The sequence below is a fragment of the Bubalus kerabau genome, chromosome 1, assembly GCF_029407905.1.
Source record: "Bubalus kerabau isolate K-KA32 ecotype Philippines breed swamp buffalo chromosome 1, PCC_UOA_SB_1v2, whole genome shotgun sequence".
In the NCBI taxonomy this organism is placed as follows: Eukaryota; Metazoa; Chordata; class Mammalia; order Artiodactyla; family Bovidae; genus Bubalus; species Bubalus kerabau.
Window position 1 is genome coordinate 48,578,451 of NC_073624.1, and position 143,043 is coordinate 48,721,493.

The following is a 143,043-nucleotide window of genomic DNA, read 5'->3' on the forward strand; positions in this document are numbered from 1 at the left end:
ACCACTGGCTTCCTCTTTTCAGGGGTTATCCCAGGGCTGGGGCAGCGGGGGGGGGGGGGGGGGGCGCGGGGGGGGGAGGGAGGGTGGTGAGTGCAAAGTTCGCATCTTGGGTTTCATTTCCTTTCTGCCCCTGGGGCTGCCAGCTCCCGGAGTGCAGCTAGTGGGCAGCTAGGGTGGCCCAGGGCCTCCCATACCTGCTCTGCTGTCCTGGTCGGCAGGCATTTTCCCACTCGTGTATGTCCTGGAGCAGGAGAACCTTGAGACCCCATGTTGCTACCTCTGTTATTAGGATTTCTAGCCTCATATATGTATTTTTTTTCTTTCAGAGGGAGGATTGTGGAGTCTGGGGGTTGAGGGAGCAGAAGAGCAGAGTGGGAGGGAGTCCCAGGATCACTTAATCAATCTCTAGGGTTGACAGCTGGGGATACTGAGGCCCCGGGAGGGAAGGGCTTGCCTCAGACCACACCGTAAACCAGTGAGCCAGCCACTGGGTCTGCTGACTTCCTGCCAGGGCTAGGCCTGCGCAGCCTCTAGCCTGACAAATAAGGCCTCCTGCCCTGGCCTTCCTGTGCTCCTGCGGTGGGCTGGGAGCTGCCTCTTCCTGGGCAGGGAGGCAGTACACCCGCCCAGACAGGCCCCCTCCCTCTCTCGGCTGCTATTTCCCTGTTGGTGATAACACAGTGGCCCAGCCAGCTGTAATTCAGCATGAAGCCAGCTGGACTACAGGGAAAGAGGTGCAGGCCGGCCTCGGGGCAGGGGCTGGGAGAGGCCACGAGTCCTGAGTCAGAGGCAAAGGGAGACGAAGGGGCCTGGTCCTGGTGTCCCAGGGTGGGTGGAAGGGAACCCCACCAGGTCACTCCCTTGGATCTGCTCTAAAACACAGCAGGTGGCAATGGGCCCAGGACAGCCCCTGGCCTAGGCTCTGGGTGTCTGTGGTCTCCTTGCTTCCAGCTCCTTCCCGCTCTGCTCTGCCCCTGGCCCCCACAGCTGCTTTCCTCGACCCCAAGGCCAGACTGGCCCAAGGATGGATTAAACTGCCCTCGAACCCCTACCAGGGAGGAGACATGGAGAGGGTGGAGGTGGGCGTGACACATGGTCACCCCTCTGCAGAGCTGGTGTGGGTCATGGGTGATCCTGTTCTGGGACAGGGGCCAAAGCAGAGCAGGCATGTCCTAGGAAGATGGCCAGAGGGACTCTGTATATCTGAGCAGGTTGGACTGAATTGTGTCTCCCTCAATCCATCTGTTGAAGTCCTAGCCCCTAAGACTTCAAAATGTGACTGTATTTGCAGACAGGGTCTTCAAAAAGGTAATTAAAATAAAATGAGGTCACTAGTCAAGTGTGAGACAGATTCGTGCCTGACTTTTTGCGACCTCATGGACTGTAGACCTCATGGCCCTAATCCAGTATGACTGGTGTAAGAGGAGATGAGGTCATAGATACACACAGAGGGAAGATGGCTGTCTGCAAACCAAGGAGAGAGGCCTCCAGACAAACAACCTGTTAGCACTGTAACCCCCACGGCCTGGAACTATGAGATAAAACACTTCTGCTGTTTAAGCCCCCAGTCTGTGGAACTTTGTTATGGCAGTCCTAGCACACGAACTAAGGATTTTTGTGTTTTGTGATATAAGAGGTAGGCAATGGTAGTTTGGAGGTGTAAATTCTAGATTTGTGCAAACTTTTGGATGGTTTGTGGGGACAAGGGACTCACACATCACCTTGGAGAGGCTTTCTCTGACCATCCTTTTTTTTTTTTTTAAACTTTTTGGCTGTTCTGCGTGGCATGCAGGATCTTAGCTCCCAACCCAAGATCAAACCCGAGCCCCTTGCAGTGGAAGCAGGGAGTCTTAACCACTGGACTGCCAGGGAAGTCCCGGACCATGCTTCTTAAAGTGAAATCCCCTCTTTCTCTTCTGTCCTGAGTAATTGATCCAAAGTCATTAGTATCAGGCAAGGCAGGAAGCAGCCGTGGGATGGGGCTGTGCTGCGGTGGCCCCAGGTAGGGTGGGGTCTGAGCAGGGGTTCTGGTGGCCATCCAGGGATGTCGGGACCCAAGGAAGGTGAGGACACCTTCAGGGCTGGGCCGGTGCGGGCAGAGCGTGATTGGCTACCAACGGGCCTGAGCAAATAGGTCTGTACATGAAGGGCAGTGGGAACCAGGCTCTGCAGTTAAAGGGGGGGCACAGGGAATGGAAAACTGGAGGGGATCTGTGGTGTTGGGTTGTGACTGTATAAACTTGTGCTATCATGCATATACTGGTAGAACTAGAAACACGTGGATCCGCATGCTGTGTCCACTGAGCGTCCACACAGGAATGAGTGCACCCTGTAACTTCGAACACTCACAGCTTTGGGGAGCTCAGAGGGCCATGGCTCCCTGTTGCCCACCCAGGGCTCTCTTTTGTGGGTCCTTCCTCTTGTCAACTCAGAGGCGCTGGCCCCACTGGCCCTGGGACATGGAGTACTGCTGCCACCTTGTGGTCACTGTAGGACACTGTCCTGAGCCAGAGTCACCCCTGGAGAGGGCGGGGATGAGATGGGGGGAGGGCTTTACGAAGTGCCTGCCGTGAGTCAGCAGGACCATCCAAGACCAGTGGGCAGATCCCGCTTCTCTTCCACTGCTGGGATCAAGGCACCATGGCCCCACTGAGGGGCAGCAGCTCAGACGCAAGAGAGGGGCCCGAGGGCCCTGTTGTGGGAACCCAGGTTGTCTGGGAGGCAGCCAGCACCTTTGAGAGCTGGAAAGGCAATACTGGAGGCTGAACTGGGGTCTCTGAAATTACAAGGCAGTGCGCCTGGCTGAGTGTCTGATGCAGAGGCCATTCTGGATGGAGGTGGTACCATCCATGACAACATGCTGGAACATTTCCTTGACAGGTGTTATGCTACTGGTCCTCTTAATTAATCTTCGTAACAGCTCTATGAGGGAGCAACTGCCATTAGCCCATTTACAAGTGAGAGAACCGGAGCACAGGGAAGTCAAGTAATTTGCCTAAAGCCACACAGCTCAGAAGGGCTGCACCATGACTGGCTATAGTATGACAATTGGAGAGGTTAGATGTTGACACTGGGAGGGGGGAAGTGGGGTCACCGTCCAGGCTCAGGGTTGGGTCTGGTGGGTCAGGGAAGCCAGGAGGGAGCAAAGGGGGTGGAGGCTCTGCCAGTGGGCTTTGAAGGCAGCTCTGGTCAGTACTTCCTCTCTCCCTACCCACCTAACTGGCTCCACTCAACCTCCCCAGGCCCCTGGCTGGGTACCATTTCCGAGGCAGTTGGGCTCAGTAGGAGCCGCTGGTGCCTGGATAATCCTGCCCCCATCCGCAGGTCAAGGCCCCCCCTGCAGATGGTCCTTTTAAGTGGGGCCCCAAGGCTTCCTGCTGCTGCGATTGACCTGGGGCCTGTGGCCTCAAACACCGCTTGGTGCCAGGAGACCCAGCCTGGCCAGCGCTGGTAGCTTCTGCCAGGGTTCCCTCACCCATCGCAGCCCCAGACACCTTCTCTCTGGAGTTGCCCTTAAGGTGGGGCTGCCCTGTGCTGCCCCCTCCAGGGGAAGCCTGGACACCTTCGAGGCCAGGCTCTCTAGGGCAGGCCTCGGGCCCTGTCTGACCTCCAGGCTCTGTTCTTGGCATCAGCCTCCGTTTTCTTCACATCAGAGTAGGTGGTTTGTGTGGAACTTACACCTGTGTCTACTGCCCCCTGCCCTCCCATGGCCTGGCACATTCACCTCTGAGTTCTAAGTACACAGAACCACATCTGGTGTGCCACTGGGGGTACCCACACACAGGAAATAGGTGACTTTAGCCATGCACAGGCCATGAGCCCCTGGAGCTCCCACTGAGGGTTTCCTGGCTCGCCGTCACTCACCTGGAGCAGCAGGGGCAGAAATGAGCAGAAGCAGCAGCGCCCAGAGCACTGGGTCCCACCCTTCACTCCTGGCTCCCCCCAGCTCGTTTCCCACTCGAGAGCAGTGGTCAAAACCACTGACTCCACAGGACCGTTGTGAGAGGTGGAAAGGCCCAGGCCAGGGGAGGGCCCCAGCCTCTGGGGGACCCAGGTCAGAGGCCTGGAGGCTCAGTGAGCAGGTGGGACACCTGCCAGAGCTCAGCGGCATAGCTTCCCGCCCCCACCCAACCCCCCTCCGCCGTGTGTGTGAGCGTGCCTGGCAGCAGTCCCATCAGGCCAAGGGTGGGGGGTAACCCACCTCTTATCACCACAGTCCTCTTATCTGACCACCAGAGGCTCCCAACCTCATGATACAGGTGGGTATTATGAAAAAGATGGTCATAAAATGCAGGTGCTTTGGGGCCTTCCTTCCACATAGAATTCAGCTACCACCCCAGAGGCTGGTGGTCTGGCGCACTGCTGCCGACCACTGGCCAGAATAGCCCAGCAAGGGGCCTCTGGAAGCCATCTGCTGTCCTGAGTGCTGTCGGGGGTGGCAGCCCGGCGAGTCGGGCTGCGGTCCCCAGCACCCAGCCACCTTTGCGTGACCTGAGGCAGAAGATGGAGAGGTGCTGGGGACTGTGTGCCAGCGTGGTACACCAACTCTGGCTTCTCCCCCATTCTGAGTCTGAGCATCCTTGGGCAGGGCTGGCACAGGGGTCACTGCCAAGTAGCCAGGCAAGGCTGGACTGCATCCAGGAGATGCTTAATATTAATCTTTTGAGAACCAGAGCCTTCCCACTACCTGGGCGGACACAGCTAATTTATGCAGGATGCAGGAGGTAACCTTCAGACCAGCTGAGCTTGGTGTGACTGAAGGGTGGGCGCCTCCATCTCCTAAAAAGTTGCCAGACCAGGCTGACACTGGTTGCCCAGGGACAGGGACACAGCTGCTCCCCAGGGGGTGGTGGGGAGAGAAAGGTGGTGCAGGCTGGGGAGACGGGTCAGAGGTCACATTCAGCCGTCTTTCTCCAGGCTGGCTTCTCTTCACGCTCTGAACTGTGGCCTGGACAATGAGCCCCCTCCTCCCTGCCTGGAGGATGGACAAGCCTTTGGTCCCATGTACCTGCTTTGTAGCTACTCCCCTTGCCCCAGCTCCTCAAGGAGGACTGGCTGGGCCTGGTCTCCTGTGCGCCTGGCTCCAGGCCATACCTCAGAACACACAGCCTACCTGTTGCTCACAGGAGATGGGGGCTGCTGAGGCCCCTGGACCCACTCTGGTCACTCAGCCCCCAGGCCCAGGCATTCCAACTTCTGTTCTCCTCCACAGGCTGACCTTTCAGGCAGGTCAATTGTTCTAGCTCCACACCAGCCCCCTTCCCTTCAACCACCGAGGGGTTGCTGGGTTGGGGGCTCCCACGTGCCTCAAGCAGTGACTCTTGGAGAGCCTGGTGTGAAGATTCCAGACCGGAAAAGGCTGTGCTCTAAGACCAGGGCACCCGAGCTGCCACAGAGATGAGAACTGACACCAGCACCTGACCTGTGGCCCAGCTCCTGAGCCGTGTGCCAAGGCCTCCACACTGAGCCTCTGCGTTGCCATCTGAAAAATGGGGATGATGTACTGACACACGAGGAAGTGCCCAGCACCTGATAAACGAGTGCATCTGGGGCGGCTCACAGGACCCACTGAGTCAGAGACTCAGCCTCTGGAAAACGAGATGCAACTTTGCTCCACCCAGGGTTGTGGATTCGATGCCATGAGCTCATGGAGAGCCTGGCACCTAGGCCTTGGACAGGATGGCTGCGTCCTCCCTGCAGGCCCAGTCGCCTGCCACACCCACACCTGCTCCGTCTGTGATCACAGAGCTCCTGCTGCTGGGCAGGGGCTGGCCTGAGGATGCGGACAGGTCACCCACAGAGCAACGGGGCCGCCTGGCAGGCAACTGGTGGCAGCGCCTGTGCTGGTGCGGTGTGGCTGGGGGCCCAGTCCTGCTGCTGCACCCACCCCATCTGCAGACGTCTGTCTCGTGGGTGGCCCTCAGCCCAGCCCAGCCCTGGTGAGGCCAAGTAGCTTCCTCCTGGAGACTGAACACTTTTAGGGTGCTCTTCTACCTTTATTGGGGATACGAAAGGCACCTCTCCCAGTCAAGAGGATCAACCGACAGGTGAGGGGCCCGGTGGAGCCCTGCGAGGGAGGAAGGGAGGAAGGAGGGCAAGGCAGTGGAGGTCATGGGGGTCCCAGGAGCCGCAAGCATTGGTGGGAGCCCCCTGGCGGCCTCGGGCTGGCGCGGTCTCCCCCGTCACATGCAGCTTATCTGGCCTCAGGCTGGCGCGGTCTCCCCCGTCACATGCAGCTTGTCTGGACAGCGCGCTCTCAGTAGAGTCACAGGCCCTGCCCTCAACAGCTGGCCAACCCTTCGGGCTCCATGGCAGGCCCTCGGGAACGGGCCTGAGGCTGCGAAAGAGACTTCTGCTGTCTCCAGCCTCTGGCCAGGCTTTGACTGGCAGTGTGGGCTCTGAAGAGGGCTCCTCTGGGGGCGGGTCCCAGGAGGGGATCACCCAGGACAATGGGAGTCACGTTGGGCCACCAAGCGACCAGCCTCTCCAGCCTGGGGCCTTCCTGTCCTCAGCAAAGTTGTAGTGGTTGGTGGGGGTGGGAGGGGAGGCATGAGTGTCCAGGGCCCCAAAGTAGAACTGACTCACTCCCCCAGTTCATCCAGCTGCCTCTCACACTCCCAGGCAGCACAGCCCCAACCTCAAGGGGAACAGAAGGACTTATGTGACAAGCCACCCCCAAGCAGCCTTAACACCAAAGGAGGGACAGTCCCCTGCCACGGGGTGTGGGAACAACCAGGGCTCGGGCAGCAGGGCGCCAGGCCCCACACTCATAAGGCAAACAGCATGTCGTCGTCTTTCTCCTGGGTCTTCTTTCTCAGGGCAGTGCCAGGTGGGGGGCCTGGGGGCCCCTCGGTTGAGGGACTGGAGAGGTTGGGCAAACGATCGGCCACTTTGGCACGTTCTTCCAGGAATTTGTCGAATTCTAGAACAACGAGAGGGAGGCTGGGGCTGGGCTCCGAGGCTGGAGCAGGGGAGGGGGGGCAGGGCCAGGGTCTACTACCTTCACTGGTGACGCCCTTGGGCTCCTCCACGTTATTCCCCTGACAAGGCAGAAGGAGGGAGGTTAGCTGCGCGCATGGCAAGGCGGGGCTCAGCTGCTGACCCAGAGACCTCAGCCCCACCACTCTGAGCCACAAGGCCTTGGGTGTCACTTGGCTTCTCTGAGCCTCAGTTCTCTGCTTGGTGACACTCATGGGGTTGTTGGCAACCTAAGGCGGAGGACTTCTGGAAGAGTGCCAGGTGCAGGGTGTGGTGCCCTTAAGGGCACTAGTTCCTCCCCTTCCAGTGTTCAAAGAGATGGGCAGACTCGCTCACGGTGGAGAGGCTGACACTCAAGCCTGTGTCAGCTATACACACTCAACTAGGGGCCAGGGAGGGGGTAAGCCTTCACCCAGTAGGCAAACTGGATGGACCGTGGGCAGAAATATGGTCTTGGCCACTTGCAGAAGGCGGCCTTGGAGCTAGAAGTACCCAGGCACTTGGTCCTTGGTGCTCAGGATGAGGGGTGGGCTGGCAAAGGCTGGGGAAGAATCCTGGAAGGGGGCCTGGACTGACTGCCCCTCCTGCACACTGGGGGCTCTGGAGGATGCTGGGCCCCCTTCTCCTGGCACAGCACCCCTGACAGTTGCCCATCAGTCTCCACTTTGCACAATGGGGCTCCCTCTGGCCCCACTCCTCAGGCTACCCCAGGTGCCGAGCTCAGGGCTCTCATGTCCCTGCTGCCCTTGGGCGGCCCATCTTGCCACAGTGGGCCCTCATGTGGGCAGCAGGCTTGGGCAAGGGGAGGCCCCAGAGGCTGTGAGGAGTGTGAGGCTTCCCCCTCTAAGGCGAAGTACTGGGGAAGCAGCAGGGGAGGGGACACTGACCCTGCTGACGCTCTCTCACCAGCTAGTCACCCTGTCCCCACACTGGTCACTTCCTCATGCGAAAATGGAGCCCCAGGTGAGGTGGGTGAGGAGCGGGCCCCACTTACCACGTCCGTGGACAGCCACTTCTCGATATCCTCCATGAGGCAGGCCTGGGTGACGGGGATCTGGAGGGGAGGGCAGGGGTGAGGCGGGAGGGCAGTGCCCCTCACCACCCTGAGTCTACTGGCTATGGCCCCAGGGGAGTTGCCTAAACTGAGCCCCTCACTCATGGGATGGGGCCAGTTGACCTGCCCAGCCCCCTCATGGCAGTCCCTCCAAGACAGCTCTGGCCCAGCTGCCTGGGACGCTGAGGTCTCCCTGAGTTCTGCCTGCTGTGCCAGGCTGTGGGCGAGGAGGATGGGGGCCAGCAGGCTGAGCAGGGGATGGAGAGGGGCTCCTGACAACTGGCACATTATTCAAAGCCCAGGAAGTGGGCAGCCAGCCAGAAAGGCTGGGGCAGGGGCACGGCTGTGGGCTGTCCCCACAAGCCTCCGCAGACCTGGAGTTCCTGGTGGAAGTGGGCAGAGGAGGGCCAGTGAGGAGGCAGGGGCCGAGCCGACCAGAGGAGGCCAGGCTGGTGGCCCAGAGGGGATGTGTCACTGTGCTTCTGCCACACAGCCCTGCACAGGGTGGGGGCTGAGGGCAGGTGTGGGGTCTTCCCATTCGAAAAACATGTGAAGAATCCAGCCGGAGGTTAGGGGCAGACTCCGGGGTCAGAGAGACCGGAAGCTGGCTGGGCCCCTGCACCTGGAGCAGGTGACTTAGCTCCTCTCACCCTCACTGCTCATCGTTAGAGAGGATGACAGCACCTACCATCTAGGTCCAGGTCGTTGTGAGGATTAAAGAGACGAGGGAGATAAAGAGCGCAGCTCTGCACCCAGCACAGGGCAGACGCTTGGGAAATGCAAGCTACCACTCAGTTACTCTGAGAAACAGAGGGAGAGCGAGTCCTCCTCCAACCAAAGCCAGCTCAGGCCCCAAGCCCCATACTCAGCACCGAGACCCCAAGGGGGCGGGGGTACCAGAGAAGCGGCAGAGCTGACTTCCCAGCAGCACCAGCAGCAGCAGCAAGTTCTCTGGGCTGCACCCTCCAGCTCCCTCTGCCCGCACTTGGCCCAGACCCAGACACGCCCCGGGCACCTCCCAGCTGCCAGAACTTGCTCCGAGGCAGCACCGAGGGGCCGTGCAAGCGAGAGCAGAGGGACTGGGACCGTGCTGGGCGCTGGGTGGGGCCTGCAGGCCCTTAGCCGACCCTGCGCTCCTCTGGTTGTGATGCCGGCGCCACCTGGGCCCCCTGCGAGTGCGCCTGGCCCATCCTCACCATGCCTTGTCTCACCATCCAGTCACTGAGGCTCTTCTCACTGCCGCCTCCCATCTGGGTGAGAGAGAGTCACGCTGAAGGTGGTGGGGATGTCAGGCCACTGGTGTACTGGGAGCCTCATCCAGCACAGGCCTGCTACTGCCTCAAGAGGGGTGTGTGTGTGTGTGTGGTGTGCGCGTGTGCGTGGTATGTGTGTGTGTGTGGTGTGTGTGTATGGTGTGCGTGTGGTGTGTGTGTGCGTGGTATGTGTGTGTGTGGTGTGTGTGTGGTGTGCACGTGGTGTGTGTGTGTGTGTGGTGTGCACGTGGGGTGTGTGTGCACGTGGTGTGCGTGTGTGGTGTGTGTGCATGTGGTGTGTGTGTGGTGTGTGTGCGTGTGGTGTGTGTGTGTGTGTGGTGTCTGTGTGGTGTGTGTGTGTGGTGTCTGTGTGGTGTGTGTATGTGTGTGGTGTGTGTGTATGGTGTGTGTGTATGGTGTGTGTGTGGTGTGCGTGTGGTGTGTGTGCACGTGGTGTGTGTGTTTGTGTGGTGTGTGTGGTGTGTGTAGTATGTGTGTGGTGTGTGTGGTGTGTGTGTAGTACGTGTGTGGTGTGTGTGCGTGTGGTGTGTGTGCATGTGGTGTGTGTGTGTGGTGTGTGTGTGGTGTGTATGGGGTGTGTATGGTGTGTGTGTGTGTGTGGTGTGTGTGTATGGTGTGTGTGTGGTGTGCGTGTGGTGTGTGTGTGTGTGGTGTTTGGTGTGTGTGTGTGTGCGTGCGTGGTGTGTGCGTGGTGTGTGTGTGTATGAAGTATGTGCGTGTGTGTGGTGTGTGTGTGGTGTGTGTGTGTGTGTCCATGTTTGTGCAGGTGTGGTGGCTGGGGAAAGGGAATAGGAAAGGTGTCTTCCTGTGGGGACCGCAGAGTCCTGGATGGGTGGGGCAAAGCCTCGCCACCTACTTTCACCCCACAGATCCCGGTGGGTGTGCTGAGCAATCCTAGGATGGAGTAGGCAGCCCCCCACTGGCTCTCAGGGGGTTCTGATGGGCACCCAGTGTCAGGAGCACTGCTGTACCTGTTTCCCATCATGTTTGTTGATGGGCAAACAGGAGATGCCCAGGGCCCCAGAGCAGACAGATGGTGGAGGAAGCCTAGGGTCCTGGCTCCTGGCCCATCAGCCCGTGATCGTCTTCCCCAGCCAGACAGACCCAGCCTGGGGCCTGGCACAGGCCGTCCAGCATCCTCACCTCCCAGGATTCATCAACCCCTGGGGGCAAACTCCAGCCCAGCCACCTACAGGGTCAACGCTTGATTCCTTCAGTACTTTGCTGCCTGGAATCATGTTTTGACAGCGGAGAGGGAGAAAGCCTTAGCCCTCAGCCAGATCTGAGTATTTCATGAGCAGATGTTTATGACCTGCTTTATGACTTCCTTTGGAGGAAGTCGTACCATGATTGGTAGAACTCACTTAAATCTCAAGTCACCAAAGATGACCAGGCAGAACTTGTCAGCATCTGCTTTTCTGCAGGCAGAGGTGTGTGTGTTTCCGCCCCAAGGCTGATGGCAGGTGGGGCAGCAGCCAGGAGCCCTCGTCCCAGTGCTCGTCAGGTCCCTGAGCTGCTCTGTGCCCCTAGCAGGTGACATCTGTCCCCCACCACCCCAATTCTGTAACAGGAAGGCACAGGGCTGAAAGGCCAGTCTCTGCCCACGGGGACCAGGTGGTGGCGGAGGGACATGCTCCCTACTGTCCGGACTCATCTGGATTCTTGGAGCCAGACTGATGGCCCATGGAAAAGGAAGGTTGAGCATGGGAGCAACTCTGCTCCTTGGAGCTCTGCAGGTCACCTGGGCCTCTCGTTACCAGCACTGGTTTCCGCTCTGGACAGACCAACAGCTGTGAGATCGTGGGCAAATGACCTTGATTCTAAGCCCTGGTGTCTCCTCTGTAAGTGAGGACGACCACACTGCAGTGCTCTGATGGTAAAACGTTTCACTATATGCCAGGCACTGTGCGAAGGACGTGAGCTCTGTGGTTTCACTCACCCCCCTCTGGGACCTGGCTTTCTCATCTGCAAAGGGGACCCCTTCGGGGTTTGTGTAATGACTTAGTAAGTGGGGGACACAGAATGCTCACTCAGCAGGGGACATAGGGTCCAAGTGGGAGGCTCTGAGACTCAGGGCGTAAACGCACTCCGCGTGGTGGCAGATCTATAACACACCCAAGGAGGCATCTGAGCCCTTCGTTGGTCCTGCCCTGTTCTGACTTGGGAATGACTCCTGGGACACTGGGGATGCAGCTGGGAATCCCTCCCGCATCTCCTGCGCCCCCCTCCCCACTCCAGAGGACAGGGAAGCTTCCACAGCCTCCTGACTGCTCTCCCAGCTTCCAGGCTGGGTCCTCCTAAAATGAAGCCAGATAAACATCCCCCTGCCAACCCCTGCTCCAGACTGCCCAGGGCTCCCACCTCAGGCAGGAGAAGCCAGTCCTCCCAGTTGCCCCTCAGGCTTCACCTCCCAGCACCCAGTCCCACCTGCACCCTTGAAGCCCTGGGCTGTGACCAACCCCCTCCTTGGCCCTGCTGTTCACTGCCCCTGCCTCTCCAGCGTCTGGGTCCTGCACGTTCTAACCACCGCTGGGTGCCCAAAAGGCACCCAGAAACAAATTTAAAGGCAAGGGAACTGTCTTCGGAGCTCCTGCCGAAGGGGCAAGTGGCTGGCAGAGCATGCTCAGCGTGGCAAGTGGCTTTCATTCCACGTATGCCAGCAGTTAAATGGAATACAAGTGGCACCTTTGGGTGCCTCCCTATGGTTTTAGGGTCTGTCCTCCAGCCCCTCTCTGTCCACATTCCTGCAGATAACAGGGCTCTGGAGGGGCAGTGAGGCTGAATACTAGCTCAGCTCCAAGTCAGTGCCGAGCCCCTCCCATCCACACTCTCACACCTCCTGTCATAAACCAAGGGCACCGCCAGGCAAGCACTGCCTAGCCTTCCTCTGGACAGGCCCCTCTGCTTACCGCTCCAGTGCTCTGCTGCCGGGCATCCAGGGCTCCAGCCAGGCCATCTGTTGCTTGAGGGGCTTCATATTTTACCCTGAAATACAGAGGCCACCATGGCCATTACCTGCCACCCTCACTGAACCAGACATGCCAGCCCACGTGAGGAGGGAAGGGGTTGGGTGGGCAAGGGCTGGACCCACATCCTGTGTGGACTCAGAATGTGCCTGGGCAGGGGCCCTAGGAGGGGCACCAATCTGCAGGCCTGCCTTGAGATGGAGGAAGGGTCTCCTTTCCTGCCTTTGGGAACCTGGGTCAGACATGTGACCTGCATGACAGGCAGAGCAAGGCTGGAGAAGCGAGGTGTTGGGGGCCAGAGACCAAGACCACCGACCTCCTATTCCCGGATTTGGCCACACGACAGGGATGAGCACAGCGTCCCAGACCCCGTGGTCATGGAGAGCTCGTATCTAGACCCTCTCCAGAGCAGCTCCCACAGCGTAATTTCAGAATCTGTGGTTCTGTGAAGGCTGTGTGTGAACGGGGGAACCCCACTCTGCAGCTGAAAACAAACCTGCAGACGGTGGGTGAGGATCTGCATGTGCTCGGGGGTGCCAGCCCTGGCGACTGGGAGGAAACGCAGGGGACACTATACCCTCCGGGCAGAGGAGGATGGGGAGGGAGGGATCTGCTGTGTCTCCAGTGAAGGCTCAGGGGGAGTGGGAGGAAAACCCGTGCTAACAAGCGGGCTGGTGTCTCTCTGGCTGCTACAGAGGGGGATATCCAGGGAGGCCTTGGGGACGTGGTCCAGTAGCTTGGGAAGAGCTGTCATTCTTGCTCTGAACTGCTGGCAGAGAGGAGGTGAGACTGGGTCAGTCTTTTTTTTCTGGTGGTCATCCTGTGATATGTGGGATCTAGTTCCCTGACAAGGGATTGAAACTGTGCCCCCTGCATTGGAAGCATGGAGTCAATCACTGGACCATCAGGATGTCCCTGGGTCAGTTGCTGAGGCGAAGATGAGAATCTTGGGATTCTTGCCTCAAAGGAAGGCCCTGCGCCTTTAGGGAGGAGGGGTCTTTTTCCAGCTGGGGTGGGTGGGGAGCACCTCGCACTCTGCTGGAGCTGGGCTGGACCAGCGCAAGCACAGCACATGCAGCTCTGATAGCGCCAACCTACCTCCCTGGGGCCTGGGCAGGCTGGCACTTAAGGGGCCTCTAGAATAAACCCCGAAATTCTCAGGCAGCCTCTCTGAAGAACGGAGGTAGCCAGGAAGGCACGGGAATTGGCGAGTTAACTCTGTCACATGGCTCACCACACAAGGGGGCTGCAGCCAACGGAAAACTGGGTGTCTCGTGCTACCCCTGCCTCTGACCCTTTGCACGAGCTGATCCACAGCCCAGCACTGCGCAGCAGCGGTCCACAGGCAGGCTACCTCCCACCCCCAAGAGACTGCAGGCTCTGGAGGCAAGCTCGGGGTGTGCTTTTCTCTGGCCTTCAGGGCTCCACAGAGTAGGGACAGCATGGTGGCAAACCTCAGCCGGGCTTGGGCTCTTAGGTGTCCACCTTCTGGCAGCAAGTCCCACCAGGCTCATTAGCCTCCAGTCACACAGCAGCCTCACTGCGCCCTACCTCCAAGGTGACCGTGATCCGCTGGTCCCAGAGCACCTGGGCTTGGGAGCACAGACTCCGCTCCAGACTCACAGTTCGGCTCACAGTGCAGGGCTGGTCGGCCAGTGGGTGGGGCTGTGAGCAGCCCTATGAGCCAGGCTGGCTACCGCCTGTCAGGTTTCACTGGGACTGGCCAGTGTGGATGGGGGACCCCTGAGCCCTCTGGAGGCCCATCAACAGTTCCCAAGGAGACCAGAATGGAGTCTGCCGAGAAGTTCCCTTAGTCCAGTGCTTCCCTTGGTTGTACATCCTGGTTGCCCCGGGGTTATAAGCAAAAGGCTGACAACAACCCCAAGTAAACCCTGTCCCCTGACCAGCTTGTATGGAGCCGGTCCTGGGAAGCCAGCCTGGTGGACACTTGGCCACGTGGCCTCCGCTGCTGAAAGTATCTCCCTGAAAATGGACAGTCCCAGGAAGCATAGAGCCCCAGCTCGAGGGCAGGGCAGGCAGACTCGAGTTGAATAATGCGACTTCTGTGGAAATTAAGGCTGGTTGCAGAATAGCAGAAATCACTGGACCAGTCTCTGAGGGCTTGGTACATGGTGTACAGTGCAGTGGGGAGCTGGGCTGGGTTGGAGACACTGTGTTTTAGAACCAGACAGTCTGGGATTCCCAACTCTGTCAAACATTAGCTGTCTGAGCTGGGGCAAATGACCAGCCTCTCAGAGTCTCTGTTTCCTCATCTGCTTGGCTTGTGTAAGATTCTGGAACCAAGCTGGTCATCACCCAACGGGCGTCCCTCCCTCATCCATCCCAGGCCATGCAGGACTGACTTAGGGGGAAAATCTCTGCCATCCTGAGGGGGTGCAGGCAGGGGCTGGTGTGCCCACCCACACACCGAGCTCAGGGACCTGGAGAGGCCCTCCCCCGACAGCGGTTGACCCAAACTGCAGGAGCCAGGGTGGGTTTCAGCACTCACTCTTTGCGTTGGTCAGCCAGTGAGCTGCCCCGCGTCAGCGCAAACATGTCAAACTCATCTTCCAGTCGGCCAGAGGCCTCCAGAGACTGCAGGCCAGCCCTCACGCTGCTGGAGCCCAGGTCTGTGGGGACAAAAAGACCACATGAAGGGTCTTCCTGGCTGTCCTTGGACACTGAGTTGTGGCTGGGCTGCTTCCTGGCAGGCCCAGGTAGGTTCTGGAGAAGCAGGGCAACTTGGAGTGGGGGCAGGGTGGGGCATACGGATGGGACAGGCCACCTGCTGGCTGAGGGACACCAGGCACCTCACCTCCTCTCTCTCAATTACTTCTGAGCAGGCAGCCGATAACACTTAACAGATCAAGTGACGATGGTGCTGATGGCTGACGTGTACCGGGAGCCCATTCTGGGCCTGGCCTGGTCTAAGCCCGCTCTGGGCATAAGCTTATTCAGGAGAAAAGGGGCCCAGGGTGTCCACGTGATGTGTCCAAGTTCACCAGATGATCCAGGGGCAATCACACAACAGCAGGGTTTCTGAGATCTAAGCGGGCTCAGGAGCTATGGGGCTGGGAGGGAGAGTCTCCCGTGTTTTATCCCAGCTATGCAGCAAGATTTGAGACCCACACCAAGATTCAGCAGGGGACCCCGGGGAGGTGGGGGCTGGGCCAACATTCTGCTGTGGGCACTCCAGCCCCAACTGTGTAATGAGAGGGCACTCCAAGAGCTGCAGGGGTACCCATGGTAGGTAGCGTACCCTGGCCAGAGCCCCCAGGGATGCACTTACTCATTTCTGCCAGCTGGGATGAGAGACTGCCGGTGGCTACAGGGTCAGGGCCCATGTCGATCAGGTCAGGGGCCGCCTCGGCCTCACTTGGGGCCTGTGGGGAGGGGAGAGGCCACCATCACCCTCTGACCGGAGGTGCAGCCTCATTCCCGTCTGCCCTGAAGCACTGGCGCCTGCATTCTTTGCCTGAGGGTGTGTCATTAGGCTCCCTCCTCCCCTTGTCACCCCCAGCAGCTATGACTGGGAGTCAGGGAGTCCTTCTTCTTCCCCTTGGCCTCTAGCTCAGCTGGACCCGCTGGGAGGTTCATAAGACCCTGGGGCATCAGCTGGTGGCAGAACCTTGTTTACCCTAAAGGGACAATGACAGAAAAACTTAGAAGAAGCCTTTTCTAAGAGCCTGGCTAAGAAGACACATTCTGGCCAGGATACCTAGGGAGGGAGATGGGCACAGCCCTTCCTGTCATTAATATGGAGAAGCTGCCTCTTACCTTGGTGGTCTGGCCTGTTCGGAGGCGTTCAAACCTACGGGACAGAAAAGATCTGGGTCAAGGAGACAGACCAGGCCAGAGCTTTGTCCACTGCAGGTCTCGAAACCCAGGGGATGGGTCACAAGCAGGATGGTGACTGGTCAGGTTTGCCCCGGACAATCCAGTGTATGCCCTAGGGGAGTATTAGCAGGGTGCCTCTTTCACTAGCAACTGTCCCAATTAGATGACCAATTATTTAGTTACAATTAGCATTAAACAAACAACAGGCATAGACTAGAGAGGAAAAGGAAAAGGGGGTGCACGCACATAGTAAAGGTGTGGATTTTTGGGGGGACCTTGTTTGGTAACATACATTTGTGCATGTGGTAAGTGTCTAAAGTGGTGTAAGGAGGACACATATCTCTTACACTACTTCATGGAGACACTTACACCACCCTAGACAGGCCAAGTTGCTGCTGGGTGGGCTGAAGACCTCAGTCTGGGATCTGCTCTTGTCCTGGTTCTGTCCCTCCCTGTGTGACCCCAGGTGAATTACATCACCTCTGAACAATTAACAAGGGGGTGACAGTGCAACCTGCCTCCCAGGTGTGAGGATCAAGCAAAGACACTGAGGAGTGATTATAAACCGGAAACAATCAGACACGAGGTCCGATGAGTGAGTGTCAGAGGGGTCCTGGTCACCTCGAGATTGGGCCCGTGGGCCACCCCCCAGCCCACACCCCTAGTAGCAGGGGCTCTTAGCGCCACTGGTCCAGTGAGCAGGAAAGGCTGGGCAGATGTTATCTGCTGCAGCCCCATCCCCATCACTTGATTCAGAATCACTGAGCAAGTGTCTGCTGATGGATAAACATATGAAATGAACTGGGAGCTGGAGGCAGCAGGCTAATTAGCACCCTGTGCAGACAGCCTGACTGACAAGGCCCTTACAGGAGTAACTGCACGGGCTGTCGGTTATCTACAAGGGATCACAGCTTCATTGTACAGACAGAGAAAACAGTAGGGGTGTGCTGTCTCTGCAGGCCCAGCACCTACATGCTCCTCTGGGGAACTGCTTCCCATTTCCTGTGACCCTGGTGGGCCTGCCAGGATCAAGGGGGCCTCTCCTTCCTACTCCTGTGGGCACAAGGAAGCTAAGCCAATCGGAGTGTCTCCCGGGGTGCTGACTCTTGGACAGAATGATACCTCCCAAGGGGGCAAGTGTTTGGAGCCCACGTATTCAGGGTGACACCCTGGGATCATGGTCCAGGCATTATTGTCCCGAGACCCCTGAGCCATCCTGGCATCTGCCCTTCTGCCCCCTTAGGAAGGCTCACTGTTTTATTCTTCTCCGGGCTCTGAAAGCTACCCATTCAATAAAAGCTGTTCTCCTAATGACTTCTTTTTCTACTTAAGTTAGCCAGAAGCGCTTACCGAGTTTGCAATCAAGGAGCCCCAGAGCCAGGCAGTTGGGCAAGGGGTAGGGGTGGGGGAGTAGGGACAGAACGGGCCTGTTTGGCTGTGGGCCGGTGCGCTCAGCCACCACCGGTGCTAGCCCGGAGGCGGGATGCAGACACACTGGTGGCAGGAGAGGAGGGGTGGAGGGAGGGCGGGCACTGTGGCCTGCGCTGGATGAAGACAGTTGAGAGTGCACACTGGGTGGCTGGCCTGGTGTTTGGGAGGGAGATGAAAGGTCAGCGGGTGCGAACAGAGGAGATGGCAGGGGCCGCGGGCTGGAGCGGGGCAGGCGGTGGGGCTACCGTTCGTGGCGCAGGAAGACGTTGTTGAGATTGTCATTGACGATGAGCAGCTCCTCGGTAAGCTGCTCGTTGGCGATGCGGGGGATGAGCTCCAGGACCCGCTGCTGCATGGCGCGGCACGTCCGGTTGAGCTCCTGCCGGGGAAGGAAGGGAGACAACTATGGCCACTGGACTGGGAGGGAGGCCGTCCCTTCCAGATGCCTGGTCCTTGGCGCGCCATGGAGAAGCAGAGGTCTCCACACTGGACTGGAGGTTGCAGGGAACAGCTTTTGGGGTTCTACGGACGAGCACCGGCGTCTCATTTCTAAGTGTGGAGCACACTGGACACAACCAAATGGGAACTGTGCTGTGCGTTTACTTGGCTCTGTGCGGACCTCTGGATGGAGCTCCTGCCACTATCTCCGATTTGGGGAAAGGTTGAGCTGGCAAGGTGGCTGGTGAAACACCTGCCACTTGTCAGGGGGCAGTTAGGTTTTTTGTGACCAAAGCATTAAAAATGAACTGGATGATCCAACTATTATCCACAAACCCTGACTCCAAATTTCTGCCTCTTTAGTCTAATTTCTTTTTTTAATGCCTTTTATTTTGGAAGAATTTTAAATATACAGAAAAGTCCCAAGGTAAGAGAGCACAGGGGTTCCTGTAAACCCTTCACCCAGCCTCTTCTTGCCTTAGCTTGGCACTGTCACAAGACCTTAACACGGGGACACTGCTATTGACAAAACTACGAGCTTCACTCAGGTTTCACTAGCTTTTCCTCTCTGTTCCAGAGTCCCACACTGCATTTAGTCACCAGGTCACTGACTGACTTTTAATCAGTTAGTGTTATGTATTTAAGCTTGTTTGGGGAAAAAAAAAAAATTAAGCTGCAGCATCACAGGCTTTTCATTTGTAGGACTGAGCACTTCCTTCCTCAGGGGCCTGTCACCCGGTGGACAGGGGTCCAGGTTAGAGTCTTAAGGTTCCAACAGACAGCTGTTGGGCACTGTGGACTCAGCCACAAGCCAGACTTTTCTCCAGGCATCATGAAGACCACTGACTTTGGTTCTTTGCAGACCCTGTTGCCCCTCGCCTACTTAGACCCTCTCCTGGGATTTCGTCTGCCCCCTGAGCACTGGGCAGGGCAGTCCAGACTCCTTCCAGCATCCCATGGGCCTCCCCTCTCCTCCCGCCATGACTAAACTCACTGTGGCTTTGTTCCCACCTCCTCGCCTACCCCTCTCAAGAGAGGAAAAGCAGCAACTGGAGCCAGGGCCCTGGGTTCATACCTCAGCTCTGCTGATGACCAGCTCTGTGACCCTGGGCATGTCCCATGACATCTCTCTGCCTGAGCAGTTTGCTGACCTGGGACATGGAGACAGTAAGGGTGCCTACCTTATGGGGGGGAAGGGGAGGATTGAGTGAGTGACGCTGTACCACATGTCCACATCAGAACCTGGCACGTGGGACATGCTCAGCATCTGTCAGTTGTCCCAGGGTCACCCCTGCCTGCCAGCCAGCCTCCTGAGGCCACAGAATCACTCACCCCCGCATGGCCCTGGCATGAGACACCTGAAATTAACTGCACTACAGTAATCCTGTCACTTCCCAACTCACTCGGGCTTCTGTCATTTACTCTTCATGTTTGTGGGTTCACTCAACTCTGAGACTCCGACTTCACCCCTCCCCCTGGCTCCTGCAGTAAGGTAAGGGCCACACAGCTCAGTTGGGCCCGGGGACAGAGAGATGAGAACAACCCAGCTCCGCCCACCAGAAATGCGAGGGTCCAGCAGGAAAGTCACCAAATGAGTTGATCACATCAAGCCCTCTGTCCCCTCACAGGTTCAGGTGGCTCCTGGGCCTCGGGGGTCCCCAGGGATGACCTCCATGGGGAGGGTGCCTTTCCCCACATACAGCCCCTTCATGCCCAGCTTGGGGTGGAACCCTGGGGATATCACCTGACATACGGGAGCCCTGGCCCGTAGATCCCAGCTCATGCCTGCCTGCTAGGCTTCCTCTTCTGATGGCTGGAAACCTCACCTTCCAGCCTTCATCAAGACACTGATTGGGAGCTATATGGAACCAGGCACAGGAAGGAGTGTTTACATGCAAAGCCTTATTTAATTCTCATGTCAAATGTATACCATAAAAGGAATCTTACATATGAGGAAACTGAGACAAGAGGGGCTTTACTGTTTATACCATCAAGTGGTAGAAGCTGAGTTCCAATCTGATGGAGCCCAAAGTCCCTGGTTTTAACCTCTCCCACTGTGACCTAGGAGCCCAGGGTTGCCAGGGAAACTGCCCTGGTGGTGGGGAGCGGGGAGGCCGAGCCAGGGGCAGTGGCCACTCACCTGTAGCAGCTCCAGGTCTGCTGGCTCCGTCTGGGTGGGCACCAGCTCTGTCAGCATCTCTGACATCACCCTCACGTTCCCGCTCACCATTTCCAGCTCACTGCGCAGCTTCCCGATCTGGAATACATGGTAGGTCTTGCTGAGTGAGGCCAGGGTCCAGAGCCGCTGCTCCTCCCACAGCGTGGCACCACTAGCCCAACCTGCTGGCACCCTCTCCAGGCTCCTGGACCATAGCCTTGTGCCAGGAGGCCTGTGGGGGGCTTATTCCCATCCTCACCGACCAGCTTACAGAGGTGCTACCAACCGTTACCATCTCCAAGCTGGGGTGCCCGGAGCAGGGAGAGGCGAGGAGGAAAGAAGCTGAGCGCTCCAGCATCTCATGGATGCTGGCGCCTAACGAGGCCCTGAAGGGCAGTTCCCCCGAGGGGAGAGGAGGGAGGCCGTCCTCCTAGGAAGATGGGGTTCTGTCTTGCTCCAGCCTGCTCTGGTGTCCCAGATTCTACCAAGGGTAAGTCCCAGTGCCACCCCCCACCTGAGTATGCATGTGAGCAGATTCTCAACGACCACGGTCCCAGCCCTGGCTTGGGAAACAGCTGCACATCAAGTCGCAGAGTCTTAGCACCCAGGTGAGGTGATGGAAGTGCCCTGGTGTAGCATCTCACACTGTGGGCTCTGCGGGGTGTCTTGTGTCCTCATGGACAACGTGGACACTGTGAATGCCCAGAAAGGGACCCTTGTGGACGTTGCCAAACATGACCTGGCTGATGAACCCTTTGATCACGGGCTGTCTCATGAGTCTAAGATTTAGTGGCCTACATTTTGGGAAATGCTGGATGTATTCTAAATTGGGTGACCCAGTTGATTTCAAAATACAAGTGTTATCATATAAATTCACGGTGCCTGTGAAGGCAGTTGCCATTCTGATCACCTCTAAGTGACAAGCACTTATCGTATGTTGCTAGTTAACCCTGACCACAGTCTCATGAGACAAGTATCACTACTCCCCACCCCTTATAGATGAAGAAGCGGGCCTGCAGACACAGTCTACTGCAGTCTGCCAGCACCTTCCAGACCTGTGAAATGTTTGGTACATTTGTCCTGTTTAATGAAGGCTCTTGGTAGAAGCGAGTGGAAAAACGACTGATCACAAACCCCGCGTGTCTGGGTCAGATGGGACCTAATTACAAGGAGTCTGGGAGTTACATCAACGTGTCCCAAAAGACAGACGGGCCCTCTGAAATTAAACTACTCAGACTACTCAGTCTTGTTTAGCAAGAACCTTTTTCCACTGGACATAATCAGTCTTAATCTACACAGAGGCCAGACTTCAGGCAAACTGGTTAAAATTATAACCAGGTTAGATCAGTTTTGTCACCCTGCTTATTTAACTTATATGCAGAGTACATCATGAGAAACGCTGGGCTGGATGAAGCACAAGCTGGAATCAAGACTGCCAGGAGAAATACCAATAACCTCTGATATGCAGATGACACCACCCTTGTGGCAGAAAGCAAAGAAGAATTAAACAGCCTCTTGATGAAAAGTGAAAGAGGAGAGTGAAAAAGTTGGCTTGGCATCTGGTCCCATCACTTCATGGCAAATAAATGGGGAAATAGTGCAAACAGTGGCTGACTTTATTTTGGGGGCTCCAAAATCACTGCAGATGGTGACTGCATCCATGAAATTAAAAGATGCTTACTCCTTGGAAGGAAAGTTATGACCAACCTAGACAGCATATTAAAAAGCAGAGATGTTACTTTGCCAACAAAGGTCCATCTAGTCAAGGCTATGGTGTTTCCAGAAGTCATATGTGGATGTGAGAGTTGGACTATAAAGAAAGCTGAGCACTGAAGAATTGACGCTTTTAAACTGTGGTGTTGGAGAAGACTCTTGAGAGTCCCTTGGACAGCAAGGAGATCCAATCAGTCCATCCTAAAGGAAATCAGTCCTGAATATTCTCTGGAAGGACTGATGCTGAAGCTGAAACTCCAATACTTTGGCCACCTGATGCAAGAGCTGACTCATTTGAAAAGACCCTGATGCTGGGAAAGATTGAAAGCAGGAGGAGAAGGGGACAACAGAGGATGAGATGGTTGGATGGCATCACTGACTCAATGGACATGAGTTTAAGTAAGCTCTAGGAGCTGGTGATGGATAGGGAGGCCTGGTATGCTGCAGTCCATGGGGTTGCAAAGAGTTGGACATGACTGAGCGACTGAACTCAACTGAGATCAGTTTTGGATCACAGGGTGATTTTACAACATTTATGCACCTTTTATTATTGGGCCTATTATTTATTAGGAAAACGTTTCTAGTAATATTTGTAACTCTGGGGATTGACTTCATAACTTGCTGCTGCTGCTGCTGCTAAGTCGCTTCAGTCGTGTCCGACTCTGTGCGACTCCATGGACTGCAGCCTACCAGGCTTCTCCGTCCATGGGATTCTCCAGGCAAGAACACTGGAGTGGGTTGCCATTTCCTTCTCCATCATAACTTGCTAGAAGTACAGAACTAAATAGGTTTGAATGTGAAGCTGTTGGTAAGCTTATTTGTTTCTGAGGCTAAATAATACATAGACATTTGTAGAACACCTCAGAAGTGACACCCACGGTGCACAGGCCATGAACGACTGCCATCCACAAGTAAACTGACCAAACACCCAGAGATGCTGGGCATGGCTGTGGATGTCCCTCGTAGGACAGAAGCAATGGCGCTGGCCTCAGGGGCAGGAGGGACAAGTGGCATGGTCTGAAGAAGGAAGTCCTGCAAAGTTACTCATGGGGCGCCAGAAAACCCTGCCCAGGACTGGCCTCCAGGATCTTACACTACATACAACCCCAATCCTCTTGTTAGGGCTTTATGGGAAGTATCATGGTGTGAGACAAGGGTTTAACATTTTTTCGGTGCCGATGTTTGAGAATCATTATTTTAGCGAGAACCTCTATTCAAATGAAATCTTGTGTGAGCACCTGAGCAAATCCTAGCAGGGAGTGGAGCTGCTGTGGATGAGGGGCCATCTGCTGAGTTGTTCCTCTTCCTGGCATTGCCCAGAAGGCCCCACAGAGGAGACAGTGTGGAGAAGGGCCTGGGTGCAGGACAGAGCCTGCCTGGAGTCACAGACTTGAGCTTGAATCCTGGCCCTGTCTTCATTGGGCTGTGTGGCTCTGGGCAAGTTAACTGACCTCTCTGAGCCTCATCTCCCAAATAATGAGCCCCTCTGGGGCTGCCTGAGGACTGGCTGGAGTACCTCCACACTGCCAGGACCCCCTCCGTAATGTGCGGGGAGGTGCTGAGCCTACGGCTGTGACCCAGGTTTGATTACCTGCTCAGGGGTAGGCGTAATGGGTGTGTCGCTGGGGAGTAGGGCCGAGGTGGGCAGGGGTGTGGTGTGTTGGTTGGAGTCCCCTCGGTGGCTGGTGTCAGTGCCCACGGAATTTTGTCCTGACTGTGTCTCTGAGTTGAACACGGTCTAGAAGGCAACAGGCTGAATCAGCAAGGCTGGAAGGTCAGGGGCCCCCAGGAAACAGCCGCAGAAACCCCTCTGGAGTGACCCCTGCCACTCCTGCCACTGCCCCTCACCCTCTGGGGCGTGTGGATGGGCGACAGCATGTCCAGGTCAGTCATGGGGAACTCCAGGCCCTTCCTCCGCAGGTCCTCGTAGACGGTCACCACACCTGTCAAGTCGGGCGAGCTGCGGAACGCGTCAGCCCAGGACTGAGAGGGGACAAGGGGACAGGGCTGATAACTGCTCCTCAGTGGCTCCTCTGCAAGCCTGCCTGCCACCCCAGGGAGCAGAAATTCCCTCCTGGATTTGCTGGTCCTTTGGCAGCATCACCCGGGCAGCCAGGCCTCTGCCAACTAGGCTCCCTCATTCAGAAGGCCTGTCCGCAGATGAGCAAGATGGTCCCGAGAGAAACCGAAGTAGACAGACAAAAAGCAGCACTGACGGGGGCACCTTCTTCCCCGCCTGCCCTGGGCTGCCCGCACGCACCTGGATGAGGGTGAGCACCTTGTCGTGCACGATGGTGGGTGGGTTGTTTTTGGGCAGGATGGTCCTCACCAGCACACCCTCCACAAAGTCCTGGCTGGCCACCAGCACGTGGAAGCGGTGCCCACAGTTCTTGACGCAGGTTTCCAAGACCTGGATGCCGTGTGGTGCCCGTGAGCACCTGGCAGAGAGGGGGGGCACCCAGGACCCCACCCTCACCCCCGACCCACGTCCCATCATGGAGACCCTGCAGAGGGCATGGCTTTCTCCAGTGAGACCCAGACATGGAGGAGCAGGGACGAGGCTGGATTCAGGGGCTGGGTGGCTTGGGGTGAGCCTGGGGTGGGCAGAGGGCTGAGTATTGGCTGGAGATCCCTGGCTGAGTGGCCTTGGTGCCCACAGAATCCTGTCCTGAGGCCTTCTCTGAGCTGAGCACAATCTAGAGGGAGGTGGCTCTTCAGGTGGAAAGCAGAGAACTTTCACTGAAATGGTGACCCTGTGGCCTAGGAAAAAGGTGTTCAACTTTCTTCCCCCACTCCTGTCCCCACTTCCTGGCAGGAGCTGCCTTTGACTTTCAGTTTAGTGGATTAATCCAAATATAAGTACTGCCTGGGGGAGGCAGAGACAGAGTCCTCCCAACCCCACTCCCCAGCCAAACCCACGCTGACTGCCAGCTCATGTCTGTCCTGCCCTGCTGTGGGCAAGGACTGGCCTTGGCCTCTGACATTTGCATTACGTTCATTTTTCAGGGCCAATTAGTCCAAGTGTCAATTGGAACTCAACTTGGGTACTGCCTGCCAGAGGCCTGTGTGCACTGAGCCTCTGTGTCACCGGGCAGGTCCTCTGCCCAGGTGTCCCACGACAGGCCCTGGCGGGCTGTGGGCCTCCATGTGTCTGTTCCCCACACCAGTAGGCTGGAGAGAACTTTTCCAAATAGCCTCTCTTGTCACTCCGTGTTGGCCAGCTGTGTCGACAGGCCAGTGCTTTGCTCACAGCCCGGTAGCTTGGTCAGTAAAGAATCTGCCTGCAGTGCAGGAAACCTGGGTTCAATTCCTGGGTTGGGAAGATCCCCTGGAGAAGGAAATGGCAACCCACTCCAGTATTCTTGCCCGGAGAATCCCACGGACAGAGGAGCCTGACAGGCTACAGTGCATGGGGTCACAAAAGCTGGGCACGACTTAGTGACTGAACTGCTACCACCTGGAAGAGGGGCCCCAGGGTGGCTGGGAGTCCCACCAGGCCCCTGGTGGACTGTGGTCCCCATGGATGGAGGGATGGGGCACTCACCGTGAGAGCTAACATCACCTCGTGGAAGTTCTTGTTCCCCACGATTCTCTTCTTCACGGCTCGGAAGGCATCTTTGGGACTGGGCAGAAGGACAAAAGGAAGGATGGGTGGAGGATCAGAACCTCCTTATCCAACAGGGAGGCTGCGTGCCTGAGATCAGGAGGTGCTGGGAGATGGGAACGGCTCTCATCCACCCAGGGGGAGGCTGGTGGGTGGGTGTGGGAGCCAGGGAAGCCTCCTCCTTCTCCAAGGCCCGCAGCTGAGCGTGAAGGGTGGGATGGTGTCAGCTGGAAGGAGCGGGGAAAGTGGTTCAGGTAGTAGAGGCAGGAGTCTGAAGCAGGCCCAGGTGGGGAGGAAATGAAAGGAGGCCACGCGTGTGGTGGCAGGTGAGGGAGGGGCTGGCGAGGCCTGTGGTCATGGTGGGGAGGGGAGTGCGGCAGCTACCCTCCCTGCTCCACCTGTAACCCCACGGCCGTCTGCACGCCTCACCCCGCGTCCTTGTCCCTCAGCCCTGTGCAGGGGAGATCCACACTGCTTGGACTGCTCCGGCCTAAAAGCCTCTGTGGCCCCCAACTTGCACACCTATTGAGTAAAAGCCCAGCTGAAATCCTGCTGATTCATGACCCTTTCCTAGTCCTCATCTCCTGGCTGCATTCGCCCTGGGGGGCTGCCCGGCTAGAGAGGACACCCCCTAGAGGCCGGGGGTGGCATTCTCCTCTGACACTTTGCCTTCCCAGAGCCCAGTGCACTGCAGGAGCTCAAGCAATCCTTCTAGGCTGGGGAGAGTGGGGAGGGGGCTGTCCTGCTGTTGGCTGGACGTGTCGGGCTGTCAGTGCCAAATCCATCAAAGGCAATATAGGAGAGTCGGGAACCCTGACGGGGGCTCCGTGCAGGAGTGAAGGAGGCAGCCAAGGCTTCCTGGGAACAGACCTGCGTGGAGGGCGGTGGGGACATAGGTGACACAAGGGGTGAAAGACCACACGGCCCTAGCTGGAGAGGGACCCTGCCCCTGGGGTGTGAGGGCAGTTTTCAACCCAACGCCCTGGGGCAGCTCCTCAGCCGCCCTCAGGGCTCCAACCTGGGAGAAGCTGGTTTCTGTTCCTGGCTTGGCCGCTCACCTGTGGCCACGTCAGCGCTCTGAAGGGACGAGTCTCCACTTCTTACCGAGTGACCAGAGAAAAGGCGCAGCACCGGGAACCAGCAGTTCTGGCCTGTGTCCTGTGGCTATGGGTCTACGAGTCTAGTTCTAGTCTACGGGCCTGCGGGTCTAGTTCTCTGCCAGGGCACATAGTGGACGACAAGAAGGCCGCAACCCAAGGTGGCAGCAGACAAGAGACAAAGGCTTAGATGACAAGCTCAGTGAGGTCAAGGGTCATGTCTGCCCCGCTCCCTGCTGGATCCCCCGGGCCTTGCGCAGAGCCTGGAACTCAGGAGGTACTCACATCAACAGCACCTGAATGAGTATGACCCTAGTTCCGCCGATGTCTACAGCGAGATGGGGACTTGCTTCTCTAAGGACATGGCAGTGACCTCCAGCCTCGACATTCACGACCGGGCTCCGTGAGGTTTTCTGCCTCAGTCCTCTCAGGCACCCCACCACCTGCCCACCCCCTCACCCCCCTGCCACACTCAGGAGTCCAGATGCAGGAGGGCATGTCCCCACCCAGCACCTTGGCGAGCCCAGGGCACATGGCTGGGGAACTGGAAGGCTCTGGCAGCCACCGAGCGCTCCTGACTGGCCCTGACCATGTGCCGCAGACGCCCACAGCCTCCTTAGCTCTGAGGTTGGTGCTGCCTGTCTGCTCCCTCCACACGGTGAGGGAACCCTTGCAGGGCAACTGGACCACCGCAGGGAGATATGGGGGGAGCGCCGAGAGCCTGCTCCAACTGCTGAGCCTCATTTTCCAGACAGAGGCCTCCTCTGGTAGCTCCTCCTGCTGGCGGTGGTCATCACACCCCTTCCATCTCATCCCTGGTTTTTCATGAGAAGGACAGTGACCCTGTACCCTTCTCTGCTCCCCTCAGGGCCTTGGACAGAAAAGAGCTTTGTCTCTGAGGACAAAGACCTGGGGAGGTACAGTGATTTGCCCAAGGTCAGATGCTGGTGAGCAATGCTAGTCAGAGCCCAGGAGCTGGGACCACGGTGCCTCCGCCACACCACGTGCTTCAGTGGGATGCCCTGACCCCGAGCAGGAGGCTGTGCCCTGTGCTCCAGAAACACTAACTCTGCCCAGTCTCGCTCGGTTCTGCTGCATGTTCACTGGCCTCCCTGTGATCCCAACCCTCCGTGCTTTTGGATCTTAAGGAAATGAAAGTCTGTCCCTGCTCACGGGGGAAGCTAGGCATCCCTGATGCACAGTCCCTCCCACGGCATGCAGGGGGTGCTCGGGGCCACCTCCGGATTCTAGGAGCCTCCGGCTGGCTTTGCCCTGTGAAGATGCAGCACAGGTGATGTCCCTGGAAGAGCCAGTAGACTGTGCTGTGGCTGCTGGGTGGGAAGCATCCAGGGGCCAGCTGGCCGGCTGCACACCTGGTATCTCTGGGCCTCTCACCCACCTGATAAGATGGTCAGACTAGATCAAGGTTCTGAAATGTTTAAGATGAACTGCAGTGGCTGCCTCGCCCGCGTCCCTCTCCCTCCGCGGTCCTCACCCTTCCTCGGTCTCGTTGATGATGTCACAGATCTCCATGTTGAGCGCCCAGTCCTCGCTCTGCAGGGAGCCATCCGTGGCTTTCTCTGAGGACAAGAAATCACAGGTCACAGAGGTGTGTGGGGGTCCCGGACGGACAAACTCAGAGAGCGGGAGTGGGGAGGACAGTGCCTCTGGGCACTGAGGTGGGCCAGCACCACGTATATGGTATCACCTTCATTGTCCCATTTCGTCTCTTAATTCCTATAGTAGCCATGTGAGGCCAGGAGGAAAGCCCTGGCTGAGTCTACCATGTGAGTAGCGGATGGATTCAGAGGCCTGGCCTCAGTGTGCTTGTTTCTGACATGACAATATTGAGAACAGGGTTTGGTTTTATACTTGCAAATAAGTGTTCTTTCTTGACTTTTTAATTATCTTTGGACTTGGAAACACTTCTGAGGTTCAAAGTGTAAAAAGTTCCAAAAACACATCGAATGGAGAGTCAATCTATCTGCCTTCCCTGCCCCCAGCTCCCTTTTCCTCAGTTTCCTCTCAATTCTCCCAGTGATGTTCTTTACCTCCAGAGCCAAGGACACGGGGTTTTAAATCCTGACTCTGTTACCACAAGGCCTGGCCACGGCCTTCCCCTTTGTGTCAGCTCATCTATACAGAGGTGGACACCGAGGTGCCCTGCAGAACCACCCAGGGGAATCTGGTAATGCAAACCAGCATCGACAAGATACTTGGTGCCAAACGGATGCTTCTAAGTGGTGGCAGGTCTTTTTCTTATTAAAATTGAGGCAAAGGTCACACAAAGTAAAGTTCACCATTTCAGTGGCATTTAGCATATTCACAAAGGTGTCCAACCACTCTGTCTGTCTGGATCTTAGGGTGAGGTCTCCAGGTAGCCAGCTACGAGACTCTCCAGGTCTGGAGAGGCCGTGTTTAGAGGTCCTTTGCTGTAAAATCTGCTCAGTGTGCTCCAGTGTGAGAGGTGGTGGGTGGACAACGAACGCAGGAAGAGAAAATCCTAGGACGTTCAAAAACATTCTTTAAGAGCGAAGCGCCAACCTGTGTTCACACTGCCTGTTTTCTCTGACCTCAGCACCTTCTAGGTTCCATCCACACACAGACCTAGCTTTAAAGGAAGCTTCAGTGGACTGCATATACCCTGCTTGTCTCAGGCAAGAGTCTGCCCTGCGCGTTATCCCTGCGTTTCTGTCAAACACGCACATGAGTGTTTACCACTGGCTGGATCAGCGGTTAGGACACTAGTCAGGAACTCAGTCATGGCTGAGTTCTCAGCTTGAGAGCCCAGCTCCAGGCTAGGAGTGCTCCTGTCTGTAGCCTCGGTGCACCCCCAGACACCGCGCAGTGGGGTATCTCCCAGGAGCCCCCATGGACCAGGCACCCAGAGCTTATTACACACGATGGTGCAGGGGAGGTTCCCGCACCACCCTGCTCATGGGGTGACATGCCAGGCCTGCTCTAGGCACTGGGGGTGCAATCTGGACAGATGGACATGGTCCCTGCCTTGCGGCGCTCAAAGAGGCCGAGCTCTCAGAACAGATGAGTAGGCTCTGTGAGACTGGTCAGGGTTCTCCTCCAGCTGGCAGGCAGTCCTATCCTGTAGGGCAGAGCCTGGGCTGGGCTGGCACAGTCAGATCCCTAAAACAGTGGCTTCCATGCTCTACGTTTGGAAACTAGCCCGACTTCAGCTCCACCCTGGGTCCCCTTGGGTCCTGCAGGCTAGATGGAGGCCTGGGTAGCTCAGGACATGGGCCAGGCAGCTGGGCATCCAGGCATGGACCTGGTGGCAGGCAGGTTGCTTGGCTCCTGGGTTAGGGCTTCGAGAGGGGTTGACAAAGGGCTCCCTTTAAAAGGGTGGAAAAGGGACTTACTCATCCCACAAGTATGTCCTGGGTGTGGCTTCTCTGGGCCACACTCCCTACCCCTGGGACTTACACGCCTACTGAACCACATATGAAGAACCGAAAGAGCTAAGTGACCCCCGGGCAGGGGAGGGCTAGGTCTTACTTTCGAGGGTCTGGGGGGCAGTGGCTGATCAACCATGAAGAATAGCACCTCCTTCCGAAGCCACGTCTCAGTGACCCCCAGTCCCATGGCGGGAAGGACTCATCAACCCAAGTCCTGACTGCCTCTAATGATCCACCGAGTTCTGCCAGTTCCAGCCCTGGACGCTCTCTCCATCCCAGCCCCTCCCTTCCCCGCCCTGCTCTCTGCCAGCCAGGCCACCTCCCCGCCTTGCTCCCCTCACTCGTCCTCCATGCTAACCCAGAGTGAACTTTCTGGAACCTGAAAGTGATTGTGTCCGTCCATTCCCAAATCCTTCAAAGGTCCCTTAGCCCCTGGCTGGACCTACAAGGCTCTTCCACAGTGGTGATGTTTTCACTTCCCAAGTTATATTGCTAGGTAACACTCAGCTGTTTACATAAAGAAGGTGACTGGGGCCCTGGCAGCTATAAGGTGCCACTACTGCCCTTGTCTAACTAATGGGGAAGCTGAGGCATGGAGAGGTCACACGGTGGTGAGGGAGGGTGGCTATGGCTGCCTCTGCCCTTATCTCCCATCGGGCGTCAGGCACTCTGCTTTTCCAGAAGGATGCGCCCAGAGCACTCAGGCCATCTGCCCCCTCCTTCCGGACCCTGGTTCCACCAGTAGCCCTCGGTGGTTCCTCCATTGGTTCCTCCCTATGACCTCCCCCAGGGACTGCTGAAAACCACGGCACCTCCCTCCTCCTGGGGGAGAGAGCGGCAAGGTCTCAGAAGGGATTATGATCATTTAGAAAGGCAAGCGGCTGTTGAGGGGGCAGATGTGGCATTTATGAGAGAGAGAAAGCCATCTTGAGGAACCAGGGTGGGTGCAGCGGGACCCCTGGAACGCGAGTCTGACACCAACCTGAGCACAGGGCCAAGCTCTTTAGTCCTGAGTGCCAGCTGTGGGCGGAGCCATTTGGAGGATGGAGCTTTTTGTAGGGGGTTTAGGGTAACGGGGGCTCTGCAGTCAGTCTGAGCAGGTAGGTGAGGAAGAGGCAGAAGGGAGACAAGAGACATCTGAGCAATTCCAGCAGAAGGGAGGTGCGCCCAGACCCCTCCCTTCAGGGCTGGGACAGTTCTAGGACTTCCTCAATAAAGATGTCCAGAGACTTCCCTGGTGGGGTGGTCCTGTGGTTAAGACTCTGTGCTGCCAATGCAGGGGGTGTGGGTTCTATTCTGGTCAGGGAACTAAGATCCCATAAGCTGAGCAGCTTGACCAGAAGATTAAAAAAAAAGAAAAAGATAGAAGAAAAAAAAGAAAAAGATAGAAGAAAAAAAAGAAAAGAATAAAAGGTGCAAAACGGTCCAAGGGGTAGGCATGCTCTATTAAGGGCAGAAATTTAAACCCACAGGAATCTGGGGATGTGTGTTTTGTTTTTGGTTTTAACCGCAGAAGCAACTCAGCTGGCTATTTTAAGAAGGCAGAATAAAAACACTGACAATGGTTACTAGTTCCAAAAGAATGACAGCTGACTTCTCGAGCTCTCTGCTGGTGGCTGTGACCTTTGGAGGCCCTGGGGCAATCCTACCCTTGTCCCCCAGCTCTGGAGGAAGCCGGGCCCTGTGAGTCACCTGCTGTCGTCCGGGCGGGCAGGTGGAGGTTGGGGATTTTGGGGCGTCTGTCTGTCTGCTCAGCAGTCTGTCCTCTCCATGTGGGGCTGGTGCCGGCACAGCAGAGTGGTGGCACGGCCTTGGAGTGGGACAAGCCTGGCCTCACCTCTGAACTCGGAGACTATGGGCAAGGGTCTGAGCCTCAGAGTCTTGGTTTCCTCATCTGTGAAGCTGGAAGAAGATGGCCGCCCCTACAGGTGATGGGACTTTTCAGCCTGACAAAGTGCATGCGTCAGCTGAAGAGCAGTGGCAGGTTGCTGCTGAGTCCCATGACCATGACCCGGGATGAGAGCAGCAGACAGTGGCCACCGCAGTCTCCAGCTGCAGGCCCCTGGAGCCAGCCTGCTCGAGCCGGGCCACCCTGAGTTTCTGGAGAGCCCACCCTCTCAGCCATGGGGGAAGCCCTGCTTCATAGGAGGCCATTTCTGTGGAGCTCAGGGGACCTGTGGGTCACCATTGTGGGTGTCCGTCCCCCTGATTGCCTTCTGCCAGGTCAGCCCGAGGGCAGCAGCCTAGAGCTGCCTCCCCACCACCCTGCACATTCCGTCACCAGGTCCCCAGGGGCCCGGCTGCTCAACGTGTCTCTGAAGTGCCCACCTCTGTCATCACGGTCGCAGCTCTGGTTCCGGGCCTGTCTCCCACCCAGTCCTGTACCATTACCATCACACTCTCCTCTCCCAGCATAAATCCAACCAGTGCTCTTCTCTGTATAAATATTGTCTATGACACCCCACTGCCCGAGGATCAAAAACCAGATCTCTTCAGGGGCTGAGAGGGACATCTGAGGCCGAGCCTGGCCACGATCCGCTGTGGTCTCCTCCCTCCCTCAGCTGCCCTTGTTCTTTCATGCATCAGGGCTTCTGCTTGGGGCGCCTGGCTCCCCTCCAGGCAGGCACCAGGTCACAGGTGACGGTCAGACCTCAGCCCTCACCACCAACACTTGTCGGCTTCTCAGCACAACCAAGCCCCGGGCCCTGCACTTCTCGTCAGCTCCACTGCGCTCACCACAGCCCCTAAGGCAGAGGGCGGAGACACTGAGGAGCAGAGAAGCCAGTGGCTTGCCATGGTCATACAGTGTGCGTGTTGCAGAGCAGAGGTTTGAACCCCAAGAGTTTCTTAGCTACTAGGTTGAGTGCCTCTCAAACATACTGAACATGTGCCATCCAGGCCCCGGGAGACACTGGTGAGCAGAGCTGGCCAGGTCCTGCCTTCAGGAAGTCTGCAGCCTGGTGGGCAGCCACAGTGGCATCACAGAAGGGAAAAACTCCTGGATAGAAAAGAGCAGGTGCTGAGACAAGCACAGGGGTGTGCGATTCAGATGTGCCAATGGGAGGACCTGTAAGGCCCTACCCCAGTGTTAGCCCTGCAGCGTATCTCCAGCCAGGTGAACCGTGCCAGGCTCATCCTGCCCCTCCGCACTGACACTGTGGACAACAGCAACCAGATGACCAGCCTTCCCTGCCCATCAGCCTGGGACCCTCCTCTCCTGTCACCACCCTACAGCCCACACCACGTGCGGGGACAGCTCACACCCACACCCGGAAGTGGAGGGTGGGGATGCAGAGCCGGTCTAGAGGGGTCTGGACCTGTGAGCTCCCCCTCTGCTCTGCTCCCGCCTGCCTCAGCTGGATGCCGAGCTCTGGAGACATCTCTGTGTCTCTGGGCCCACCCTCTGGTGGGACAGAGAGTAGAGGTTCAGCCAACGTTTGTGGAAGGACCAGCCGAGGCTCCAGGGAACCTCGCTGCTGAGCACCCGTCCCCACTCTGTCCCAGGGAAGATTCCTCGTGCTTCACTGACCTAAGCTCCCTTGTCCACTCTTGAGCCCCTCTGCTGCTAGGATGTGGCTTACAAATAACAACCTGTCAGAACTCGGTAGATTTTTCTTTCTAGATTCAATGAAATATGGTTTGCAAACAGTAATGAAGTGTCTTAAAGGGCGAGGCCGACAGCTCAAGTCCCACCTTGACCGTGACCACGTCTGGGGCAGGGCTCACTGACCTGGGATAGAAGGTGAAGTAGCTGACCATGATCAAGCAAGCAGTGACATGAGGCGTCGGCTCGACCCAGAGCTTCCACGGGCTCTCTTTCCAGATCCTCCTCCTATGACCAGCTCCCCTGTGAGGGTGCCCACAGGCCACCTGATCTTCAGGAACTGTCACCTTTCCAGTGTTCAAGGCCACCTACTCATATCGCTCAAAGGAGCCATGGTGAACCCTTGAGATTTCCCTTCTAGTCTTCACTGTTTTCAGGATTTAAAAAACACATCAGCATAATTTTTTTAAAGATGTGTAAGGGTACTGTGACTATGGCTCATTTGTTTCTAACTACAATCCCTGTTCCACACCCTTAAAAGACACAGAAATATTTATGAGTGAAATGATATGCTGTTTGGAATTCACTGTACTCACCCCTCCCTCTGATCCCTGCCCCTCTCCCCACCCACGTCTGCCTCCATCGCTGGCCCAGCGCCCCTTTGCCCCCTCTGCCCACCTCTCCGCTGCCTCCCAGGTGCCCTCTTCCTGCCCTTCTCTTCTCCCTCCCACGACACACTCTGAGCGGCTCCTGTTCGTCCAGCCCTGCACCAGGTGCCAGAGGGGCAAAGATGAACAGAATCCCTGCCCTTGGGGAGGCCCAACAGCAGTCAGTGAAAACAGCTGGAGAGATGTGTTTAGAGTAAAAGGACAAGTGATGTGACTGAGGTCAGTCCAGGGCACCGGGGAGCCGCAGGGAGGGGTCAGCACCTGCGGGAAGATCCAGGAAGGTTCCAGTGAGGAGGTACCTTTTGGGCTGAGCACAGGGCATGAACTGCTGGGCTGGAGGAGATGAGAAGGGACGTTCCTGGGAGAGGAAGAGCATGAGCTGAATGAAAGACTCCAAGATGAAACCTCAGGGGTGAAGAGGAGAAGAGGAGTGACAAGGGGCTTGAGGGTCAGTCTGAAGGGCCTGAAGGAGGGAGACAAGGCTGTTCTGAAACCAGGAAAGATCCAGGAGCCGGAGGTGGGCTGAGGGTCCTGGAGGGAGCAAGGCAGCCAGAGGAGAAAGGCAGTGATGCCAACGGCCTGGAAGACCAGTCCGCGGACCAGGACAGAAGGAATCAGGCATGGACACCCCTAGCCTGCCCCCTAGCAACTCCTCCCTCGTCCCCACCCAAAACAACAACCCCACTACCCACTGGCAGTGCCCAGTCCAGGAGTGGGCAAGCCACCCAGTCCTGATCCCTGGGGAGCATGGGGTGTCTGCGGGGCTGCACTGGGGAGGGGAGAGCTTTGTCTCGCTCATTCCTTCCTTCGCTTCTGGGAGCCAGCACGGGAGCATGGCTCCTGGAGCTCAGGCTGAGGGGGGACACACTCGGGAGACAAAGTTGGCACATCCAGGACCAAGAGTCTGGGTGTTGAAAGACATCTCTGAGCTCTCAGACCAACCCTGAAACCTCCCACCTTCCGACTTCTTCCCAGGTAAGCCCAGCATGTGGGGCCGGCTTGGCTGTGTTGGCTGGGTATCTGTCTGTCACTTGCAGCCAGGGTACCCCAAAGCTTGGTGGCGGGATGTGGTGTGGAGCCTGGTCTTCTCCCTGCTTCCTCCTCCCACTGCCCGGGCCTTCTGCCTGGGCCCTGCTTCCTATGGGGCCTGCCTGGACCCCCAAAGGGCCTTGCCCTCCGTGCTGGGCCAACAGGACTCGGCGCAGACAAAACTACAAGCTCTGCTTAGTGTCATGGTAACTTTGCAGAATTTACTGCTTTGTTCCTCCATCTCTTCCATCAGGCTGTAAGCTCCAGGGTGGAGATTGTGAGTCATGGAATTCTCTACACCAGACCGGATGACCAGGCCTGTGAAAAACCTGCAGGACGTGTTTGATGAATGACTGAATGAAGGATGAGGCCATATTCACCAGGACAATAAGCCCTTAGAGCACTTTAATTTAAATGAACTACTCCCACCCTTTGGCCCCCGTAGACCCTTTAGTAGCGGCTGTGTAGAAATCCTAATCTTCCTTCCACTTGGCAGTCCTATGAACTTTTAATTTTTTTTTTTTTTAACTTTTTTGCCCATGTCATGTGGCATGTAGGATCTTAGTTCTCTGCCCCGGCATTGGAAGTGTGGAGTCTTAACCACTGGACTGCCAGGAAGTCCCAGTCCTATGAATATTTTTAAAAACTACCTTGCGTGTGTGCCCAGTCACTTCAGTCGTGTCAGACTCTTTGTGACCCCATGGACTGTAGCCCGCCAGACTCCTCTGTCCATGGGATTCTCCAGGAAAGGATACTGGAGTGGGTTGCCATGCCTCCTCCAGGGGATCCTCCTGACCCAGAGATTGAACCTGTGTCTCTTACGTCTCCTGCCTTGACAGGTAGGTTCTTTACCACTAGTGCCACCTGGGAAGCCCTAAAAAGTACCACGTTCCTCTTTAATCTGACCTCCGCGCTACATCCTCAGTTCCTGTGACCACCCCACTCTGGACGTGACCTCTAGAGCCTTCGCTGTTCCCATCAACCCCTTGGGACACTGGCCAGCTGTGCTGTCCTCCTGGAAATGCAGTGTGGGAACTCACGTACCTGTCCACATGGGAGGCGGTATCCGTGTTAACTCACCCTGGGACTACATGAGACGTTTACTCAATCCACTGTATGGACCTGACCCCCACAGAGTCTGTTGCTGTGAAAGACACTCTCCATTGCTGTACTCTATTTAGGTGTTCTAATCTCCCTTGCAGTCAGAAGAGGCCCTGTGACCCAGTGCTGGCCTCTGACGTTAGTGGAACTTTCTGGTGGCTTCCAGGGAAGGTCTTCCTGCCCTGATAACAGAGGCAGTGCTGGCAGGTGCCAACCGTGCTCTGTCACGTGCAGTCCAGCAGGAGGAGGAAACCAATGCGCTAAAGGCTGGGGGTGCGTGGGTGCAGAAATGCAGAAAGAAGAATATGAACAAACTCAAACTACACGCATTCTGGACCCACACATTTCCACTGTAAAGGAAACCTGCCAGGTCCCTGTCAGTTCTAAGGGGAAGCAATCAGGTGGGAAAGTTAGGAGAGTGGGATCTGGACACAGACAAACCCCAGTTCAAGTCCTGACGGGAGCACTCGCTGACTGTGAGACCAGAGTGAATTCCTTAACCTCTCTGTGCCGAGTTTCCCTCCTGCAGAATAGAGGAAAGGATAACTAAAGCACCGACCCTCAGGATTATGTGAGGAGGAAATCAGAGAAGACACTTCATGTGCTCCACGTCCCACCCAGCACAACAGCCAGCCCCCAAACAAATGTTACCAACTAGAAATATCAATCCCCAAATCATTGCCTGAAAATTTCAAGCATCCCCCAAAAATAGCTTTCTAAATCACATACACGCAGAGGCCATTCTTTTTCTCAGCCAGCAAACCATCCTGAAGCCCACTTTCCAGTGAATAGCTCCTTCCAGGCTCAGCATGGAAAGTTCCATCATTCTCCTAAGTTGCTGAGCCATCCTTCCCCAAAACCCTGGCTGCCTCTCCCCTGCCATTTTGTAACCACACGCCACAAGAGGAACTCGAAAATACCTCACCGAAGGCATAACTTTGGCAACCCACAATTTTAAAGTTGATACAGCTAACTATAGTACCTAACTGAAGAAAATTCCAGTTTGCTGAAAGAAGGCTTTTGAAAAACTATCCAGGTAAGAAGGAGCAAAACTGTGAAAACAGGTTTGAAGGGACTGGCCAAGGCATATATGACATTCTTTTTTTCTTCCCCCAACTCATGAATGCAAAAGATGTATGTATGACGTATGTAGGCGTGTACATTATTATTTATGTACCTATCTATCCATAGAGAGATTTAAGGGATTGCTTGTGCTATTGTGGAGGCTTCAGTATCAGTTCAGTCGCTTAGTCGTGTCTGACTCTTTGTGACCCCATGAACCGCAGCATGCCAGGCCTCCCTGTCCATCACCAACTCCCAGAGTCCACCCAAACCCATGTCCATTGAGTCGGTGATGCCATCCAACCATCTCATCCTCTGTCATCCCCTTCTCCTCCTGCCCTCAATCTTTCCCAGCATCAGTGTCTTTTCAAATGAGTCAGCTCTTCGCATCAGGTGACCAAAGTACTGGAGTTTCAGCTTCAACATCAGTCCTATTAATGAACCCCCAGGACTGATCGGATCTCCTTGCAGTCCAAGGGACCCTCAGGAGTCTTCTCCAACACCACAGTTCAAAAGTATCAATTTTTCAGCGCTCAGCTTTCTTTATAGTCCAACTCTCACATCCATAAATGACTACTGGAAACACCATAGCCTTGACTAGACGGACCTTTGTTGACAAAGTAATGTCTCTGCTTCACCCATTCCAATCCATCTTAGTTCGCTGATTCCTAGAATGTCGATGTTCATTCTTGTCATCTCCTGTTTGACCACTTCCAATTTGGACTCATGGACCTAACGTTCCAGGTTCCTATGCAATTTTTCTCTTTACAGCATGGAACCTTTCAAAGTCTGCAGGACAGACTAGCAGGAGACAGATGCAGTTCAAGTACAGAGGTCATCTGCTGGCAGCATCCCATCATCTGGGGAGGCCAGTCTTTCTTCTATGCAACTGGTCAGATGAGGCCCATCCATGTTATAGAGGGTAATCTGCTCTTCTCAAAGATGGACTTAAATGTTAATTTCATCTAAAAAAATACTTTCACAGAAACATCTAGATTAATGTTTGGCTAAATATCTGTGTGGGCTTTCCTGGTGGCTCGGCCAGTGCAGGAGATGCAGGTTTGATCCATGGGTCGGGAAGATGCCCTGGAAGAGGGCATGGCAACCCACTCCAGTATTCTTGCCTGCAGAATCACCTGAACAGAGGAGCCTAGTGGGCTATACAGTCCATGGGGTTGCAAAAGAGTTGACACAACTTAGTGACTAAACAACAACAACAAATATCTGGGTACCATGACCTGGCCAAAATTGACACACGAAGGGAACCAACCCAGGGTTTATCCTGCATCAGTGTATTCAAGCTCCAGGTGAACAGAGGACATCTCTGCCTGTCCTTCGTTCTCCTGGTCTCAATCTCTGTAACCCGGCTGGCATCTCCCTCCCGATTCCCTCCTTCCCTTTCCTGCTTTCCCCACAGGTGTAAAGCCCAATTCCTCCCATGGGTCCTGCATAGCTGCTTGGCTCTTCATGGCACTCTGGGGTCTCTACCAGTTCTCAAGTCTTCCATGTCCATGGAAGCACAATCCCCTTGGAGGTTCTGTCACTTGCTTGGGGACATGGCTGGGGAGGGGAGGAGCTGGTACTTGAATCCAAATCTTCTGATGCAGGGTCTATGTTCTGAGCCTATTCAGACTGCTTACATCTGAGTGGCTGAAATGTGCCATCTGGGATCACGAGCAAACCTGGGATCAGGTAGGCTCATAGTTGCCTATTTAATGTCGAGCAGCTTGTCAAAGTCATGACTTCAGGATGTAATTACACAGGATAAGGCCAACTTTAAAAAGGTAAGTGAACAAAAGGAAGACACTATGAAAATACAACTAAAGGTGGGACACAAGGGCAGAAGTCTGGAGAGAGCCAGCTTCGGCAGAGACTTCCGTGATAAGGAGGTAAAGAGTTAACTTGTCCTGAATCCTCCGGCTTTCCACGGAGTGATGGCCCCAGGCTAATTAGAAGACTGAGGGTTTTTGTTTTTTTCTGAAACCAGAAGGGCGGAAATCTGGGACTTTACTCTTATTTCTTTGAGCTCAGGGAGGGAACAAAACCTATTCACCAGTTCCATCTGTACAGTCAGGCAAAGGCTTTAATTCCCAAGTGAAAACCGGCTCCACCCCACAGCCTGAAACCTGACCTGTCTGTGACTGTGGCTGCCACCCAGCCTGCGACTGCTCATTCCCAGTAACACCAAGACCAGACAGAGGCTGTGCTGGGACCAGGGCCCTAGGTGGGTACCCTGGCTCCCCGGCGACCTTAGACTCTGCCCCAGCAATGATAATAACACCTGGGGAAAATCACAACAGCTGACAATTATGGACAATTACTGTCTGGTGGGCACTGGGCCAAGCGCTTCACAACGTGACCATATGAGAACCTCCCTACATGGCTGAACCTCCCAATCCTGACTGATCCCTGCTATTATTATCCTCATTTTTAAGACAGGAAATTGGAGAACAGAGCGGTTAAGTAACTCGCCTCAGGTAACAAAGCAGACGATGGATAAACCAGGATTTGGACCACCTGGTCTGACTCAGGAACACACCCCGTGTGGCCATCTGACTCAAAGCCCTTTCTAGATATTAGTCCCTGTCATCCTTAAGACACAAATTTTGGGTTCTAACCTGGTGCCAGCACTTACAGATCAAGGAATCGGAGCTTCAAGCTGCAAGGGTTCCGCATAGCAAAGAGTGGGAAATGGCAGAGATTCTGACTCAGGGGGTTCAGAATTGGAGCGTTCTCAAGCATCTCTAACAGGGATACCCTGGGACCCCATTTTGAAGCACAATGCCCCCCATCATTCTGCCTCTGTCCAAGAGGTCAGCAAACTACAAACTCATGTGCCAAAAGGAGTCTGCTTTTGCATGACCCACAAGCTAAGAATAGTCTCTACAGTTTCAAATGGTTGAAAAAAAAATTCCGAAGATCATTTCATAACATGAAAATTACATGAAATTCCCATTTCAGTGTCCACAAAAGAAGTTTGAACACAGCCATGTCCCTTCACTGACATTGTCTGTCTGCTTTCGTCCTCTGAGGGCAGAGGCCAACAGATTGCAGCAGAAGCCATACGGCCCACAAAATTGAAAATATTTACTCTTTGGCCCTTTACAGAAAAGTTTGCAAATCCTGGTCTAGTCTACCCTGCCAGCCACGCAACATCCTGCTTACAGCCTCCCTCCCCTCCATACTTCCAGTGGTGGGGAGCTCACTACCAAACTGCGCCCAGTCCTGCTGTGAACCGTGCTGGCACTGAGCTCCTTGGAGTGATGGAATTGGTTCCATTACTCCTCCCCAGTACCCAGCCATTTCTTTCTTCTCTCTAATATCAACCTTCCCCCGTCCTCACCGTCCCCTCAGTTGTTCAGTTCTCTGTGAATGAGGGACAGTGATGGCCCCTAACAGAAAGCGGTGAGAAGGAATGAAACACAGTCAGGAGTGAACGTGAGCCGGACCCAGGTCTCCTGCCACCTAGCCTGGCATTCCTTGACAACACGCCTGAATGTCGATTTGGTTTCCACTCATTGCTCCCCACAGGGCAGCCCTGAGGGCCTGTGGGGCTCTCTTCCTGCTAATGCCTGTGGTCTCCCACCTATGATGCCTTCTGGTAGCCCCCTAGCTTGGCCTTTGTGGGGCTAAGAGCAGCTCTCCCTGACCTTTCACCTCTCCTGTCCACCCCAGGGCTCAGTCTTAGGCTCTGAGCTTTCCTCCTGCCCCACGACTGGGGGTAGTCCCCAGGCACTGCCTGTGTCTAGTCTCTGCTGTTTGCAGCTGGCTCTCCTGCGTCAGCTGCACCTCCAGTCAAAGTGCTGGGGTGAGCTGACAGCTGGAGGTGGAAAATTGGGTTTTTAAAACAAGGCCAGCCAGGGCTGTCCTCAGAAAATACCTCAGATGGGTTTTTAAATCCTTGGAAGAAAAGGGCTGTGTCAACACCAGCTAGTACTCACTATCTGGGGTCCTTTCAGCCAGAGGCTGCTGCCCACTGGAAGCTTTCCTGATAGATAAAGCATCACCCACCATTTCAGTAAACAAAAGCACTTGTGGCCATCAAGCCTTTGGTTACAGTGGCACCCTCCCTTCACCAAAGTGACCTGAGCAGAGTTCAGGATGGAGAAAAAGAGTATACTGGGCCTAGATAGTGAAGATGCACACCAAAGGAATGACTTCAAAACGCACAGACTCTTGCCTCTTCCCACACAGAGAAAAGCACTAAAATCATTCGTGATGTCTGCTTTTTGTGATTAGCAGTCATCTTTTGCTGTCTGACTGTGTGTCCTCCCACCCCCCTCCACCCGCCTTCCCCCAGCAAAAACTCCTCTATCTCCTGGCTCCTCCCTGACCTCTTTGGAACGGTCCCTCAGAGCTATCTGAGAGACTGCCTCCCGGGCTGTAGTTCTCAGTGCGGGCTCCAGACAAAACACAATCCTCAACTTTTAGGTTGTGCATATTCTTTAGTTGACAGTGGATTCTCTAGTGAGCTGGAGGAGGAAATGGCACCCCACTCCAGTATTCTTGCCTGGGAAATCTCATGGACAGAGGAATCTGGTGGGCTACAGTCCACGAGGTCACAAAGAGTTGGACATGACTGACTTGACTGAACACTAGTGACCTGGAAACATTCAGGGCCCAGCAAGCACCACAAGCGGAAAAGCTGGTCTGTGGGTCAAACAATAACTGTGGCTGCTGGAGGGCTGGGTTGCTCCAAATTCCAAACAGGTGTTGACCAGCCAGGGGCAGGGTGGTGAGGGTGCAAGAGAGGACCTCAGTTCTGCAGGCAGAGAGACCTGGGTCTGGGTCCTGACTCTAGGAAGCTGGGAAACCTTGGGAAGTGACACCTTCCTTCAGACTTACTTTTGATGATTGGAAAAAATAGCAAAACCCTGTAGGCTTGAAACCGACTCCCCCTAAAACTGAGTTCCTCTGTCAAGTTCATATTAATTTCTTTATTCAAAACTTTATGCCCTTTCTTGTCCCACACCTGTTGCCCCCAAGACTGAAGAGTATCAAAGAAAAGGGAGCTTTGAAAACCAATGGTATCCTGCAGGGCCCTTCTGGGTATGAAAGCTTTTCAGTGTCCCCCGTTTCTTGTTTTTGTGGAAAAGGCTTCTGTCTCCTAAATCTTCCCTGAATTCCAAAGGGCAGATTCAGTTACTCATTAGGGGAGGGAGGGAACCCAGAAACAAAGGAAAAGCAGTCAAGAAACAATAGCGCAGCAATAAAAAAAGAGTCCTAGTTCCTTCTCAAGGGATTTACTTGACAATCTGATACACATCTCTGAGTTCTACTAGAGGAGCTGGGGCCCCACCCAGGTGGATGATGGTGACTTCAGGTCTGCGCAAGCAGGGAGACCCCAGACTGGATGGAACCAGAAGGCTGATGCCTGAGATTCCTGGAGCCCCCACCTTGTTACCTCCCACAACCAATCAGGAGAAATTTACAAACCCTGGCATTCCACCCTCCTCCTAATTTTGCCTTTAGAAACTCCTCCCTGAAAACCAGTGGGATTTTGGGTCTTGTGAGCATGCACAGCCCAATCTCCTTCCTTGGCCCTTGCAATAAACTTTTCTCTGCTCCAAACTCCCACTGTGGTTTGTTTGGCCTCACTGCACATCCAGCACACAAACCTGGGTTTGACAACAGGACTTCGATGCAAGTATGGCACCTGGTGTTTGCTCACAAATTGTAACTTTCCTTTTTTCCTTTCTTCCCTCCAGTCATGTGTCAGCATGATGCTAAGCACCTAGGGTCTGGATCAGTCAGAGTCAGCATCTGCTCTCACAAAGCCTAGTCCAGCAGGGGAAACACACGCACAACTACTAACAGAATGCCACGTGCTTTATTAGTGTGATGTTGGTGAAAATAATAAAAATGATGACCATGTTTCCTGCAAACTGATAATGTGCCCGGCCCTCTCCAGAGAGCATCTCACTTCACTCTCACAACCACTCTGAGAAATGGATGCTGCCATAACCACCATTCCACCCAGGAAGCAGAGCCCAAAGGCAGACAGGGAGTGAGCCTGAGGACCTAGGGTAATGGGAGGGCACAACAATGGCTGGATCTGAAGGGGTCAGCGAAGGCCTCATGGAGTAGGTGATGATGCCTGGAGCTTTGGAGGCACTGGCAGCAGGCGTTCCAGGCAGAGGGAGCAGCAAGCAGAAAGGGGTGTGGATGGGTGACTGCAAACTTTCTGAGTCGAGAGACACTGCACTCTGATTTACACCATCAGGACCTACTGTGCTCAGCGCTGCCAACTGGACAGGGCTCTATGCTCAACTGGGGGATGAAGTTGGCAGGCTTGAGAAGAGATTATTTCAATTCTGCAGTTTATAGAAATGCAAGCAGCTCATACTAGGTCATTAGTAATTACAGCTGATCAGGGCTGTTGCTCCCCCACACCCCGGGAGTGGAGGTGGGGGGAAGAAAAGAAAAGGAATACTGAGGGTATTAACTCAAATAGCAGACATTATTCATTTAATCGTACTTTTAGAGTCTCTTCAGCTTTGGTTCAGATTTCAGGGACTCAGAGGGGTCCCTGAAATCTCAGCTTTCTGACCACATCACTGGGGTCTTGGATGAGTCCTATTTTCCACCTTCCCTCTCTTGGCCTCAGTCTCCAGTGTAGAATGAAGGGGATGGGCTAGAATGGAGGTTTTCAATGTGGTGGCCACCTCAGATCTACAGTCACAAACTCTGGGGGGGTGGGGCCCAGCCTTTGATGCTTTAACAAGTCTTCCAGGGGATTCTGATGATAGCCCTGGATTAGAAGAGCCCCAGGATAAGGACCTGCAGTAAAACATGGTCTGTGCTCTAAGGGACTAAGAGTTTAGTAGCATGCTCTTCGGATTGAATATTTCTTGCCCAAGACGGGTAACCCTTCAGGGCAAGAAGAGAAGCTTTTTTCTTTGACTACCTCAAGCCTGGAGTCCCAACGAGCTTTTCTAGAAAGCCTCAGGCATATTTGGCTGACTGTGAACCAGAATTTTTTTCTTTTTTGGGGGGTGGGTGGGTAGGAAGTCTCAAACTTAACATGTGATAAAAGCAGAGATTTTTGCAGTTGGAGAAATACAGACAAGAGATGAGCTGCCGTCTCTTCAGCTCCCAAACAATGACTCATCAGTGTGTGCGTGTTTATTTGTGTAGCAGGTGGGTGAGGGTCCTGAGACAGCAGCTGCCCCTTTCAGGTCCAAGAGCTTCCTGGTGTGTAAAGTCTCTACTGACAGCATCCTCTCAAAACATTTGATTACAAAACCTCAAAAGAGCCACAAGCAGCCGCAGGGGGCGATTTCAACACAGAGCTGGGTTAACAGACTTAAGTGAGGTTTGACTTCTAAGACAGCAAGAATGAAAAGAATGTCTTGTCTAATAAAAGATCCAGTTTTCCCAGTCTGGACTTAAGGCTAAAAATCATCAAAAAGATGAGAGAGGCTGTCACAGTACTTCCCTCGGTTTATTCAGGCGAGGAAGCACACCCAGAATGTTCTGGTGAAGTGTCCGGGCCATGGCCTGTGGGTCCTCTCTGAGATGGTGGGCAGGAATGAGTGTCTGTGAGACCAACTGTCCATCCATTCTCAGGATTTTGGAACCCTCACTTGGTGGTGTCTCAGTAACAATAATAAATATTACCACCTTCTTTTAGAGAGCATCTGCCACGTGGAAGGCACTAAATCCTTCACACTTATGAACGAGTTTAACCTAAACAACAACCCCAAGGAGGCAGGGATCATTATTATACCCTAATCACTGGGGGAGGGATCCTCTCTACAGACAGCCAACGCCGCACCATTAGTAAGTCTCCGGTCAACAGGTGCCAAGAGAACCAGGGGACCTGGGCGCTGAGTGAGCCTGTGTCTTGCCCAGAGGGCCTGGCCCTCCCAGCTGCTGAGAAATGAGGGAGGCCGAATCAGGTGGTTTCGAAGATCCCTTCCAGCTCCGAGTCTGCGACTCCACGCGGTCCATTCGGTGCCGGCTGGTGAGGCGGCTACGGCCGGCAGTTCCTGAGGCTTTGGCCTGGCCTTCTCGTGGGGTGGGCTCGCCAGCGTCTAGCCCCGGCTTGGCGGAGGAAGGGCTCCCAGCCGCCTGCCCGCAATATGCCCGCCCGGCCGCCAAGCCCCAGCCTCCTGGTCCTTGAGAATGGACTTCCAGCCCTTCTCAGGTATCAGTGTTCGCAGCTCCAGACGAGCCAGGAAGGAAATGGCAAGAGCCCAGGTGGTGTAACCCGTGCGGGGGAGGCGACGACAGAAACCATCGAGGGACCCAAGGACTGCAAAAACCACGCAGTCCCTTTAACCCCCCAAACTTTCTGCCTGGATTCGCGACCCCAGCAGCTGCACATTGGCTGAGCCGCGGCCGCGCGGGCCCGCCTCCTCTCTTTATTTATTGGCTACCGTGGGCATCCATCACAATCCGAGGCTTCCTGGTGGACAGCGGCTTTTGTCAATCAAAGCAGGCGGGAGGCAGGGCGGGGCCGGGTCTGGGAGAGACACGCCAGCCTCACTCCCCTCCCTGCCTCCCTCTGGTGTGTGACTCGGGACCTGGAGGTACCCTGGGGGGCCGGGGTCGAAAGCGGGGTGGTGCGTTGGGGCCGCGCGGGGCCCCGGGGACTCACCGATGCGCTGTCCCACCGGAGAGCTGAACGGGTTCCCCAGGAGAAAGTCCATCGCCACTGCTGCCGCTGCCACCAAGCCGGGGAATCAGCTGACAGCAACCGCCAACGCCGCGGACCCGTCACGTGACGCGCTGGACCGTCCTCGAGGAGGCGCGGCTGGGGCGGGGCAGAGGCAGTCTGGAGCCGAGCCGCAGGCCCCGCCTCGGACGTGGAGTGTCGGCTCCCTGAGGCGGAGGGCGATGACCTCACTGCGGTTAACTCGGCGTCGGCGGACGTCACGCAGTACGTAGGGCGACTGCGGACCAGGGGGCGTGGGCTTCGCTAAGCCACGCCCTCCATGCTTGCTTAAGGATTTAGGGGCGTGGTCTTTGAGCTCTTTTCATCTGGAAAAACCAATCTCAGACCCGGGAAATGACTTGGGTAAGGTTACCCAGCAAGCCGAGACCAAAGCTCTAGCTCTTAGTCTAAGCTCCCGGGACCTCAGTATGACTACACACCCGGTGCTGGGGTTGACAGCCTCTCTGGCCTGTTGCCTCCCTACCCAGAGAGGGCGCTTCCTGTTTGAGGCTGAGGTCTCCTGGCTGCAAAATGCGTCATGTTTGCAGCCCAGATTCTCTTACCTCAAATAGAAGGCAAGAGCCAAGGATTTTCGAGACCTTGACACTGAGAGACAACTCAATGAATTGCAGCTAGTGATGGGCTAGAGCTCAGGGTGGCAGAAAGCATACACATGTTGTGAGGGGGGCCTAGGACACATCTCTGCCATTCATTTACGGTGTGATTCAAACAGCAGGCTTCCATTTTCTCTGAATTCTGGAATTAGATCAAGGACTTCTAAACTTTATTTTTTTAGGTCACAGGATCCTTTGAGAAATTGTACAAAGCATTGGAGCGTTTCTGAAGAAAAAAGGCAAGATAGAATTGTACCTCAGAGGGGTTCTGGGGTCCCTGAGGTACACCAGTGGACCCCAAGCTAAGAATCTCAAAGGCTTTCTCCAGCTTTGTAATTCAAATATCTTCTTCCATGTTCCCGTGTGCCATGTTTCAGCTGTGTCACTTACTCATTAGATATCTTATCTATTGGTTATATTTTTTTTGCTTCTAATGACATGCACTCCAAAAGATACAATAACCACTGCTTTGGTAGTCTGAGCTACTGCGAGGTGCTTTAGTATTTATCGAACATATTTGTGAATTTTTAATTTGAAAGGCTAGTCATTTTCACAAATTTAGGATGATAGAAAACCTGAATTACAACTTTATCACTTCTGTATGTTAACTGTTTGAACAGTCAATAGGGTCTGACATCTTTATTGTATGATATAAAAGCTTTATTGAAATCATGTACTCCTGTGCTTTGAAGTGTTTTAATAATGCTCATGAGACATGTTAATATATAACCAGTCCCCCAGTAGTCTAGATGCTCCTTGAGGCTGGGATGCTATGTCTGTTTCTCTCACTGTTGTCCAGCATGATGACTAATGCTTGAAAATTTAAATTAGCAATGGCATTTAGCCTATAAAGGGGGGATGTGCACTTATGATGATTTTCATGTCAGGTAGGTACCTTCCATGTTTTTTTTCATTTAAGCATATTGCTTGTTAGTATGGCAAGTATTTAGCATGATTTTCCTTTGGATTCTTCCATTAATCTTTAATATCACTATGTTGGATGACTGGAAGTTCTTGCCTTCTTGCATCACTCTGGTTTGAAGTGATTATAGGCAGATCTTGGCTTTACTACAGAGAATAGAACAGCCGTTAAGTTTTATCCTTCATGGTAAGAAAGCAGAAACAACTCACATACCCCCAAACAGGGAGTGAAATTATATTAACTCCATGCAGACAGAAAGTTGTACAGCTATTAAATTAGAAATGGAAGTGTGTAGATTTTGTCAATACAGTGAATAGTAAAGTAAATGGCAAACGTTAAGTGCAGTACAAAACTATGTCTTTAAACTATTTCCTAACAGGTAACAAACTCATTTAGTAAATAGTCTGTTTTAATTTTTCCTTTTAAGCATTTTAGCAATATCAATATCAAATGCCTTACTATGGATAAAAATGTTGAAGTCCCTCAAGACTGACAATGCATAAATGTAATATAATTGATTATAACCTTTAAGTACATTTAAACAAAAAAAATGAAGATACTCTGCTTCCAAAATTTAAAGACCACAGTATGACAAGAAAAGTGAGATCCCTATAGTAAAGTCCAGCTAGGACAAAAGAACATTTGGACAATGTATAGTTCTGATAGTTTTCCTGCAATCACATTTGCTCAGGACTGCAGATAATGGAGAGGATTCCGATGAATTACATACACAATTTAAATTTGAAGGTGGCTTGGGGTAGAAGAGCAGAGAAGGCAATGGCACCCCACTCCAGTACTCTTGCTTGGAAAAATCCCATGGATGGAGGAGCCTGGTAGGCTGCAATCCATGGGGTCGCTAAGAGTCAGACACGACTGAGCGACTTCACTTTCACTTTTCACTTTCATGCATTGGAGAAGGAAATGGCAACCCACTCCAGTGTTCTTGCCTGGAGAATCCCAGGGACGGGGGAGCCTGGTGGGCTGCCGTCTATGGGGTTGCACAGAGTCGGACACGACTGAAGTGACTTAGCATAGCGTAGCATGGGGTAGAAGAGAGCCTCGGCTTTGGGGTTTGCTGTTCCAGTGTGCTTATTCTGGCTTTGCCATTTACTTAGCTGTTTAAACTCAGGGAAAGTGCTTTCCTGTACCTGTCTCCTCATTTGTAAAAGGGGATAATATTTATAAATCTTTGGGGGAGGATTAAGTGCAATAAAATATGCAAAGCACTCTTCATTCAGCAATATGGTGATCTCTTTCTTGCTGCCTCTCTGTAAGAAGTGAGCCTTAAAGCCAATCATAATATTTTACTATTTATGACTGTTAACATCTTGTGTTTGTGTTGAAAACTTTACCTTGAAAGGTCTAATCTCATATATTAGATGTTCACAGTATTACTAAACATACATGTCAGGCTGGCTGGCTGCAAGGCTTGGAGACAGGGAAGTGACATTAACACTTTTATAGACAGGACTGCAGATACCTATAAAATTAAGTGATTTATCCAATCCAGTGTAACTCAGCAAATCAGGACAGTACTGAAACACATGATTTAGCACACAATTTGAATGCAACTCTTATACAAGACTGATAGATATTTGACTTAGGCCAACAATGTAATGTGCATACAATTTCATTTGCCAGTGAATATAGCTACACTTACAGAGCCACTGGCTTTGCAATTAGCAAAAGAGAAGATGAAAGTCCTCAATGTAAAAGTTAATAGAAACAGAGCAAGATGTTTGTTAGGAAGATAGCTTTGATCAGAAACTTGACCTCTATTCCAGATGGGCTTTTTTTTTTTTTTTTTAATATGAAAGACAGGTTTAAAATTTCATAGGAACTTTGGTTTGCCACAGGAAAAAGATAGCTGACACTGGACTACAAATATTAAAAATGTGATTTTTAATAATATAAGTACAAAATTTTATTTCTTTATACAACTGTAATGGGATTTGGATCAAACTGCTAGAATTTATTTAAAAAACAAAATAAAACAATGATATAAAAACTGCAAGAAGGTCTGAATCCAAAGTTTTTCCTCTAATAGTACCAAATACCACAAGGAACAGATTATTATACAAATGTGTACAAATTTTAAATACAAATACAATAGGGTTGGACTTTAAAGGAAAACAAACAAACAAAAAGCAGGCTCTCGTCAAGACGTCGTTAATGTGTACAAATGATGATGGTGGGACTGACTTCTTTCTGTACTCATCCATGTCTCCGAGGCCCCTTCCCTGATACCCTGTGTCCAACAGGAGACTGACCTGGGTAGAGAGGAGGTGTGCAACAACCGCTGACACACGAAATCAAACCAGGACTTCTGCTCTTCGTAATTTTGGTTCCCAGACATTCCTGTTCCCTTCTGTTTCCCCAGTTCAATCTCAAAACTGCTCTGAGGTGAGAAAGGCATTCGGTAGCCAGAATACCTTTAAGGAACACAGTCCTGTGACCACATGGATGGGAAGGAAGGATGAAAGGAGTTACACAGGATGCAGGCCTGGGGGCACTATCCTCAGAGATCGACTCTGATGCCTCTGCTCCATCCAGGCCAAGGGAAGCAAGCAGTCACCTCAGAGCTTGGTTTTGATGTGGACTCTTGCACCAAATTTAAAAACAACCCTGAAGGGCTCAACTGTTTTCTTTGGAACTGGGAAGCAAAATCTGGTTCTTTGGAAATGAGGGCAGCTGGGAATGGTAACATTCCTTTTTATTTTACTTTCTTGACATTATTTAATTGTAAAGAACTAGAATCCCAACATAATGATTCCGTCTTGAGGCACGATACCTTAAAGAGTGGGTGATCTGGAGTTTGCAGAGGAGGCCAGAGGAAGGAGCGGGGGAAGAAATGACAAATCTAGTCTCTTCCACATGCTGTTGCTGGTGGAGGCTCTTGTTTTTTAAATTATATATACAGAAATTTACAGGATAAATTAAAATCTAAGGGAGTTTAAAGAGTTAAATACACATAATTAAAACACATTCATACTCGCACATAAATAAACCTACATGAGAACACAGTACTTTTTTTTTTTTTGCAATTCGCTTATGTGTGGAATGCGAAACGCCATGTATCTGGCCAGCAGGGGAGCCAAAGAGAAGATCCCAGGAATTAGGCTGGGCAAAGCTCACCTTCTACATGCGCCCGACAACCAAGCGGGAGAACTGTGAGCTGAGCTGATGCTGCCCATGGAAGATACCAGCTCTTAGTGCTGCAGACCAAATGCTCTGGGTCAGTTCACAGTACAGACTGTGCAACTGGTGACACTGATGGCTTTACCCACTCCAGGGCTCACAAAACTCCTTGGCCGACAGAGGCTGCCAATGGTACCAATGATTACAGTAAGTTTTGAGACGTGGACACCGATAGAGCAGGAATTGGAATGAACCCTCTACTAAGTTCACTTAGGCCATCACAATAACTTTCAGATGGGAACGATGTTATCGCCTCCCACCTAGGTCACTTCAAGTTGAAAAGCTTTGTATTTTCAGTTAACTGACGTCTTCCCATAATCTTTCCCATTACATTTCAGACTGTAAGACAGGTAAGGCAAATGGTCAGTGATGGGTCTGGAGGTACAACTGAGTTTGGAAAAAAATCACATTTTAGCCAACCTTACCGTGATGCACTAGGCATCCAAAACTAGCCCCCAGCCCCCAAGTTACATTGATTTTTTAAGGCAGATTTATCCACCACAGGAGAAGAAAGAATTCCAAGCCCATATTCATGCCAAGGTTTCATCTTGGCTAAACCTTTGCCATTTCATAAAATTATTAAAAGCAAAGTACTTACAGTCCTATGTATATATTTTACATTTTACATATATATATATATATGTGCATATATATAAAAATTTAAAACCTACACCCAGAGGCCAGTGAAGGGATCTGGAACAGTCACATACACACAAGCCAGCAACAGGGCAGGATAAGGTTTCTGTCCCAAGAGTCTTTGCTGTCACAGTCCAGGCATGATGTAAGCAATGTTGTCTAGTGTGTTTGACTGCAAAACAAGGGGAAAAGTTTCAGTCGAAGAGTACTTTACCTTAGTTCCCTGAGACATAGTTCTTTGTTTAGGGGAGAGAGATCAGAAAAGGAGTCTGGAGTTAGAGAAAACGGGGGAGAAGATGGTATTCTGTTGTCTGTTATGCTGGGAGCTTTTCTGCTGACATCTCCCATTAATCCTAGTAAAGCAGTGGCAGCAGACTCACACTCTCTTCATCTCTGGAAGAGCAAATAGGAAACACAGGCGGTGCAGTGCCTTAGGGGCTACGCTGCTTCTCTCCAAAGGAGAGAAATCTTAGGAAATGGCGTGTCTGCAATTTCACTGAGGGTCCAGCGCACATTCAACAGTGTCACGTTCCGTCGGCTGACAGCAGTGCGGTATCCAGGGAGCTTTAAGAGGTTGTGCCTGACAGGGCTCCCAAGGGTCTGGCCCCTCCTAAATCCCAGGAAACAAGGAAACTTACCAAGACCTGTTTGGGACAGCCGTTCAACTCAGGTAGTTGTGTGGTCAGACACGCCAAGGGGCCAAGCGCACAGATGATGGAGTCCAGAAGCACGGACAGACTGCCGGACACAGCCACCATGCCCTGAAAGGAAGAGCGTGAGAGGAGGAGGTTGCAGCCTACATCACACTCATGAGGCTCCCTCCAGGCCCTGGGTACTTCCTCGCATGGCTCTCTGAGTCTGGGGCAGTTCCAGGAAACTTGCAGCAGAAATGGAAGCTTTCTGCTTTGGTAACTCAATACATTCCAGGTTTCCTGTCTATATTTCTAACCCGTTGTATCCTCTGTGAGACCTTGGGTTGGTCACTTAAGAAGAGTGGGGGCTGGTGGGGGGGAACAACCCTACACTTAAAAATATTTAAAAAGGCCTCACCTATTGTAGATAACTGCTGGCAAGATTTGTAGAGGTCATGAATGCAAAAGTTATTTTTCTCATGAACTCCACAAATATAGCTCAAATGTGATAACCATGAGAATTCTACATGTTAATGTTTAATATAAGCACACACACACACACAAATTCTCCACATATGTAGCTTTTTGACAGGTGAGGATACCACTTTTCTGTTCTTTTTAAAATTTAACCTCTTCTAGAATTCATATCGTTTGTTATCTCTGTGATTCAAAGAGATAAGAAATAAGATTGCTTGCTGCAAATACTGCTGCCAAGCTCTTGTGTAATCTGCTTCAACTAGGAGTACTGTGAGGATATGTGACCTAGAAGGCAGTGTAGCAGAGTCCGTCAGAGAAGGAGCTCTGGGCTTCGGACAGCTGGGTTCAGAACCTGGCTATCCCACTCACTGAAAGGGGCAAGTTGCTTTCTATGCTGTGCCTGTAACAGACAGTACTAACAGCATCTGCAGCAAGGAGGGGATTAAGTGAGATAACAGATGTAAAGTACTTGGGGGTGGTTCTTGCTACCTGGTAACTGCTCAGAAAGTATCCACAGTGCTTACTAGTATTACCAACATCTTCATCTCCAAAACTGCATTTCAGGCTTCCTGCTAGATCTTCCGTTTTGGGTATTTTTCAATCTCAACACACTGTAAAGAGAAATAACCTACCGTTCCTCCTAGCATTCCTTCCTCTGCTAAAGTCATCATCACCCACACACCTGCCGAGTCTCAAGGCCATGCCACCACTGACTTTTCTTTCCCTTCATTCTCCTCGTCCAATGTCTTCCCCTACTTCCAAGTCAGAAAATAAAGCAAAAGGTTATAAGAATGGGCCCTGAGGTCATGCCACCGAACTCAAGGCTCCATTTCAGCACTTAGGGGCTAAATTCCAGAGAGAGTTCCTTAATCTCAAAGTCTATTCTTCCTTCTGTAAAATAAGGGAACACAAATTCTGTTTTACAAAACACGCAATGTGAATTAAATGAGAGACTCCATGTATAGTACTCGCAAAGCTGCCTGAGTGCGAGTTCAATGAAAGATAGCAATTAATAGTATTACTCCATACTTTTACAGTTAATTATAGGTAATATTTTCTGTCTGACTCTCCTAATAAGCATCCTGAGGGCAGAAACCAAGTCCTATTCTTTTTTATATCCTCCCAATAACTACTGGGGTTCTGTATAGTATAATATCCCCCAATAAATATTTGAATTAAATTCAAATCTTTGTCATGTCTAGACTATTGTTATAACTTTTCCCTAATTCTGGTGTCTTCACTCTCAATCTAAAGTAGAAGATATTCTCAAAGAAAATCAGATGAGAGCTGTGATCATTCCTTCTACTCAAAACATCCCCAAAGCCCCTGAGCTGTCATTTCCTTCCGCAACTTGTGCTGGGCCCTTCATAGTTCAGCCTTCCCCCACCTTGGGTGCTGGATGTTCTAGTTTCTCATCATTTAAGCAATAAAACCCTTTGAAAATAAAACCTCAAGTGGAACCCTAATACATAAAACAGTTAAAAGATCTGGTGAAGGTAGGAATGGGGGTTGAGAGCCCCACTGGGTCTCTTCTGACCCATCTCGGCAGAAGACGCCATGGCTGAGAAGCACATGTGCACTGTGGTCTTGGTTTAGGACGCCATCTCCATGATGCAAGTCCTGCCTGTCCTTCCGGGTCCTGATGGAACCCCACTTCCCTTTCAGAGCCTCTCCTGACCCCCTCACTCTGCTCTCGACTACTGCTCTAACTGCTTCAGGTGGCGGAGCTGTAGAATGACAGCAGGCTGCACAGTGGGGCAAGCTGAGCCTGTTCACAGTGAGCTGTGTAGACTTATGATAATGGTCACAATTTTATTAGGCTTCAGATATTCAATTTTAAACGAGCAACTGTATAAATCAATGCTCCTTGAAGTGTAGTAGTTTACTAATTTCAGGTGGCATACAGGTGAACATTAATCAGTTGATAATGCACATCCATTTTTCCAATGTACATTAGAAAAAAGATTAGAATACCACACTTGTGATATCCAGGGTATCACTGTGAAAGCATGGGTAAATGTATTTAAATAAAAACACACAGTAGATAACAGTATAAGTGGTCTGAGGAAATCGCAAACTTGTGAAGATCTATGCAAATGATTAAAGTCTGGGGAGAGGTGGATTAGAAGGGGAATACTGCTTACTGCTGACACACTGTTGCTGTTTAGTCACTAAATTGTGTCCAATTCTTTGCAACCTCATGGACTGTAGCCTGCCAACCTCCTTTGTCCATGGAATTTCCCAGGCAAGAATACTGGAGTGGGTGGCCATTCCTTTCTCCAGGGAATCTTCCTGACCCAGGGGCTGAACCCTTGTCTCCTACAATGGGAGGTAGCTTCTTTACTGTTGAGTCACCAGGGAAGTCCATTGCAGATACATATGGGGTCTCTCTTGGGGATAGTGAAAATGATCTGGTATTAGACAGTAGTAATGGAGCCAGAAATCTGTGCATATACTAAAAGCCACTGAATTCTACATTTCAAAAGGGTAAACTTTATGGCTGTTGCTGTGTTAGTCACTCAGTTATGTTCAACTCTTTGCGACCCCATGGACTGTAGCTTGCCAGGCTCCTCTGTCCATGGAATTCTCCAGGCAAGAATACTGGAGTGGGTTGCCATTCCCTTCTCCAGGGATCTTCCCAACCCAGGGACTGAACCTGGGTCTCCTGCACTGAAGGCAGATTCTTCATAGTCTGAGCCATGACAGTTATATCTCAATAAGACTGTGCCTTATGTTTTTAAAAAAAGTGGAATAGAGGGTCTGCAACGTTCTTTTCCCTTTTCCAGTCAATATGGACATGTAACCCTCCCATGGCAACTGCTCACAGAAGCTGGCTTGTTTTATTTGCTCATTTTGTACCTATTTTATCTTTCCAGTTACACTGCAAGTTTCTTGATGATATGAAATCATCAGGAAGCTATTAGGAATTCTCCTCCTCCCAGTTTTTGGAATTATGCCTAAGTATTCAACAAGTATTTGCTAAACTAAAAGGAAATGGCAGGGAAAATCTGTAATATGGGAGGTGAATTTTATTGCTGTTCACTCGCTCAGTCGTGTCCAACTCTTTGCAACCCCAAGGACTGCAGGATGCCAGGCTTCCCTGTCCTTCATCATCTCCTGGAGTTTGCTCAAACTCACGTCCATTGAGTTGGTGATGCCATCCAACCATCTCTTCCTCTGTCATCCCCTTCTCCTGCCTTCAATCTTTCCCAGCATAGGGGTCTTTTCCAGTGAGTCAGGCTCTTTGCATCAGGTGGGTCAAAGAACTGGAGCTTCAGCTTCAGCGTCAGTCCTTCCAATGACTATTCAGGATTGATTTCCGTTAGGATTCACTGGTTTGATCTCCTTGCAGTCCAAGGGACTCTCAAGAGTCTTCTCTAGCATCACAGTTTGAGGGCATCAATTTTTCAGTGCTCAGCCTTTTTTATTGTCCAGCTCTCACAACCATACATGACTATTGGAAAAACCATAGTACTGACTATACAGACCTTTGTTGGCAAAGTAATATCTCTGCTTTTTAATACACTGTCTAGGTTTGACATTGCTTTTCTTCCAAGGAGCAAGTAACATTTAATTTCATGGCTACAGTCACTGTAACTTTTTAGGAAACATAAGAATATCTAAATATGAAAAATAAGTAAGGATTCCAGAATATTTTCTTCTAGAAATATCTATATCCATTCAAATATCCTAGCCTACCAGGAAGTGTCTGTTTGTGACACTTATTAAATTTTGAGAAATTAGCCAAAGAACTTAGACAAAGCTTCATCTCTTGTGGCCTCTGGCGTTTTATTTGTTGAATAATAATTCAACTTCCACATAAAAGCAAGTGGGTAGTTTTATATTTTTACGCTGACTTCTCAGCTTAAAAATGGCTTTAGGAACGGAGACTGATGTCTTGGCTGCAATGTCCTACTAGGACCCAGTGGAAACCTGAAATCCTACACCACTGAGTTAGCCAGGGGGCAGTATGATTAGAAGTGGAATATGGTAACAGAAATGGGACATGACAATTTTGCAGGTTAAGTGATTTTGAAACTGAAGCTTAAAAGGACAAAGATCTCCTTAGGGTATACAACACTGTATAATTCAAGTGCAGAGTAATGAAGAGCTTGGACACCTCAATCTCCCCGTTTGCTACCTATTTTCAAAGCTGTAGAGGAACTCTGACTCCCCTGGATAATCTAACCTGTCTATTCAAAACCTTGCTGGAAATGCACAGAAAAATCCAAACTCTCTTGGAAGTAAAAATGATGAAAGTTTCCATGGGATTTGGACTCATTTTTCAAAAATAAAAGTGAGTTGTAGGGTTATATGTCAATTATTTTTCTATAAAGAGGGGAGGGAGAGGAAGTGTCAGGGTAATTTTCTTTTGTGTCATTGTTTCAACAGAAAAGTATCAGTGTAAGCTTTGAGAGCCAGCTTCCAAATCTTTCAGTTCAGTTCAGTCGCTCAGTTGTGTCCGACTCTTTGTGACCCCATGAATTGCAGCACGCCAGGCCTCCCTGTCCATCACCAACTCCCGGAGTTCAGTCAGACTCACGTCCATCGAGTCGGTGATGCCATCCAACCATCTCATCCTCTGTCGTCCCCTTCTCCTCCTGCCCCCAATCCCTCCCAGCATCAGAGTCTTTTCCAATGAGTCAACACTTCACATGAGGTGGCCAAAGTACTGGAGTTTCAGCTTCAGCATCATTCCCTCCAAAGAAATCCCAGGGCTGATTTCCTTCAGAATGGACTGGTTGGATCTCCTTGCAGTCCAAGGGACTCTCAAGAGTCTTCTCCAACACCACAGTTCAAAAGCATCAATTCTTTGGCGCTCAGCCTTCTTCACAGTTCAACTCTCACATCCATACATGACCACAGGAAAAACCATAGCCTTGACTAGATGGACCTTTGTTGGCAAAGTAATGTCTCTGCTTTTGAATATGCTATCTAGGTTGGTCATAACTTTCCTTCCAAGGAGTGTCTTTTAATTTCATGGCTACAGTCACCATGTGTAGTGATTTTTGGAGCCCCCAAAAATAAAGTCTGACACTGTTTCCACTGTTTCCCCATCTATTTGCCATGAAGTGATGGGACTGGATACCATGATCTTCGTTTTCTGAATGTTGAGCTTTTAGCCAACTTTTTCACTCTCCACTTTCACTTTCATCAAGAGGCTTTTTGGTTCCTCTTCACTTTCTGCCATAAGGGTGGTGTCATCTGCATATCTGAGGTTATTGATATTTCTCTCGGCAATCCTGACTCCAGCTTGTGTTTCTTCTAGTCCAGCGTTTCTCATGACGTACTCTGCATATAAGTTAAATAAGCCGGGTGACATTATACAGCCTTGACGTACTCCTTTTCCTATTTGGAACCAGTCTGTTGTTCCATGTCCAGTTCTAACTGTTGCTTCCTGACCTGCATACAAATTTCTCAAGACGCAGGTCAGGTGGTTTGGTATTCCCATCTCTTTCAGAATTTTCTACAGTTTCTTGTGATCCACACAGTCAAAGGCTTTGGCGTAGTCACTAAAGCAGAAATAGATGTTTTTCTGGAACTCTCTTGCTTTTTCCATGATCCAGCGGATGTTGGCAATTTGATCTCTGGTTCCTCTGCCTTTTCTAAAACCAGCTTGAACATCAGGAAGTTCACGGTTCATGTTTTGCTGAAGCCTGGCTTGGAGAATTTTGAGCATTACTTTACTAGCATGTGAGATGAGTGCAATTGTGCGGTAGTTTGAGCATTCTTTGGCATTGCCTTTCTTTGGGATTGGAATGAAAACTGACCTTTTCCAGTCCTGTGGCTACTGCTGAGTTTTCCAAATTTGCTGGCATATTGAGTGTAGCACTTTCACAGCATCATCTTTCAGGATTTGAAATAGCTCAACTGGAATTCCATCATCTCCACTAGCTTTGCTCGTAGTGATGCTTTCTAAGGCCCACTTGACTTCACATTCCAGGATGTCTGGCTCTAGGTATTTCTGTTACCATCCCATTTCTTTAAAAAATTTTATTTATTTTTAATTAGAGGATAATGGCTTTACAATGTTGTGATGGCTTCTTCTATACAACAATGTGAATCAGCCACAGGTATACACATCTCCCCTCCCTCTTGAACCTCTCCTCCACCACCTACCTCATCCCACTCCTCTAGGTTGTTACGGAGCACCAGACTGAGCTCCCTGTGTTACACAGCAGCTTCCCACTAGCTATCTATTTTATGTACGGTAAGGTATGGGGAGAAGGCAATGGCACTCCATTCCAGTGTTCTTGCCTGGAGAATCTCAGGGACAGTGGAGCCTGGTGGGCTGCCGTCTATGGGGTCACAAAGAGTTGGACACGACTGAAGCGACTTAGCAGCAGCAGCAGCAGCAAGGTATGGGGAAACAGTGTCAGACTTTATTTTTTTGGGCTCCAAAATCACTACAGATGGTGACTGCAGCCATAAAATTAAAAGACGCTTACTCCTTGGAAGAAAAGTTATGACCAACCTAGATAGCATATTGAAAAGCAGAGATATTACTTTGCCAACAAAGGTCCGTCTAGTCAAGGCTATGGTTTTTCCAGTGGTCATGTATGGATGTGAGAGTTGGACTGTGAAGAAGGCTGAGCGCCGAAGAATTGATGCTTTTGAACTGTGGTGTTGGAGAAGACTCTTGAGAGTCCCTTGGACTGCAAGGAGATCCAACCAGTCCATTCTGAAGGAAATCAGCCCTGGGTGTTCTTTGGAAGGAATGATGCTGAAGCTGAAACTCCAGTACTTTGGCCACCTCATGCAAAGAGTTTACTCATTGGAAAAGACTCTGATGCTGAGAGGGATTGGGGGCAGGAGGAGAAGGGGACGACAGAGGATGAGATGGCTGGATGGCATCACCGACTCGATGGACGTGAGTCTGAATGAACTCTGGGAGATGGTGATGGACAGGGAGGCCTGGCGTGCTGCAATTCATGGGGTCGCAAAGAGTCGGACACGACTGAACGACTGAACTGAACTGAACTGAAGGTATGTATTTTAATTCTGCTTTCTCAATTTGTCCCGCCCTCTCGTTGCCCTACTCTGTTCACAGGTCTGCTCTCCATGTCTGTGTCTCTAGTCTTGCCTGCAAACAGGTTCATCAGTAACATTTTTCTAGATTCCATATATATGCATTAATAAATGGTGTTTGTTTTTCTGATGTACTTCACTCTGTATAACAGGCTTTAGGTTCATCATCTCAGTACAACTGACTCAAATTTGTTCCTTTTTGTGGCTGACTACTGTTTCACTGTATACACGTACCACAACTCCTTTATGCATTCATTTGTCAGTGGGCATCCAGGTTGCTTCCATGTCCTGGCTACTGTAAGCGGTGCTGCAGTGAACACTGCCACCCCTCCTTATCACTGTATCCCGAGCACTGGTATGGCAGCACACAGCCGCCGCTCACTGCATGTATGTGGATGAGCACATGGGTCCAGACTGTACCAGCAGCTGGAGCTTGCTGCTGACGGTGCCCTTACCTCAGTTTCCTGCAGGCGGTGTCCGATGAGGCTCAGGGACTCTCCCAGCAGCTGGAGGTGAGCAGCCACATCAATGGGCTCTGTCTCAGGAGCTTTGGCTGGCGAGGCAGGTAACAGCATGGCGGTGGGTGGGGATTTCTTCTGGGGTGACAGTACTCCTATAGAAGAAGCTGAGAACAGAGAAGAAACAGAGTGATAAAGCTTGCCCAGGGCCTTGTACCACAAAACTGTTCTTCCCGGTTTTCCCTTTTCATGAGCTCCACCAGGCATATGCTAAAACTATAGACTGTGGGTTGGATCTGGCTAATTTACTTTGTGTGGCCTGTGAGCTAAGAATGATTTTAGATTTTTAAATGGTTGTTGTAGAAGAAATAAAGAAAAATACGTGACACAGAATGCATATGGATCTCAGACCTAAAATATGTATTTTCTGGTCCTTTACAGAAAAGTGTGCTGACTTCTGACTTAACATTTTCTAAATATTGGGGCCAACCTTTATTATCTGGTATCTGGATATCAAGATCTGCTTCAAATATAGGCCACTCTCCCCATTTCTTAGTAAAGAAGCAAAATTCACAAAGCTGTGGGGAAGCAAATGACAAGAGGAGAAGGATGTGGTCATTACCTTTCACTTTCACGGAACCTTCTGAGCTGGATGCTTTTCTTTTCACAGTTGTAGCTTCTGCTTTGTTCTGTTTGTGTTGTAGATACTGAGCTTTTTGCTTCCAAACCTGCAATCAGATCAGGGCAAAAATACATTTCAAAGGGCAAAAAACTGAAAGGGAAAACAGTCATGGAAGAACAGAATGAAGAAAAGAAAAGGAACAGTGGAGGGGAGCAGACAGAGGATTAGCGTTTCTTTTTAAGCTGGAAGGTCACTGCACAGGCTTCAGGCAGTGGTGACAGCAGCATCCCAGGCGAGGACCAGGCACGTCCTTCAGCCCTACCGCTCAGACGGCAGCATTCACTCTGCGATCCCTCTAACTAAGGCTGGAATGTAAAACCACAGAGGAAACCTCTGGCTCACCTTTATGTCCATCTGGTTTAAATATTTCTTCTAACCTGTCGGCTTGCAACACCAACAGTAGGATAACAATTACACAAAACTCAGAAACTAAAGATAATCTACCTGGGTGAAAAATATATGTCATCTCACCTAGATGAGCAGTACCTTAAATAAAGCAAAATGGAAATTCTAATTCCTAGACCACCTTTATATCATCTAACTGTAAGTGACTGTGAGTGATTCAGGTATGACTATTTATCATTGTCTTATTAGTGTTTTGATAGGGCGGTATATTATTTGGTAATGGTTGATGGAGGTGATGACCCAGAACCTATCTTCCTAGTAAACACTGTCCCATGTTTTTATTATTTGCTGTGACTATGGACCTCTTTCCTCAGTTCTCAGACCACAGCTAACTACTAGCTATAGTCAGGGGCTCTGACTTTAGACCCTTTTTTAACACGTATCATTGCCCTAGGTAGGTCATCTTTTGGCTCAAATGTAAGGTTGCTGAGAAAAAAAATTAGATGAGGTTAGAAGACAGCCTCCCTGCAGCTAAATCCTCACCTAGAGTGAACTGGCACCAACTTGTTCACTGCCCTCTAAGCCATTTTCCACCAATCTATAATTTTTCTTTTTTTCCCTATTTTCAGTGTTTGGGATTTCGGGCTTCCCCAGTGGCTCAGAGGTAAAAGAATCTGCCTGCCAATGCTGGAGACATGAGTTTGAGTCTGGGGTCAGGAAGATCCCCTGGAGAAGGCTATGGCAACCCACTCCAGTATTCCTGCCTGGGAAATCCCATGGCCAGAAGAGCCTGGTGGGGTACAGGCCATGGGAAGCAAGAGTCAGACACGCCTGAACAACTGAACAACAACAACAACACAGGAGGATCACACACGCTGGAGGACAGAGCAATGAAAACGTGTCTGTGGTAAGTCTGCTTACCAGTTTGTCCTTCTCTGGCAACTGCTTCCACACCTCAGCCAGTTTTTTACTCAGTTCCCCAAAATCTGGCACAAAAGAGTAAAAAAACCCAGGAAAACTGAATACAGTAAAGGTTTAACCATAAACAAAACAGAAGGCCGAACAGAACAAAAACTAGGAAGAGGGTTTTGAAGATCAGATTTAAATAGCACAAGATTCTTTCAGAAAACCAAACCAAACCCCACCACTTCCCTTGGGTCTTTTATAGAAGGAAGGAGCTGTTTGGGTCACTATGAGACAGGCTCAAAATCTCACACATCTACTCTTTAAGGATTTATGCCTGAAGCATCGTATTGGTATCTTTTAATATGATCCCATGAAACAAGGCTTATCTACTTAGGTTAAAGAAAAAGTGTTATGTAGAATTTGATAAGAAATGTTAGGTTTTTACCAAATTTCTGAGAGCTCAGAAACAAAGGAGAATTTCCCTAGAGCAGCTCAGAAGCAATCTTTCGGATGTGTGAGTCTGTGCTCCCCACATTGTAGAGCAAGCTCACACTTTATAAAGCGCATCTGAGTCTTTTCTGGTGCTTCATGTGTGCCTCAGAGCAGCCCTGGTGAGAGGGGTGAGAAGCGAGTCCACACACCTGGCAGATGAGATTTGTAGATGTTACCTGACTTGTCCAAGGGCTGAGGTGTAGTGTTCTCACCTTACCAACTTCTGATACAGAGACAAATAATGAACAATGTAATATGTCATCTCCATACCCAACTCCAACCCTATACTCCAACTCCATACCCAAGAGGCGGTTGAAGGAAAAAGTCAACTATAGAATCTTGGAAAGAAACAACTGTATGTTTATATACTGTGCTTTTGGACGGGGCGTACTAAGACATAATCTAAAGAGACCTGTACAGTTGAGGAAATGAGATTTGTGTCCTTTTCAGACCATGGGAAGAACTTTGCCTGCTGATTGGATTAACTGCCTTGCTTCGATACACGTGGAAAGTAAGAACACTAAAAATGAGAAATGTGCTCACCTATGCCTGGATGGTCAGCCACAATGGTTACACGATACTCCTTGCAGAACACTTGGTAGGCCGACATGTTCTTCTTTTTTGGCTAGCACCACATAAAAACAGAGCACGGTAAGACTTAATCAGAAGCCAAGTTGAACAACTTTGTGTCTATGAGAACAAAACAGAAAAGTGACCTGCACTTTTTCCTCAAGTGTCCTAAGTTGCCAACCAGCTTTCCTTAAACAGGATAATTATTAAACCATGTTACTTATGACTCAGAGATGACTATCAGTTTTACCTTTAGAAGGTAAAAACCAGATGGTGATTTTTAGATTTTTCAGGTTGTTGCAGCTACTTGATAATTGTAAAGCTCTTCATTCGTCCTACAAATGTTACCTAATTCTTTTAGAATTGAGTGCTAAGCAAATCTTTACCTCTCCTGGGGTAGCTATTTTTTGTCTTTAAAATAAGAACCACATAACTTTCCTTTACTTTGGGGCTAGAAAATCAAGAACCAAATTTACATTCATATTGTGCCTCTGGTTTTCATTTCTTCTTTCTTTTGGTTCTGCGGCATGTGGGATCCTAGTTCTCCAACCCGGGATCGAACCTGCGCCCACTGCATTGGATGTGCAAAGTCTTAACCACTGGATCACCAGGGAAGTCCCTGGCTTTGATTTCTAATCTTAAAATTTTATTGATCCTGCTTTGACTGTCACTTGTAGTTTATTGTTATTTTATTATTCACATTCTTGTGGTCCAAGGTGAAAAGTAAATAAATAACCGAGGACAATTCTTTGGTACTCAACGTAAGATGAATCTTTTTCACATCAACAAAGTGCTTTGTACTACTTGAAGTATGTTTATGCTTCATTGAATTATGACAATTCCAAAAGCGACACAGGATTTTTGAAAAACAAGATTTTAAAACCAACCAAGTGTATATAAAACAGAAGGTATTATACATTACTATGCATTCCACTTTATAATTAACCATAAACTTGGAAGAAAAAAGTTTTCCTACCTGAAAAGGCACATTAGATAGTACCTGTCCAACCCCTCACATTGAGGATGAAGAAAAGGAAACTCAGAAAAATAGTGACTTGTCTGGGTCCTGCAGCTATGCCGGGTGTAACGCCAGAATGGCTACAACCCAGGCACCTGACCTTTAGAGCTCTGCACTATGGGCCAAGGGAAAAAAGACATTGCTTCCTTACAGAAAAAGTGACTATTTCAGAATAAACGATTATCCCTTTATAACTTTTATCTAATATACTGAGATGTTTTCAGTCTGGCTTTCCTTACAATCTCATTTGTAAGTATCAGAGTACGATGATTGGTCCTCCACCTCCTTCCAAGATAGTCCTTTCTGGTCCTGCAAGTTATTATAATGACATGAATGTTCGGTGCTTTAAAAGCTGCTGGAAACTTTTGTTTGCCTTGAGTCATATTTTACAACCAAAACAAAACAACAAACAACACCGTCCCTGTCTCATGACTTCAGAGCTGCACCTTGTTTAAAACGAAGTCTAATCATGCACTTTGGGTTCACCTGACTTAATTCTTAATATTGTTTTCATAAAACCGCTATCCTCAAAGACCAAAGGCTAGGCAACACTTTTGTTGTTGTTCAGTCGCTCAGTTGTGTCCAACTCTATGGACTGCAGCATGTCAGGTTTCCTTGTCCTTCATTATCTCCGGGAGTTTGCTCAAAGTCCATTGAGTCGATGATGCCATTCAACTATCTCATCCTCTGTCACCCCCTTCTCCTCCTGCCCTCAATCTTTCCCAGCATCAGGATCTTTTCCAATGAGTCAGCTCTTTGCATCAAGTGGCCAAACCACTGAAGCTTCAGCTTCAGCATTAATCCTTTCAATGACTATTTAGGGTTGATTTCCTTTAGGATGGACTGGTTTGATCTCCTTACTGTCCTAAGGACTCTCAAGAGCCTTCTCCAGCGTCATGGTTTGAAAGCATCAATTCTTCAGAGCTCAGCTTCCTTTATGGTCCAACTCTCACATCCATACATGACTACTGGAAAAACCATAGCTTGAACTATATGGACCTATGTTGGCAAAGTGATGTCTCTGCTTTTTAATACGCTGTCTAGGTTTGTCATAGCCAACACTTAAGACAATAAAAAAAGCTGTGTGACAGCGCTGACTTGAATTCCCAAAGGAATTCTGAAACCATTTTTGAAGAATGGAAACAACCCTGAATCTCCCAAAGTACCTACTCTGAATGAGATAGCACTTCTTTGGCTATAAAAATTATGGCATGTTTGTTATAAATTTACCTTCAAAAATTTCAGACCAGTCTTTTAAAAACAGCTTATTCATAGGACTGACATTTGGCCATATTATAAAACTTGTAAGGAGTTTTAACAATGTTTCCTTAGACAAGTTATAAGACTGTGAAAGGTTATTGCCCTCTATTTCACAAGGCTATCTACAGCTATAACATAAAACTAAAATTACTTTTATAGAATGAATCACAACTCTTACTCAATACACTAGATCCCAATCCACATCCTGAAGAAAGGAGTTCCTCTCATAACTCTCATAAGGACTTTATTCAATTGTGTAGAAAATAAACCTGCATTTTTTGAGTACCTGTACTGGGTATAGTGAGTAGTTAAAGAGGATGAGCTCTTGAAGCCCAGATCTTATTCTAAGGCAGTCAAGCAGCATAAAATGGTGGAAAACTTTTGAAACATAAAGTTCGAAGGCCCACCATCTTTTCTCAGCTTCACCTTATACTAATGATTTGATCCTGAATAAAACACAGAAGTGGATAGCTCTTCTGACATGTGCCATTAAAAGTATTTCAGCAGCAAAGAAGGAAAAGCAGAGACTAGACTAACAAGGAGGAGATTGCAAAGGAAACAAAGTAACCCATCAAAGTACTGTCATTCATTTCTTAATATTTACTGAGCATCCACTATATGCCAGACATTGGGAATACAGCCAAGAACCAGACACAGAATCTAACAGAGAAGACAGATAAATGTGTCATCATAATACAATGTGACATTATTATAGGGGAAGTACTGGCTGCTACAGGAATACACAACAGGACCGCCTCACGAATCAGGGAGTTGAAGTAGGTCCTCCTTTCTGGAGGAAAGACATTTAACTTAGACCCTAAAGCTGGGTAGAATTAGCCAGGTGAAGAGTGGTACAAGTGTTCTAGGCTCTCAGCGTGGTGATACTCATCAGAGAGGAGGTAGGAGATGACGCCAGAGAAGCAGGGAGTGCTCAGAGATGGATGACATGTAAATTGTATTGAAGAGTAAGGGTTCTATCTGAAAGAGGCAATTATTTCAAGTAGGAAGTCACTAGGTCAGATTGCAATTTATGACCATGGAGAATGGACTGGAGGCACGAGTCCTGTGGATGTGAGAAGGCTGCTGCAGGAGCACCCGGGAGGGGTGGATGAAGGCCCATGGCTAAGACAGTGGGGTTGGAGAGAAGCAGGTCAATTGAAAGGGAGGGAAAAGTTAACAGGATTTATCAGACACAATGCGGCAAAGAGAAAGACCCTGGGCTTTGGGGGCCAACATAGCTAGGTTAGAATCTGACTTTAGTTTCCCTGTAAGTAAAACCTGGATGATACCACTGAGCTTGGATAATACTGTTTCCAGAGGTGGGAATTCATCAGTTTGGCACTTCAGGAGGTACTCAGTCATGTTATCTCTATGGTAGGCAGGATCCTAAGATGGCACCCAAGATTTCTGCCCCTCTGGTGGACATGCCTTGTAAAACACCCTCCCTTGACTATGGGCAGGACGGGTGAATACCAGAGGGTGTCACTCCCATGGATCGTATTATGCTATATGGCAAAAGGGGATTTTTTTGCTATTAATTAAGGTTCCTAAGTAATTAAGGTTCCTAAGCAAATTGAATCCTAGTGAATCAAACAGAGATCCTGAGTGGGCCTGATGTTATCCAGTTCAGTTCAGTTGTGTCCGACTCTTTGTGACCCAAGATATTATTCGGTGAGACCTTAAAAGAGGTGAGACCCAACAGGAGACACTCCCCTGCTGGCCCTGAACTTGGAGACAAGTTGCCATGAGTTCTACAACTGAAAGGAACTGAATGCTGCCAACAACCTGGCAGAGGACATCTAGCCTCAGCCGAGAACCCAGTTCTAGCCAACACGTGGACTTAGTCTTGTGAGGAAACGGAACAGAGAGCCCAGAGGAGCCCTGGCTGGACTTTTGATCTATAGGGCGGTGAGGTGATATTAACAAAATGGATACTGTGATAATTTGTGATGCCATAATAGAGAAGTTAATTTCTATTCCATTTTTTTTTTTAACAATAGAAGTTGTAGCATCCAAAAAGCCAATGTGAGTTTTCTTAAAAATAGAAATTCTGGTGAAAGGGGATAGGGTGAATCCATCTTAAATCAGACAAAGAAAACAGTGGCAAGGCATTTAAACATTTCATTTAAATAGTAAAGGTCTTAGTTTTAGTATTCTTCTGATGAAGCCAGTCCTGTTCAGAGATGCTACAGGAGTGAGTTCTGGGTGCTGTATCTCCTTTATTAATTGAGTAACAGCCTCATATCACCAGACATGCTAAGTATTCTAGTCCTTTCAAATCTCCCTTTATTGGGCTCAAGATAAAATGAAGTGGCATTACAGAGAAAGATATGAGTTCACAGTTCTATATTTGGCCATGAAAGCGAGAGAGGGAGCTATGGACTGATTAGTCTGGGTGATTCTGCTCTGAGAACCCAGTCCTTGGAGTGAGTGTGACAGAAAGCATAAATCTGCTTTCCTCAGACAGTTCCTGTATGTCTCTCTGTGTGTGCACCTCGCTTCCCAAGGGTAAGTCTGATGTTGGAGCTGACATAATTTAAAAAATAAAATTATGGCTTCTCAATATACATCAATGACTTCATCTGGTGAAGAATGGGCTGACATTCTGTTGGACTGAGCATCTACTGGCCTTCAGCTTTCCTAAGGGATTTTCAAGGGAAACTCTTAACAATTTTCACCTTATGTGCTGACCTTAGAACCTAACCTTTGTGTTATAACATGCAACTCCAGCCTAAGAATCCAAAGTTTGGAATTCAAACTTGAGGGTTAAGTTTTTTTCCAGGGCATAGCCATTTTTTTTTTCTAAATTAACAGTCAGAAATAAAATAAATAATGGATGATCTCCAGACAAACAAAATATTTCCATATGATTCTAAATGCAAGGCCAGTCATTTCACCCTAGAATTTTTTTCTGCTGCCCCACACAGTATGTTAGAATCTTAGTTCCCCATCAGGGATTGAACCTGAGCCCCCTGCACTGAAGCTCAGTCTTAACCACTGGATCCCCAGGTAAGCCCATACCCTAGATTTTTTATTTTTATAGTAGAAATAGGATTTTAATACATTCAAGTTTAGCACTTGCTATTTACAATAAATCACCACCCCTCCCCCACTCCCAAACTGGTAATGGAGAAGGAAATGGCAATCAATTCCAGAGTTCTTACCTGGGAAATCCTATGGACAGAGGAGCCTGTCAGGCTACAGTCCATGGGGTCTCAAAGAGTCAGACACAACTTAGCAACTAAATAACAAACTGGTAAACCATTTTTTTTTTCACTTATATACAAAGATTCAATCCCTCTCCCTACTCCCAAAGTCTTGTGACTCACAGTTGTTACATCTGGAATAACTGTGGGCTCTCCTTTAACAAAATGTTAATACTTCAAAAACTTGGATACTTTATTACTAGCAGCAAATAACTACAACAAATCCACTTAAGCATGACTCAGGAGGTTGTAATTTTACAGCCAGACCTCCTTTTAAATGTTTGAAGACATGTGTCACAATATCAAGACCTTCCAAGAGCAGCTTCTTAATGTGTTGTATAAAGCAGTCATGCTGAACTCCTTTACAGCACAGAACTCTTTGTGAAAGTCTGATAAAAATCGCTCTTTGAACCCATCTAGGACTCTAGTTTAAGAACCTATTTTTAAAGGGTAAAATATCTGGGGGTTAAGGCAAAACAGCTTCCCTGGTTGTTCATTCGGTAAAGCATCCTCCTGCAAAGCGGGAGACTGGGTTCAATCCCTGGGTTGGGAAGATCCCCTGGAGAAGGCATGGCAACCCACTCGAGTGTTCTTGCCTGGAGAATCCCCATGGACAGAGGAATCTGGCAAAACATAATTTATGAGTTTTCTAAATAAACTTGGCTTTCTTCTGCTGATGATGGAACCCAACCTCTCCACTGATGTTAATACTGTGCAGGAGACAGTTAACAAGGCTTTACCTGCGGAAACTCTTTTACTGCTCCCAACAACCCTACAAGGTAGGTTTCATCATTCCTGGCATTTTAAGATGAGAACCAGATACCTGAGGCATTTACCCAGGAACTGGCAGGGCCACCATCTGATGTTCCTCTGAACTAACCTCACTGAGATCTCTAAATCTGTACTGGCCAAAGGAAAGGGTGCTGGAGCAGTTAAGTTTTCACACCAAAGCTTCTGTTTTAACCCTTCTCAATTGGAATCTAATTCTGCTCTCTCTCATATTACATCACTGAGTAGAATTTAAATATTCTGTGTCCTGTCATCATAAAAACTTGGGGTCAAACCCTTGTACTGCCACTAAACAGGTATGCATCCAGGGGCAGGTTATTTCACTTTTTTGAGCTCGTTTCTGTGAAATGGAGATGAAAATACCTACACCTCACTGGGCACTTGTGGAAATTCATCAGTACACCATAGACTAAAAAACTTAGTGCAGTTCTTAGAATGTATGAGCAACTCCAGAGCAAAGTTCTTATTACCACTGTAATTTACTAACGCCTGCTTCCTGCCTTCCACACGGTTTTTACCTTTCGGCTGGTTGGACTTCCTGTGGTTCTCTGAACACCCTACCACCTCTCGTGCCTTCACACGCATTCTCCACTCCTTGACTGGAATGCCCACTCCTCCTTTCCACCCGTCAATTCCTATCTGGCCTTAAGATTCGGTTTTGGTGCTGCCTGCCTCTGAAAGCTTCCTGGTCACCCCTAGGCTCTCCTTGGCACTCGGCACGCATCTCTGCTGAGGTTCAACCCACTGGGTACTTTCCAACCCCTCTTACTACATCGAGAGCTCTTTGAGAGCTGACACCGTATCTGATCAGGGCCTGGCACAATGTAAGTGCAGAATAAATACGTATTTTATGCATAACCAAGTGTCAGAGTTGTGTGTGAAAAGCACATTCATTTGTATTCCCTCATCTGCTTCTACATGAAGCAGGCTGGGTGCTTGTTCATTAAGACTGTGCAGAAAAGAATAGGGCCAGTGGCCCCTTGATGCATCTCCAGTTGATGTTCCCCTTTCCCCAGCGCCCATGAAGTGTTCCAAGGATCTGTTGTAAACTCGTTCTGTAACATCTGCTTTTGCTCCTTAGGGACCCTGTTTTCTTTCTGGTTCTTAACTGCTTTCCAAATAGATGCTAGTTGCAGAGGTGGCTTCCTAAAAGGTGGGTGTTAATATGAAAACAAAACAGAAACAAAACCATAAAAGCAGCACCCCCTTGCTTATTCTAATTTGTGAAATGAGTGGCTGAAAAAAAAAGTTTTGTTTTCAAGAATATTTTATGCTTCCAAGGAGCTTGGGATGAAAACAGTTGTTGTAACAGCAGCTCTTGATTGAGACACGCCTTGTGCAAAGCATGTTACTCATTCACCTGATTGTCTCTAAGTAGCCCCTTTCACAAGTGAGCAGGGAAGTGAGGAAGCCATCTCCAGAGAACAAGTCTAGTAAGTAGCAACTAGAACAAGAACTCCCTGGAGTAGGAAATGGCAACCCGATCCAGTATGCTTGCCTGGGAAATCCCATGGACAGAGGAGCCTGGCAGGCTACGGTCCATGGAGCCGCAAAGACCTGGACATGACTGAATGACTGAGCACAAGCAAGAACAAGAACCCAAGATGACTGAACTCAAGTCCAAGCTTTCAGCCACTTTATTACAACATCTGTCCGTCTCCATAGGGCTGATCTCAGACACCAGCGCACTGTATCAGTCTCAGTTCCCCTAGGACCTACATTTAGCTTTGTTGAAGGCTTACTGTGGCATTGGGTAATCATCTTAAGTATTGGAAAGGCATGCACTATAGTGGAAAGAGTACAACATTACGGTTAAAGAAACTTCTATTAAAATTCTGGCTCCATGTCTTGTCTTCTCAGCTTCCTCCTCTGTGAAAGGGAGCTAACCATACCTGTCACTCAAGACCCCTCTGTGTGCAAAAAGGCCTCAGAGAGCCTGGCACGTGGCAGGCCGTCAGAGATGGTGCCTCCTTACTGGTACCACTTCTGGCTATTGTGACTCGTTTATGTAATACCACGACAAGACAAGTCTAGTTATCTCTCTGAATTTAGTTTATTAGTAGATCAACAGCAATGTCTGAGCGTGCCAGGCACTAGGCCAGCCTTCATTTGCTTAGAGGAAATGAGATCACTCTGGAAACACAGAGAAAAGTGAAGACATGCCTCTGAAGTGGCAATGTCACAGATTTTATTTCAAGTGGTAGTGAATGGGGTTTCACTGATTTAGTAAAACCAAAAGTAAGGTATCTTTGGACTTCCCTGGTGGTCCCGTGGTTAAGAATCCTCCTTCCCGTGCAGGTGCCATGGGTTTGATCCCTGATCTGGGAAGATTCCACATGTTTCAGCACAACTAAGCCCATGCACCTCAACTACTGAACCCACATGCTGCAACTACTGAAGCCTGAGTGCCTAGAGCCTGTGCTTGGAAACAAGAGAAGCCACCACGATGAGAAGCCCGAGCATCACAACTAGGGAGCCCCCACTCGCTGCAACCAGAGAAAGCCTGCACAAAACAATGAAGACCCAGCACAGCCTCACACACACAAAAGGAAAAGAGTCTTGGAAATGCTACCATATCCTGCTCGTCCAATATAAACCAGAAGACCCCCACTCCAACAGCATGATCTTAAAGGGGAAATGATGCAGCAAGGTACCACCTCACGATTTCGCTCTTCCTCCTGGAAAGCAGGATTCAGTAACAAAGAAACAAAGAAGCGAATACAAGAGCTAAAAACCTCCTCCAAGATAAAACTCCACACTGAAAGCGTGTCCATGAGGGAGACAGTCAAGTCTCCCTTATTTGTATCGACAGTCATGGTTCTTTAGGAAGAGCTCCCCCCACGTCATTTCTCATTCTGATGTCAACTCTGCCAACCTGGCTTCCGCTCCCATTACACCTGAACTTCTGTCTTTACTAGACCTCTCTGGTCCTCCTCCAGCACCCACAGCCTCTCTTTCCCCTCCAGGGCCTTCGTGTGTGTTACATGATTCTGCTTTGGGCTTGATGACCTCTCATCCACTCACGTTTCGTTTACTGCCCACAAGCACCCAACTTCTAACCCGAGTTTCAGGTGGTCCATCAACCTCAAAGGCCTCACTTTTCTAGTGCTCCCTGGAAAACCTCCTGAGATGATGACTCGTCACTGGTGACTTGTCAGTGACAAATGATAAGTATCGAGTGCTCTTTGGCTAACTTGCCGAACACTGTGCAAAGTCAAGGGCTTCCAAACTTTGTTGGGTCACGGTGCCTGTGCAGGTCTTCAGGTGGTATAGGTGTTTTTTTTTTTTTTTTTTAATTTCCTTGTTTAAAAAACATATTTATTTTTTTAGCTGTAAGGCATGTGGGATCTTAGTTTCCCAACCCGGGATTGAACTTGTGCCTCCTATGGTAGAAATCGGTGTCTTCAACACTGGACCACCAGAGAGTATATGCTTTTTATCACAGCAATCACTGAAAACTTAGCTTTGAAAAGATATGGCATTACGGAAAGAAATGGAGTATAAAAAGATGTTGAAACTGAGAATTACTTCATTCCAGTAGTTCAGAAGGTACTTGACAGATGGCAAATATGGCTGTTTCTCCTGAAATTTTAATGTTGAAAAAAATCCCGTGGTACCCTGTGAGTTTGCTGTTGGTGCCCCAGAGGGCCTTGGCATACAGAGGCCCTAAACACCTCTACATGTATCACCTTACTGAACCTTAACAACCCTACCAGGTTGGTCCATCCTCACCCCCAACTTATAGATGGAGGAGTTATGCAACATGTCCAGCACTGCACAGCTTCTGAGTGGCAGAGCCAGGAATGGAGCCCACGGGGCTGGCTCCGTGGCCTTGCTCTTCACCACTTAGCTTCACCACACACTTAGCTCTGCTGAATCTCTAGATTCCTATGTCTTGGAATCTACACCTAACTTTTCTTCTTCTTCTTCCAAATCAGACATTTTCTTGCTTCTCCACGTTTACCGCTGTCCTGGTCACAGAACCTAGGGTAGAAAGGGCACACGGAGGCCTACCACACTTCCACAGTGAGCTCCTCATGTGTGTTTCCTGCAGGCCAAGGGAAAGCTGTTCCTGAAGCCTTCCTTTCTATCTTGAGGTGAATTTTCAGATAGTTCTATTTTTTTTGGCTACACCGAGTAGCATGCAGGATCTTAGTTCTTCAACCGGGGATCAAACCTATGGACCTTGCAGTGGAGGTGCTCAGTCCTAACCACTGGACCGCCAGGAAAGTCCCTCAGATAGTTCTTTTTTTATACTGAAACAAAGCCCAGGGAAGGATTTTGTATTTTTTTCAAGCTCCATGGAAATTTTCACACACAGTGAAAACTCAGTGTATGTCCCATAATAATCTGTTGGAGAAATAAAGAATTGCATTCAGAGTAATCAGGTTTCAGCTGTGGACAGTCACAATCAAATACTGATTCATGGTAAGACTTTTTGCTATAAATTCAAATTCATTTTTCACTAGCAACCGCTCAGCACTTGGGGGGTGTTATAAAAAAGTCCTCACCCTTGAGATTATAATTTTATCTTCCCAGGCACCCAGGTTCAAAACCTAAAGGGACATCTATGTACTCACTCATGTTTCTGGCTCCCAAGAGCCAAGCCCAGCTGCCAGATCTTGTCACTTTTCCCTTCAGAGTCTCTCCTGAATCTGTCTCTTCAATTCTATTTCTAACAGGCTTTCATTACTGACCTCTGACTATAGTAACTTCCTGGGTGATTTGCCTCAAGTCTCTCCTCTGTCTAAGCCACCAGGTATAGCTTCATCATTTTATTCTTAAATTATCATTTACCGCATATTTAAACCCTGCTCAGAACCCAAAGTGCCATGGCCAAATCTCTCACTTTGGCATTGGAGATTCTTTACCATTCGTTTACAACCTACATTTTGGATGCTGTTTTCACCCACATATTCATTCGTTTGACATGCGTCACAAAATGCCTACAAGGACATCGAGGAGTTGAAAGCTATCCCAGTAGGTGGCTAAAAGAGTCCCTAAGGAGCTAAAACATCCTCAAGGAGCTTACCATCTTCAACAGGGGAAATGGAATACACACAAAGACAAATCTAATATAAAGAAGAAAATAAGTGCAGTAACTGCCCATAGCAAGGGTGTTCTGGGAATTCATTAGTTACTTATAACTGGAGGGTCAGGATATCTTAGAGGAGGTGGCATTTGATTGGGTCTTGAAGGGGAAGCAGAGCTTCAATATGTGAAGGAGAAAAAATAAGGGGAAGAAGGTCACTGCAAAATAAAATCCAAGGAGTGGAGGTCAGACTGTGAGGAGCAAGTCTGGTTTCTGCACAGTTGCATGCAAATCAGACTGCTAGCAGGTAAAGCTGAAAAGGGAGGCTTCAGGCTAAATCACCATTATGAATGCTTGGGCAAGGGTTTGGACTTTGATATTTATTCATTCAACAAGCATTCATTGATTTTTTGACAATGGGCCAGACTGCAGATTACGTATTAGGGACAGAGTGGACAGCAAGGCAGACATGATCTCGGTCCCTCTGGAGCTTATGGTTTAACATGAAGACAGTAAAAATTCACTGAGGATGTTGAGCGGACAACTGTCATCATCAAGTGACACTTCAGTTCATTCTGGCATCAGTGTAAGACTAATTAACTGCATGGGTGAAGAGAGGGAAAGAGGGCTATTTATTACATTAAGTACCGAGAGCGATGAGGCAGTGGTGATAGAGGGCATAAAAGTGTGGAAGTTATTAAAAAGGAAGAATATCAGGCTCAATCCTTAAGAGGAGGGAAATGTAAAAGTGAACTATAAGGTTGGGAAAAAACATCAGAAAAAGTGGGACTGACTGAGAATGGGTACGAGAAATACCTCTGAGTATCTGTGATGAGGGTAGTACCTGTATCATGATAGAGGTTTGGTCACATAGGTGTGTGAACATATCAACATTCATCACATGGTATACTTAACATTCGTGCATTTTTACCATATGTGAATTTTACCTAATAAAAGCCCAGAAGACAAATATTGAGCTCAAGTTAATGATATGCAAACTGAAGTGTCTAGGGGTGAAGTGTATGATACATACAACTTACTTTAAGATATATTAACAAAGATAAGATAAATGGATGGATGACAAAGCAAATGGCAAAATACTAACTACAGAATCTCAATGGGTGGCATATGGTGTTCACTGTATAATTCTTTAATGCTTTTAGCTTGAAAAATTTCATAATAAAGGACTGAGAAAAATAATAAGCATATAGATTTGAGTCTGGGTTGACTGGTAGGACATGAGGATTATAGGAGGCGATGGAGGGGGAGAGGCAGGCTTAGGGGTCTGGCGATGAGCTTCGTGAGCGACACACGGTCTGAGGTAGCCAAGGCGTTCAGGTAGAAATATTATCAGAGAGTTGGAAATGCAGGACCGGAGTTCAGCTCTTTTGCTGTCCTGCTTCCTAAACATCTCTCTGCCTCCATGTGTTCCCTTCCGCTGATTAACCTTTTTCTCCTTCAAGCTTTCTGTGATCACCTTGCCTTCCTCACATTTAACTAGATTAATTAATGGCATTAGCATGTATCACTAGAGTGGAAATTCTTGGAATAAACAGTATCTTACACAGGAAATGTATCACTTCGTGAAATAATTTTGGAATAAACAATGAATAAAACCTGCCCTGGAATTTGTCCAGTTCTTGATGATCCTTAGATTAGAAGGTAAAGTTTTTTTCTTTCTGATCTGTATATTTTCTTAAACAGCAATCTTACTAGTGGGGAAAATAACTTGTGCCTCAGTTATAGGCTGAAATGAAATCACCAATCCTATGTTCTTAATATAGTTGATTTTCTCTTTCTTAGTTGGTTTTTTTTTCTGATTTTACCTGACATTTAACTTTGCAGGGGAAAGGAAGAAAATGGTTGTCCTTGGGTGGTAAAAACTATGATTGATTTTTTTCTACTATTCTGAATTTCTAAGTTTCTAGACAAATAACATGCTACTCTGATAACTGGGGGAAAAAAAGTTTATCTTTTAAAGGAAACCTGTAACTGTTAGAAAATTTCTTGAGTTGTGAGACAGAAATCAAACCAAGGCATCTGATTTCTATTCCTTTCTTCTCAGTAAATGGTGAGCTTCCTGAGATCAAGAGCTATAGGCCCCTTGCTCCTCTTCCCACCTCTTAACTCATATGGCAGCACAGGTCTTGGCACACAGAAAGCACTCACATGGTGAGAGAACACATCTTTGACACTAAAAAGAACACCACACCATAGCCAGTATCAGTTAGTGGGAAGCCATTACCTTATTTTGTCATTCTAATTTAAAAAATCTGTTTTTCAAGATGAACTCACAGAATGAATACCTTTTCATCTCTCTCAACTGCCTTAGGCAGACTGCACTGCTGAGTAAAAGAAATTGGGTTTGGCTCCTTCTATGAATTCCAAGGGCCAGTCAGAAAAAAAACCTCGGTATTTCTAAACCCATGCTTGGCACAGTGGGAGAACAACTCTCTCAAGAAAACCCATGAATAATTAAGATGGCTCCTATTTCTGTACCATTGGTACTATTTTATGAGTGAATGTGTTAGTTGCTCAGTCGTATCTGACTCTTTGCAAACCATGGACTGTAGCCAGCCAGGCTTCTCTGTCTGTGGGATTTCTAGGCAAGAATACTGGAGTGGGTAGCCATTCTCTTCTCCAGGGGATGTTCCCAGGGATTGAACCTGGGTCTCCTGCATTGCAGGCAGATTCTTTACCGTCTGAGCCATCAGATTTATATTTCAGTAAAACTGTTGCTTCTGTTAAAAAAAAAAAAAGTGGACTAGAGATTCTGCAATCTTCTTTCGTGAGCCACCAGGGAAGCCCAGCACTATTTTATACTTTGCATTGTTCCAGTGGATTTATCTTGCTACATTCCCAATGGTTCACCTGCTTAATTCTGAGTCCACTTACTATGGTCAAGGAAAAAGCCTGCTTCACCTCTTGTCTTCCATCATACTTAAAAACATGCCTTACCTTTTCTCCTCGGTCTCTCTCTCTGTCCTTCTCCTCTCTTTTCTTTTTTTTCTCATTGTGCCCGTCTGTGTGGGGGCTGGGAAGCGGCGGGGGCGGGGCGGGGGCTCCGGTGTACGGGAGGCTGGGAGCGGGCACAGGCGGCACGGGGACCTCTCCTGGCACCGCAGCAGGGGGAAGCCCCGAACTCCTCTTGGACTTGGAGTGTCGCTTCTCTTTATGCTTCTCCTTGTCCTTCTTCTTTTTGCTCTTCTTTGACTTCTTTTTCTTTTTGATTTCCCGGTAAGAATCATCGATCACTAACTCCCCAGCCTCTAGCTCCCCGCCAGAGGAGGAGTCTGATTCTACCAGGATAGGTTCCAGCCCTGAAAGGTCAAGGTTAGCACTGTGGGATTCTGGGAACTGGGAGGCCTCAGAGCCACAGCCTTCGGGGCCAGGAGAGGAACGTGGGTCTGAGGATGACTTGTGCTTCTTCCGGGCTGTTTTTAGAAAGCTCTGTAACTCGTGTCCTAGGAGTAAAGCACCCTGCTCATCCCGAGCTGACTTCTTAGAAGATTTTTTCACAGTCCCTTGTTGAGAGGGGTACTGAAAAGACTCCTCGTCAATGGAGCTGCTCCCCTTCTCCTTGGGCGAGAGGATAAGTTTCATCTTTAAGCCATCAGGCTCACGGAGGGTCAGTGTCTCTGTGTTCACGTAGAGCGGTTTCATTTTTTTGGATTTGTGGGAACTGCCATCCTCCAGGGACAGCTCCCCACCGCTTCCACTGACTTTCTTCCTGTGGTGTTCCTTCTTACTCTCCGAATGGCTTGAGGAACTGGACGACTTTTCTCCTATCTTTTTGGAGGGTTTGGCGCCTGTGGCCAGAGGGGAAGTGATCGCTTTCAATAGGTCCATAGCTGTATCAGCAGACTGTGGGCTGGACTTTTTCTTTTTCTTCTGTGATGGCTCCAAAGACGAAATATCTAGAAGTAATCAAGAGAAGTAATTGTCCCTATGGCAGAGTAACTTCTAGCAAGTTTCCTCTCTCACCAAAAACCCCCAACTAAAATGAGGAAGAGGCTAACAGGAATGACTGGAGGGGAGGCCCTTCAACTGATTGTAAACATTCAGAGATGATGCCCACGTGCTTCTTGGCTTGGTAGATCCTGCCTCTGACCCTGAAGACAGTTCTTGCTACTCAAGATGTTTTTCTTCACTGAGTCTTCACAAGCCACCAAAGACAGCATGCTCAGAAGGATGGACCGTGGCTGCGGGGTTACGAGTAGTTACAACTTTAGATTACGCTGAAGACAAAGCATCATTTGTTTCTGGGTTCAGGACAAATCCATTCTAGCAAAGAGTCGGTCTTGTCAGCTAAGTGCATAATATAGCTCAGAAAAGCTGGTCTTGTGAGTGGATACGCGCTGGAGTGAGAAGGAACCCCCAGGCGCAGGCTGGAGGGCCCAGGACTACAAATGGCAAGAGGGATGCTAATAACAATGGGCGCAAGATAAGTGGATGATTGGGGGGAGAAGGAACCTGGTACCTGGTGTATCACAAATGAAGACTGTTCTTCTATGCTGAATCCTCCAAAATACCAGCCCTCCACCTCTCTCCTCCTTCACACTGGTTTATCGGCACTCAGAACAAGAACCACTGTCCTGTTAAATAGGCCACTGAGTCAGCAACATCTGGATCTCTCTCCCCTACCCCGACTCCAAGAACCAGTGAAGTGTCTGTCCCGCCTGCTGCCGCTCCCCAGCCTCACCTCCATAGTAGTAGTCATCGGAGGAGTGCTTCCTCTTTTTCCTGTGCGTGTCCGTCCCCAAGAAGTAAAGCTCACTGTCCTAGAATTCAAGAGGAAGGAGAACTGAGCAACGAATAAGACGATGAGGCACAGGCACTTTGGAACCAATGTTGTTTTCTGACGATTTCTGACTTTGGAAAATAAAGTACCACACAGGAAATAGTGAAAAAAAAAAAAAAAGATGTGAATGATGCTTATCTTTCTTTTTAAACGTTTTTCAAAGAAACATCTTTCTTCGAATACTAGGAAACACGCTATGAACTAGTTTAAACATTCCTAATTCAAATGTTTAGAATTTACCTTTAATTTCTTCTTGGAAGAATTCCTGACCTGAGCAGCGATTTCTTCCTCTTCCCTCAAAAAATCTTTGTAAGAACGTTTCTTTTCTCGTTGGCTTCGGCCAGCAGCTAGCCCTATGTCCTCAAAGCTGTGATCACCATCAAAGCAATCTGAGAAGCACAGGTTCGTTTGGGAAAGGAAATGAGAAAGTCAAGTAAGTCACGACTGCATCACCACCCATGAAATGCAACAGTCCCTCCATTTCCGAATTAGAATCATGTCATTTGGTAAGTCCACTGGAACACAGGGCTAGATCCGAGGGGGTGAGCATTATGTCCTGACGAGCTGGCTGCAAATAAGAATCAGACCTGAAGAAACAATGCTTCCATGCTATGCAAAGGCCCAAGGTGCGTCCTGAAACATGGTTTCTTGGTTGTGGTTTGGCAGGTGGACACGGACTTGCAGAGGTAAGGCTGAAAAGAATAAGGATTCATGTGCTGTGCTGCTCTGTGGGCGTCCACTGTGTGGTTCCTATCCCCAGGCTCCTGCACACTGGAGCTGGCAAGGACCACGAGTGCTGCTGGGGATCACCCCATAGACTAGAGACTTATGGCTCAGACTCTTGGGTTAGAACCCTGTCCCAGTTTGCGTTTCCATGGGCCCAGTCTGGGGATGATGTGAAGTTTTACTAGTGCTCTGGGTCATCACTTGGGAGTCCAGGCTGTGATGGCCAGTCCTGGTCTCTCTGTCCATGGGCTGCAAGGATTGAAGAGGACACCCTCTTTGGAATGCTTCTCAGGTTAAGGGGTCATACCTTCTTTCTTCACGGAGTCATCATAAGCCATGGCGGTCCTGCAGGGCCTTTGAGAATGGGGTCCCTGTGTCCAGGCTCCTTCCCGTCTACAGGACCAGGTCTGAGAAACAAAGAAGGAAAACCCGCCTGTAATGCGAAATCACTGTGGAGAAGCAACCTTCCAGGTGGAAATGCGAAGTGATCCAAGGGCGGACTGGAAGGGCAGCAAGGAATAAAGGAGGGTCTTGTCACCACCTCCTCTTTCTGTTTGTAAATATACTAGGGATGAAGCTGTAGCAAGTGCATTAGGCTTAATTCGATTTGATTCATGAATTAAAGCTGTCAGTTGGGGAAGTATATAAAATACCTCCCATTTAAAAAAAAAAAAACTTCAAAAATTCATGAGAACTTGTGAAATGCCAACAGGCCTAGTAACACTGAGACAGGGTGAAAGCCGACATGAAGTCAGGGTTAGGTTCAATTACGGTCACAAAATGCACAGACAAAGCAGGATGCAGAGGAAGACAGATCATGCCAGGCATTTGAGACCACAACATCCTACTGGTTGAATTGGTGACAGGCTAAAATCTGTTGTATTGCAGTTTAAGCAGAAATGATGACAGGGATAGTAAAGATCTTGAGAGCATAATTTTTTGGTGTGTATTTTCTTGGGCTCTTTGAATTTGCTCAAAATCACAGAAGTGTAACAGTAGGCACACTTCTTATATTAGTTGCCCATAAAACAGCTTTAATGCAATCAAGCCTTTCTTAAAGGCTACAGGTGAAAATGGGCTTCCCTTGTGGCTCAGCTGGTAAAGAATCCGCCTGTAACTCAGGAGACCTGGGTTAGGAAGATCCCTGGGAGAAGGGAAAGGCTACCCACTCCAGTATTCTGGCTTGGAAAATTCCACGGAGTGTATAGTCCATGGGATCGCAAAGAGTCGGACACGACTGAACAACTTTCACTTTCACCGGTGAAAATAAGGAGGAATTGCCACCTGTCCACTGGTGATGTAATTTTTATCATTATTAAGATTTTCACTAATTTGAAGAACTGTTAAAATTTAAGTGTTCTAAATACTGCTTTAAATTTGTTAAAATTACTTTTTTGGCATTCAACTTTATATGTCCATTTTGACTTTGAAGATGACAAGCCATAAACTGCACTGGAAGGTAAGGTTCTTCAAATATTTTTAGGACAGGCAATGTCACAATTCCTGCAGGAAAAGTTTTTGCAGGAAGTTTAAATTTTATATACTAAATATATTGAAAATGTCCTCATTCTGTTAGTGAAATGCTTAAAAGTTGATCTAATTATTTACTTATATTTTACCTTCATAACTACAGTGGGGTTTAGAAATGCTGAAGGACACTTCAACGAGATATTGACAATCCCTTTGAGGAAGGTACAGGTAATTGTGAAGTATGCAACTTTTAGGAAAGAAAAGATGAATGAACAAGGGAAACTTTCCTAAGAGTTACATTTAAAATAAACCAAAAGAAAAAAGACCTACTTGCACAAGTCAGATAATATGCAATGCACAGATAAGTTTATGTTGAAAATAGAAAAAGAAGTATTACCAGGAACGATTTACAAGTAACATTCAGAAACATAAAAAAGCATTTCTCCACTTCCCTAAGGAGTGGAAAGAAGAATGGACTTGGTCAAGGTAAGAGAGGCTTGAGTGAAGTGGAAAAATGAAATGAACTTGGTTCTTTTACAAATAATTGGAGAACTGCTTACTCAAAGGGCTTTTCGCAGGAAATTATGGGGATATGAGGTTGGGTATCATGTAGAAATTCATAATATAGCCAGTTTTTCATGTTCCAATACTAAGCGTTAAACTTTCTCAAATAGAAATTACTGTTGCCCCCTGTCCACCCACATGGTGCAACTCCAGGAGGGGTCAGAGGAGAAGCATCATCATAGGGAATTACATTCATTCATTTAAAAACAGAATATCTGCTCACTGGCACTAAAGCATAGTAAGTTTATTAGAAGAATATATGGACCCCATTCATTTTCATAGGCTGATAATGCCAAGAAATAGCACAACTTGTGACCTCAAGTTAAATGTTTTCCATGCCAAATGGATTCTGGCTAAGAACCTTTGAGAAATAATGGGCAAAAAAATCTGAAATATTCAACGCCAATGCGGCCACCAATCTGTGGTCAAGAACAAAATGCTCTACTGTATGAAGTGAAGGCAGGTCCTGAGACTTATAACCAGGCCTTCCCTTTGGAAATATCAAAACTAACATAAAACAGAGCTGAACAACTAACAGTCAGAATAGGAGTAAGTAGCTCTGAAGACAGCTCCAGAAAGAAAACAATGATGTCACTTACTGGACTAGGAAAAGGCACTCATGGTCTCTTAACTGACTGCTTTGAAAAACAACCAGTGGATGAAAAAACTGTACAAGGGAACAGAAAATTAGGAGCTGATCCTCAGAGGCACAGAACAGCACAGAAAACGTGTGCTGGTGTTGGCATTTTGTATTACAATCAGGTCTGCTACTATTATTCTAAAGACACAGGAGAAGCATTTATAAATTACAAGATTAAACAACCTATAGTAAAAAATGAACGGGGCCTGAAGGCAAGTCCAACTCAGTAAAGAACTGGGACAGTCAAGAGCTTAGAAAACTAAAATTAGATACAATGGTCTCACTCACTCACAGCTTGGGCAGACTGATGGACCCTGAACTTGTAGGTTCTTTCAAGTGAGGATATTATTGCAGCCCAGGGGTTAGTTTTGGATGCTGACTCATAGAAGGAAGATGAAACCAGATAAAGAAGTCTCAAGCAACAGTGTGGAGGAAAGGCAAAGTTAGGGCAACATTTATATAAGATAACTCTCCTGATGTTCCTTCCAGGTCTTGAACATTATCCATGATAAATTCAGAGTCCAGGCTTAGGCAGCAGATTGTGAGGATTAATGAAATTGAAAAATATTAGGCTGGATATTCACATTAGAAAACAGAGGCCATAATTACAATAAATGTTGGCAAATGTAAAAACTCATTTCGATGTTTAAAGCTCATTCTCCGGAACTCCATAAATTTTGGTGTGTATAGAATTCAAAACTGTCAACTTCAAAAGGTAGGATAATTTTACAATTATGTTCCTCTCAGTGGGTTAAGAAATGACAACAGAAGTAAAAGTTCATTATTTATGTTGTTTGTGGAAGTAAGAAATATGCCATCATGAAAAATGTGTACTTTTGGAAGGTGAAAATTATCAAACTTGTGGACTTCTCTTCAAGAGATGAAAAAGGAGACAGCGCTACTCTTCCACTTGTAGGTAAGTATATGGTGAAGTTTAGACTTTGCTTTCGGAGTTATCAAAGCAATCAGGAAAAAAGGGGAAATCATCAGACATAGTACTTTGTTATTTTGAAAGCCCAAATTAAAAGTACTTTGGGAAAAAAGTTTCAGAAGATGGTGTTCTGAGGTCATCTCAGCCCCAGCATTCACTAGCAAGCTTCTTCATCCCAAAATGTGTGTTTTGAAAAAGACAAAGTAAGCCTCGGAAACCCGGGCAGTAAGCGAAATCCTGAGGCGCGGGTCCAGTTCAGGAGGCAAGCCTTGTTCAAGATTTTCAAGATTCCACGTTCTCTTCTTCCAGCCCTTCTTTCAGGAACTCAAGCTGCCAGTCGGTGCAGGAAAAGGAAGACGCACATACAGCTGTTGCCAGTTTCTGAATTGCTGCTGTTGTTACTTTGAGGATAGGAGCAGGGGATGCCTTCTCATTTTCGCCCAGATTTCCTCCAATCTCAGAACCCAGAGCCTCGTAATTCTTGCCACTCCCTTCTCCACGAACCTACCTATGCAGCACTCACAGCCCCTGCCAGCTCTGGAAACTGCAGAGATCCCGACAGCCAGGGTTGGGGATTGAATCCTCTCATTGGGGTGCAATTGAGCGGAACCACGACCACCACACAGATCTGCTGACAACACACATTTCCAAAAAAACCCAGCGGTACAAATTTTGACAAGCCTTATCCAATCAACAGGCTCTACTCTAGATTCAGTGGTGTTTTTTTTTTTTTAAATTCTGCTATGGGGTAATATAATTAGCCACCAACTTAGCCATCAGGTAGCAGAGAGATAAGATGGTTCTCCTCTTCTGCCCGATAGAAAAATTAAGTGAAATCTACAAGCAACAGCTTTGGGTTTAAAATGGGTCTGGATGGAGCAGATCCCACTAAGGAAGGCACGTTCAAACTGGGTCGCACGCAAAGATTACATACCACACAGGTTATTGCTACAAAGAGCCCGCAAGACCACCATTTTTGTGGTCCCCACGGCAAACCAACGGGATTCTCTTGGCAGTTTTGCAGCAACAGCTAGTTCAACAAAGCTGGGCGAAGAGGGGGAAAAAAAAAGAAAGCTCGTCGCATCCACTCCTGCCAGCCGCGCCCCAGCCCTCCCGTCACCCCAGCTCCCTTGCCCCTTGACAGCCCAGGGGCCGTGTCCCGGGTCCTGAGCCGCAAGGCGGCCGCGACCCGGGTTCCCGCGTCCCGGCGGCTCCAGGCGCCCCCGAGGGCGGAGACGGCCGGGCAGGGGGAGGGGCGGCCTCGGCCCGCGGGCCCCCGGGGCGGCCGCACGCCCCCTCCCGGCCCGCACTTTCCCGCCTTCCCCATTTGAACAGCTCCCGCCCGCCTTCCTCCTTCGGCCCGCTCCAGCCCCTTCCCGGGGGCGGACTGCGGCCGCTACTCCAGTCCCCGGCTCGGCCCCTGGGCTAGGCCGCGAAGGGCCCGGGGCGCTCTCGGGGCGGTGTCGCGGCCCGAGGCGGCGGGTGGCGGCGGGGCGGGGCCGCTGCCGCCTGGGGGTGGGGGCCTAGCTCGGCCTCGTGGGGGCTCCGCTCGCCGCTACCTTCACTAGGCTCGCCCGGATCCCGCCTCAGCGCCGCCGACCGCCGCCATCTTGGAGAAGGAGAGAAAAGCGCGAGCGACCAGGGAGCCTCAGTCGAGCCCAGAGCGCAGACTCTGCTTTGGAAGGGGAATCCCGCTGGTGCAAGAGCGCCGAGCGCATCGAATGAGACGCTGGGCTTGCTGAGCCCCGGAGCTAGTCTGTAATAAGAATTAGTTCTGTGTCAGGCGTGGGCTAGAAGCTTTACGAACAGGACAGCATTTGATCCTCACTGCATCTCTGTGAGGTAGGTTCCGTCACATTTTACAGATCAGAAATGGGGTTCAGAGGGAGGGATTAAGTGACTTGCCCAAGGATACACAGGTAGTTGGAGTGCAAGACAGGCTACCAGCCACTTCTAAGACTTTTGATTCTTACTGAAGTGCTCTTTCCGAAAAACCCTGCTGTTTCCTTCAAGATATTTTTATACAATAACTTCTGTCTTTGCAAAATCGTGCAGATTAATACCAGTGCTGCTTGTCTGGAATTTAGCGTATGCATTTAGAAGATTGGCGTATTTGGGGTGAGGTACGCAGAATATATCTTTATAACAATGCACTGAAAAATAATTTGCATGGCAAATCATCTGCATTTCTCCCCATAAATCGTTTGCATTTCAAAGTTAGAAACAATTTTCAGAGAAATGAAAAGTTGCTACACAAAGGAGGGAAAGTGTTTTGTTTTTTCCCCATTTTGCTCTGGAGAATTCAGACCAATGGGTAGAAGTTACAATGTGCAGCTCTTGGTTCAATATGCAGACGAATTAATTTTTCCAGCGCAGTTCAGTTATGTTTGACTACTTTGTAAGGTAGTGAGCTCCCTGTCACCAGAGGAGTCCAAGCAGAAGCTAGTGTCATAGTTTCTGTGGAACAGGGAGTTTAGAGATATAGAATGACTTATCAGTTCAGTTCAGTCGCCCAGTCGTGTCTGACTCTTTGGGACCCCATGAACCGCAGTGCACCAGGCCTCCCTGTCCATCACCAACTCTCGGAGTCTACCCAAACCCATGCCCACTGTGTCGGTGAGGCCATCCAACCATCTCATCCTCTGTCGTCCCCTTCTCCTCCTACCTTCAATCTTTCCCAGCATCAGGGTCTTTTCCAATGAGTCAGCTCTTCGGATCAGGTGGCCAAAGTATTGGAGTTTCAGCTTCAACATCAGTCCTTCCAATGAACACCCAGGGCTGATCTCCTTTAGGATGGACTGGTTGGATCTCCTTTCAGTCCAAGGGACTCTCAAGAGTCTTCTCCACACCACAGTTCAAAAGCATCAATTCTTCAGCACTCAGCTTTCTTTAGTGTCCAACTATCACATCCATACATGACTACTGGAAAAACCATAGCCTTGACTAGACGGACCTTTGTTGGCAAAGTAATGTCTCTTATTTTTAATATGCTGTCTAGGTTGCTCATAACTTTCCTTCCAAGGAGCAAGCATCTTTTAATTTCATGTCTGCAATCACCATCCGCAGTGATTTTGGAGCCCAGAAAAAACAGGCAGCCACTGTTTTCACTGTTTCCCCATCTATTTGCCATGAAGTGATGGGACCGGATGCCATGATCTTCGTTTTCTGAATGTTGAGCTTTAAGCCAACTTTTTCATTCTCCTCTTTCACTTTCAACAAGAGGCGCTTTAGTTCTTCTTCACTTTCTGCCATAAGAGTGGTATCATCTGCATATCTGAGGTTATTGATATTTCTCCTGGCAATCTTGATTCCAGCTTGTGCTTCCTCCAGCCCAACGTTTCTCATGATGTACTCTTCAGTTCAGTTCAGTACAGTCGCTCAGTCGTGTCCGACTCTTTGCGACCCCATGAATCGCAGCATGCCAGGCCTCCCTATCCATCACCAACTCCCGGAGTTCACCCAGACTCATGTCCATTGAGTCAGTGATGCCATCCAGCCATCTCATCCTCTGTCGTCCCCTTTTCCTCCTGCCTCCAATCCCTCCCAGCATCAGAGTCTTTTCCAATGAGTCAACTCTTTGCATGAGGTGGCCAAAGTACTGGAGTTTCAGCTTTAGCATCATTCATTCCAAAGAAATCCCAGGGTTGATCTCCTTTAGGATGGACTGGTTGGATCTCCTTGCAGTCCAAGGGACTCTCAAGAGTCTTCTCCAACACCACAGTTCAAAAGCATCAATTCTTTGGCGCTCAGCCTTCCTCACAGTCCAACTCTCACATCCATACATGACCACGGGAAAAACCATAGCCTTGACTAGACGAACCTTTGTTAGCAAAGTAATGTCTCTGCTTTTGAATATGCTATCTAGGTTGGTCATAACTTTCCTTCCAAGGAGTAAGCGTCTTTTAATTTCATGGCTGCAGTCACCATCTGCAGTGATTTTGGAGCCCCCCAAAATAAATGTACTCTGCATATAAGTTAAATAAGCAGGGTGACAATATACAGCCTTGACGTCCTCCTTTTCGTATTTGGAACCAGTCTGTTGTTCCATGTCCACTTCTAGCTGTTGCTTCCTGACCTGTATACAGGTTTCTCAAGAGGCAGGTCAGGTGGTCTGGTATTCCCATCTCTTTCAGAATTTTCCACAGTTTCTTGTGATCCACACAGTCAAAGGCTTTGGCATAGTCAATAAAGCAGAAATAGATGTTTTTCTGGCACTCTCTTGCTTTTTTGATGCTCCAGCGGGTGTTGGCAGTTTGATCTCTGGTTCCTCTGCCTTTTCTAAAACCAGCTTGAACATCAGGAAGTTCACGGTTCACATATTGCTGAAGCCTGGCTTGGAGAATTTTGAGCATTACTTTACTAGCGTGTGAGATGAGTGCAATTGTGCAGTAGTTTGAGCATTCTTTGGCATTACCTTTCTTTGGGGTTGGAATGAAAATTGACCTTTTCCAGTCCTGTGGTCACTGCTGAGTTTTCCAAATTTGCTGACATATTGATTGCAGCACTTTCACAGCATCATCTTTTAGAATTTGAAATAGCTCAACTGGAATTCCATCACCTCCACTAGCTTCGTTCGTAGTGATGCTTCCTAAGGCCCACCTGACTTCACTTCCTAGGCTGTCTGGCTCTAGGTGAGTGGGAGTGATCACACCTTCATGATTATCTGGGTGGTGAAGATCTTTTTTGTACAGTTCTTCTGTATATTCCTGCCACCTCTTCTTAATATCTTCTGCTTCTGTTAGCTCGATACCATTCTGTTCTTTATTGACCCCATCTTTGCATGAAATGTTCCCTTGGTATCTCTAATTTTCTTGCAGAGATCTCTAGTCTTTCCCATTCTGTTGTTTTCCTCTATTTCTTTGCATTGATCGCCGAGGAAGGCTTTCTTAACTCTCCTTGCTATTCTTTGGAACTCTGCATTCAAATGGGTGTATCTTTCCTTTTCTCCTTTGCTTTTCGCTTCTCTTCTTTAAACAGCTATTTGTAAGGCCTCCTCAGATAGCCATTTTGCTTTTTTGCATTTCTTTTTCTTGGGGATGGTCTTGCTCTCTGTCTCCTGTAGAATGTCATGAACCTCTGTCCATAGTTCATCAGGCACTCTGTCTATCAGATCTAGTCCCTTAAATCTATTTCTCACTTCCACTGTATAATCATAAGGGATTTGATTTAGGTCACACCTGAATGGTCTAGTGGTTTTCCCCACTTTCTTCAATTTCAGTCTGAATTTGACAATAAGGAGTTCATGATCTGAGCCACAGTCAGCTCCTGGTCTTGTTTTTGCTGACTATATAGAGATTCTCCATTTTTGGCTGCAAAGGATATAATCAGTCTGATTTCGGTGTTGACCATCTGGTGATATCCCTGTGTAGAGTCTTCTCCTGTGTTGTTGGAAGAGGGTGTTTGCTATGACCAGTGAGTTGTCTTGGCAGAACTCTGTGAGACTTTGCCCTGCTTCATTCTGTATTCCAAGGCCAAATTTGCCTGTTACTCCAGGTGTTTCTTGACTTCCTACTTTTGCATTCCGGTCCCCTATAATGAAAAGGACATCTTTTTTGGGTGTTAGTTCTAGCAGGTCTTGTAGGTCTTCATAGAAGCATTCAACTTCAGCTTCTTCAGCATTACTGATCAGGGCATAGACTTGGATTACTGTGATAATGAATGGTTTGCCTTGGAAACGAACAGAGATCATTCTGTTGTTTTGAGATAGCATCCAAGTACTGCATTTCGGACTCTTTTGTTGACTATGATGGCTACTCCATTTCTTCTAAGGGATTCCTGCCCACAGTAGTAGATATACTGGTTATCTGAGTTAAATTCACCTATTCCAGTCCGTCTTAGTTCCATCTTAGAAGAAGTCCATCTTAAAAGAATGGCTTCTAGAGTTGTGAAACCCATGAGACTCTATGCAAAATTATGTGTTTGTGCACGTGTGTATTTTTCTGGGGTTTAGATCCTATTAAAGATTAGGAACCTCTATCCTAGCCGGCTGTCCATTCCAGAATTGGACAGGTGCTTGAAGATGATATAGTCATTCTTATCACTTTACTTTACAGACTTACAAATTGAGGTCAAAAGGAGCAGGGGAATTTGTCTCAACCCATGCTGTCAATTAGTGATCAGATTAGGATTAGATACCAGGTTATTGGACTCTTGGTTTTCACTGCCGTTTTCGCCATATCACTCTCTCTCTTCCTCTATGCTATGTAGAAGATGAGATTCTGTTTAATTACTGTTCTTACAACTGTGAGATGCTGAGATGTTAAAACACTTGAGACAGAGTTGTTGAATATATCCCTCAAATGTAAACATCCACACATGCACACAAAATAACTCTTGCATGATGACCTTCTGCACAGCCCGTATCCTGCTCACCAAAAAGACTGGCAATGAGTTTCACCAAAAGGTATGGGATTGCACTTCTGGACACCTTACCTGACATTAGCATCCTTGCTAAGTATTTAAGAGCCTCAGGAATGTATATCTCTCTTCTTCAATATTGGTCAGGATGTTTCTAGTTGTAAGCGACAGAAACCCAACTCAAAATAGTTCAGCAGGAAAGGGGAATTTATTGGCTAACATTATTGAGGTGTCCAGTGCATTCAGCTGTGGCTGGATCCAGGGAGGAGCTCCAGCTGCTCTCTTGACATCTCTCTTTGGTGCTTTCTTCTGAACTGGCTTTATTCTCAGGCTCCAGGTGGTGACTCCAATAGTTCCAGGCTTTATTATCTTTATTGCTAGCAACATCCCTGGAGAGAAAGTTTCTTTTTCCTGTTTGTTTGGTAGGTATCATGGGACTGACTCTTCTTTCCTGAATTGGATCATATGTCCAAACAGAAAGCAATTGGTATGAGTGAAGGCATGGGGTACGCTCATTGGTTAAATTAGGTCACATCCTCACCCAGGAGTAGGTCAGGCAGAACCTTAAGGAAAATCAGAGATTGTTGTCAGAAGAACTGTAGGGAGAAACAGACAAACACAATTATGTCAGAGATTTCAACAACCGTCTCTCAATAACTGATAGAATACCTAAATAGAAAATCAGAAATGCAACTAAAACCTTGAGCAGCATGTTAATTGGCTTCAGTTCAGTTCAGTTGCTCAGTCGTGTCTGACTCTGCGACCCCGTGGACTGCAGCACTCCAGGCCTCCCTGTCCATCACCAACTCCCGGAGTTTACTCAAACTCATTTCCATTGACTCAGTGATGCCATCCAACCATCTCATCCTCTGTTGTCCCCTTCTCCTCCTGTCTTCAGTCTTTCCCAGCATCAGGGTCTTTTCAAATGAGTCAACTCTTTGCATCAGGTGACCAAAATGTTGGAGTTTCAGCTTCAACATCAGTCCTTCCATTGAATATTCAGGACTGATTTCCTTAGGATTGACTGGTTTGACCCCCTTGCAGTCCAAGGGACTCTCAAGAGTCTTCTCCAACACCACAGTTCAAAAGCATCAATTCTTTGGTGCTCAGCTTTCTTTATAGTCCGACTGTCATATCCATACATGACTCCTGGGAAAACCATAGCCTTGACTAGAAGGACCTTTGTTGGCAAAGTAACATCTCTGCTTTTTAATATGCTGTCTAGGTTGGTCATAACTTTTCTCCCAAGGAGTAAGCATCTTTTAATTTCATGGCTGCAGTCATCATCTGCAGTGATTTTGGAGCCCCCCCCGCCCCAAATAAAGTCTGCCACTGTTTCCACTGTTTCTCCATCTAATTGCCGTGAAGTAATGGGACCAGATGCCGTTATCTTTTTTTCTGAATGTTGAGCTTTAAGCCAGCTTTTTCACTCTCCTTTCACTTTCATCAAGAGGCTCTTTAGTTCTTCTTCACTTTCTGCCATAAGGGTGGTGTCATCTGCATATCTGAAGTTATTGATATTTCTCCCGGCAATCTTGATTCCAGCTTGTGCTTCATCCAGCCCAGTGTTTCTCTTGATATACTCTGTATATAAGTTAAATAAGCAGGGTGACAATATACAGCCTTGACGTCCTCCTTTTCGTATTTGGAACCAGTCTGTTGTTCCATGTCCAGTTCTAACTGTTGCTTCCTGACATGCATACAGATTTCTCAAGAGGCAGGTCAGGTGGTCTGGTATTCCCATCTCTTTCAGAATTTTCCACAGTTTCTTGTGATCCACACAGTCAACGGCTTTGGCATAGTCAATAAAGCAGAAATAGATGTTTTTCTGGCACTCTCTTGCCTTTTCACTGATCCAACGATGTTGGCAATTTGATCTCTGGTTCCTCTGCTTTTTCTAAATCCAGCTTGAACATCTGAAAGTTCATGGTCCACGTATTGTTGAAACCTGGCTTGGAGACTTTTGAGCATTACTTTACTAGCGTGTGCCACCCAACAACATACATGCTTTGTAAGAGCACATGGAGCATTTACCAAGATAGACTATATATTGAGCCATAAAAAAAGTCTTAATAAGTTTAGAAAGGATTCAAGTCATGTGAAATATGTTCTCACTATAATGGAACTAAGCTAGAAATCAGTGACATAGGGATAATGTCTCTATGGAAAATTCCCAACTATCTGGAGATTAAATCATGTACCTTCAAATCATGCAGACATCCAAAAATGAGTCAAAAGGGAAATATAGAAGTATATTGAACTGAATCAAAACAAAAAACACAAAACATATCAAAATGTGTGGGATGCAGTTAAAGTAGGGCTCCAAGGAAGATTTATAGTACTAAAATCTATGGTACTAAATCTGTCAATAAAAGCCAGGTCTCAAAGTTTGAAGTCAATAACATCAACTTTCACTTTAAGAAATTATCAGTGGGTTGGGAGCTTCCCTGGCAGTCCAGTGGCTGGGACTCTGTGCTTCCACTGCAGGGGTATGGGTTCGACCCCTGGTTGGGGAACTAAGATCTCGCATGCTGCACCATGCAGCCAAAAAAAAAAAAAAAAAAAAATTAGAGAAATTAATTAAAATTAAAGTCAAAATAAGCAGAAAAGAGGAAATAATAGAGGAAGGGCAAAAATCATTAAAATGGAAAGCAGACAAATGATAGAGAAAATAAATAAAACTGAAAAACTGATTCCAGGGTTGGGGAAGAGAAAGTACAAATGAGCCCGAAGCACGCTGTAGTACCAGAAAGTAAGAAGAGTTCTTCAGAAAGAGAAACGGAGGGTGTGTGTGTTTGTTGTGTGTGTGTGTGTGGAGGGCGAGGGTATGTCAAAGGGACAGACGAATTGACCTGAAAGAGCTCCCAATGGTCAGAGCTGGAGCAATTCAAGAAACTAACTAAATGGTATCTATTGGATCATAACCAAGGTTATAAAATAAATATACAGGAGTTGATAATGATATCAATGATTGAAGAGATAAATAGGGGAAAAGAGACAAATATGCATTGTAGAAAAATCCCGAATAATATATGCAGGCACTCCTGGCCCCCACCAGGAGGTTGAGCTTAATTCTCACCTTTCCATTTGAGAGTTGGCTAGACTTAGTGACTCAATTCTGAAGACTATAGTCATGGAGCGAGAAGGTAGTAATTGTAGATGTCGAATTCTGTCAAGTGCTACCTTAACCAAGTGATGCTAGTTACCTTTGATATGACAGGATGAGAAAGACACTTCACCTTCAGGTATTCTTCCCCGGGCTTCTCAGGTGGCTCAGTGGTAAAGAATCTGTGTGTCACTGCATGAGACGTGGATTTGATCCCTGGGTCAGGAAGATCTCCTGGAGTAGGAAATGGCAACTTGCTGTAGTATTCTTGCCTGTAAAATTCCATGGACAGAGGAACCTGATGGGCTACAGTCCTTGGGGTCGCAAAGAGTCGGACACAACTCAGCGACTGAGCACACATTCTTCCCTTAAATCCATCACTCCAGCCAAATCATGATAAAATACATCAGATACACACCCAAATTGAGGGACCATCTCCAAAGCACCTGACCAGTACTCCTCAAGTCTGTCAAGGTCGTGAAAAATGAGGGAAGGTTGAAACATAGTCACAGACCAGAAGACATGAACACAGCAACATGCAAAGTGGTAATCTCTACAGTGTAATGGATCCTGGAACAGAGCAAGGACATTAACAGAAAACCTGCAACATCCAAAGTCTAGAGTTTCATTACTAGTAATGTGTCTTTGTTGGTTTCTTATATTTTGACAAATATACAACAGTAGTGTGACATAGTAACACAAGGGGAACCTGAGACTGCAGAGTGAGTGGTGTATGAGAACTTTCTCAGCTATCTTTGCAAGTTTTCTGTAAGTCTAAAATTATTCCAAATAAAGGTTTATTTTCAAAAGGTTGTCCCTTGAGAATATCTATAAAATGGGTAAATTTCTAGTTGGACTGATCAGAGAGAAAAAAGAAAGAAGGCATGAAATAGTAAAATCAGAAACCCAGCTGCAAAATGCACACACATAAATCTTGCCTTCGCTGTCCATCTGTGTTGACACACGTACATGAAGTGATTTATTTTCACAGCTGCATAGTATTCTATGGTGGCAGTGTACCAGATTTTATTTTTTCATTCTCATCACTTTGGGCATTTACATTGTATCCATTTAAAAAATTATTAGAGACTTCCCTAGTGGCCCAATGGCTAAGATTCAGAACTCCTGATGCAGGGGGCCTGGATTCAATTCCTGATTGGGGAACTAGATCCCACATGCTGCAACTAAGAGTGTGAGCGTTGCAGCTAAAGATCCTGGGTTCCAAATCTTACGCATACCACAACAGAGACCCGGCACAGCAAATAAATACTTAAAGATGGTTATAAGCAGTAGTGCAGCAATCTTGTTTGAGTGCCCTGTGCATTTGTGTGAGAGCTTCCTCGAGAAGTCTGCTAGAAGTGAAAATGCTACACGTGTGTGCTAAGTCGCTTCAGTTGTGTCCGACTTTTTGCAACCTTATGGACTGTAGCCCACCAGGCTCTCTGTCCATGGGATTCTCCAGGCAAGAAACTGGAGTGGGCTGCCATGCCCTCCTCCAGGGGATCTTCCTGACCCAGGGACTGAACCCTCGTTATGCCTCCTGCATTGGCCGGTGATTTCTTTACCACTAGCGAAGTTCTTTACCACTTGGGAAGCCTGGAAATACTATAACCTAGTGCATATCACTATCTTTACCGATATCACCAGGTTACTTTCAAAGTGGTTGAATGAACTTCCGTGTTTTTCCTATAGTTGACTTCCTGAGTTCTGTTCTGTCTCTGCTTGGGGGCTTCCATCTCTCTCCCTCCTCTCCATGCCTTTCACCTATGAGATGACCAATTAAGGTTAATCCTAGATGATGGAAACACCCAGACCTCCTGAAATACATTAATAACCTCTTGAATTTTGCTCTTTCAAAATATGATCAAAGCTTCAACCTCCTGGTGAAGTCCAGTGTAAGAAAAATCAACATGGTGTACATATCTGGCAATTTTCTGTACGACCCAATAAACTGAAGGACCCGTTCATAGACACCAAATCATTTGCTTGGTCATTTGAGACATACATTGTGTTCTCATAAATACTCCTTTTGTATTGGCTGGCCTCATCCTACTGGTTTTTCAGATATGAGGAGTGACTTATCCAAGGTCCCATAGTAAATTAATGGCAGTACTGAGATGAGAGGGCTTCCTAAGGTGGCTCAGTGGTAAAGAATCCGCTTGCCGATTCGGGAAACACAGGTTCGATCTCTGGGTTGGGAAATCCCCTGGAGAAGGAAATGGCAACCCACTCCGGTATACCTGCCTGGAAAATCCCATGGACAGAGGAGCCTGGTGGGCTTCAGTCCGTAGGGTTGCAAAAGAATCAGATATAACTGAGCGACTGAGCGCCACCACCAAGATGAGAACTCACTTTCTCTCGACCCCACCAGAGAAGTCATTCCCGACCCCATCTTTGTGTTTGAAGACTAGTAACTCTGATTCAGTGCCCAGGGATGCAGAGAGTGTATCCTGATGTTCTCCATTTCATGGAGCCAAGCACAGCTGCATATATGAACCTGCTCAAATGGCAACTGCTCTGAGCCCTCAATTTATTTAGAGGGGGGTGATCGTTTTCCCTCGGGTCTCCTAAATGCTCAGAGGTCCTGTCACATACCCATGATTTGGCTTTCATCCTGCCACTCCTGGTCCCCAATAGCCCTTCCTGTTCTCCCACCTCACTGCCCATTCCCTGTGACCCTTGCTTTGCCCTCCTCCTTCTCTCTGTGTTATGCTTAGCCGGGGAGTCACATGGGTCCCCAAGGGTCCCAGCTCTTCAGTGATGAGTTCCCAGAGGATGATGGTAGCCTTGTATTGTCCCCCTGGCACACCCACAGTGCCAGTTGGCTGGACCATCACCTCTCCTCGAGGACAGGATCTCAGTGCAGAGTCTAGTCATTGCTTCATCCTCATGCTCCTCAGTTCCCAGCCCCTCACTGGAAGGTGAGCTTCCTCCCAGCATCTTCCTTTCCAGCAACCAAGCTCCAGCTGGCGCTACCCAGTCTGTAAGACATGTTTTAATGACTTTAAACTACAGAGGGAAGGGATCAGAGTTCTCTTCCTTATTCCTGTGGCTACAGATAAATAAAATGCAAATGGGAAGGATGACATCTTATTACTTTCCATTCTGGCTCTAAATACCAGGTGCTTGCTGAGCACTGTCTTCCTGTGACTTTAAAAATATACTTTATTCTCACCAGCTCCCAAACCCACTCACCTCCCAGTCTTTCTTACTGGCCATATTGGTGGCACCATTTGAGGATGAAAATAAACAACGGTAGTAGCAGATTTGCTGGAGGAGGGCGTGGCAACCCACTCCAGTAGTCTTGCCTGGAGAGTCCCCATGGAGGGGGAGCCTGGTGGGCTGCAGTCCATGGAGTCACAAAGAGTCAGACACGACTGAGTGACTAAGCACAGCATAGCATAGCATAGTAGCAAATTACAACCCCATAATAAAGGAAGAATCACTGACTCCACTGATAAAGGTAAGTACGTAAATTAAAAAATGGGCTAGAAGAGAAAGCTCTGCCTTATGAGAAAACCCAAATAAACGAGAGAAAAAAAGATGGCATTAGACAATCATTCTTTGGCAACTCTTATAGTTACAACTGAGATGAGAGTGGGCAAAGGATGCTGATATAGTGGGCAAAGTTGGGGAGTCATGGATGTTACACAATCTCAAATTAGCTCTCCACAAGGTACTTATTATTTACAAAGGAAAACCCAGCAACATTACTGGGGCAACCTGGCAAAGGCCACTTTAGCCAGGCATCAAAGATAACATCACCAGCAAACGGACAACTTGACATCATGTGCTTCTCAATAGAAGGCACTGAGAAGAAAACATCACTCTCATATTATTTTTACCAAAGATGCACAACCCAAATCTAATTACGAGGAAACATCAGACAAATCCAAAATGAAAAATGTTCTACAATATTAGCCTGTCCTCTTAAAAATGTCAATGCCAGGGAAATCTCTGTGCCTCCCTCTCAATTTTGTTGTAAGCATAAAAAAGCTCTAAAAAAGTCTTAAAAAAATGCCAGTGTTGTAAAGTATGTATGCACACGAGATTGAGAAACTGGCTCAAATTCATGGGGACAAAAAGACATAACAATTGAATGTCATGCATGATCCTGGATTTTCTTTTGTATTGCTGTTCAGTTGCTAAGTTGTGTCTGACTCTTTGCAACCCCATGGACTGCAGCATGCCAGGCTTCCCTGTCCATCACCAACTCCTGGAGCTGCCTCAAACTCATGTCCACCGAGTCGGTGATGCCATCCAACCATCTCATCCTCTGTCGTCCCCTTCTCCTCCTGCCTTCAATCTTTCCCAGCATCAGGGTCTTTTCCAATGAGTCAGTTCTTCACATGAGGTAGCCAAAGTATTGGAGCTTCAGCATCAGTCCTTCCCATGAATATTCAGGGCTGATTTCTTTTACTATTGATTGGTTGGATCTCCTTGCAGTCCAAGGGACTCTCAAGAGTCTTCTCCAGCACCACAATTTGAAAGCATCAATTCTTTGATGCACAGCCTTCTTTATGTCCCAATTTTCACATCTCTACATGACCACTGAAAAAACCATAGTTTTAACTATACGCACCTTTGTCTCTGCTTTTTAATATGCTGTCTAGATTTGTCATAGCTTTTCTTCCAAGGAGTCCTTTAATTTCGTGGCTGCAGTCACCATCTGTGATAATTTTGGAGCCCAAGAAAGTAAAATTTGTCACAGTTTCCACTTTTCCCCCATCTATTTGACAGGAAGTGATGAAACGGGATGCATGATTGGGTGATTTGGTAAAACTGAAATAGGGTGTGTGGAGTTGATAACAACATTTATTGCATTTATGTTAATTGTCTGTTTTTGATCACTGAACTGTGATTATAGAAGAGCCTGTCCTTGTTCTTTTTTTTTTGGTTGTGCTGAGTCTTCATTGCTACGTGCACGGTTTCTCTAGTTGCAGCGAGTGGGGATTTCTCTCTGGTTGTGATGCTTGGACTTATTGCGGTGGCTTCTCTTGTTGTGGAGCACAGGCTCTAGGCCCGCCGGCTCATGTTATTTAATCTTAGAACCATCCTGGAAGTAGACATTTAATTTAATCATATTCAGATACATATTATTTACAGGAAAGGAGATTGAAACTCAGAAGTGTAAGTTACTTGCCTCAGACTCAACTACAGGAAACTGTACATCTAGGTGCTTATCTCTGAGCCTCTAGTAATAATTACACAATTCTGGGGTCAGTAGGTGAAGGTGATGAGAAACTTTTGGGAATCCAAAGGCGAAAACTGGCCTGCCTGGCTTTGTTGGTAGCGGAGTCGGAGCTTAGGGGCTCTCTGAGGCGTTCCTCCACATGTCCACTAGAGGGCACTGCTGGCCCAATTTAGAAGTATTGGTACCCGCTTTCCAGCTTAGGTGTGGTCAGAGTACAATTGTTACTAAAGCCCCGAACGCTTAAGCTTCTGGGTCTCTCACTTACACAGTTTTGCATTCATAATTTTATATTATTTTTCCATGATAGGATTCTCTCAATAAGCTTCAGACTCCTCCAAATGTGAATTTACTCCAACTCTTGCAAGTACTTTAATAATTAAGGGCTGGGAGCTTTGGGACACTGATGCTCATGAGCAGCTCAGAGAGTCTCTCTCCATGGGACGAGGCTGTGCCCTTGGGGACTCTGCCCTATTTGACCCTGATTCCTGGTCTGTAGCACATGGTAAGCTGTCTATACATGTTTGTTGAGTGAATAAACGAGGGGCGGACAATCCACCAGTGCCACTGATTTTCTCTTTTCCTCTTTCTCCTCTTTGGGTCTCAGTTTCTCAACTTCAGAAGTGGGAGGATGAGATCTAGAATTCATATGAGGCTTCTTCCTTCCAGTCAGAGATTTATTCTCGATTCCCTCCCTCTTCTCTCTCCTTTTGCCCCTCTGCTGCCTCCCATCTGACCTTTTATTTCTCTATTTCTGCCCTCTTCCACCTCTACCCTCAGCCTGTGCCTCCTGGTGAGAGACCTCTTCCTGGTTTGCAAACAGTTGCCTTCTCTTTGGTCCTCATATGGCAGGAAGGGAGCACTGGTGTGCCTTCCTCCTCTTATAAGGTCACTGGTCGAATCATGAAGGCTCTACCCTCATGACCTCATGTAAACTTAACTATCTCCTAAAGAGATAACTTAGGAGATAATTAAAGGCGTCAGCTCCAAGCATCATCACATTGGTTCAACATAGGAATTTTAGGGGGACATGATTCAGTTCTTAGCAGCTTGTTAAATGATGATGGTTTATCTCTGTCCATTAAAATCTGTTTCTACTTCTCTATTCCTTATCTAGGGAAAAACAGTCACTCTTTTCATCCCTGATTCCCTCCTCCTCTCATGTCCAGTCAGGTGTCAAGTCTTATCAATTATATCTTCTAAGCATATCCCACATTTTCCCTTTTTGTCTCTCTACAGCTTCTCTATGTCAAACCCTCAGCATTCACATCAGCTAGGATTGAGTACCAGGAAACTCTGTTGCAGTGGCTTTAAGAAGTAAAGGGTATGTTTCTCATGTGCAAAAGGAAGTTTGGGACAGGCAGTTCAGGATCGGAACAGAAGCCCAAGGATGTCACCAGGGACCCTGGCTGCTGCTTTTTCTCTTCCGCCATCCTCAGTGTTGGTATTGGTTCTCATGACCACAATATAGCTGCTGCTTCTCCAAGCGTCACATCCACATTCTGGGCTATCACTTCTAATTGAAAGCCTTTGTCTTTTTATTTGGGAAGGGAGTTCCTCTCTTCCATCTATGTCTCATTGGCCAGAACTGTGTCACGTGACTCCCCCTGGTTGCTGTGTTTCACTTTCCAGGCTCTATAGGAGAGGGAAGCAGGGGAAAGAGGGATGCAAATGGCTTTAGGTAGCCAATCTTGGCATCTGCTATGTCATGCCTCAGCCTAGCAGCCTCTGAATTGATCTTTCTGTCTCCATTCTCACCAGAGTGTTCCCATTGACAGTATGTCTGTCTTAGGGGCATAAGAAACCATTATATCCAGCAAATCAATTAAAGTACAAATGCAACAGTAATACTTATGGCAAAAGTCTATTAGATGTGTCCTGGTGTGTCAAGTGAGCTTCCCTGATAGTTCAGTTGGTAAAGAATCCACCTGCAATGCAGGAGACCCTGGATCGATTCAGGACCCCAGTTCAAACATTCAGGACTTGTGAGGTGTAATCCTAAAAGTTACTTTATTATTGTCTTTCCCTATCCCTCTAAATTTGGCTTTGTCCCTTCCCTTCCCTGGAGGAAAACTCTGGTGGTCCCTTATGGCTCTGCAGGTCAGCTGAGGAAAGGGAAACCCCTATGGTCACTTTAAATACAAAATAGAGCCTTGGTTCAGAAATTAGAATGTACAGTCCGAGCTTCCCAGGTGGCTCAGTGGTAACGAATCTGCCTGCCAGTGCAGGAGCTACAGGAGACCTGGGTTTGATCCCTGGGTTGAGAAGATCCCCTGGAATAGGAAATGGCAACCCACTCCAGTATTCTGGAGAATCCCATGGACAGAGAAGCCAGGCGGGCTAAAGTCCATGGGGTTGCGAAGAGTTGGGCACAACTGAGCATGCATTCACTTACATACATCCAATCTAGATCTATTCAATATTAGTACTTCAGTGGGTTTCCAAGGTAAGTCGCCTCCCTCTCCCTCCCCCATCCAGCTGGATTGCAGACAGGGCTCTGGCTTTGGGAAGGGGATGGTCCTTCTCTTTTCTTCTTATGGATAACTGTTATTTCTGGCTCCTCTGGGGCTGTGGAGCGTTGGGTAGGGGAATGTGGAGGGAAGGAGGAAAGGGGATCAGGGAAGGTCTATTTGCCTGGTAGTGTCATCACATGCCTTCCTGACCTTTGGACTGGCTGATGGAGCTGACCTTCTGCCAGATTTTCCGGGGATCCCCCTGCTGCCCTCCACTCCTATTCTGTTCCCCTGGACATTGCTGCCCCATCAGCTCCTGGCTTTCCCATGATCCACTGCCGCAGAGCCTCATGGTTGGTAGAAGGCTCCTGACTGCAAACCCTGTGTCCTTTTCCAGAGGCAGACACTGAGATCAGCCTTTGTATCCACATGGTTTATTAAGGAAATGCTCCCTGGAGAAACCTGTAAGCTAGTAGGGGAAAAGTGGACAGGGAAGGGGAGGAAGACAAAGTGCGGGTGAGAGACGTCGGGAGAAACCCCAGCGTCAGTCAGGTTCCGTGGGAAGCTCTGGAGTGGATATGAAACCTCAGAGCACTTCCCCACTCAGAGCAAGATGCTGGTCTTTCATAGCGTCACACCAGAGAGCAGCCTCCGGTCTGGGGTGGGACACTGCAGAGCGGCAAAGCTACTCCAGTACCCCAAGGGTGGGCTTCCAAAGAGAGTTTGCACTTGTAACCTTTATAATCAAGGCATCTCGCAACTGAGAGGTGGGCACACAGGTCAGGTAAGAGCTATCTCCGTGTTAGTGTTAGTGGCTTCAGTCATGCCCGACTCTTTGTGACCCTGTGGACTGCAGCCTGCCAGGCTCCTCTTGTCTATGATATTTCCCAGGCAGGAATCCTGGAGTGGGTAACCATTCCCTTTTCCAGGGGATCTTCCTGACCCAGAGTAGGGCACCAACAGTGTCCCCAGTACCATCCCTACTTGGATGGTTTTATTTTATTTCCCAAGTTGTTTGTCCAGCGATCAGCCCCCTTGTTTATCCTCATACCTCAGCCCTCCCTGGCATTTTACTTCCAAAACCCCTCACTAGAGCCTGAACCCAGTTGCACTGGAGGAAAAGCCTGTCATGAGCCTGAGGCCACCCCCACCCCCACCCTTCTCCCAACATCCGTCACAACTCATCACCTTCCCCGTAAACTCGGACATACACTTTGTGTATTTCCATAATGTTGTCAGTTGCCCATATAGCATCGAGAATATATTTCCCCATTTTGGAGTACTGGTAACTCAATTTACAGCGATTTATTCCACAAAAGCAGACAGTAACTCAACTGATGAGAGGAGGGGCGAAAACCCTACCAACCCACCACCGTCTCTCTGCGCTGGAAATCAAAATGGTAATTCATGGAATAGATTACGGCAAGTAATAGGCTTGGTCTGGAGACGTGCGAGCTGAGTTAAATGCCTTTTAAGTAAATCTCAGTGTGAGTTATCTGTTCACTCAGACGTGCCTGCATGGAGACAGAGGGAGGCTGTGTGGACAGACGGGCACACGCTGTAACTTTCATTATCACACACTGAGGTTCTTTGTTAATAACCGCAGTCAGAGGGACTGCACGTCTTCTGATCACTGTGACAGGTGGCTACCAGCGTGAGGTTGAGGCATTCATTCATTCATTCGATCATTCATTCCCCAAGCCTCTGGGAGGCCCAAGATACCCTAGGCATTATGCTGGGCATTGGAGGCACAGAGATTCAGAGATGGATCGACCAGGTCCAGCCCCTGCAGAGCTTACAGTCTGGTGGGAGGAGATGAAATAATAAACAGGTCAGGTGATCAGATATTCATGTGCTATGAGATTCGGCAAGGTCACAGGCTCTGGCATCAGACTGCTAGGATTCGAATCTGAGTCCTGCCGTTTACTTGGGCAAGATACTTACCCTCAGTTTCCTCATCTGTAAAGTAGATAGAAATAGTGCGTATTTGATAAAGTAGATAGAAATAGTGGGTGGGAGGTTTATGCATGCATGGCAGACTGCCTGGTGACACTTGGTGCTCAATAAACGTCTTTTGCTGCTGTCAGGATTGCTGATGTCTGTGTAGGACCAGTGTCAGAAGGGTTCAGAATGGTTTGATGGAGTGGGTGATGCTTGTTGGGAGATTTGAGTGGTTCTAGTGCATCTAAGCCAGGAAAGGGACCTAAGAGCAGGGAATCAGAATGAACAAAGTTCAGAGTGAAGGGTAGGTGGTGGGGCACTTTAGGAAGGTGCTGGTGTCTGTCTTAGTCTGCTCGGGATGTCAGAACAATGGACCACAGACTGGTGACTTGAACAACAATTATTTTCTCACAGGTCTGGAAGCTAGAAGTCAATGATCAAGGTTCTGGCTGATTTTGTTTCTTAATGAGCACTCTCTTCCTGGCTTGCAGGTGGCTCCCTTCTTGCTGTATCCTCGTATGACCTTTTCTCTGAGCAGGTGGGGAGACAGAGGAAGAGACATCAGTGAGGTCTTTCTCGTTGATGTCTCTTCCTCTTCTTATAAAGGATACCACTCCTGTAGGATTAGGGCTTCACCCTTATGACCTAATTTAACCTTAATTACTTCCCTCAAGGCCCCATCTCTGAATACAGTCATACAGTCATTAGAGCTTCAACATACAAGTTTTGGAGAACACAAACATTCAGTCCATAACAGAAGCGCTGGAAAACTGGGTCTAAGAACCATGTTTCTCCATTTACTAGAGGTGTGGGCTTAGGTCAATTATGGCTAACTCTTGGGACTTTTGTATGAATTAATTCAGGTAATATTTTGTGTTGAAGTGGGAGAAAATGTTGAAGGCTGTGGTTTCTTAGTTGGAATGGTGGAGATACGGCTCTCAGCGGAAGGAGAACCATGCAAGAGTATTTTCCATGCCCACTGGTGCCAAGGCCACCCAACCCAGTGGCCCACGGACCCACTGTGGAGTCCGAGCCCGGGTGTCTGCAGCAAATCTAACTTCTGTTGTGGGATTTCCCAGGTGGTCCAGTGGCTAAGATTCTGTGTTCCCAGTGCAGGGGGTCTGGGTTTGATCCCTGGTCAGGGAACTAGATCTCACACGCTGCAGCTAAATATCCTGCATGCTGCAGATTTTTGAAGAAGATTGAAGATCCCACGTGCTTCAACTAAGACGCAGAACAGTCAAATAAATAAGTAAATATTTTAAAAAATCTAACTTCTGCTGCAAATCCATCCAAGACTTCGTCTCCTGATGCTTTGGACGATGTGTGCTGCATGAACTCTTGGGGCCTTCTGTATCACAAGATACTGTACATGTCACTGCTGATCAAAACCACACACAACAGATCTCGTTGGTGTTCTGTCCACTCTGTACATCCTGTCAGTAAGTATGTCCTTCCTTAGCTAGGTCATGAATAAAACACAAAAAGGAAATTTGGACAAACAAGACCAGACAACAAGCTGCCTAGGGGTCAATGAATCTCAGGGATGACTTTTAAGTTTGCAGTGTGTCGAGCTAATTCTACGGCATTCTCATTTTGCATAAGACTGGCATCTCAAAGATATCATTGCCCATTGACTAACGCTATGGCCTCCTATGAGGTTAAAAACATCGTCACTCATATAAATTGTAGGCCACTTTTTCTCTGTTCTCAACGGGAATCCCATGCAAAGAATGATCTGTCCAGATCCAAAAGTAATTGAACAGGCAATTTAATTTTTTATTGCAATCCTCTTGAGAAAATAACAAAAGAAACTGGCATCAAAAGGCATAGCAAAACTTCTTAAAGCTCCTTTCTCCTTATTTCTTATACTCTTCCTGTCTTTCATATACATAAAGCTCCCCTCAGCCCAATCCTCTCTGCTATAATGACCCTGTTACTTTTGTCCCCTGCCATTCACTTCCATTACTATTTATTTATTCAGTTTTGCATTGAGTCTCTCTTATGTGCCAGTTTCTGAATATAATGGCAGACCAAAGGCTCGTGGCTCTTGCTTTCTCAAATTTGCATTGCTTTCCCCAGCTCTTTCCAGGTCTATGTCCACCATTCCCACTGTTGTTGCTCACCTGGTTGACACCAGTGACCTTAATTTCTGGCCTCTTCTGCCCTTGCCCTGTGAATCTGCTGTTCAGACTGCCTGTCTGGGTTCTTGTTCCTAAAGTTCTCCCTTCTTTCCTTCTCTCACTTTGTTGCACTTCCCTCCCTCCATCTCCCTTTGTTGAGATATGATAAAGTTTATATTCTTTTTTTAAAAAAAATTTAATTTAAAAAATTGTTTTGGCTGTGCAGCATGTGGGATCTTAGTTCCCTGACTAGGGATCAAACCTGCACCCCTTGCATTGGAAGCACATAGTCTTAACCATGGGACAAACAGGGAAGTCTCAAGTTTGCATTCTTTGATGGAAGACATGTAGTTCCTTTTCCAGTCTCCCTAGATGATCCCTGGAAGCCTCTAGTCCTATGTGAAATTTGTAACAGGGAAAGGAGCATCGGGACAAGAAAAACAGATCTGCTGTTTGGAAGGAATTTTAGAGATTATCTGGTCCAATTGGAAAGGGTCCTTTCAATCTAGACCCTTTCTGCAGTATTCTTGGAATCACCCAGACTTTGCCTTGGTTTATCCAGCATATCATTTCCAAGGGTAGTTAACTTTCTATAGTGTTCCTGAGAGTAATGCAACACCTGGAGCTGTAGGTGCTGGTGAATAATCATTGGCTTTTGGATAAATGGGGAACTTCTTTAGAAAATGAGGAACTTCCCTCAAGAAAGTTCTTCCCAATTGTTGTTGTTGTGTTCAATTGCTAAGTCGTGTCTGACTCTTTGTGACTCCATAGACTGTAGCACACCAAGCTTCCCTGTCCTTCACCATCTCCCAGAGTTTGCTCAAACTCATGTTCATTGAGTTGGTGATGTCATCCAACCATCTCATCCTCTGTCATCCCCTTCTCCTGCCTTCAATCCCTCCCAGCATCAGAGTCTTTTCCAATGAGTCAACTCTTCGCATGAGGTGGCCAAAGTACTGGAGTTTCAGCTTCAGCATCATTCCTTCCAAAGAAATCCCAGGGCTGATCTCCTTCAGAATGGACTGGTTGGATCTCCTTGCAGTCCAAGGGACTCTCAAGAGTCTTCTCCAACACCACAGTTCAAAAGCATCAATTCTTCGGTGCTCAGCCTTCTTCACAGTCCAACTCTCACATCCATACATGACCACAGGAAAAACCATAGCCTTGACTAGAGGGACCTTTGTTGGCAAAGTAATGTCTCTGCTTTTGAATATGCCATCTAGGTTGGTCATAACTTTTCTTCCAAGGAGTAAGCGTCTTTTAATTTCATGGCTGCAGTCACCATCTGCAGTGATTTGGGAGCCCAGAAAAATAAAGTCTGACACTGTCTCCACTGTTTCCCCATCTATTTCCCATGAAGTGATGGGACCAGATGCCATGATCTTCGTTTTCCGAATGTTGAGCTTTAAGCCAACTTTTTCACCCTCCACTTTCACTTTCATCAAGAGGCTTTTGAGTTCCTCTTCACTTTCTGCCATAAGGGTGGTGTCATCTGCATATCTGAGGTTATTGATATTTCTCCCGGTCTTGATTCCAGCTTGTGTTTCTTCCAGTCCAGCATTTCTCATGATGTACTCTGCATATAAGTTAAATAAGCAGGGTGACAATATACAGCCTTGATGTACTCCTTTTCCTATTTTGAACCACTCTGTTGTTCCATGACCAGTTCTAACTGTTGCTTCCTGACCTGCATACAAATTTCTCAAGAGGCAGATCAGGTGGTCTGGTATTCCCATCTCTTTCAGAATTTTCCACAGTTTATTGTGATCCACACAGTCAAAGGCTTTGGCATAGTCAATAAAGCAGAAATAGATGTTTTTCTGGAACTCTCTTGCTTTTTCCATGATCCAGCGGATGTTGGCAATTTGATCTCTGGTTCCTCTGCCTTTTCTAAAACCAGCTTGAACATCAGGAAGTTCACGGTTCACATATTGCTGAAGCCTGGCTTGGAGACTTTTGAGCATTACTTTACTAGCGTGTGAGATGAGTGCAATTGTGCGGTAGTTTGAACATTCTTCTTTATGATATTGAGCCTAAAACCTCCTTCCTATCCCATAGCTCTATTATTCTGAGCCCTTTCCTGCATAGAATGGTAGCTGCCAATGAAGCTGTACTTTGCAAGATCAATTCTAAGACAATTTCTGCAGTTCCTCTTGAAGGATGGTTTTTGGTGCTTATTTCTGAGCTATATGAAGGAATGACACTTGGTGCTTTATCTTAATATCAGCGTCCTGGAGTCTTTCCTTTATTGGGATTTGCAATGGTCCTGTATTTAGACCAAGGGAGACTCAGATGGTGGGGGGAGGGCAAGGCTGGGTTGCAGAAATCACTTAGTGAGCTGACTCTTTCCCAGGGCTCATCTCTTTCTGATCAACAGATTGAAATTGGATGTATAGATTTTTTTTCACTCATTTATTTATTCAATAAACATTTATTTAACACTGACTGTGTGCCAAACCCTGTGTTAATCACTGGATACAGAGATGAATGAGAAATCTTATTTTCTCCAGAAGCTGTTAGCCTGGTGGGGAAATCAGATAGGGAGACAATTCTGATACTCTGTGATACATACTAGAATAGTCAGTATGGCGCAGAAGACTCACTGGGAGCTCTAGAGCGGGAGGGTACATTCTACAAAGCAAATGGGGTCAGGGAAGTCCTCACTGGAGATCTGACACTTGAGCTGAAGTTTGGAGGTATAGACCAGATGGATGGCTTCGAGGACAGTGTTAGACAAACTACCAGGTAAATGTGCAGGAAATGCAAAAGCTTGTTGAGGTGGGGTGTGAACGAGTGTGGTCTATTTGGGGAACTAGGCGTGCTTGAGGATCGCAGACTCAGAGCACACGAGTAGGAAAGGATGGAGAGGGAAGCCGGGGCAGACCTTCAGAGAAAAGCCCCTCAGCTCAGAGCTGCTTGTATTTTCAACACAGGTTTGTTCAATCTTGTATGTTTAATGTGGAGTTCTTGGCTTTATGGAGATCATAAAAGGGTAGCCAGGTTTAAGAAAATAATTATAAAAAGTTTGAACAGGGGACTTCCCTGGTGGTCCAGTGGTTAAGAGTCTGTGCTTCTGCTGCAAGGGGCAAGGGTTGGATCACTGTTTGGGGAACTGGGATGCCATATGCCACAAGGCCAAAAAAAAAAAAAGAAATATCAAACCTGAACATACAAAAAGTTGAGATACAGTACAATGACTTCTCATATATTCATCATAATTACCTTGTTTGTACTGCATTTGCTTTATCCATAATTTTTTCTTTTTCCCTGCTGAAATACCTGAAAGCAAACCTCAGATTCTATGGCATTTCATCCCAACATACTTTATTATGTATTACTAAAAACTGGTCATTTTCAGGAATTCTCGGACAGTCTAGTCATTAGGACTCCACAATTTCATTCCCGGGCCCTGGTTGGGGAACTGGGATGCTGCAAGTCATGTGTTGAGGCTAAAGGAAAAAAAAGAAGTCATTTTCTTATCAGTTCAGTTCAGTTTCTCAGTTATGTCCAAGTCTTTGCGACCCCATGAACTGCAGCATACCAGGCCTCGCTGTCCATCACCAACTCCCGGAGTTCATTTAAACTCATGTCCATTGAGTTGGTGATGCCATCCAACCATCTCATCCTCTGTTGTCCCCTTCTCCTGCCTTCAATCCCTCCCAGCATCAGTCTTTTCCAATGAGTCAACTCTTCACATGAGGTGGCCAAAATATTGGAGTTTCAGCTTCAGCATCAGTCCTTCCAATGAACACCCAGGACTGATCTTTAGGATGGACTGGTTGGATCTCCTTGCAGTCCAAGGGACTCTCAAGAGTCTTCTCCACACCACAGTTTGAAAGCATCAATTCTTCAGTGCTCAGCTGTCTTTATTGTCCAACTCTCACATCCATACATGACTACTAGAAAAACTGTAGCTTTGACTAGACAGACCTTTGCTGGCAAAGTAATGTCTCTGCTTCTTAATATGCTATCTAAGTTGGTCATAATTTTTCTTCCAAGGAGCAAATATCTTTTAATTTTATGGCTGCAATCACTATCTGCAGTGATTTTGGAGCCCCCCAAAATAAAGTCTGTCACTATTTCCACTGTTTCCCCATCTATTTCCCATGAAGTGATGGGATCAGATGCTATGATCTTAGTTTTCTGAATGTTCGGTTTTAAAGCCAACTTTTTCACTCTTTCACTTTCATCAAGAGGCTCTATAGTTCTTCTTTGCTTTCTGCCATAAGGGTGGGGTCATATGCCTATCTGAGGTTACTTATATTTCTCCTGGCAATCTTGATTCCAGTTTGTGCTTCCTCCATCCCAGCATTTCTCATGATGTACTCTGCATATAAGTTAAATAAGCAGGGTGACAATATACAGCCTTGACGTACTCCTTTCCCGATTTGGAACCAGTCTGTTGTTCCATGTCCATTTCTAACTGTTGCTTCTTGACCTGCATTCAGATTTCTCAGGAGGCAGGTCAGGTGGTCTGGTATTCCCATCACTTGAAGAATTTTCCACAGTTTGTTGTGATCCACACAGTCAAGGGCTTTGGCATAGTCAATAAAGCAGAAATAGATGTTTTTCTGGAACTCCCTTGTTTTTCCGATGATCCAATGGATGTTGGCAATTTGGTCTCTGGTTCCTCTGCCTTTTCTAAATCCAGCTTGAACATCTGGAAGTTCACGGTTCACATTCTGTTGAAGCCTGGCTTGGAGAATTTTGAGGATTACTTAGTTAGCATATGAGATGAGTGTAGTTGTGTGGTAGTTTGAACATTCTTTGGCATTGCCTTTCTTTGGGATTGTATTGAAAACTGACCTTTTCTTGTTTTTTATATAGAATCACAATTCCGTTAGCACACCTAATAAAATTAACACTGTTTTCTTCCTATCATCCAGTTTATAGTTTATATTCAGAATCTTCCAAGTACCTTAAACATCTGTTGCAGGGTGGGTTGTTTGACTCAGGAGCACAGTGGCCAGAGAGGATTTTCATCAGAATTCTATCAGTAGATGTATCAATACGGAGGTAGTGGTGGGCGAGTTGAAGGGTGGCTCCAGTAGCGCCCACCTGCTGGGAGTCGTGCCTGCATCTAAATCCTTCTATGCATGTGGGCAGGACCTGTGACTTGCTTCTGCTGATGGAATATGGTAAAGGAGCAGACTTCTGTGACTGGGTTGTGAAGGATGCTGTCTTCTGTTGTATGCGGGGAATCTCTCTCTTGCTATTATTATTATTTTTTTTTGATATTTACTTATTTATTTGGCCATGCTGGGTCTTAGTTGAGACTTGCAGGATTTTCAGAGTGTTTAGCTGCAACATAAGAATTCTTAGTTGTGGCATGTGGGATCTAGTTCCCTGATCAGGGATGGAACCCTGGACCCCCTGCATTGGGAGCATGGAGTCTTAGCCACTGGACCATCAGGGAAGTCTGGAGAGAAATAGCTTTCCCAGAAGCACTTGGTTGTCTTTTCTGAGCACCTTTTTTTTTTTTTTTCTCTTTTATTTCCAGAACTGGATCGAATGCCCATTTTTGGACTTAATACCTGGCAAAGAAATTGAAGATTGCACAGTAGTTTGGAGCAATCAATCATGGTTTATCTGCCAGGCTGGGCATTTTGTCACCTGAATGAAACTGACGTTTCATTAACAAGGGAGAAGGGAGGAGTGACCCCTAGGCAGGCTGTGGTCGGTGTCTGTTAGAGCAATACTGCATGCCAGCAGGGGATGCATGTGACCTTTCCACACACTGGACCTGCACATCAGGCCTCTTCCCTCGGCCTTGTAGGAGCCAGAAGGAGCTTTCTCTCCCTCTAGCTGATGGCTGTAGATAGCCGTGTATTGTCCTATAATGGATCTGAAGATAACAGGCATCTGGTGCTCAGAGCTGGGGCCTTTGGGAACATGGTCCCAGTTAACTCAAAGGAAACAAAAAAAGTGCACGTGCGTTAGAAGACTGTATCACAATGTGACAAGTCAGTAGGTGTCAAAATCTGGATCTGTCATCATCTGTGATATAAAATTTGACGATAACCTCTGTGAGCTTCAGAGCCCATTTGATTTTTTTTTTTTTTTTAACATTTCTCCTGAAGCTGGCGGATTCTAAAGGACTATGCAAGTGTTTTAACCAGGGGACTCCTAGGGACTTTAATTGGAGCCCAGTGTCAAGGGCTTCTATACATGCATTTGGACAGTGAGGCCTGAAAATTCACTTCCTTTTACCAGTAATTCTCTTTTCTTTATTTCCAGGAAGGGCAATTCACATGTTTTCAGGAACACATTTGGTTGTGTGGCTTCATGCCATGGCAATCTAGACAGTAGTGCCTCTCTCAGTGGGGTGGGGGCAGGATGCACAGTTTTGCAAATTGAATGAAGTTTAGCTGGGAAGGGGTGGTGGAGGTTTAGTTGCTAAGTTGTGTACAACTCTTGGCGACCCTGTCGACTTTAGCCCGCCAGGCTCCTCTGTCCATGGGATTCTTCAGGCAAGAAAACTGGAGTGGGTTGCCATTTCCTTCTCCAGGGGATCTTCCCCACCCAGGGATGAAACTCTGCATTGCAGGGTCTCCTGCTTTGCAGGCAGATTCTTTACCAACTGAGCTGCAAGGTGGGAATCTCCATATTATTGCAAATGAGCATGTGAAGCCTGACATATCCAAAGGATCAGAAACTTCTCCAAAATCCTGCCCTGGGTAGAGGGCACATTTCAGGACCCAGCTGGCTGTCTTGTTTAAAGCAGCTGATAAAAAGCTGAAGCCTAGTTCTTCTGGAAGCAGAGTCCAGCTAAAGTGAAGGATGTCACAATGTGAGGAGTGGCCCAGCTGCAGGGCTGGGCGGGGGGAGTTGTCCAGGAGACTACATTTCTCAATTCCCTATGATTCTGCACAGTAGAATCATCTGGGAAGTGTATAAAAAGACTGAAGGCCTAGGCTGAACCCCGTAACAGAATCTCTAGGAGTAGGATCAGTTCTTATTTATTTTTTAATATATTTTTTAAAAATTGTGGACTGTTTTATGCCTTGCAAATTAGTAATCACTGCTTCCTGTCTCTTTTTACATACACTAGCATTCCCTCGTTCCTTTTATTAAAAAAATTTTTTTAATTTATTTATAGCTGCCCTGGGTCTTCATGCAAAGATGGGCACAATAAAGGACAGAAATGGTATCAACCTAAGAGAAGCAGAAGATATTAAGGAGAGGTGGCAAGAATACACAGAAGAACTATACAAAAGAGATCTTCATGACCCAGATAACCACGATGGTGTGATCATTCACCTAGAGCCAGACATCCTGGAATGTGACGTCAAGTGGGCCTTAGGAAGCATCACTACGAACAAAGCTAGTGGAGGTGATGGAATTCCAGTTGAGCTATTTCAAATCTGAAAAGACGATGCTATGAAAGTGCTGCACTCAATATGCCAGCAAATTTGGAAAACTTAGCAGTGGCCACAGGACTGGAAAAGGTCAGTTTTCATTCCAATCCCAAAGAAAGACAATGCCAAAGAATGTTTAAACTACCGCACAATTGCACTCATCTCACAGGCTAGCAAAGTAATGCTCAACATTTTCCAAGCCAGGCTTCAACAGTACATGAACTCTGAACTTCCAGTTGTTCAAGCTGGATTTAGGAAAGGCAGAAGAACCAGAGATCAAATTGCCAACAACTGTTGGCATCAAAAAAGCAAGAAATCATTGAAAAAGCAAGAGAGTTCCAGAAAAACATCTATTTCTGCTTTATTGATTACACCAGAGCCTCTGACTGTGTGGATCACAACAAACTGTGGAGAATTCTTCAAAAGATGGGAATACCAGACTACCTGACCTGCCTCCTGAGAAATCTGAATGCAGATCAAGAAGCAACAGCTAGAAATGGACATGGAACAACAGACTAGTTTCAAATACGGAAAGGAGTACATCAAGGCTGTATATTGTCACCCTTCCTATTTAACTCATATGCAGAACACATCATGTGAAATGCTGGGTTGGATGAAGCACAAGCTGGAATCAAGATCGCTGGGAGAAATATCAATAAACTCAGATATGCAGATGACCCCACCCTTATGGCAGAAAGCAAAGAAGAACTAAAGAGCCTCTTGATGAAAGTGAAAGAGGAGAGTGAAAAAATTGGCTTTAAAACTCAACATTCAGAAAACTAAGATCATGGCATCTGATCCCATCACTTCATGGCAAATAGATGGGGAAACAATGGAAATAGCGACTTTATTTTCTTGTGCTCCAAAATCACTGCAGATGGTGACTGCAGCCATAAAATTAAAAGACGCTTGCTCCTTGGCAGAAAAGCTATGACAAACCTAGATAGCATATTGAGAAGCAGAGACATCATTTGCCAACAAAGGTCCATCTAGTCAAGGCTATGTTTTTTCCAGTAGTCATATATGAATGTGAGAGTTGGACTATAAAGAAAGCTGAGCACTGAAAAATTGATGCTTTCGAACTGTGGTGTTGGAGAAGACTCTTGAGAGTCCCTTGGACTGCAAGGAGATCCAACCAGTCCATCCTAAAGGAAATCAGTCCTGAATATTCTTTGGAAGGACTGATGCTGAAGTTGAAGCTCCAATACTTTGGCCACCTGATGCGAAGAACTAACTTACTAGAAAAGACCTTGAATCTGGGAAAGATTGAAGGCAGGAGGAGAAGCGGACGACAGAGGATGAGATGGTTGGATGGCATCACCAACGTGATGGACATGAGTTTGAACAAGTTCTGGGAGTTGGTGATGGACAGGGAGGCCTGGTGTGCTTCAGTCCATGGAGTTGCAAAGAATCGCATATGACTGAGCAACTGAATTGAACTGGGTCTTCATTGCTACGTGTGGGCTTTCTCTAGTAGTGGCAAGTGGGGGCTATTCTCTAGTTGCAGTACGTAGGCTTCTCATTGCAGTGGCTTTTCTTGTTGGAGAGCATAGGCTTCAGGGTGTGCAGGCTTCAGTAGTAGTGGTGTGTGGGCTTACTTGCCCCATGGCATGTGGAATCTTCCCAGGCCAGGATCGAACCCATACCGCTGCATTGGCAGGCAGATTCTTAACCACTGGACCACCAGGGAAGTCTAGGATCAGTAACTCTTAAAACGTCAAAGCTGATTCCAATATACAGCTAAGTTTGAGAACCAGTGATCATTCTAGCCCAGGGGTCTGCAAACTTTTCTGCTCAAGGACCAGTTAGTGAATATTTTTGACTTTGCTGGCCATGTGGTCTCTATTGCAACCACTCATCTCTGCCACTGTTGCAAAACAGCCATAGCCAAGGTGTAAATAAATGAGTGAGATGGGGTTCTAATAAAACTTTATGTAACCAAAACAGGGAGTGGGCTGTGTTTGGCCCATGTGCCCTAGTTTGTGGATCCCTGTTCTAGACCCTATAATGCAGTTCGGGCTATAAGCATCACTTGGGATCTTGTTGCAGATACAGGCTTCTGGGCCTCATTCTAGACCTACTGGATCTGCATCTACATTTAAGCAAGATTCTCTAAGTGATTCACATGCACACTGAACTTTAAAAAGCCCTAGAGAGCTCAGTTGGTAAGCGGGGTTCCCCCCACAAAGCATTCATTTGTGGCGGACAATGAAGGAGTATAGTTATCTTAAGTGGAGTGTAGGTAGGCGTCTCTTGGAAACGAAGGAAAACTCTAGTTGGAGAATTGAGGCACAAGGTGGGAGGGTCAGGCAAAAAGCGTGGTTAGTCGCTCAGTGTGTTAGTCGCTCAGTTGTGCCTGACTCTTTGTGACCACATGGACCGTAGCCCACCAGGCTCCTCTGTCCGTGGAATTCTCTGGGAAAGAATACTGGAGTGGGTTACCTTGCCCTTCCTCCAGGGGATCTTCCCAACCCAGGGATCGAACTCACTTCTCTTATGTCTCCTGCATTGGCAAGAGGGTTCTTAACCACAAGTGCCACCTGGGAAGCCCAACTTAGCACGCACACATGCACAAATAGATCCCTCTTTTTTAAAAGTTTCATGAGACACTCCAAGTAAGGATTTAAGTTGCTATTTATTTTTATTTTTTAAAAATTGGTGAGTAAAGTTTTTAAATTGATTCACTGACTGATTTTTGGCTGTGCTGGGGCTTCATTGCCGCGCGGGCTTTTCTCTAGTTGTGGCAAGCAGGGAGCTATTCTCCAGTTGTGGTGCATGGTCTTCTTATTGCAGTGGCTTCTCCTGTTGTGGAGCATGGGCTCTTGAGTGCATGGGCTTCACTAGTTGTTGCACACCGGCTTAGTTGCCCCGTGGCTGTCATGAGGTGGTGAGTACTGGGCCGGGGAGAGGGAGGCAGGGGTCTCACTGGGAGCCTTTCTTGTTTGGGGGCCCCTTTTAACTTGTTGTAGTGAAGGGGGTTTGAGGACTTAAGGAAGTGGGAGTGTTGATGTGATGCAATCTTCTGAACTTCCTTTTAATTCCTGAAGGCAGCCCAATGATACTGCATCCCTGCAGGACATGATGCTCTCCCCTGCACCTCAGAACTGAGTATAGTCAGGATGTGGTCTGCTGTGGGATTTAAGAGGAGGCTGGTGCTGCCCCATGTTCATGGGGGATCTGCACACTTGTTGTTCAGTCGCTCAGTTATGTCTGACTTTATGTGACCTCATGGACTGCAGCATGCCAGGCTTCCCTGTCCTTCACTATCTCCTGGAGGATAATCTCCTGGAGGATTGCTCAAACTCACGTCTATTGAGTCAATGATGCTGTCCAACCATCTCATCCTCTGTCACCCCCTTCTCCTCCTGCCTTCAATCTTTCCCAGCATCAGGGTCTTTTCCAATGAGTTGGCTCTTCACATCAAGTGGTCAAAGTATTGGAGCTTCAGCTTCAGCATCAGTCCTTCCAATGGATATTCAGGGTTGATTTCCTTTCAGATTGACTGATTTGATTATCAGCATTCTGCATAGCTGTGAATGGTGGCCTGGAGGGTCAGGCTTCCAGAACCCCTCAGAGCAGCGTGCAGGGTTTATCTTCCCAGAAGGCATGGCTGTTATGTGATTTGTCTTCTGCTTCTGTAGGGACTGAGGGTCAGGGAGGGGGGCTGTGGGGCTTGAAGTCTCCCCTTCTGTACTCCATCACTGGCCACCATGAGTCCCAGGACGACCAGCTGAGGAGGAGATTGAGCTGTGGTGTTTGTCAACCTCTGGTCATGACACAGCTCTTCCAGCATCCCTGGGTGTCACAGGGACCCCCAAAAGAGCAAAGCCACTAAGGATGCCCCTCCTTGGGCTATTACTGACAATGCAAATTCCAGAATTAGCAGAAATTAGCAAATTCCAGTGGGTCAGCTAAGTAGGGTCAGCACTGATTGGCTTCCTGGCAGAGGAGCCTCGCAGGGCCTCCTTCCTACATGCATGCCCACATAGCATGGCACAGTGGCAAGAGTAAGACTCAGGGCGAGTGCTCTGTTCCCATTTGCCCTCTAGCACTTACCAGCTAGTCATTTTGGGTCATTCAAGTAATGTCTTGGAGACTCGCTTTTCTTATCTGTAGAAGACAGAACAATGCATCCCTATAGGGTTGCCATGGGAATGGGGATAAATAGGATAAAGGATGGGTAGAGGATAAAAGTTAGGTTGTGTTAAGAACCTGGGCGGTAAGTACGAGTCCCTGGGTCTGAATTCCAGCTCCTCCACTTTGTAGCTGTGTGGAGTTGGACAAAGGCATGACTTGGAGCTTGCTTACTCATCTATTGAATGGGTGTGTTAGTAACACCTACATTATGGGATTGCTAGGATTTGATGAGATAATGCCTGTGAAACTCTTAGCGCAGTGTCTGATACACAGTAAAGTTTCAATGTCTGATATTATTATAGGTTATCTGCTATTATTTCAGGTTATCTGACTTTCAATTGGAAGGTTCTATACTGTACTCAGTTCAGTTCAGTTGCTCAGTCATGTCTGACTCTTTGTGACCCCATGAACTGCAGCACGCCAGGCCTCCCTGTCCATCACCAACTCCCGGAGTCCACCCAAACCCATGTCCATCGAGTCGGTGATGCCATCCAACCATCTCATCCTCTGTCGTCCCCTTCTCCTCCTGCCCTCAATCTTTCCCAGCATCAGGGTCTTTTCTAATGAGTCAGCTCTTTGCATCAAGTGGCCAAAGGAGTTTCAGCTTCAACATCAGTCCTTCCAATGAACACCCAGGACTGATCTCCTTTAGGATGGACTGGTTGCATCTCCTTGCAGTCCAAGGGACTCTCAAGAGTCTTTTCCAACACCACAGTTCAAAAGCATCAATTCTTTGGTGCTCAGCTTTGTTTATAGTCCAAATCTCACATCCATACATGACCACTGGAAAAACCATAGCCTTGACTAGACGGACCTTTGTTGGCAAAGTAATGTCTCTGCTTTTTAATATGCTGTCTAGGTTGGTCATAACTTTCCTCCCAAGGAGTAAACATCTTTTAATTTTATGGCTGCAGTCACCATCTGCAGAGATTTTGGAGCCCAGAAAAATAAAGTCAGCCATTTTTTCCACTGTTTCCCCATCTGTTTGCCATGAAGTGATGGGACTGGATGCCATGATCTTAGTTTTCTGAATGTTGAGCTTTAAGCCAACTTTTCGCTCTCCTCTTTCACCTTCATCAAGAGGTTTTTTAGTTCCTCTTCACTTTCTGCCATAAGGGTGGTGTCATCTGCATATCTGAGGTTATTGACATTTCTCCTGGCAATCTTGATTCCAGCTTGTGCTTCCTCCATCCCAGCGTTTCTCATGATGTACTCTGCATATACTGTACTGGGCACACCCAAATCCTTGGGAAGTTAGTATGAACAAGGAAAGGGAACACAGGAGTCTTTTTTATTTTGCTTACTTTTGGCTACCTTGGGTCTTTGTTGCTTTCAGGGCTTTCTCTAGTTGCAGCAAGGGGGGCTACTCTTCATTACAGTGCACAGGCTTCTCATGGCAGTGGCTTTTCTGGATGCGGAACACAGGCTCTAGGCATGCAGGCTTCAATAGTTCCAGCACTCGGGCTCAGTAGTTGCAGTTTTCAGGCTGTAGAGCATGGGCTCAGTACTTGTGGTGCATGGGCTTAGTTGCCTGAAGGCATGTGGAATCTTCTGGAATCAGGATCGAACCTGTGTCCCCTGTGTTGGCAGGTGGATTCTTATCCACTACACAACCAGGGAAGCCCAACACAGGAGTCTTGACCCTCCAGTCCCTCTGATTTCCCCCTGGCTGTAACTCCTTTCCTTCTAGACTAAGCTCCAATGCCCAAGGCTACAATTTCAGGGTAGAGTAAGGAGCAGGAGATTATAGTCTGTTGCCTCTTTCTATGTCATCTCCAGTGTTCCTGTAGAAGTCATAAACTGACTCAGTGTCAGAGGTATGGATCTTCTATTTCAATACTTGCCATTTTAAAGGTGAGGAAACAGACTATAGACCTAGATGGCAGAAGAGACTAATCATCTGACTACTGGGTCTGTACTCTTTACACTACCTTGCACTGCTACTTGATTAATTCTGCACTCACTCCCAACATTTTCTCCCTTGACTAGTCAATCTAGAGTACAGCTAGGTGTTTTAATGTGATCCTATTTTAGCCAATGAGGTGTAAGTGGAAATTTGCCAGGGATGTGGTGATGCTTCCAAGAAAGCTTTTGCTTTAGTGGTAAAAAGGACTAGATAGACTTGTTTTTGCCCTTCTTTGTCTTTCATTCTGCCTGGAATGTGGGCATGATGCCTGGAGCTGTAGCAACCATTTTATAACCATGAGGGAACAGACAGTAGAATTGCAGGGACACAGCCCTGACATCATTGAGCTAATGAATAGTTTCTGACAGCCCCTTGTTTGTTTGTGTTAGTCAGATGCCCTGTTACCAGGAGCAGAAAGCATTCCTAACTCCCTTTTCTCTTGTTGAGCCCATCATAGAGGTGAAGGCATTGAGATCTTCAGATAGGAGGAAGGGTCTGTGTGGATGGTAGGGACAAGGAAATGCTGGCTGCTCTTATGGAGCACTAACCCTTGGATCTAGCCATTTTCAGACGTAGCTTTCAGTTCTCACTGGCCTCTGGGGCTTCATTCCAGCCTATGACTAAGGGCTCAGAGCCAGTTACCAGTTAATAATACTGCAGGATGATGTTTACAGGCACTCCCTGATGCATAGCAGTCTATGGATATATAGTATTATTATTATTATTAACCCTCCCCTGGCCCCCCTGAGCCTCCAGGAGCCAATGAAAATGAACCATCCCATCTGTCTGAGAGACAGAGTGAGAAAAGTAATTTTGATTTAATTCTTGGCTTCTCTGAAATGTGCCTGTATATTGCTCAGGGGTGGGAGGGGGAGGGACCATAGAGCTAGAAGATTCTCATGGATGGAGGGGAGAAAAATGGCAGCATGAAGGCACATCACTCGCCATTTAAAGGGCCATTTCCTATGTGACACCTTAGAAATTATTTCAAATATAATCTCTTAAAATTGATTGTATTATTTATTTGGCCACACTGTGCAGCATGTGGGATCCTAGTTCCCCAACCAGGGATGGAACCTGGGCCCTCTGCATTGGAAGTGTGGAGTCTTAACCACTGGACCTCCAGGGAAGTTGCTCAGATATAATCTTTTTTTTTTTTTTTATTTTTAAACTTTACAAAATTGTATTAGTTTTGCCAAATATCAATCAGATATAATCTTGAACATAATCAACAGCCATGCTTCTGCCTGCCTCCCTCTGCTCCACCTCCTCCCTTGCTGACCTTCAAAGGAAAAGATCTCAGGTAAGTCTACCCTTCCATCGATTCCTCTAGAATGGCTAAAAGGAATTATGGCTTAAATGATTGCTCAGCTTTAATGAAGGTAAATCTGTGCTGACCATCGAAAAGAGACAGAGTAAGTTTGGCTTCTGTGGTTCAGAATATCTCCTCTACCCACAAATGCAATGAATTAGTAATAAATAAACCAGTTGTGTGTGTGGGTATCACTGACTTTATTTCATGTATCTGGCTATTATCTGGGAGCAGAGACTCTGCCTTACTTATTTCCACAAGATATGAGCTGTCTAATTGTGATGACATGATGGATGCTGATATCACATTTCTTGGGTTCCGACCCTGATTCCACCAATGCCACTTAGCTGTGTGACCTTAAGCATGTTAATTTACCTCTCTGTGCCTTTCTTATCTGTAAACTGGGGGTGATAGTAATACCTACCTCCTGGGGTGGTTGTGAAGCTAAGGGAAAATAGTAGGTGTAAAGCTCTTAGCTATCGCTCTGAATGTGCTAGCAGTCTCACAGTGCCTGGAACAAGGCCAAGTGTGGTTAGCACAGAGGAAGAATCACTACAGTGTAAGTGGTGGTCACGCACTCACTTGCGACCATGGTTTTCAGATGCTGCACTTTCCAGGCACTGTGAATGCGATGGAAAACCCAAGACACAAGATCCCTGCTTCATGCAAGTTATATGCATTTACATTCTCATGGGGAGACAAGACAGGAAACTAACAAAAGCATCATCTACAGAAAAATGTTTTGAAGGGATGAGAGAGATGCTCTGAGGAGAAGCCATGTGGCCTGGGAAGTAGGGCATTATGGGAAGAACTGTTTTAGGCAAAATGGTCAAAGGAGATCTCTTTAGGGAGGTTGCCTTTGTGGAGACCCCAGAGATGGAAGGGAATGGGCCATACTCCTCACTGGATTGGAGGGTTTAGGTAGGCATCCAGCTCTCATGGGACTTCTGTTTTGGTGGGAGAGTCAGATGTGACATCTAGCCCTACAAGCAAGCATGACAAGAGTTGTCATAGGAAAAATATGGGGCACTCTGAGGACACCACCTATCCAAGTGTCTCTCCTCTGGAAGTGACAGAAATCCCTCTTAACTGGATTAATGAAAAGAGGGACCTTCTAACTCAGGCAAGTTAAAGGTTGGGGCATGTTGGCTTCAGGCATGGCTGAATCCAGGTGTCCTAGTGGTGGCTTTAGGACAAAGTGATTTGGTTGTGCATGTCTTTGTGTTTATGTCTGTATTCTTTTTTGATTCTTTTTTCCATTATAGTTTGGTACAAGATATTGAATATAGTTCCCTGTGCTGTACAATGAATCCTTGTTGTGTACTTATTTTATATTTAGTAGTGTGTATCTGTTAATCTCATTTTATTTGTCCCCCTACCTTCCCTTGGATAACTATGTTTGATTTCTATTTCTATAAATCTGTTTTTGTTTGGTAAATAAGTTCCTTTGTGTCATATTTTAGATTTACATATACATAATATCATATAACGGAGAAGGCAATGGCACCCCACTCCAGTACTCTTGCTTGGAAAATCCCATGGACGGAGGAGCCTGGTGGGCTGCAGTCCATGGGGTCGCTAAGAGTCGGACATGACTGAGCGACTTCACTTTCACTTTTCACTTTCATGCATTGGAGAAGGAAATGGCAACCCACTCCAGTGTTCTTGTCTGGAGAATCCCAGGGACGGGGAAGCCTGGTGGGCTGCCGTCCATGGAGTCGCACAGAGTCGGACACGACTGAAGTGACTTAGCATAGCATAGCATAGCAATATCATATAAATTTGTCTTTCTCTGTCTGACTTCACTTAGTATGATAATCTTTAGGTCCGTCCATGTTGCTGCAAATGACATTATTTCGTTTTTTATGACTAGTAATATTCCATTATGTATATTGGGTTGACCAAAAGCTCATTTGCTTTTTTCCCATAATATGGCTCTAGTAGCACTTTAACCTCATTTGAAACAATTTTGTTAGATTGTATTGTGACAGTTGTCGTATCAGAGTGCATTTAAAAACTTATCAAAACTGGTGAAGTTTTGTGTATCCATTTTAATATTGAAGATGGAAGGAAAAGAGCAACATTTTCAGCATATTATGCTTTATGATTTCAAGAAAGGTAAAAAATTGCACCCCTTGTGGCTCAGCTGATAAAAGAATCCACCTGCAATGCGGGAGACCTGGGTTTGATTCCTGGGTTGGGAAGATACCCTGGAGAAGGGAACAGCTACCCACTCCAGTATTCTGGCCTGGAGAATTCCATGGACTGTATAGTCCATGGGGTCGCAAAGAGTCAGACATGACTGAGCAACTTTCACTTTCACTTTCAAAATGCAACTGAAACACACCAAAAAATTGTGCAGTGTATGGAGAAGGTGCCATGACTAACAGAACTTGTCAAAAGTGGTTTGCAAAGTTTCAGGCTGAAGATTTCTCATTGGACGACACTCCAAGGTCAGGTATACTAGATAAAATTGATAGCAATCAAATTGAGACAGTAATTGAGAACAATCAATGTTAGACCACCTGGGAGATAGCTCACATACTCAAAATACCCACATCAAGCATTGAAAATTATTTGCACCAGCTTGGTTATGTTAATCACTTTGATGTTTGGGTTTCACATAAGGGGAAAAAAACCTTGACCATATTTCCACATGCAATTCTCTACTTAAATGGAACAAAAATATTCTGTTTTTAAAATAAATTGTGACAGGTGATTAAAAATGGATATTGTACAGTGATGTGGAATGGAAGAGATCTTGGGGCAAGTGAAATGAACCACCACCAACCATACCACAAAGAAAGTCTTCATCCAAAGAAGGTGGTGGTGTATATACGGTGGGACTGGAAGGGAGTCCTCCATTATGAGCAAGTCCTCTGTTGTAACCAAGACCGCATGCTTTTTTGATGACCAGCAAAAACTGTTACAGCTTAACTGGGAAGTCCTGACTCCCCTACTGTATTCACTAGATATCGCACCTTTGGATTTCCCTTCATTTTGGTCTTTACAAAATTCTCTTAATGGAAAAATTTCAATTCCTTGGAAGAGTGTAAAAGACATTTGGGACAATTCTTTGCTCAAAAAGATAAAAAGTTTTGGGAAGTTGGAATTATGAAGGTGCCCTAAAATGGCAGAAGGCAGTAGAACAAAACAGTGAGTGTTTTGTTCAATGAAGGTTTTGGTGAAAATGAAAAATGAGTCTTTTATTTTTACTTGAAAATGGAAAGAACTTTTGGGTCAACCCTACACACCCACCCACACCCATACACACACACATATATGTTACTGTTTGTTGTTCAGTCGCCAAGTCATGTCTGACTCTTTGCAACCCCATGAACTGCAGCACACCAGATCTCCCTGTCCCTCACTATCTCCTGGAGTTTGCCCAAGTTCATGTCCATTGAATTGGTGATGCCATCAAACCATCTCATCCTCTGTCGCCCCTTTCTCCTTCTGCTTTCAATCTCTCCCAGCATCAGGGTCTTTTCCAATGAGTTGGCTGTTCCCATCAGGTGGTCAAGGTATCCATTCATCTGTTGATGGACACCTAGGTTATTTCCTTGTCTTAGTTATTGTAAATAGTGCTGCTATGAACATTGGAGCACATGTATCTTTTCAAATTTGAGTCTTCTCCAGAAGACAGAGTAACTACTGAGCAACAGAGCCAGTGTTTGAACTTGCTGCCTGACTCTGGTATGCAGCACAGCCTCCCAGGCTTTTAATTAGAAAACTGTGTATTTGCATCCCAGCTTTGCACATGCTCACTGTACACTTGGACACGTTGTTTTGTATCTCCGAGCCTTAGTCCTCTCACCTGTAAAATGGGTTAACAGCTACAACCTTCAGGACTGCTGTAAGTTTCATGGCTGAAGAGGCTGTTTGCAAAGTTCCATAAAATTATTCAACTTCCACCACTGCCTTTGTGATAGGCCTCAGACAGTTGAGAAATTGGCCCTGGTGCCAAGCCTTAATGTCTTCACATTGACCGTTGCGCATAACAGATTGATTTGTTCCTGTTGCTCTGAAGAGAAAACCAGCTCTGGAGGGGATTGGCCTTGGGGAGGATGGGAGCCGGGTTCTGGGTGTGCGTCTAAACCTCAAGGGAAGTATTTCCCATAAGTTTTCTCTGAAGAACCTGCACACAGACTAGCCATTTCTCTTGCCATAAATAAAGGTGGCCGCACCGGCTCTGCGGTTGGAAGGAAATATCAATAACACGACTAATTATGGAAATTGCATAATGCATCATTAGTTAGTGATTATGACTTTGTCAAGCGCCTGTTAATTTTTATGTAAGAATCACTCAGTGTGTGACACGGACATATGAGCTTGTCATCCGGCTTTCCTTTCTGGTGGGGGAGAGAGATCTTGAATGTTTAGGTTAATAATGTGTCGGGTTGAAGGATGAGGAGGCAGAGTAGTGGGGTGGAGCAAGAGGAAGGGAAGGGTGGGAGAGGACTTGAGGGAGGAAGACAGCAGAGGAGCCTGTGGCAGGACAGGTAATGTCATGCTTGGAGAGATGCCCAAGGGAGGAGTCAGGAGCCGGCCTCAGAAGGTGACTGGTGTCAGATGGGCCTCCCCCTTCTATCCCAGAACCCGAGTTTGCATGGGGTGTTGACACATTTTCCTAATAAGATGACTTTATCATTTTACAGCCTCCCCAGAGATTCCTGGCATGTCTCATCTTGCTTGAATAAATTATTAATTTGGTCTAATTAGGTTCATCCAGCAGCTGGGAGGCAGGTTGAGCTAATTTGGGCTTCCTGTGTGGGTCTGCATGGATGCTTGGCTCCGTGGAGAAGGTGGTTGGAGTGGAAGGCTCTTGGAGGGTTTGAGGAAGGGGGAGATAAGGCTTCCTGTCATTTCATCCGCTTCTGTGACTATTTCTTCTCAGGCACCTGACAACTGAGAAACAAGTGCTAAAAACCTTGGTCTTTCCTGGGACACCTGGATCCCAGGAAATTTCGGCAGCAGAGTTGCTTAGGTCAGGAGAGGACATGGTTTGAAAGAGTGGATTCTGTCAAGGTGTCTTCCAGCCTGGCGTTCAAGGAGCTCCACAGTCAGGCATATATCTACCAAGTTCATTGCCTCAGAGTACCAGACAGCTTCAGCTGATGGTTTTTAAAGCAAGACAGGTCCAGCTTCAGAATGTGGCTCCACCCCACGTAGTCCTTTGAATTCAGAAAGTTATGTCAACTCTCTCTGTGGCCTTTATCACACTGAGATAATAATGACTGGCCCTTGCACTCACTGTCAAGATGAATGGAGTTGATCAATGCCTGGAAACTTCCTAGGATGGTGTCTGGCATTGTGTTCAGTAAGTGGTAGCCATGAAGTTCATGGGAGAAGCAGGGCAGCAACAGTTACAGCTGCTTTATGTACAGGGAAATGAAAATTCACGGATTTACGCAGGACAGATGAGACAAAATCTCTATCCATTGTTCTTCCAGCCCCATCAGGTCACCTCTCAAGTTTGACATTGGCATTTAACTATTTATCTTTTTAGATAAAAGTTTATGTTTTCATAGGCGATGAAAACAATGTGCTTCTGAGCCCTAATTATGTTTTAATGATACTCAAATCCCCCTGACACTTCTCCCCAAGTAATAACGTTTCAAGATTTAACTTGCTTTGGGGAAAACAAAACCATCTTCCCAGTGCTTCAAGTGCTGCTGCTATTTCTAAGCAGCAGCACCGGAATCCATCTCATCTTCCCCTGAGCCCTGGAGCCCGGGTGGGAGCTCAGGCAGCACGTCTAGGCTGGGTCTTCGGTGGTTCTCTCTGGGTTTGTCTCCCAGGCTGGGCTTCAAGCAAATGGAAGAGATGCTTCCTCCCCCAGGTTAGGGGCTGTGACTAGGAGCTCTATGTCTTATATCAGTGCCCCGGCTCAGTGTATGGCATCTCATGGCATTTCTAAAAAGTCTTGGTGGGTAAAGAAAAGATGCTTAACGACAGAGCTGCAGAGGCTGCCATTTAATCGTTCCTCGGGGTTCAGAAGGCCCCAGAGCACCTCAAGGTCATCCATTTAAGTCAATCAGCACACATAATAAATTTCACTCACTATTGCACTGCTTCTGTGCCCACGTGCCGGCTCACATAATCAGGGGATCAGAGACTCCCTTGTTGACAGACAGGAGACCAAGGGCAGAAGGAGAAAACTTGTGCAAGGTCACCTGTATTTAACTCTTCCCTCTCCACGGCCCTTTTCATTACAACATTATTGACTCTTCTGATTATACATATGCGTGCCTGCTCAGTCTCTTCAGTCGTGTTTGCCGCGCTATGGAGCCTATCCCGCCAGGCTCCCCTGTGCATGGGATTTCCCTGGCAAGAATACTGGAGAGGGTTACCATTTTCCTCTCTCACTATATATAGATATAGATATAACAGATGATCTATGTATGTATGTATATATATGTGTGTGTATCTTTTCTCTACCACTTTATGCCAAGATTGCTGCAACCCCTCCTCACTGATCTCCCTGCCTTTGTCTCTTCCATCTCAGGCTATTTAGCTTCACAGAAAGAAAGATTCTCCTGAAAGAGGGTTTCTTTGTCTTACTCCATTTCTTTTTTTTTTTCCTCTTTAAGAAAATTTTTATTCAAATACACCTGAGATATAACCTTGTGTAAATTTGAGGTATATAGCATGTCAATTTGATATATTTTATATTGTAGTATGACTGTAGTGATAATTAGCACCTCTATCTTGTTTCATAACCATCATTTCTTTTTAGTGGTTGGTTATTCCATTTCTTAAAAGAAGCTACTGTGACTTTTTCCTACTGTTTATCAAAGTAAAGAAAATTTATACAAACTTGCTCAAGAAGAGTGTATGTGCATGGGGGTAGGGAGGGGCTTCAAAATTTGTCCGAGTGTTTAATACATGATACTATAACCATTTGTGCTGTTGTTGATATTATTGCTTATATTTTTTTATTAATATTAATCTCTAATAGAATTCTAGGGTAACAAACAAATCAGTGCAGCAGTACCTCAAGGGAATTGGAACTGAGACTCAGCAAAAGTATTACTTCTAGGAAATGTTCCTGACACCCCAATGCTTTAAATGGATTCCCCAAGTGGCCCACAAATCCAAAACAGTCAAGAACCATTATCTCAGTTCTTATTGATTTTGTCCTTGGATCAAGTCAGACATCAGGCAGCTATGGATTTGGGCTTTATTGTTTTGGCCCTTGTAGAGTTGGTTTCATATAGGCCTTCATTGAAAGACATTATAAAAAAGCAGGGCAAAAACAGGTTCTTGGGTTTGTTACAGGAATATCCAGAAACTGGTGTCCATTACCTCTATACTTTCCCCTTTACTGGGGACAAACTTCTCTCAGTCTATGCACCAGGGAAAGTTGTCATTGTTCGGCTGGTTGTATTTGATGCTTTGGACATTGGGAATTTGCAATAATGTCCATGTTTCCCTCTTTGCTTTTGATGCTAGGAATCTCAGAGTTACCTCTCCAGCTGACCTCTGGCAAGGATTTTTGGATGCATTTTGTGTGCTAATATCACTTCATCTTATGTTATTCTCTACCTATTTTCCTTTTGCTTTGATTTCATGATAAAGATTCTGTTTTACTATTTGCATCCCTGTAACCCACATTGATTCTTTTGGATATCAAGTAGTGTATCAGTGAAAAAGTATTCCTCCCTATCCTTGTCCTCCTCATCCTGACCCCAAAGCCTGCATGAGAACAGAAAATCCCTAGAGGTTGTCAGGCAGAACCCATTCCCAGATCCCATATAGTTGAATTTTTAACCCACTGTTAAAATCTCAGTCTTTTAACTGGAGAATTTACTCCATTCATATAAATTATAATTTATATATTTAGACTCATTTCTGACATCCAATTTTTATTTTTTATGCATTTCACTTTTTCTAGCCTTTTCCCCTTTCCTTTCATATTTTCTTTTGCCCTGATTGAGACATTTTTAGCCTTATTTCATTTTTACCTCTATGTTGAGAAGTTGTGCTAAATCCATGTTTATATTTTTTGTGGTTTCCCTAGAAATATATATGATAATAATATTAACATTGTATGTTATAATAAAGCAACATATATAATCGGGGCTTCCTTGGTGGCTCAGATGGTACAGAATTTGCCTGCAATGCAGGAGACCTGGATTTGATCCTTGGGTCAGGAAGATCCCCTGGAGAAGGGAATGGCTACCCACTCCAGTATTCTTGCCTGGAGAATTCCATGGAAAGAGGAAACTGGTGGACATGGGATTGCAAAGAGTTGGACACGACTGACATGTTATAATTATATAAAACATACTGAAATAACATATAAGAATATAACACATACAAATGGAAAATATTATATGTCACATATACACATATATGACAATGTCCTAAAATTAGTATCTTTACCTTCCTCCTGAACAAAGCCAGGTTCTGAGAATGCTTTATTATTATCTGCCTCCAGGCTTATTTCTCATTGTTCAGTATTTTAATTTTTTTTTTAACCTCATATACTGGTCATTATTGTGAGTGTTTCATTAAATCAGTTTTTATTTAAATTTATCCACACATTTACCATTTATTTATTCCTGTTTCTTCTTTCATGTGAAACATTCTCTGGGACCATTTTCCTTCCCTGTGAAGCATATCCTTTAAGAGTTACCTTTGTGAAAGTCTGTTGGTTAATAATCACTTCTTGCTCTCCTCTCCTACCGTCCTCCTTCCACAAATGCCTTTATGTCACCTTGGTGCAGAATTCTAGGTTGATGATTGTTTTTAGCACTTTGAAGATGTTAATTCACTTTCTGTTGCCATGAAGTCAGTTTTCTTCCATTGTTGCTATGAAGTCAGTTGTCAGTCTTATTATTTCTTTGTATGTAGCAGATGCCTTTCTCTGATTTTTTTTTAAGATTTCCCATTTAATCCTTTCACTGCACAAGTATTTATTGATGGTTATTATGTGCTTGGTGCTCCTTCCTGTCATGGAGCCTTGAATCTTGAATCTTTGGCATTCTGAAATTTGCCTTTAATGTATCAAGATAGGAATTTCTTTTCAATTTATCTTGCTTGGAACTTTCTTGGGTTCCTTGACTTTTTAGTTTCATGTCTTTCATCAGTTCTGGTAAAATCTTAGTCTTTTTATTTCTGTAAATACAGTGTATTCATTATTTTCTCTCTCACTTTGAGTTCTAATTAAACATTGTTGGATATTTCATTCTGTTCTCTATTTCTCTTCACTTTTCCTACCTTTATTTTTATCTCATGGGCATTTTAAATACTTTTTAAAAAGTTATTTTCTCTTTTGATAATTTTCACCTTAGCTGGTTCTAATTTAATCTATCCACTGAATTTTACGTTTTAATTATATTTTTAGTTCTGTAATTCTGTTTTAAACATATGCCTGCTAATCCTGATTGTTTCTTATTTTTCTGTCATACTTTAAGTGCCCTCTAATCCTTGCCTTGCACTGATACCACACTGTCCTGGTTACTGTAGCTTTATGGTAAACCTTGGAATCACGTAGTGAAAGTTCTTTAACTTTCTTTCTTAGGACTTTTCTGGCCATCTTAGGTCTTTTATATGTTCCTTTGTTTTAGAGTCAGCTTATCAGTTTCTTCAAAAAGTCTTGTGGGGGCTTCCCTGGTGGCTCAGTAGTAAAGAATCCACCTGCTAATGTAGGTTAGATTGTAGGATCTAACGGGAAGATCCCACGTGCCACAGAGCAACTAAGCTCGTGTGCCACAGCTACTGAGCCCATGGTCTGGGACCTGTGCTCCACAAGAGGAGCACTGCAATGAGAAGCCTGTAGACCACAGCTAGACAGCAGCCCCTGCTCGCCACAACCACAGAAAAGCCCACACAACATTGAAGAGCCAGCACAGCCAAAAATAAATACATAAAATTAATTTTGGTATTCTAATCGAGATTGCACTGAATGATACATAAATTTGAAGAAAATGGACAGAGTATCTCCTCATTTATTTAGATCTTTAATTTTTAATAGAGTGGTCTTGCATGTTTTTTTGTTAGAGTCATTATTTGGTAATTAATTTTTAATGTTATTTTTAATTAGGTTGTTTTTAAAAATTTAGTCTTTTAACTGTTCCTTTCTGGTATATAGAAATACAATTAGTTTTTATGTGTTGTTTAGTTGCTCAATTGTCTTTTGCAACCCCATGGACTGTGGCCTGCCAGGCTCCTCTGTCCATGGGATTTCCCAGGCAAGAATATTGGAGTGGGTTGCCATCTCCTTCTCCAGGGAATCTGCCCAACCCAGGGATCCAACCTGAGTCTCCTGCACTGCAGGCAGATTCTTTACCACTGAGTCACCTGGGACCCAATTTTTATGTGCCAGCCTTATATTCTGTGAACTTGCTAAATTCACCTATTAGTCTTATTGGTGTTTTTGTAGATTCCTTAGAATTTTCTATGTAAACAGTTTTTCGTTATGGAATAAAGATATCTTTATTTTCCCTTTATAATATTTATGCTGGTGTTTCATTTTATCACTTTATTGCACTGGATAGGACTTCTTATATCATGCTAAACAAAAGTAGTAAGAAAATACGTCTTTGACTTCTTCCAGATTTTAGGGAGATTCAGTGTTTCACTATTAAGAAGGACGTTGTGCGTGTGTTCATGCTCAGTCACTTCAGTGATGTTCAACTCTTTGTGATCCTATGGACTGTAGCCTTCCAGGCTCCTTTGTCCGTGGGATTCTCCAGGCAAGAATACTGGAGTGGGTTGCCGTGCTCTCCTGCAGGGGATCTTCCCAATTCGGGGATCGATCCCCCATCTGCCTGCATCTCCTGCATTGCAGGCGGATTCTTTCCCCACTGAGCCACCTGGGAAGCCCAGATAGGGTGTTAGCTGTGGATATTTCATGTGCTGTGCTGTGCTGTGCTTAGTCACTCAGTCGTGTCTGACTCTTTGCGACCCCATGGACTGTAGCCCGCCAGGCTCCTCTGTCCATAGGGATTCTCCAGGCAAGAATACTGGAGTGGGTTGTCATGCCCTCCTCCAGGAAATCTTCCCAACCCAGGGATCAAACCCAGGTGTCTCCCAATGAAGGCAGATTCTTTACTGTCTGAACCACCAGGGAAGGTATTTCACAGATGCTCTTTATTGGATTGAGGAAGCTCCTTCCTAGTTTTAGTTTTCTGAGAATTTAAAAAACGAATTGGAACAGAGTTTTGTCAAAAGCCCTGTTTTTTTTTTTTTTTTCGTCTTTTGACATGAGTGTGTGACTTTTATCCTTTATGCTGTTTATTTACTTATTTATTTGTGACTGTGCTGGGTCTTCGTTGTTGTGAGTGGGCTTTCTCTAGTTGTGGTGAGCAGGGGCTACCCTCTAGTTGCTGTGTAGGGGCTTCTCATTGCATCGCTTCTCTTACTGCAGAGCACGGGCTCTAGAGCGTGCAGGCTTCAGTAATTGTTGTGCACCGGCTTAGCTGCCCCACGGTATGTGGAATCTTCCCGGACCAGGGATTGAATGCGTGTCCCCTGCACTGGCAGGTGGATTCTTAACCAGTGGATCGCCAGGGAAGTCCTGTTCTTTATTATTTTAGTGTGATGAATTACATTGCTTTCTTTTTTTATATTAAACCAAGATTCAGATTCACAGAATAAATACCATTTGGCCATGATGTATTATAATTTCATTATATTTCACCAATTCAATTTGCTAATATTTAATTAAGGGATTTTTGCATCTATGTTCAAAAGGAGTAGTAGCCTGTAATTGTCTTCTCTTATGATATCTTTTTCAGTTTTTGTTATTGAATTTTGACTGGCCTCATAAAATGAGTTGCAAAGTGTTTCCTCACCCTGTGGTACCCCTATCCTCTCCAGATACTCTCTCAGGAATGAAGGGATCATTTTTCCAGCTTCTGGGAATAGTGCCTATTGATGACTCAGCCTCAGGAATTGCCCTGGGATAAGTGGAGCCGTCTTACTTACTCTGTACCCAATGACTAGGTTGATGTAGGACTGCAAAGATCTGGATCCCGCTTCGGTTTGGAACAGCTTTAAAGAGGCTGAAACCTCTCACAACCCCATCATTGTTCAACTCCTTCTGTTTAGTCTTTCTTCTTTTGCTCCATCATTGATGTTGCTCCTCAGAGCATATTCTCACAAACCACTTCAGTAAAACTCTATCCTAAGGTCTGTTTCTTGGGGACCTCAATCCATGACAGAGTTTATGTAAAGCTGGTTTTATTTATTTCTTAGATGTTACAATTCATTAAGCTATCTTGACCTGGAGTTTTCCTTGTGAAACAGTTTTGATTAAGAATTCATTTTCTTCCACAGATATGGGGCTATTCAAACTTCCTAGTTTTCTTGTATTGTTTTCAATGAGTTGTATTTTTCAAGGGATTTGTTCACTTTGCCTAATATTAATATAGGTAAATTAGCTTTTTCATGCTTTAGAGCTTATTTTACATGGTATTTTTTTAAAGAAATAGTTTAATCTGTCAGTTTTCATATTTAAAGTGCTTTATCTGCAAATAGAGTGCTGTTATGGTTTTTTTTTTATTTACACTGATAATTTCTGGTTTTGTTTTTTATTGTTTTATTTTTTCTTTTTTGGCTGCATCATCTGGCTTGTGGATCCTAGTTCCCTGACTAGGGATTAAACCCAGGCCCTTGGCACTGAGAGCATGGAGTCCTAACCACTGGACCATATTTAGTCATTAAAAAAATTTTATTAGTGTCTAGTTAATTTACAATCTCTGATTTTGAATTGAAATCCTTAGTCCTTTTACATAAGTGGAAGTATTGATCTTCCTTCTGGGTATATGTTTTTAATTTGTCTTTATTTTTTTGTCTCATCTATTTTAATTCCTCTGTGAGTTGAGTAATTTTTACTATTCAGTTTGAACTCCTTTATTGTTTTTAGCTGTGCTTCATTATATGTGCTTTTAAAAAGTCATTGGTGGGATGATTTGGGAGGATGGCATTGAAACGTGTATAATATCATATAAGAAATGAATCGCCACTCCAGGTTAGATGCAGGATACAGGATGCTTGGGGCTGGTGCACTGGGATGACCCAGAGGGATGGTATGGGGAGGGAGGTTGGAGGAGGGTTCAGGATTGGGAACATGTGTACACCCGTGGCAGATTCATGTTGATGTATGGCAAAACCAATACAATATTGTAAAGTAATTAGCCACCAATTAAAATAAATAAATTTAAATTAAAAAAAATAAAATGGAAAAAAAAGTCATTGGTCTAGAAATTACAATATGTATCTTTAATACATTACTGTACCTTCAAATAATATACTAATTCACAATGTAAGAACCTTAAAACAATGATTTTCGTTTTATTGTCTTCTTGCTTTTTATACTCTGTGGTTGTATAGTTTCCTTCTATGCATGTTCTAAACCTCACAATAAATTGTTATTATTTTTGCTTTGATCAGTCTTTTAAAATATACCAGTTCAGTTCAGTCGCTCAGTCGTGTCCGACTCTTTGTGACCCCATGAATCGCAGCACGCCAGGCCTCCCTGTCCATCACCAACTCCCGGAGTTCACTCAGACTCACATCCATCAAGTCAGTGATGCCATCCAGCCATCTCATCCTCTGTCGTCCCCTTCTCCTCCTGCCCCCAATCCCTCCCAGCATCAGAGTCTTTTCCAATGAGTCAACTCTTCACATGAGGTGGCCAAAGTACTGGAGTTTCAGCTTCAGCATCATTCCCTCCAAAGAAATCCCAGGGCTGATCTCCTTCAGAATGGACTGGTTGGATCTCCTTGCAGTCCAAGGGACTCTCAAGAGTCTTCTCCAACACCACAGTTCAAAAGCATCAATTCTTCGGCGCTCAGCCTTCTTCACAATCCAACTCTCACATCCATACATGACCACTGGAAAAAACCATAGCCTTGACTAGACGAATCTTTGTTGGCAAAGTAGTGTCTCTGCTTTTGAATATGCTATCTAGGTTGGTCATAACTTTCCTTCCAAGGAGTAAGCGTCTTTTAATTTCATGGCTGCAGTCACCATCTGCAGTGATTTTGGAGCCCCCCAAAATAAAGTCTGACACTGTTTTCACAGTTTCCCCATCTATTTCCCATAATTAAAATGAGTTATATAAGTATTTACCCTCATATTGATCATTATTTTTTCTCTATTTCTTCCTGCAGATCCAGACTTCTATCTGATTTAATTCCCCTTAAGTCTGAAGAACTTGTTTTTGTGTTTTTATAGTGCTAGTCTGATGGAGAAAAATTCTCTTTGCATTTTTGTATTTGAAAATATATTTCTTTCACTTTCATTTTTGAAGGATATTTTCATTGGACATAGACATCTTGGCTGACAATCTTTTTTTTCTTTCACCACTTTAAAGATGCTGTTTCACTGTTTTCCAGCCAATTTTGTTTTCACTGAGACATCAGTTGTCATTCTTATTATTGGCGCTTCCATATATGATATGGCATTTTTCTCTTAATACTTCTAAGATTTTAAAAAATCTTTAACTGTGCCCTCCTGAGATGTGGATTTATTTATATTTATCCTGATTAAGGTTCACTGTTCTTATTAGATCTGTGGGTCTAAAATAAATTTTTGAATTTCATGTAGAGATGAAATTTAAAACAAAATTAAAAATGAGTAAGTTTTGATGAACCCATCACATAAATTCTCTACTCTTCTATATATAGTGTCAAGAACAGATTATGAATTAAAAGTTTCATACCACAGAGGAGATACAAAACTTCTGGATTGAGAGAGGAAATAGTTAGGGAAGATTGGAGCTTCATTATTTAGTCATTAGAAAGAGCTCTGCTTGTTCCTTCTTTCCAGGAAAAAATAAAGAGAAGAGGAAATGAAAGAATTTCCCAATTGATTTTGGTACCCAAGAGCAGAGGGAATATGTGCCCTTTTTCCTGCATCAGCCCTGGAAAAATGGCAAGACCCCACAATTCTCCTGTGTCCCATTTGGCCTGAGGAACCGAGTAAAAATAGTCGCAGGGGTCTGTCAGGGATCTATCAGGTGTCTGTCAGGGATCTATCAGGGGTCTGTCAGGGGTCTATCAGGTGTCTGTCTGTCAGGTGTCTGTCAGGGGTCTGTCAGGGGCCTATCAGGGGTCTATCAGGTGTCTGTCTGTCAGGGATCTATCAGGGGTCTGTCAGGGGTCTATCAGGGGTCGATCAGGGGTCTGTCAGGGATCTGTCAGGGGTCTGTCAGGTGTCTGTCTATCAGGTGTCTGTCAGAGGTCTGTCAGGGATCTGTCAGGGGTCTGTCAGGGGTCTGTCAGGCAGAAATTACTGGGTGAGTCTTATAAGTTTCCTGGGGAGCAAAAAATTACTTTCCTGGATCCCACCTGTATCATAGAGGTCAAGAAAAGCTTCAGTTTCCCAGCAGAAAGTTGTCTGGAGGCTCTGAGTGGAATCTAGCCATGAGAGGACTTGGAGGTTTGGGTGCTGGGACAAAGACATACAACACTGTATTGTCTGAAGATGCCTGAAGACGTCTGAAGACGCCACATAGTTAGATAATGATGTCTTGTTACCGAAAGTGTGTGTAGGGTCTGGCTGCTTGCTGCCAAAGAAAGCCAATAAACAGGCCAAGTCGGTGGAAAGGGAAGTTTGCTTTATTTCAGATGCTGGCAACTGGGTGGGTGGGAGAGGGTGGCAGACATCTGTCCAAAGGCCGAAAACTCCCTTCTCCCATCACCACCCCCACCCCCCACTGGTAGCCAGTGGGCCAAGAGCTTTTATAGACAAAAGTGAGGGGGGATACATGCTGAAAAATGGCAGTCAGCTCTGACAGCCATCTTCAGATTGGTCATCAGTGGTCTGTCCAGCGTCATCTTGGTTGTTTCAGGTACAGTTCATCTTCAGGTCCAGGGTTAGTTTGTTTCCATTTCTTTGAAGCCAGTTCTTAGAATTGTGGAGGCTTATGTCGTGGGTCAAACAAGAGATGGAAAGAGTGAATGTCAACATTCTAGGAATCAGCGAACTAAAATGGACTGGAATGGGTGAATTTAACTCAGATGACCATTATATCTACTACTGCGGGCAGGAATCCCTCAGAAGAAATGGAGTAGCCATCATGGTCAACAAAAGAGTCCGAAATGCAGTACTTGGATGCAATCTCAAAAACGACAGAATGATCTCTGTTCATTTCCAAGGCAAACCATTCAATATCACAGTAATCCAAGTCTATGCCCCAACCAGTAACGCTAAAGAAGCTGAAGTTGAACAGTTCTATGAAGACCTACAAGACCTTTTAGAACTAACACCCAAAAAAGATGTCCTTTTAATTATAGGGGACTGGAATGCAAAAGTAGGAAGTCAAGAAACACCTGGAGTAACAGGCAAATTTGGCCTTGGAATATGGAATGAAGCAGGGCAAAGACTAATAGAGTTTTGCCAAGAAAATGCACTGGTCATAACAAACACCTTCTTCCAACAACACAAGAGAAGACTCTATACATGGACATCACCAGATGGTCAACACCGAAATCAGATTGATTATATTCTTTGCAGCCAAAGATGGAGAAGCTCTATACAGTCAGCAAAAACAAGACCAGGAGCTGACTGTGGCTCAGATCATGAACTCCTTATTGCCAAATTCAGACTTAAATTGAAGAAAGTAGGGAAAACCACTAGACCATTCGGGTATGACCTAAATCAAATCCCTTATGATTATACAGTGGAAGTGAGAAATAGATTTAAGGGCCTAGATCTGATAGACAGAATGCCTGATGAACTATGGACTGAGGTTCGTGACATTGTGCAGGAGACAGGGATCAAGACCATCCCCATGGAAAAGAAATGCAAAAAAGCAAAATGACTGTCTGGAGAGGCCTTACAAATAGCTGTTTAAAGAAGAGAAGCGAAAAGCAAAGGAGAAAAGGAAAGATATAAGCATCTGAATGCAGAGTTTCAAAGAATAGCAAGAAGAGATAAGAAAGCCTTCTTCAGTGATCAATGCAAAGAAATAGAGGGAAACAACAGAATGGGAAAGACTAGAGATCTCTGCAAGAAAATTAGAGATACCAAGAGAACATTTCATGCAAAGATGGGCTCGATAAAGGACAGAAATGGTATGGACCTAACAGAAGCAGAAGATATTAAGAAGAGATGGCAAGAATACACAGAAGAACTGTACAAAAAAGATCTTCACAACCCAGATAATCACGATGGTGTGATCACTGACCTAGAGCCAGACATCCTGGAATGTGAAGTCAAGTGGGCCTTAGAAAGCATCACTACGAACAAAGCTAGTGGAGGTGATGGCATTCCAGTTGAGCTCTTTCAAATCCTGAAGGATGATGCTGTGAAAGTGCTGCACTCAATATGTCAGCAAATTTGGAAAACTTATCAGTGGCCACAGGACTGGAAAAGGTCAGTTTTCATTCCAATCCCAAAGAAAGGCAATGCCAAAGAATGCTCAAAGAGCACAATTGCACTCATCTCACACGCTAGTAAAGTAATGCACAAAATTCTCCAAGCCAGGCTTCAGCAATACACGAACCGTGAACTTCCTGATGTTCAAGCTGGTTTTAGAAAAGGCAGAAGAACCAGAGATCAAATTGCCAACATCCGCTGGATCATGGAAAAAGCAAGAGATTTCCAGAAAAACATCTATTTCTACTTTATTGACTATGCCAAGGCCTTTGACTGTGTGGATCACAATAAACTGTGGAAAATTCTGAAAGAGATGGGAATACCAGACCACCTGATCTACCTCTTGAGAAATTTGTATGCAGGCCAGGAAGTAACAGTTAGAACTGGACATGGAACAACAGACTGGTTCCAAATAGGAAAAGGAGTACGTCACGGCTGTATATTGTCACCCTGCTTATTTAACTTATATGCAGAGTACATCATGAGAAATGCTGGGCTGGAAGAAGCACAAGCTGGAATCAAGATTGCCGGGAGAAATATCAATAACCTTAGATATGCAGATGACACCACCCTTATGGCAGAAAGTGAAGAGGAACTCAAAAGCGTCTTGATGAAAGTGAAAGAGGAGAGTGAAAAAGTTGGCTTAAAACTCAACATTCAGAAAATGAAGATCATGGCATCTGGTCCCATCAGTTCATGGGAAATAGATGGGGAAACAGTGGAAACAGTGTCATACTTTATTTTTTTGGGATTCAAAATTACTGCAGATGGTGACTGCAGCCATGAAATTAAAAGACGCTTACTTCTTGGAAGGAAAGTTATGACCAACCTAAATAGCATGTTCAAAAGCAGAGACATTACTTTGCCAACAAAGATTCATCTAGTCAAGGCTATGGTTTTTCCTGTGGTCATGTATGGATGTGAGAGTTGGACTATGAAGAAGGCTGAGCGCTGAAGAATTGATGCTTTTGAACTGTGGTGTTGGAGAAGACTCTTGAGAGTCCCTTGGACTGCAAGGAGATCCAACCAGTCCATTCTGAAGGAGATCAGCCCTGGGAGTTCTTTGGAAGGAATGATACTAAAGCTGAAACTCCAGTACTTTGGCCACCTCATGTGAAGAGTTGGCTCATTGGAAAAGACTCTGATGCTGGGAGGGATTGGGGGCAGGAGGAGAAGGGGACGACAGAGGATGAGATGGCTGCATGGCATCACTGACTCGATGGATGTGAGTCTGAGTGAACTCTGGGAGTTGGTGATGGACAGGGAGGCCTGGCGTGCTGTGATTCATGGGGTCGCAAAGAGTCAGACACGACTGAGCAACTGAACTGAGCTGAACTGATGTCGTGGGTACAGAAGTTGACATCATGTAGTTAACTTCTTCCACCTGGGGTTTCAGTATCTGTAAGACAACTCACAGGATATGGCTCAGGATATTATCTGTAGTCCTTGAGAAGGAACTAAATATGCTTCATGACTACATTATTATTATTCGGCCTCCTTTGTCTGTTTTCCTTTGTTTCTGCATTTCTCACTTCTCCGATTAAACTTTTTCTTTGACTAAAGTTTTCCACAGACAAAAGGCAGGCAGGATATGGGGGGCAGGCAATGACCATAGGGTCCTGCTCCGTTTCAGTCTGAGGATCAGATTGAAGCTCCTTATACTTGTGCTTTGACTGTTTTAACTCTTGAGAATGTGAGAACTACCCAGCAGAAAAGTAGACTAGAAACTGAGTGAGGTGTAGTTTCTGCCATCAAATGAAATGAAGCTTAAGAGAGAAATTAAATTCATTGATGGTAATATGTTTTATTTCTCGAATCTGTGAGCTTTTGGACTGTGGTTCCATCTGCAGTGCTGGACTATTATTATTATTGGCTTATCATGTACTCCCCCTAGGATGTCCACATTGTATCTGATCGCTAAGTCTCATAAGTTTGTTTACTGTATTATGTTACATTGTGCTCAATACTTAGTAGACATCCCATAATGATTGAATCACATGGTTGAATTCTTTGATGTATTGGACCAACTAAAGTTGTGCTAATTTGCTTCCTGGATGCCTGGTCCACCTTCTGTTTCAGTGTTTGATTCTTTTTTAAAAATTTTTTCTATTTATAGTACACTATTTAGGCAGAAGATGGGACAATTCAGGGGGAAAGGGAAAGTTCGGTGGGGAGTGTGTGTGTGTGTGTGTGCGCAGTCGCTCAGTCAGGTCCATGTCTTTGTGACCCATGGATTGTAGCCCTCCAGGTCCCCTCTGGACTTGTCAGGCAAGAATACTGGAGTGGGTTGCCATTTCTTCCTCCAGGGGATCTTCCTGACCCAGAGATTAAACCTGTGTCTATTGTGTCACCTGCATTGCAGGTAGATTCTTCATCGCTGAGCCATCAGGGAAGCGCAGTGGCCAATATCCTAGGTCTTCATGGGTGTGCTCAACTACCTGAAGCACTTATTAATTTCTTCCTTTATGGAATCTCAGATAATTCTGTGTTCTTTTTCAGCACATGGCTCACTCTCATAGATACATCTAGTGAATGTATATACTGTTATGTTACAGTTAAAACCAGAAGTGTAATTCGGAAACACATCATGGAAGATCTTGACACCAGGCTGATGTGTTTGAACAGAATCTTGCAGGCTTGTGGAGTACAGAGGCATTGAATTTTAAACCTGGAAGAGACTTGATAAGAATGGTGTTTTAAGATTAGCCTGCTTTTCTGGCATTGAGATGTCTAGGAAGCTTTTAAAAAACACAGAAAACCTAGATTATTTTTTCTTCTCTTTTTAGGAAAAAGAGACCAATTATCTTACATAAAGTGATATGTGTCAGGTGGGCATGGGAGGTTAACAGTAGTAAAAAGCCATCTTCTAGACATGACACAGAGTATGTCCAGTCTCTGTAACTTTCTACATCCTCAAATATGCAGAGTTTTCAAAGGTGATGCTGAGACTCTACAAAAAAGGAAATTTTGAAATCTAGTGCATCTTAGGATTCTAACTTTAGCACTTCCTCTCCAATAAAGCCTTCCAGGATCTTTCTAGCCCCCAAGTTCCCATTGCAATACTTATCTGTTCCAATTTTAAGGCTCCTATCACTTTTTTGCCTTGACCAAGAGTTGGTGGCCCTGACTTACATGTTCTTTCAGACTGGGAGCTCTTTGAAGGCTGGGAAACATTATCTCTAACATGTAGTGGGCACTCAAAATATGGAGATTAACTACATGTGAACATCTAATAATATATGTGAACCACTGGTACTTACAAATCCTCAAAGGGAAAAAATGATTAGCATCTGTTCATGGAAATTTTAGATGGAAGTGTACTTAATTGAATGCTTGCATTCATTCTTTGAGGAGAGGAATTCTGATAAGCTTAGGGGTAGGGAATTTTTAATTCTGATCATAGTCTGGAATCCACAGAAAATAGTTGATCACATTCAGTTCAATTCAGTTGTTCAGTCATGTCCAACTCTTTGCAATCCCATGGACTGTAGCACACCAGGCCTCCCTGTCTATCACCAACTCCCGGAGCTTGCTCAAACTCATGTTCATCAAGTTGGTGATGTCATCAACCATCTCATCCTCTGTTATCCCCTTCTCCTCCTGCCTTCAATCTTTCCCAGCATGAGGGTCTTTTCCAGTGACTCAATTCTTTGCATCAGGTGGCCAAAGTATTGGAGCTTCAGTTTCAGCATCAGTCCTTCCAATGAATATTCAGAACTGATTTTCTTTAGAATTGACTGGTTTGATCTCCTTGCAGTCCAAGACACCACAGTTCAAAAGCATCACTTCTTTGGCACTTAGCTTTCTTTATGGTCCTATAAAAGTTGATCAAGGGTCACCTATAAAAGAAAAAGAAAATTTGACAAGAAATTTCACAAAGTGTAGAATGTCCTTCTCTTGTGCATTCCAAATTAGGAGCAGGGATCACATATATTACTCTCTGATGGGGAGTAGGAACTGGGCTTTGGGATCAGACGTTCCTGAGCTTGCATCCCAACCATACTAATCCTCAGCTGTGCAACTTTAGCCAAGTCACTCAACCTCTTTGAGTCTCAATGGTACAGGCTTTGAATTCAGACTACTTGAATTTGAAGTTTGACCCTGTAATGAACAAAATTGTGTGCCTCAATTTTTTTCATTCTTAAAATAGGGGAAATCATAGCCCTTGACCTTAGAGTTATTATGAGGCTTAAATGTGTTTTAACACTTGTGAAAGTGTTTTGAAAAGCATTTGACACAGTAGGCACACAGTGTATCTTTTTTTATTACTATTACTTTATTACCTTTCTGAGTTGTTGTGTGGATTATGTATAAGCGTATCTATAGTATTATCTAGTGATTTTAGTTCCAGGCTTGACACGAAGAGGCATGGACTAGAGACTGATTCAGAGAAGGCAATGGCACCCCACTCCAGTACTCTTGCCTGGAAAATCCCATGGGCGGAGGAGCCTGGTGGGCTGCAGTCCATGGGGTCGCTAAGAGTCGGACAACTGAGCGACTTCACTTTGACTTTTCACTTTCATGCATTGGAGAAGGGAATGGCAACCCACTCCAGTGTTCTTGCCTGGAGAATCCCAGGGATGGGGGAGCCTGGTGAGCTGCCGTCTATGGGGTCGCACAGAGTCGGACACGACTGAAGTGACTTAGCAGCAGCAGCAGCAGCAGCAGTGATTTTAGTTCCAGGCTTAACACGAATAGGCATGGACTAGAGATTGATTCAGAGAAGGCAATGGCACCCCACTCCAGTACTCTTGCCTGGAAAATCCCATGGGTGCAGGAGCCCGGTGGGCTGCCGTCTATGGGGTCACACAGAGTCGGACACGACTGAAGCGACTTAGCAGCAGCAGCAGAGACTGATTAGCAAATAGGCATACACTCCTCTTCTGATCATTTTAGAAGAAGGGGGGAGGGAAGGAGAAAAGGACCATGGCAGTGGAGAAAGAGAAATAGTAAAAGGAAGTGGTATTGGTGAGGCAAGACTCAGGAGGAGAGAGCAAGAAGGAAAATGCAAGGGAGAGAGCAGAAGAGGAGAGACAGGGAGATAGATTCATTCAGGTGTTTTTGTATTATTACTGTTTAAAATTTAAGTATAGTGGATCTACAATGTTTCAGGTATGCAGCAAAGTGATTCAATTATACATCAGATATATACATATTTTTCAGGTTCTTTTCTTATAATATCTTATTACAAGGTATTGAATATAATTCCCTGTGTTATACAGTGAAGTGAAGTTGCTCAGTCGTGTCCGACTCTTTGCGACCCCATGGACTGTAGCCTACCAGGCTCCTCTGTCCATGGGATTTTCCAGGCAAGAGTACTGGAGTGGGTTGCTATTTCCTTCTCCAGGGGATCTTCCCGACCCAGGGATCGAACCCGGGTGTCCCACATTGTAGACAGACGCTTTACTGTCTGAGCTACCAGGGAAGCTATACAGTAGGTCCTTGTTATTTATTTCACATACAGTATGTATCTGTTAATCCAAAATTCCTAATTTGTACCTCCTCTCCCCTATCCCCCTTTGCCAACCATACATTTGTTTTCTATGTCTGTGAATTTCTATTTTGGAAGTTCATTTGTATAATTTTTAATATTCCATATGTAAGTGATATCACATGATTTGTCTTTCTCTGTCTGACTTCGCTTAGTATGATAATTTCTAGGTCCAACCACATTGCTGCAGATGGCATTCTTTCCTTCTTTTTATGGCTGAGTAATATTCCACTGTGTACATATACCAAATCTTCTTTATCCACTTACCTCTTGATGGACATTTGGGTTGCTTCCATGTCTTGGCTACTGTAAACAGTGCTGCTATGAACATCGGGTGCATGTATCTTTTCAATTCATTGAGGTTTTGTTAAGTCAGGGCTCACACTCTTTATGACTCATTAAAGGTAGGGACTTCACATTATTTTCTGTTATTTTGAAATATTTACCAATAGTTAACCATGGCTTTCTGGTTCATTGTCAGCCTCTGGCTGGGAGACGGTCCTTTGGACAGCAGCAGCATCAGGATGGCACCTGCAGAGCTGAGGCTGGCTCTCCTTTGGCCCCAGCTCCCCACCCAGCTGAGCTTTGTTTGTGGCAACTGCCTGTTAAGAAGACCAGGAAGTTTACCCACCAAATTTGGAGCCAATGGGAGTGTCCCCTACTGTGCCTAACCCCTCTGTCAGCCATTGTGCAATTGGACTCACTTGGATGGATGCCCCAGCTGAGAGAATCCGCAGAGACCACTGGCTGCATCTCCTTGGCATTCCTCGGATGCCTCTGTGATGTTTGGTGCTCTCCAATTTCCCTTTTCAATCACAGTTGCCCCTGACTCCTGTGGACATACCCACTTGGTCTTGCTCCTTTAATTTCAGGGAGACAGGACAGTGGAAGAGGCTTGGTTCAGGGAGGA

General features: G+C 47.1%; 2 protein-coding genes across 13 annotated transcripts; both read right to left on the bottom strand.

Annotated features, from left to right (window-relative positions):
* Positions 1–5,975: 5,975 nt before the first annotated feature.
* TOM1 (target of myb1 membrane trafficking protein) lies at positions 5,976–46,105 on the bottom strand. Of its 7 annotated transcripts, none has more exons than XM_055574592.1 (16): positions 45,967–46,105; positions 28,046–28,130; positions 25,394–25,472; positions 24,110–24,259; positions 23,698–23,832; positions 23,441–23,587; positions 20,119–20,235; positions 17,786–17,919; positions 16,050–16,083; positions 15,562–15,655; positions 14,782–14,902; positions 12,216–12,291; positions 9,244–9,282; positions 7,973–8,032; positions 7,001–7,040; positions 5,976–6,922 (listed from the first exon to the last, which is right to left on the bottom strand). In XM_055574592.1, exons 1-16 carry the CDS (start codon positions 46,016–46,018, stop codon positions 6,768–6,770), a joined length of 1,518 nt encoding a protein of 505 aa, XP_055430567.1. In that variant the 5' UTR covers positions 46,019–46,105; the 3' UTR covers positions 5,976–6,767. The 7 variants fall into 7 exon arrangements, with proteins under 7 accessions (XP_055430567.1, XP_055430564.1, XP_055430577.1 ...); XM_055574589.1 differs by having other exon boundaries at positions 9,229–9,282; XM_055574602.1 differs by lacking the exon at positions 23,698–23,832 and having other exon boundaries at positions 9,229–9,282.
* A 3,341-nt stretch (positions 46,106–49,446) lies between these two features.
* Positions 49,447–85,126, bottom strand: HMGXB4 (HMG-box containing 4). Of its 6 annotated transcripts, none has more exons than XR_008712358.1 (12): positions 84,981–85,121; positions 80,124–80,223; positions 79,331–79,479; positions 78,992–79,070; positions 77,248–78,206; positions 62,958–63,039; positions 61,938–62,002; positions 60,612–60,717; positions 59,987–60,156; positions 52,032–52,154; positions 51,468–51,565; positions 49,447–51,096 (listed from the first exon to the last, which is right to left on the bottom strand). XR_008712358.1 is itself a non-coding variant. In XM_055574652.1 (12 exons), exons 3-12 carry the CDS (start codon positions 80,152–80,154, stop codon positions 51,521–51,523), a joined length of 1,809 nt encoding a protein of 602 aa, XP_055430627.1. In that variant the 5' UTR covers positions 80,155–80,223; positions 84,356–84,465; positions 84,981–85,052; the 3' UTR covers positions 49,447–51,520. The 6 variants fall into 6 exon arrangements, 4 of the variants coding, with proteins under 4 accessions (XP_055430627.1, XP_055430637.1, XP_055430618.1 ...); XR_008712354.1 differs by having other exon boundaries at positions 51,429–51,565; XM_055574652.1 differs by adding an exon at positions 84,356–84,465 and having other exon boundaries at positions 49,447–51,565; positions 84,981–85,052.
* Positions 85,127–143,043: the final 57,917 nt, after the last annotated feature.

Bases quoted from the DNA above. Each gene is read 5' to 3' on its own strand.
- TOM1 (XM_055574589.1), bottom strand. From the start codon at position 46,018: ATGGACTTTCTCCTGGGGAACCCGTTCAGCTCTCCGGTGGGACAGCGC. The intron at 28,131-45,966 runs GTGAGTCCCCGG...TCTTGTCCTCAG, and splicing joins TCCGGTGGGACAGCGCATCG to AGAAAGCCACGGATGGCTCC. The intron at 8,033-9,228 runs GTGAGGATGGGC...CCTCCCCTCCAG, and splicing joins GGATGGTGAGACAAGGCATG to ATCCCCGTCACCCAGGCCTG.
- HMGXB4 (XM_055574643.1), bottom strand. From the start codon at position 80,154: ATGGCTTATGATGACTCCGTGAAGAAAGAAG. The intron at 63,040-77,247 runs GTAAGGCATGTT...ATGTGGTGCTAG, and splicing joins AGAGAGACCGAGGAGAAAAG to CCAAAAAAGAAGAACATGTC. The intron at 62,003-62,957 runs GTGAGCACATTT...CTTTTGTGCCAG, and splicing joins GGCTGACCATCCAGGCATAG to ATTTTGGGGAACTGAGTAAA.